Source organism: Lontra canadensis, unplaced genomic scaffold, assembly GCF_010015895.1.
Source record: "Lontra canadensis isolate GAN:19392208 unplaced genomic scaffold, GSC_riverotter_1.0 scaffold45, whole genome shotgun sequence".
Classification (NCBI taxonomy): Eukaryota; Metazoa; Chordata; class Mammalia; order Carnivora; family Mustelidae; genus Lontra; species Lontra canadensis.
Window position 1 is genome coordinate 9,330,525 of NW_022631039.1, and position 113,936 is coordinate 9,444,460.

Here is a 113,936-nt window from a genome sequence, read left to right on the forward strand (position 1 = left end):
AGCCACCCAGGCACCCCTGTAGAAACTTTTTAAATTGACCTTTCCTCCCAACTACATGCCTTGAAGTTCACTATTAATTTGTGCAAACAACTAAATTTTATTATAACTTCAGGAAATTTTTAAGATACCAACAATATAGTTGGAGTCAAAAGTTTAAGTCTTTGGGACACCTGGTGGCTCAATCAATTGAGTGTTTGCCTTTGACTCAGGTCATGATCCTGATGGGCTCAAGCCCTGCATGGGGCTCCCTGCTCAGTTAGGAGTCTGCTTCGCCCTCTCCCTCTGCTCCTCCCCCAACTAGTGCTTGCTCATTCTCTCTCTCACTTTTTCTGTCTCAAATAAATAAATGACATCTTTAAAAAAAAAATTCAACTGTTTGAGGTTCCCTCCTAGTCACTCTATCTCCACTCCTGATTTCTGGTGTGGAGGTCCTCCTCTTGTTTCTTAAGGTTAATATTTGCCACCAGTGGACCACAGGTAGCAAGCACAATATATGATCCTCATAGGCAGAAGTGGTTGAGAAGGCTTTATCCAGGCTTAAAGGGTGAGGGCCAGAGCAGAAGTTAGTATCAGGAAGCTCAATTCACACAAAGTGAGAGAAAACAAAAAAGCTCCAAACAAGGGGCACCTGGGTGGCTCAGTGGGTTGAATGAAGCCTCTGCCTTCAGCTCCGGTCATGATCCCAGGGTCCTTGGATCGAGTACCACATCGGGCTCTCTGCTCAGCAGGGAGTCTGCTTCCTCCTCTCTCTCTGCCTACCTCTCTGCCTACTTGTGATCTCTGTCTGTCAAATAAATAAATAAAATCTTTATTAAAAAAAGTTTATAAAAATTTTTTTTAAAAAAGGTCCAAACAAAAGGATCCAAAGTCAGGAAAGAAAGAAAGAAAGAAAGGGAGGGAGGGAGAAAGGAAGAAGGAAAAAAGGAAGGAAAGAAGGAAGGAAGGGAAGAGGAAGAAAGAAAGAAAGAAAGAAAGAAAGAAAGAAAGAAAGAAGGGGAAGGAAGGAAGGGGACATTTTATAATTAGCAACAGAAAGAAAAGGCAGAAATAAGGACACAAAGAGCTCTTGAGAGCTGATACATTATTATCCTTTCAAGCTGCCTGTACTCCTCCTACCTTACTGAAATGATCCTTTAGCCTCAAGTACTGGTCAGGCTGCTCCTCTGATTCGTTTTTCTATAATATCAGATGCTTAGCTTCTGAGTCTGTTTCTCTGACTGAACCAGACTTCCTCCTTCTGTGCTTCTCTAGGATTTCTCTGTACTGCTTCAGCTTTTTGGGATTTGTTACTGTACTTCTTGTCCTCTTCCCCTACCTAATAATCTTTCGAGGAAGAGAGCTATTTTTTGCATGACACAGCCTCATGTTTTTGTAGTATACCCTGTAATACTTAGAACAGGTCTACACAATTAGGAGAAAATACATAATCCACCCCCCTCTTTTTTTAAGTGAAACCTCGCCCAACATGGGACTTGAACTCACAACCCACAGATCAAGACTTGCATGCTCTACCTACTGAGCCACCTGGGTGCCCTGAGACTACATAGTTACTTCATGAATTTACTGCTTTCTATTCATCATGAATTTCTTTGTGTTGATGAAAGGCTGAACGCATGTTAAAGGTTTTCTCACATTTCTTACACTTGTAGTGTTTTTCTCCCGTATGGGTTTTCTGGTGTTGAATAAGAGATGAACTCTGGCTGAAGGCTTTGTCACAATCATTGCATTTATACGGTTTCTCTCCAGTATGAGTTCTCACGTGCTTTGTAAGAGATGAGCTCTGGCTGAAGGCTTTCTTGCATTCTTTGCATTTGTAAGGTTTCTCTCCAGTATGAATTCTCTGATGTCTTACAAGAGCTGAGCGGTCACTGAAGGCTTTCCCACATTCATTACATTTGTAAGGTTTCTCCCCCGTATGGGTTCCTTGGTGTTGAATAAGAGCTGAACAGTAACTGAAGGCTTTCCCACATTCACTGCATTCATATGGCTTTTCCCCTGTATGAGTTCTCTGATGTTGAGTGAGGCCCGACCTGTCACTGAAGGCTTTCCCACACTCTGTACATCCATAGGGTTTTTCTCCAGTATGAACCCTTTGATGTTTAATAAGGGATGAGGTATCATTGAAAGCTTTCCCACATTCCTTGCATTTATAGGGTTTCTCTCCAGTATGGATTCTGTGATGTTGAATAAGGTATGTGCTCTGGTTGAAGGCCTTCCCACATTCATTGCACTCATAGGGCTTTTCTCCAGTATGAATGATATGATGTTGGATAAGAGCTGACCGATGACTGAAAGCCTTCCCACATTCGTTACACTCATACGGTTTCTCTCCAGTGTGAATCCTCTGATGCTGAATAAGTGATGAGCTCCGACTGAAGGCCTTTCCACACTCATTACACACATAAGGCTTCTCTCCAGTATGAATTCTCTGATGGAGGATGAAGGCTGAGTAGTAACTGAAGCCCTTCCCACATTCATTGCACTTCCAAGGCTTTTTCACTGAGTAAATGCGATGTTGAATTGGGCTTGAACTTTCACCAGTTTCATTACAATCCTCCACAGGGTTTTTCTTGCGTTTAATTATGATTTGCCTTAAATCTTTCTTCGGATTTCCTTGCCGCCTTTCTAATGTGTCTTCGCATTGCCAGGTTTCTATCAGTCTGGAGTCCCAGGACTCATCCTTCTTAAGTCTCTCCATTATCAGATCTCTTTCAGATGACATTTCATCATAAAGTCCCTGCTTTGGAAAGTATTCTTTAGTTTCAGGTATAGATTCAGAATCTGAAATAAACAAAAAGTACAAATATTTGTGTTCTCTGTGTTGAAAGAAAAAAAATGACTGAGTTGGCAAGAGGAAAAGAAAATAAAAATGACACTTATTAAACATGTTTTTAGCATGTTTTCAGAAAGCACCTCCTGGGGGCACCTGGGTGGCTCAGTTGTTAAGTGTCTGCCTTCAGCTCAGGTCATGATCCCGGGGGCCTGGTATTGAGCCCATTGGGCTCCCTGCTCTATGGGAAGCCTGCTTCTCCCTTTTCCACTCCCCCTGCTTGTGTTCCCTCTCTCACCATGTCTCTCTCTGTCAAATAAATAAATAAATAAAATATTTTTAAAAAGAAAGAAAGCACCTCCTGGCAATGGTAGAGGGAGTCTCAGGGACTAAGAGAGATGGGAGAATGGCTATTACAAGACATAAGAAGAGGACGATGAGGAGCGTCTACCTAAGAGAATGGAAAACTGAGCAGACAAGTCAGGAAGGAGGAGAGCCTGGCGGGATGAGAATAAACATTGATATAAAATATCTGAGGAAGGGTGGGAAAAGGAAAAGTTGAGATTGGGCAGTTTTGAAAAAGTACAAGGAAAAAAATCACTTCTAATAATCACCTGGAAATAACCACTTTTTGACTTTTTAAATAGTTCCCTCTGGTCCCCCTTTTTTTTCTTTTCTTTCTTGAGAAAGAGAGAGAGCAGGGGGCAGTGGGTGGAGGGGCAGAGGGAGAGGGAGAGGGAGAATCTAAAGCAGGCTCCATGCCCAGCATGGAGCCCAGTGAGAGGGTTCAATCTTACAACACTGAGATCATGATCTGAGCTAAAATCAAGAGTCATACGCTTCACCGACTAAGCCACCCAGGTGCCCCACTCCAGTCCCTTTTTAAAGGCACAGACGTTTTTCATGTTCACCATACACTTTATTATTTTTTTTTACCATACACTTTAAATACGATTTTGTGTTTCCATTAACCACTGCCCCCTCCTTTCCTTCCTTCTCTCCTTCTTCCCTTCCTTTCTTTTTTTTTTTTTAAGATTTTATTTATTTATTTGAGAGAGAGACAGTGAGAGAGAGCATGAGTGAGGAGAAGGTCAGAGAGAGAAGCAGACTCCCTGCGGAGCCGGGAGCCCGATGCGGGACTCGATTCCGGGACTCCAGGATCATGACCTGAGCCGAAGGCAGTCGTCCAACCAACTGAGCCACCCAGGCGTCCCTCTTCCCTTCCTTTCTTCCTCCTTTCTTTCTTCCTTATTTTTTTGTCATACCCAAATTTCTCAAAAAGGTTTCATACATTTTCTTATCACATCCTTGCTCCTGTTCTCACTTCTCTCCCTACTGCTCAGTTGCAACTGCTCTCACTGAAGTTACTAACCATTTAGAGGTCACCCAAATCCAGTGGATTGTTTTCATTCCTTGTTTAGCTTGGCCTCTCAACAGCACTTGACAGTGGTGACCATGCCTCCTTCCTAACAACATCCCCCCCCCTTCCTTCCCCCAACTTCATTCGGATATAATTGACATGTGTTCTCTCTTGACTTCTGTGATTCTAAGCTGTCAAGGGTTTACTCCTGGTCTCTATTTATTTGGGACTTCCTTTGTTTCTTCTTCTTTTTTTTTTTTTAGAGATTTTATTTATTTATTTATTTGTCAGAGAGGGGGAGAGAGAGAGAGCACAAGCAGGCAGAGAGGCAGAGGCGGAGAGAGGAGCAGGCTTCCTGCTGAGCAAGGAGCCCAATGTGGGACTCGATCCCAGGACTCTGGGATCATGACCTGACCCGAAGGCAGCAGCTTAACCCACTGAGCCACCCAGGCATCCCTCTGTTTCTTCTTCTTAAATGTTGATGTTTCCTGGTATTCAATCTAACCTCTCCTTTGTTGCCCCTCCCCATCCCCACAACATTGTCTCCATTAAAGACCTCATCCAGTCCATGGTATTCATTGCTTTTTTAGAAAAATTGAAATATACTTGACATGTAAATTTAAGGTACACAACATGGTCATTTGATGTATTCATATAATATGATTGCTGATGTAGTGACAGCACCTCAATTACATCACATATTTTCACACAATTATCCTCTTTCTCCTGACAGTTTATCTTTGTTCTGTAAAAGAACTGGTGACGGGGCACCTGGGTGGCTCAGTTCGTAGAGCATCTGCCTTCGGCTTGGGTTATGATCCCAGGGTCCTGGGATCAAGCCCCGTGTTGAGCTCCCTGTTCAGCAGGGAGTCTGCTTTTCCTTCCCCCTCTGTCCCTCCCCCTGCTCATTCTCTTTCTCTCTCAAATAAATTAATTAATTTTAAAAAATGGATCCAATGTATATGCTGGCCACAAGAAACTTACATTAAATAGGTTTTTAAAAAATAGAAAAAATAGGGGCGCCTGGGTGGCTCAGTGGGTTAAAGCCTCTGCCTTCGGCTCAGGTCATGATCCCAGGGTCCTGGGATCGAGCCCCGCATCGGGCTCTCTGCTCAGCAGGGAGCCTGCTTCCTCCTCTCTCTCTCTGTCTGCCTCTCTGCGTACTTGTGATCTCTGTCTGTCAAATAAATAAATAAAAATCTTAAAAAGAAAAAAGAAAAAAATAGAAAAAATATACTATGCAAACAGGAACCCAGAGTGGCTATATTATCATCATACAAAATAAAACTCCACATAAATACTACCAAGGTTAAAGAGGGACATTAAAAAATTCACCAAGAAGATAATTTGTTATGTGTATACATCTAACAAAAGAGTTTCAGGTACATTAAGCAAAATACTTTAAGCAAAACCTGATAAAACTAAAAGGAGAAATAGACAATCCCACAATTATAATCAGAAAATTCAACACTTGGGGCGCCTGGGTGGCTCAGTGGGTTAAAGCCTCTGCCTTCGGCCCAGGTCGTGATCCCAGGGTCCTGGGATCGAGCCCCGCATCGGGCTCTCTTCTCAACAGGGAGCCTGCTTCCCTTCCTCTCTCTGCCTGCCTCTCTGCCTGCTTGCAATCTCTGTCTGTCAAATAAATAAATAAATTAAAAAAAAAAAAGAAAGAAAAAGAAAATTCAACACTTCTCTGTCAGTAATCAGTAGAAGCCAGTAGACAGGAAATCAATAAGGATACAGAAGATCTAAATACTCTCAACCAACCTGACCTAATTAAATTTATTTTCAAGTTCACATGGGAACATTCATCAAGACTATATTATGGGTAATACAACAAATCTCAGAAATTTAAAAGAACTGAAATCAAACAAAGTATCTCTGACCACACAGAACCAAACCACAGAATTGAAAACAAATTTTATTGAAAATCATCTAAAATTTGGAAATCTGTAAATAACCCATGAGTCAAGGAGGAAGTGACAAGTGAAAATAGAAGTTATTTTGAACCACCAGGGCGCCTGGGTGAAAACACCATGGGGTGCCTGGGTGGCTCAGTGGGTTAAAGCCTCTGCCTTCGGCTCAGGTCAAGATCTCAGGGTCCTGGAATCGAGCCCCACATCAGGCTCTCTGCTCAGCAGGGAGCCTGCTTCCTCCTCTCTCTCTCTCTCTGCCTGCCTCTTTGCCTACTTATTTGCCTATCTGTCAAATAAATAAATAAAATATTTTTTAAAAAAATGAAAACACCACGTATCAAAATTGTGGAATGCAGCCAAAGCAGTCCTTAGAAGGAAATTTATAGCATTAAATGTTCATATTAAAAGAGAAAAAAATCGTATACCAGTGATTAGGCTTCTACCTTAAGAAACTAAAGGAAGGAGAGAAAATTAGACCTAAAGTTAGCAAAGGGGAAAAATAGTAAAGATAAGAGCATCAATGAATAAAAGTGAAAACAGAAAACAAGAGAAGTTATCAATGAAATCAAAAGTCAGTTCTTTTTTTTTTTTTTAAAGATTTTATTTATTTATTTCACAGAGAGAGATCACAAGCAGGCAGAGAGGCAGGCAGAGAGAGAGACAGAGGAGGAAGCAGGTTCTCCGCTGAGCAGAGAGCCCGATGCGGGACTCGATCCCAAGACCCTGAGATCATGACCCGAGCCGAAGGCAGAGGCCCAACCCACTGAGCCACCCAGGCGCCCCAAAAGTCAGTTCTTTGAAAAGATCAATAAAACTGCTAAACTCTTAAGAAAACAAAATTAAAACAGATAAAATATAGATTACCAATATTAGGAATGAAAGATGGTAAATCATTACCAGAGCTCACTCAAGAAGAAACAGATCATCTGAATGGTCCTATCTCTAGCAAGGGACCAGGATTCAAGGTTAAAAACCTTCCAAGAAAGCCAACCTAAGACCCAGATGGCTTTATTGGATTGAGCTTTTTTTTTTTTAAGATTTTATTTATTTATTTGACAGACAGAGATCACAAGTAGGCAGAGAGGCAGGCAGAGGGAGAGGAAGGGAAGCAGACTCCCCGCTGAGCAGAGAGCCCGATGTGGGGCTCGATCCCAGGACCCTGGGATCATGACCTGAGCCAAAGGCAGAGGCTTTAATCCACTGAGCCACCCAGGTGCCCCATGGATTGAGCTTTTGATATCATATCTAATAAAATTTTGCCTTACAAAGGTCGCAAAGACTGTCTTTAACAGTTCCTCTAGGTTTTATACTTAGGTCTGTGATCCATTGAAAGTAACGTGTATGGTGGGAGGTATGGATTTTTCTTTTGGCATATAGATGTCCAATTGTTCCAGTACTATTTCCTGGAAAGATTCTCCTTTTAGCATTGAATTGATTTTTCCATCTTTATCAGAAATTAATTGACCATATATGTGTAGGTCTATTTCTGGACCATCTGTTCTGTTCCCTTGAACCACACTGAACCACAGGGTTTTGATTACTGTAACTTTATAAATCTTAAAACCAATGTAATGAAACTGTCCTTTTTCAATACCGGAGACAGTGAACTTGTACTTGCCAAAAGAGAAAAGAAGCCATTGCTGAGCCTAGAGTGATCAGGGATCTCCTAGGGCATTAATGCTTTCTGGATCTGAAGCAAAACTGTGGCATTTTCGATGCCATTAGTTACAGAAGAAGCTTATGTCCCAGCAAGGAGTTTGCATTACAGAATAACTTCCTTACCCCAAAATACCAGGCTCCCACAATTCTCCACTTTCATATCCATGCCCATGTACCTTTGGGCAGAATTCAGCTGTTCTTCTTCTACATGAGTGAAGTCCATTTCCTCATCCTTGACTGTCACCAATTCCTGGAAGAGCAAGCACATTCTTATAGGACTTAGGGAAGAGAACAATCTAGAAGAGGAAGTATTTTTTAATCTGAAGGTTAAATCTTTATTTTAATGGAATAGTCTAAAATTTCTAAGTATTAGTCTGTGTTAAGGAAAATAATATCAGCTAACATTTATATTTGCTATGTGCTAAGTCCTTTGAACTACCTCTTATAATGATAACTCTATGAAGTAAGTACTCTTATTAACATTATTTACAGAAGTGAGGACCAGATCTGAGAGGTGGACCCAGGCAGTCTGACTACAAAGCTACCTCTTTTTTAATCAAAGGATAGTTGACATAAAATATATTAGTTTCAGGTGTACAACAGTGATCTGACATCAAAGCTATACTCTTAACTATATTTTTCTGTCTCTTACATAGCTTACTAAATAAATCCAATATAAATTAACCACTGAATGACAACCAAAATGTTAATTACTAATTGTACTTAGTTGTTGTAGATGAGATAAGTCTCCAATATATAATTTATGCTGATTCCTGGAATATTCAGCGATTTTAAGGACATTCCGCTTGATATCCTGAGTGTATACAGACAGCCATCTTGTTCTAACAGAGGCTTCTTCTTTCTCTGTACTTAGCGCTATTACTTTCAGATTTATTTAGTCATCCTTTAATAACTACAGTTGTGAATGAGCGGATTTACTGGTTGTAAACTGAAAATAATCAACTGTTCTTCATATTCTGTGTTTTATCGACAGTCATAGGAGTATATGTTGTTGACCATAATTAACTGGAGAATACTTTGTGAGGAAGTCAGTCAGTAGAACACAGTGGTTAAAAGGGCATCTGGGTGGCACAGCTGGTTAAGCGTCTCTTGGTTTCAGCTCAGGTCGTGATCTCAGGGTCTTGAGATCAAGCCCCACGTTGGGCTCCGCACTTGGCATGAAGTGTGCTTGAGATTCTGTCTCTCCCTCTCCCACTGCCCTTCCCCCTGCTCACGCTCTCTTTATCTCTCTCTAAAATAAATAAATAAATCTTTAAAAAAAAAAAAAAAGAAAGAAAACTACAGTGGTTAGCAGGCATAGGATTTAGGATCAGACATTCCTGGGTTCTGATTAGGATTCAACTATCTTATGATTTTGAGCAAGTTACTGCAAGCCTCAGTTTTTGTTTTTGTTTTTTTCCTAATGATTTTATTTTTAAGTAATCTCTGCACCCAATGTGGAACTTGAACTTATAACTCCGAGAACAAGTGTCACATGCTCCACTGCCTGAGCCAGCCAGGTGCGCCTGTGAGCCTCAGTTTTACTGTGAAAGAGGCATCATCCCTAACTCACATGATTTTTTGTTTAAAATAAATGAAGTAATGCTTGAAAAGTGGCTCTAAGTGTTAGAGTTCTCCAGAACTCAGTCATTGCTTCTCTACCCAGTCTCACATACCTATAAGCAATCTGTTATTTTGCCTATATTTAAAAAAGAAAATCCTCCAACACACACACACACACACACACACACACACACACCCAAAACAAACAAACAAACCCTCTTTGGTCTTCCTCCCCACTATCACCGTATTTGTGTCCTCTTCTTTAGAGTAAAACTCTCAAAATAGTTGTCCATAGTCCCTGGCTCCAATTTCTCTCCTACTTTCTCCTGAATCCTTTCAATCAGGCTTTCATTCCTACTGTTCCATGCAATTGTTCTTGGCAGTCATATTTTTCAAATCCAATGGTCAATTCTCAGGCCTCATCGTATTTGACTTAGCAGTAGCATTTAACATAGCTGATCACTTCCTACTCCTTTTTTTTTTTTTAAGATTTTATTTATTTATTTGACAGAGAGAGATAGTGAGAGCAGGAACACAAGCAGAGGGAATGGGAGAGGGAGAAGCAGGCTTCCCATAGAGCAGGGAGCCTGATGTGGGGCTCAATCCCAGGACCCTGGGATCAGGACCTGAGCTGAAGGCAGACGCTTACGACGAAGCCACCCAGGTGCCCCTCACTCCCTACTCCCTGAAACACTTTCTCCAATTAGTTACCAGGATGCCACACTTTTGACTTGCCCCTACCTCACTGGCCACACACGTTCTCAGTCTCCTTTGCTGGTTCCTCTTCATCTCCCTGACCATTAAGAGTTGAAGAGCTAAAGGACTCAGTAATAAAATTTCATCTCTTTTCTATTCCCTTAGTGATCACAGTATCATGGCCTAAAATGCCATTCACACAGATTACTTCCGAATTCAAGGCTCGAGCCTGAGCTCTCCCCAGAACTTCAAGTCTTCAAGGAAAAATTACTTTGGTTCAGTTCTGTAGTAGAGATTGTTGTGGACCTCTGAAGCAAGATGAAAAAGGAAATGACACATCACGAACATCAAGCTAAGATTTCAGACGGGGGAAGTTAAACTCAAACTTGCCTGGAACTCAACAGGAAGTAGCTCAACAGTAGATTCCATTTCTTCTGTGTTCTGTTTTTGGGGCAGAGAGGCATCCTCAGCGATAATGGCTGGAAGGACTAGGGGGGAAAAAGCCATGAAGGAGGTAAACTCTATTAACTAAGACAAAAGCTATCACAAGCCAGCTAAATTATATAGGCAAGGCCTACTCGACTTAACTCAAAAAGGTGGGATGAGGATAGAGTAAGACGATAAAGTAAAAGCGTATTGCCCGAAAAGCTAAAGTTGTAGACCCACAATTCATCAATCTTTTGGAAGAGTTTAACAGGGAGTGGAAAAGCGTGAGCTTCCTTTTATCATAAAAGCAAGAAAGGTGTAATATTCTCTCTCCACAGCTATTTCTGTAATTCTTACCTTCTTCCTCAGCTTCAATGGTCAGATAATCCATGATCAGCTTCTCCTTTCTTGTCCTGTTATTGCTATGACTTCCTTCTTATTCACAGTTTCAGATGAGATAGATATGGACTTTTCAGCAATACACAATCTGCTTCTTTGTGCAAATCATTCAACGCTACTCTGAAACTCTGGAGAGAGATTTTTGAGGTTAGGCTCACCATCCTTTGGAATTGGTTCCTACTCCCTGGGCATCTCCCTCTCTCTATCTCTACTCCTAGGAGGCTTATTCCTATGCAGTTAAGTCCTAGGGCCTCAAAAGTAATTCTTCTTTGCTTGAAACCTTTATTATTATCTTTAAAGATTTTATTTATTTATTTGAGAGATTGACTGAGAGAGATCATGAGAGGGGAGAAGGTCAGAGGGAGAAGCAGACTCCCCGCCGAGCTGGGAGCCCAATGCAGGACTCGATCCAGGACTCTAGCATCATGACCTGAGCCGAAGGAAGTCACTTAACCAACTGAGCGACCCAGGCGCCTGAAACCTTTATTATTTAGGCTAAATTAATCTCCACAGCTAGAAGACCATTCTCTAGAATGCTGAGATCAGTCACTACATGCCACACCAGGACAAAACCAGGAGAGAATCAGGGCAGGGAACTAGGATCCTCACACCTGGTTCCAGACTGTGCAAAACTCCCATGAGACCCTAAAGCACACAACTGGCCATAAGGTGGCCTATGATTATGATAGCAGTAACTATAAGCAAGACTCCCAGCATTGCTTCATCCTTATTCATAAAGACAGGCAGTTGACAGATGGGGCCCTTATGCAGTTGATTCCCCACCTGCTCTTTTTTAAAGACCCTGAAAATGGGGGCGCCTGGGTGGCTCAATCCATTAAGCATCTGCCTTCGGCTCAGGTCATGATCCCAGGGTTCTGGGATTAAGTCCCCCATCGGGCTCCCTGTTTAGTGGGGAGCCTGCTTCTCCCTCTGCCTGCCTCTCCCCCTGCTTGTGCTCTCTGTCTCTCTCTCTGACAAATAAATATATACTTTTTAAATCTTAAAAAAAAAAATAAAGGCCCTGAAAATGTATAGACAGGCGTTCCCTTGCATGGCCAGAAGGAGAACAAAAGACTTTGGTAATTAGACAGTAATAACTATCAGACAAGATGGGTTCCCTCCTGTCAAGGGAGAAAAAAACTAAACTTTTAATCAGGCTGAATAACCATGAGGAACAAAACCAGTCAGCACAGACTAAAGTGACAGGATGGCACAAAATTCAACAAAATTTGCAAAAGAAGAAAGAAAGAAAAAAGGACACCTGCAGCACATCTTGTTGAATGGCTGCCACATCCTGAAACTGCCACCAGAAATAACTTATTAACTATCCTGCTTGTCTCTCGGCACCTGAAACTTGTGGTTTGTGCGTCTTTAACCTGGAGCCTAATCCTTCCCCTTCGAAGTGTATTCTCGGTTTGTAGACGAAGGCTCCACTTCCTAGTTTGAAAACTGCATGACAACAGAGGTTTTCCTTGCTTCTGACCAAATCCTTGCATTCCAGGGTGTGTGTGCGTGTGTGTGTGTGTATGTGAAGAGTCAACTCCTTGCATTGGCCCCAAAATAACAGAAAGACCCCAAAACTCTGGTGTGTGTGTGTGTGTGTGTGTGTGTGTGTGTGTAGAGTCAACTCCTTGCATTGGCTCCAAAGTAACAGAAAGACCCCAAAACTCTGATAGAGCAAAGCACAGAAGGGTAATGAGTAACACACGGACCCCATTTTTTTTTTTTTCCTCTGTGTCCCAGAAGTTCGGGTAAGGCTCTTGGTAGAGTAGTATGATTTAAGCCCAAAACCGATGGGAGGCGCTCAAGCTCCCGCGTCTCCGAACTCCCGCTCCCAGAATCCCCCTGTTGGCTACGCCTCCCCTGACCTCCTGGACTCCACTTCCCAGAGGGATTAGCGGCAACTGCGCTTCCGGGACGCCTTGTCGCTTGCTGCGAAATCTACGAACTCGGCTCGCCTCCCAGCTAGGGAAGCGAGAGGAGTACGCAGAGCGCCGGGGAGTGGGCCCGGGATGCGCGGGCAGGGTCGGCCCTTCCCCTGCCGGGGCCGGAATCTGAGAGCCTGGCTGCGGGAGGCGTGGGAGCCGCGCGCATGGACCGGCGGGTCGCACCGCGCCTCGGGCCCAGCTTTCTCTTACCCCTGGACGCGTTGCGGACTCGGCTCCGGCCACAGAGCGGGTCCCCGCCGGGCTGCGTTCTGGGAAAGACAGGAGGGGCGGACGGAGTCGCTTTCTGGACTCGCGGAGCTGCGGGGAAACAAAAGGCTCGAGCCCGAGGCTCCGTCTGGAGTCGCATCTGCGCACTTGGAGGCGACCGCGCCAGGTCGGGGGTCCCGGCGGAAGGACTCCACTTCCCAGAGGGCTCGGGGACATCGGTGCCTGTCCTTTGGGGGGGCGTCTGCAGAGCGAGGGGAGAGAACTGCAGGCCTTCAGTACCATCGTTAAGATGGAGATAATACCTCATCGGATAGGTCTCCTTTCTGAATAAAATGAGAACGTGTCGTTTAAAAGCGGCGTGGCTCGGTTAGATAAGGATCTGCCTTCGGCTCAGGTCCTGATCCCAGGGTCCTGGGAAGGAGCCCCGCCAGGCTCCCTGCTCAGCAGGGGAGTCTGCTTCTCCCTTTCCCTTGGTCCCTTCCCAACCCCCTCGTGCTTGCTCGCTCAGTCTCATTCTCTCAAATGAGTAAGTAAAATCTTAAATAAATAAATAAATAAATAAATAAAAATAAAAGCTCCAAATATTTTCAGTGTCTGATTATTAATTGGTGGTGGTGTGGGGATCTGTTACACAGTCTTTTCCTTAGTGTTTTTCCTTCTTACAATAAAGCCCCAAATCTGTAAACTGAGTGCTGTGATTTTGTTGAAAGCATTCTGGTTGATAAAAGCCGTAGGCAGGGTTGAGAAGCCATTGTCCTGAACTACGACATATAAAAGAAAAAACATGATATAGGAATAAATTCAAAAGGAAAAGTTAGATGTGAAAAAGAGGCAAGTACGGAGATTGGCTTTGAAGCGGAAAATTGTGTGGACCTGGGGTTTATGAACATTGGTACTAGAAGGGGCGATCCCCTTGAGCAACAGAGCAACCAGATGAAAGATAGTCCTTTCCTCTGTGCAGAAACTCCAGTTCTTTACTTCAGAAACCAAAAGAAATCAATTGTCATGCCAGTCCGGATTACCATAGTCACCTGAATAGTCGATCCACGTCTAATCTTGCCTTTCTCAATGCATGCTGTTCAAGACAGCCAAGATGAACGTTTAGAAATTGTGTGTGTGTTTTAAGATTTTACCTATTTATTTGATACAGAGAGAGATCACAAGTAGGCAGAGAGGCAGGCTGAGAGATAGGGGAAAGCAGGCTCGGCACTGAGCATGGAGCCCAATGCGGGGCTCGATCCCAGGACGCTGAGATCATGACCAGAGCTGGAGGCAAAAGCTTAACCCACTGAGCCACCCAGGCGGCCCTAAAAATTAAATGTTCATATCACTCTCCTCAGAACCCTTCAGCGGCTTCCCTCTGCCCTGGAATAAGACATAAACTCCTTAGCACAGTTTATAAAACCCTGCTTGGGGGCACTGGGGTTGCTCAGTTGGTTGAGCGTCTGGATCTCAGCCCGGGTCTTGATCTCAGGGTCCTGAGTTCAAGCTCAGCACTGGGCTCCAAGATGAGCACAAAGCCTACATAGTTTTTTGTTAATTAGAGAAATAAAATAATAAAAATACACATACCAGCTAAACTGCAAAATTCTAGTAAGGATGACTGAATTAACAACACAGCTTTCTGTCCTGTGCTGTGCAGATACCCACAATACTACTATTCATAAAGACTTACGAAGATACTCAATAGAGTATGACTGAAGGCATTTCTCAGCTTGAATCTGAAAATCCCAGGTAGGGAACACACAATTTACCAGCTACTCAGAAACCCGGAGTGCTTGTCACAGTATTATCATGAAAAGCTGACTTTGCTGTTTCCCCTGATACTAATTTTTTAGAATCATTTTTTTTTTACAATTTCATATCTCTGTTATCCAGAAGTACCTTACATTTGTTGTTGGCCACGTGCCTCTAGTGTGTAGTCATCACACCTGTGCCAGTACACAGGTGTGTCAGAATGGGTTTCAACAGAAGAAAACCCCAGAGACAATAATGGAGCATACTTAAGAGTTGCCATTATTTCTATTCATGTTTTCTCAGTTATTACTAAAATGGTAACTTTAAATGTCTCAGTAGTTGAGGTCTTAATTTCTCCGGGTATAAGCTGAAATATTAATTACAAATTTCATTGATTTAAAATTTTTTAATAGATTTTTTTTTATTTATTTGATAGACAGATCACAAGCAGGCAGAGAGGCAGGCAGAGAGAGAGAGGAGGAGGAGGCAGGCTCCCTGCCAAGCAGAGAGCCCGATGTGAGGCTCGATCCCAGGACCCTGGGACCATGACCCGAGCCGAAGGCAGAGGCCTTAACCACTGAGCCACCCAGGCGCCCTTTCATTGATTTATAATCATAAAATAGACCTATGCATTTTCCTTCTTTTCACTTATTGGCATTATTAGATCAAGTAGGTTAAAAATTTAAAAGGAGTGTTCAAACTTTTTATTGTAAACTCGACTCAACATTTAGAGTGTAGAATTGTTTATGTTGTTAAGATAAGTTTCAGTGTTTACGTACTCTGGATTCAGATTTCTTTTTGGTCATTTTGCTCATAAAATGAATAGATTGTAGAAATGTATTTCTATTTGATAATTTTAAAATATGAGACTACCATATCAACACGCATGAAGAAAAGGCCAAAGAGGGGCGCCTGGGTGGCTCAGTGGGTTAAGCTGCTGCCTTCGGCTCAGGTCATGATCTTGGGGTCCCGGGATCGAGCCCCACATCGGGCTCTCTGCTCAGAAGGGAGCCTGCTTCCCCCCACCTCTCTGCCTGCCTCTCTGCCTACTTGTGATCTCTCTCTCTCTCTGTCAAATAAATAAATAAAATATTTAAAAAAAAAAGAAAATGCCAAAGAAATGTTCAGGTAAAAGTAATATCACTTTAAACATTTTCATTATTATTATTATTAAGATTTTATTTATTTGACAGAGAGCACAAGCAGGGGGAGCAGGGAGGGAGAAGCAGACTCCCCACTGAGCAGAGAGCTCGACTGGGTTCAATCCCAAGACCCTGGGATCATGACCTGAGCTCAAGGCAGACAACCAACTGAGCCACCCAATAACCCCGGATATTTTCATTATTAGAAAAGAAAGCGAAAAAAATGAACTGACTAAATATATTACATTTTGGGAAACAAAATAAAAATTTTAAGGACTTAAGAGAAAGAAAGTAATGAAAACGTAACCAATTCAAAAATAAACAAGAGCAAATAATACTTGAAATAAGCTAAAAAAAATTCTGGAAACTGTGTTTTAAGAAACAGTAAGTGAAATTATATATGGGAAAAATGAACTACGTGGAAAAATGAATTTATCACTGAAGACACCATACCCAGTGATAGTCAATAAATCAGAAATTTAAAATGAAGTGATAAAAATAAGGTAATGAGAAATAGGCAATCAGGGTTTAAGCCGGACTTCCATCCTGGAGAGGTCTGGCCTATTTTCAGTTCACCCGGTGACACTCCAGCCTCTCAGTGCTCCTAGTGGAAGCATGCGGTGTTCATCAGAGCTCCTCCTCCATGGTGGACCTTGGATTCTGTTGTCCCCCTACTCGGAGAGGTTGCTGGTAGCTCTTTTCAGTGTTTCAACTTCTTAACTACCACTTGTTTTGTAATCAGCAATCATCTTAGTGAGAAGAGTGGACTAAATGTAGAGCTCACCTGTTTTGCCTAGTCCTGATCCTGTCTCTGCAAATTTTCATTGCCTGGGTACCTCTCTGATGCCTTCAAACATGTGTGTGTTTTATTTTATGTAGTTTCTCTAGTTGTTCATGGGAGGGCTGGTCCAAACCCCTAGTTGAGCATAAATAGAACTCAGTTTAGTCATCTTTGAAGATCAACAGCTCTTTCAGGACCCACTCTTTATATAAAATACTTGTTTTGATGGATTGTGTTTGACTCATCTTGTTTACCTGAGCACTATTTGTATGGTGACAGAATTCTCCCCTTAATGAGAACTGAGGTCATCATATCCGTTTATATTAACTGTTGAGTCATGTAGGTACCCAAGCAGGTTGGGAATGATGTATGGCCTTGAGCCTGAAGAAGTCTTTCTCCACTGCCTTTCAACCTCTAATTTTGTTGAAACCCCAAACTGTTGCATCAACTTTACTAAATCAAGTTCATATACTGTACCCTAGGGGTTGAATTTGAGCCTGACTTTCTTCTCCCATGTGAAGTTTGAACTGGTGATTTTTTCAACAGTTCTCGCATTTACTCTTGTTTGGTGTATTCAAACTTCCCCAGCTAATCATTTTCTTCCTCCAGTTGGGTCTCAACCAAGGCCATGATTTCTATGGCATTATTTACCCTACCTCCTCTGCCTTCTCAGTAAAGTGCTATTAGCCTTTCAGAGACAGGTGTACAATAATGGTTAAGCACTCAGTTGCTAAGTCTGATTCCATGGTTTAAATCCCAGTCCCAAAACCTATTGATGTGTGCCCCTGGATGAGTGATTTAGCCTTTCTGAGTTACAGTTTTAACTGTGAAATAGGCATAATAATTATACCTAATTTATGGATTATTGTGAAGACTAAATAGAACAGGGAACATTTAGAGGTACTTGGTTGGCTCAGTCTGTAAAGCAGGTGACTCTTGATCTTGGAGATCTTGGAGTCATGAGTTCAAGCCCCATGCTGGGCCTAGAAATTACTTTTTAAAAAAGCACTTAACAAATATTAGCTCTTATTAGTTGTTATTATCTTGAGGGGAGCAAGTGCTTCCATTTTATCCTCCTGTTGTACAAACACCTTAACATCTTTTTCTCCAAATACCAAAATTTTAGAATTTCCTTAGAAGACCATATCATGTCTGTGTATTCTCACCAAAAAAAAAAAAAAAAAAAAAAGGATAAGCTAAGTTTTTTTGTTTTTTTAAAGATTTTATTTATTTATTTGACAGAGAAAGAGATCACAAGTAGGTAGAGAGGCAGGCAGAGAGAGGGAGGAAGCAGGCTCCAGACAGAGAGCCCGATGCGGGGCTTGATCCCAGGACCCTCAGACCATGACCCGAGCCAAAGGCAGAGGCTTTAACCCACTGAGCCACCCAGGCGCCCTGTTAAGTTTTATCATGAAGAAACAATCAGATAAGCCCAACTGAGGATCATTCTAAAAACAATGGACTTCCATTCTTCAAAAACATCAATGTTGGGGGGACACATGGGTGGCTCAGTCACTTAAGTGTCTGACTCCAGTTCGGCTCAGGTATGATCTCAAGGTCGTGGGACTGAGATGCTCAGCATGGAGCCTGCCTGTCCTCTCCCTCTGCTCCTCCTCCCACTCACGTTCTCTCTCTCAAATAAATAAATAAAATATTAAAAACAAAAACAGGGGCACCTGGGTGGCTTAGTTGGTTGGGTGTCTGCCTTCACCTCAGGCCATGATCTCAGGGTCCTGGGATGGAGGCCCTCATTGGGCTCCCTGCTCAGCAGGGGGCCTCCTGCTTCCTTTCCCTCTGCTGCGCCCTCTCTCTCGCTCTCTGTGTGTCAAATAAATGAATGGAGTCTTTAAAAAACAAAACCAAAAAAAAAAATCAATGTCATAAAACACAAAGGCAGGCTGAGAAATGTACCAGATCAAAGGAAACTAAAAACACGTGAAAATTAAATGTGATGCATAATTTTGGATTAGATGATGAATTAGAAACAAAAATTATAAAATACATTACTGGGACAAATTGTAAAATCTAAATATGTTGTATATATTAGATATTTTTATTGTATTAATGTTTAATTTGCAGGATTTGGTCATTTTACAGACGTTATATGAGAGAATGCCTCTGTTCTTTTGCATAATACATGCTAAAATTTAGTGTGATGCATACTAAAATGTTTAGGAGTTAAGGGTCATGATGTTGCCACTTACTCTCCAATGATTTGCAAAAATGATAATAATAGCACAAATAATATGTATATATGTGTTTGGACTTATATACCTCTTCTTTAAAAATGTGGCAGAATGTTTTTTAAAAAAGGTAAATCTGGGGCGCATGGGTGGCTCAGTGGGTTAAAGCTTCTGCCTTCAGCTCGGGCCATGATCTCAGAGTCCTGGGATTGAGCCCCACATTGGGCTCTCTGCTCAGCAGGGAGCCTGCTTCCTCCTCTCTCTCTGCCTGCCTCTCTGCCTACTTGTAATCTCTGTCTGTCAAATAAATAAATAAAATCTTTAAAAAATTTTAAAAAAAAAGGTAAATCTAAGTGGGGAGAATATGAGAATCCATATACTATTCTTGCAACTTTTCTCTAGGCTTGAATTACATTTAAAAAGTTGGAGATTCTGGCTTGCTCTATATTCCTATAATGCTAAAGTAAAATAAAACTTCTATACTTGAGATTACCAAGAATTTCTATTAACTTCTGTAAATGGGACATCTTATGTCTTTGCATGCTTCACAATATTTGCTTGAAAATGAACATTTTGAGGGGCACCCGGATGGCTCAGCCAGTTGAGTGTCTGACTCTTGATTTCGGCTCAGGTCATAATCTCAGGTTCATGATCTCAGGGTCATGAGATCAAGCCCTGTATCAAGCTGCTTGCTCAGTGGGGAGTCTGCTTGAGATTCTCTCTCCCCCTCTGGCCCTCCCCACCCCTGCTCTCTCACTCTAAAAATAAATAAATGATTCTTTAAGAAAAAAGAAAATGAACATTTTGAATATTAGAATGTGGTAGCTTTGAAAATCTGGTTCTTCCCCCTCTTTGGGTTTTGTTGTCGTTGATGCTTGCTGTAGGCTGCAGCTGATTGCTTAGAGACTTTTCTAAACTAATTTTGTATTCTGGGTCCTATAGTCTCTGAAGTCTCTTGTTTCCTTAGCTGGCATGCAACTAGCGTTTTGACAGAGATTTTCTTGAAGGCCAGGAGCCAGAAAGAGAAGGAGAGAAACTCTCCCCGTCTTTCCAAGTTGGCTTTGTGCTGGGGCCCTCATTTGAGACACTCAGCCAGGCTATTTACAACTCTACCTTAACCTTCACTTTCTGCTTGCCCTGAGCCTAGAAATCAGCCAGAAGTGGAAGTTAGGGCCTTTTTGGACTTTTGTGAGCGTGTACCTAGAGTAGGATCTAGAGGAGTCAAATAGAGACAGAAAGTAGATGAATCGTTGCCAGGAGCCAGGGAGAGGGGAATGAGAGTTACTGCTTAGTGGCTACAGAGTTTCAGTTTTGCAAGATGCAGAGTTCTATGTATATATGGCTGTGATGACTGCACAATGTGAATGTATTTAACAGCACTGAGCTGTATACCCAAAAATGGTCCCGATGGTAAATTTTATGTTATGTGTATTTTACCACAATTAAAATATTATTGATGTTAATTACTGAGATTCTGGGCATCCTCTTAAATTTTGCTTCCCAGGCTCACGCTAGTGGGTTTGCATTCTCAGTCCTGTCTCAGTGGAACAGACAGGTGACTGGTCCAGAACCCTGAAAGCTGCACCCCCAGTTTTGTTTCTTATCTGTTAGCGGCTGGAGAATCCCAGAGGAGCCAGGAGCCCCTGATGTAGCTAAAGAATGTGGAGGAGCTTTGTGGAGTCCCTGTATGTTAGTCCCAGGGCTCAGTTCCAGAAAGCACACGTTCCTGTAGAGCAGAGACGAGTGAGGGTCAGATGGCCAGCGACCCTGAACAGAAAGCAGCAGCGTGTCCCCAGTTGTTCCCCCTTGGGCTGGATAAGACACTCCAGGGCCCCCCCATACCATGCACAGCAGAAACAAGCAGAGGCTACAGGACACCTTGGAACCCACTCCCTGCCTGATGGTTCAGAGACTCAGCCAGTAAACCAGTTGGCCACTTCTGGAAGTCCTTGAAAAAAATGGGCAGTTTCATATTGTTCGTGGCTGGAATCAAGATGCATTTGTTCTTCTCTGAGTCTTGGGAATGACAAAGTCACTTCTGTGCCTCTTCCACTCCTCCAGTGTGCAGAGCCTTTGGCTCTACACAAACAGGGAAAAATCCAGCTGGGTTGGCCTCAGAGGAGGAACCACATCCACCACAGTAAATGGACTCCCGGCTAAGGCTCAGACGTCTCTTTTTGGAAGTTTTAATGAGAGAAACCTCTACGTCCTTTAGCCCAGAAATCTCCTCTCTTGTGGGGAAAAAATGTTTGACTTCATTGTTTTGCAAATTTTAATTTTTTTTTTCAAGTTCTCTTATGTTGGAAGGACTAATAAAGAATCCTTTTGATATTCTGGAAAAGAAACCAATTCAAATAAAAGTGAAATTGGGGTGGCTGGCTGGCTCAGCTGTGGAACATGTGACTCTTGAGCTCAGGGTTGTGAGTTCAAACCCCACACTGGACATTGAGATTACTTAAAAAAAAAAAAAAAAAAGGAAGAAATGGATGTCCCACACCTGGAAATGTGGAATGAATGGATAATATTTAATGTAAACCAAGCACCTGACAAGGGAACACTGGTTGCAGATCCCCTCTAAAGCAGCTCTACAGACATTTAAATGAGAAACACATTGGGCTCTCTGCTGGGGTAGCCAAGTTTTGCAACCTTTTTCTTTCTTGCTTGAGGTTTCTTCCTTTCTCCTCTCCTCCATTCCCTCCATAAAGCTGTTTTTAAAATACACATTAATGGGGCGCCTGGGTGGCTCAGTGGGTTAAGCCTCTGCCTTCGGCTTGGTCCTGATCTCAGGGTCCTGGGGTCAGGCTCTCTGCTCGGCGGGAGGCCTGCTTATCCCTCTCTCTCTGCCTATCTCTCTACCTACTTGTGATCTCTCTATCAAATAAATAAATAGAATCTTTTAAAAAAATAAATAAAATAAATGAAATACACATTAAGGGCACCTGGCTGGTTCAGTGGGTAGAGCTGGCGACCCTTCATGTCAGGGTTGTTATTATAACATTTTTTAGGGATGTCTGGCTGGCTTAGTAGTAGAGCATGGGACTCCTGATCTCAGGGTCATGAGTTCAAGCCCCACATTAGGTGTGGAGCCTACTTAAAAAGTTAATCAATAATATATTTTACTCTTTAAGAGAAAAAAAAGTAGCAATTGTCCTCTTTTTAAAATAGAGCAAACAGGGGCACCTGGGTGGCTCAGTGGTTTAAAGCCTCTGCCTATAGCTCAGGTCATGATCCCAGGGTCCTGGGATTGAGCCGCACATCGAGCCCCACATAGAGCCCCACATCGGGCTCTCTGCTCAGCAGGGAGCCTGCTTCCCCCTCTCTCTCTCTGCCTGCCTCTCTGCCTACGAATGATCTCTGTCTGTCAAATAAATAAAAATCTTAAAAAAAAATAAAATAGAGAAAACAAACCTCATAGGTGTAATTCAAAGACACTCCTGTGTTAAGGGCTAGAAGGAAGAGACACCCCATCCCCATCACGTGATCTCCTCATCTGTGGCCCTTTGTGTTATGCCTGTCACCTATCCAAATCTTTTCACATATATGAAGAGGCTGGTATCTCCCTGAAAGGTGGGTCTGTTTTGTTCTCTGGCCTGTCCCAAGCCCTTAGAATGGTGCTTTTATATCCTGGAACGCCTCGTGTGTGAGTTAGGTTATTACGATTATGCAAATATTTAGGAAATAAATTCGGAAAAGTACTCTCAGAGTCACTGCGAAGAGAAAAACTTCAGAAGTGAAGCAACCTGTCCAGAATCCAGATTTCCATAGCAGAGCTCAAGTTTGTCTTTACGGAAGGCCCAGGATCGTCTGGGCTAGGCTCGGGAACTTAGGGAAAGGACGGATAGTCAAGCTTGACCAGTCCGTCTCTGGGAGGATGACTTGGGGAGTCAATCCTGCAGGTCCCTTCTAGGAATGTGAACTTAGGGAGGGAGAGAGACCACAGATCAGGTCCCCAGGTCACCTTTGTGTCCTCCAAGTAGGACTCGGGCTCCAGTTAAGATCCCAGCAGGTTCCCAGAGGCGCTCCTAGGAAAACAACTGACTTTCAGCAGCGTTTCCTTGTGTCTGCTCCCCGCCGCATTCCCTGGGTAGGTAGAGTTTCCCCCTATGCTGGCCAGTTCAGAGGACGCTCGTCTATCAAAGGAACTCTCCCCCTCCCACCTCACATTCCTTCTGAGTAAAATCTGTTCTTGGATGTGCTGGAACCTGAAATCCTGCAGAAGAGGCAGGATCAGCAGCGCTGCGGGGAAGGACTCCCGGCCCCTCAAAATCTCCTGGGAGGGGCGGGATGTTTCAGAATGGTAAAGACAAGTATTTCCCGGAGGCATCCTCCCCTCCTGTTTACCAACTGTTTCACCTTACTTGGTACATGTCCTAATGAAAGGATCGGAAGCCCAGAGAATTCCCAAACCCAGAGAATCCCAAACCCTCTGGTTGCCTGGATAGCAAACGTTGAACTGTGAAACTGAAAAGTGAGGTAATGACCCTATGTTAAACACACAGGAAGGATCTGGAGCTTGTGACCATGACCCCACAGTAACACATCTGACTGGTGCAGAAGGTTGCACCTTCACATCTCTTTGGCCTCAAAGCAGGTGCTATGCTGTCGATTCCAGGATTTCATCAATCACTGAGATCTTTAAAAAAGCACGCCTACAGGGGGGACTGGCTGGCTGGGTGGATAGGGCTGGGACTCTTGATCTCTGGATCCTCAGATTAAGCCTCACGTTGGGTGTAGACAGTGCTCTTTAAAAAAAAGAAAAGTAGGGACGCCTGGGTGGCTCAGTTGGTTGGACGACTGCCTTCGGCTCAGGTCATGATCCTGGAGTCACGGGATCGAGTCCCGCATCGGGCTCCCAGCTCCACGGGGAGTCTGCTTCTCTCTCTGACCTTCTCCTCGCTCATGCTCTCTCTCTCAAATAAATAAATAAAATCTTAAAAAAAAAAAAAAGTAAAAGAAAAGTATTGGGGTGCCTGGGTGGCTCGGTGGGTGGCTGGGTCTGCCTTCAGCTCGTGTTGTGATCCAGGGTCCTGGGATCGAGCCCCGCCCCCGCCGAGCAGAGAGCCCGGAGGCGGAGCTCTGGGCTCTCTGCTTGGCGGGGGGGCCTGCTTCCCTCTCTTGGCCTGTCTGCCTACTTGTGATCTCTGTCAAATAAATAAATAAAATCTTAAAAAAAAAAAAAACTCTGTAGAGGATGCTTGCTTTTTTTTTTTTCTTTTTAAGCTCAGCCAAGGACAAACTTTTTTTTTTTTTTTTCCTCACCGTAGTATATACCCTTCCCAATAAGGGACAGACTTTTAAACTGAAGGGCAAATGAGGCTGATGCAATGAAAACTTAATCCTGGTAAATCCACCACATCTCCATTTCTGCTGGCCTGTGTTTACCCTCTCTCTCAGGTCAGGGTAACTAGTTTGTGTCTGAAACTGGATTGTTTTAAATACCTACTGGAGGGATGCATTTAAATGAATCCTAACTTGGGGCGCATGGCTGACTCAGTCCCTGCTCATGTGACTCAATCTCGGGGTGAATTCAAGCCCCACACTGGGCATGGAGCCTACTTAAAAAAAAGAAAAAGAAAAAGAAAAGAAAAAAAAATCCTAAATTAAAAAGTGGTAAATGCCAGGGTAATTTCCGCTTTCAGAAAGTTCAAGAATGGCATCTTCGACATAATAAATTTCTAATCAAGCTCACAGTATCTTCTTTAACCACAATGTTCAGGCCTCCCCCCCCCCTTTTATTTTATTTTATTTTATTTATTTATTTTAAAGAGAGAGACAGCATGAGCGGGAGGGCAGAGAGGGAGGGAGAGAATGACTCCAGGCTGAGATAAGAGCCCCTAGCGGAACTCGATGCCAGGACCCCTAGATCATGACCTCAGCTGAAACCGACTCTGCCACCCAGGCGCCCCTGCTCAGGGGCCTTTGACAGTAAGTGCAAACCATGAAAACTCCGAGAGTAGGGGTGGGGTAGAATTGGGAAACCAACATCTCCCTCAAGGTCACACAAATATCGACCAGGGATATTGTGCTATGTCCGTCTAGCGGCCCAATAAAAAAAAGCAAAAAACTTGTTAACAAAGTCACCTCGTGTCCTCTTTTAATATCCTATCTGAAGCATAATCCTGATAAGGATACGAACTGAAAGGTCTAAACAGAAAAGCCTCAGCCGTGACCCCGACGTGATTCGAACACGCAACCTTCTGATCTGGAGTCAGACGCGCTACCGTTGCGCCACGAGGTCCTGCAAGCTGGCCCGTTTGTTGTCGTTTAAACGACGTCTGTCGCAGCAGGTGTCAGGTGCAGTGTTTACTAAGTTTTTTTTTACGCCGCCTGTATTTTGACTTGGAATTGACTCTGAGTTCTTTGCCCCTCCTAAAACGGGACTAATCAAAGCAAAATATAAATGTGAATGAAGCAAGCAGGGAGCTCAGGGCGCGGGAGGGTCCTCGCGCTCGGGATTCCGGAAACCCTCCTCCCCAGGGCTTTTAGGGAGCCAAGTATGGGAAGCGTCTGGAAAATGTCAGTTGGAACTCCCAGGGAAGGCAGGAGTGGGGGCGTCTGGGATCCAAGTTCTCAGCACGCAAGCACCATGGGGATTTGCACCCCGGTAACGCCTATGGAGGAAGACTACTTCCACTTTCCAAAAGGAGCACTTAGAAGTTTTTTTACTTTTTGCTTAAACACACACACACACACACACACACACACACACACTCATTCATTGTAGAAACCTCATCAGATAGGAAAGCAAACAAAAAAAACTAGGGTAAGGAGTGTCGAGCACCTGCGGACACCAGGCTCTGTACATGTTGCCACCTGATGTGATCTCTTGGGTTAAAGAGCAACGGGTAGTGGAGGGTAGAGTAATGCTTCATGGTTGGGATGTGCAGTGTGACCGTGGTTAATAGGATTTTGGTAGCAGTGCTCTGTTCACTGATGGCGCTGAGTGAACGGAGAGGACCTGACATCAGGGAGATTCTGGACCCAGGAGCCATGTGACGCCCAGGTGTCCCTGCCCTGGGCATCATACAGGCTTCCTGGCATCATACAGGATGCCCTGGGCATCATACAGGCTTCCAAGACTGATCTTGCCTCATCGTTACTGGTGTAAGGAGAAACCTTCCACTTCTGAGTTTTAGGACTCGCGGCACACAATGTTGATTTTGAGTTGGGATCAAAGAATAGTTTATAGATATTTCCTCATTCCTCCATCATAGGCATACCCAGTCAGGACTAGCGCTATTCGGGGACACTTTAGACTGAAGATTTGAGGTCTCCGGTTCAAGACTGCCTTTCAGCATGGGCTTTACTTAATGCCTATGTATCCAGGCCTCCTGGAGGAAAATGAGAAGATCTCATTCTGTTTATGAAGGAGTACCGACAGCAAAGCTTCTACTGAAGATGCTGCAGTGGATTTGCTGTAGTGACAGAAGAACAAGCCTTCACTCTGCTGGCATTTCTCAGAACTTGGACCCAGCCACTCAAAGTGGCATCAAGAAGAGAAGTACCAGGGTGCCTGAGTGGCTCAGTGGTTTAAGCCACTGCCTTCAACTCAGGTCATGATCTCAGAGTCCTGGGATTGAGTCCCACATTGGGGCTCTCTGTTCAGCGGGGAGCCTGCTTCCCCTGCTTCTCTGCCTACTTGTGATCTCTCTGTCAAATAAGTAAATGAATCTTAAAAAAGAAGGTAAGTACCTTTTTATTGTTTCAATAACATATTGTATTTTTCAAATACAGCAAGTGATACTAATTTTAAACTGAGGAGATAGAGTTATGAGACGTAAAAGATGTATAGATCTATATCCTTTTAATGGGAATTGATTTTAAAAGTAACAGAACAGTAGGGGCACCTGGCTGGCTCAGTGGGTAGAGTGCGCAACTCCTGATCTCAAGGCTGTTAAGTTCGGGGCCCACATTGGATGCAGAGATTACTTAAAGATAAAATCTTTTAAAAAGTTAACAGAACAGTAAAGTGAACACCTCCAAGACACAGAGTTGGGGATCATCTCTCTCTCTAAAATGAAGGATTTTCCCCAAGCTCCACCCCAAGTGTTTGGATTTCTGTTTACCCCAGCGAGACCCCTAACACTGAATGCCCTCTTAGGAAGGGACCACCTACTGGGCATGAAGCTGCCAACCACCTTGACACTCACCTTGACAGCTCTTTGTGGCCTCAGACAATTCAGGGGTATTGGTGGCAGAGATGCAATACTCTTTCTTTCATTCTCCAGTAGCCTTACATTAAAAGAAGAGGGAAAAGGGCAAATGTGTTAAAACAAAAAAATTCTCTTTTACTAACCATCACAATGGAAAACTGCTACCATTGGTTTCTCAAAAAACTGCATTTTTAAAATAAATAAATAAATATTTATTTATTTATTTATTTGATGGAGAGAGATCAGAAGTAGGCAGAGAGGCAGGCAGAGAGAGAAGGGGAAGCAGGTTCCTCACCAAGCAGAGACCCCGATGGCTCAATGCAGGGCTCCATCCCAGGACTCTGGGACCATGACCTGAGTTGAAGGCAGAGGTTTTAACCCACTGAGCCACCCAGTCACCCCCCAAAACTGTATTTTTATTGGAACAAAACCACAGTACCTTCCTGGGCCTGGCCTGGGAAGGCTGGGCTCTGCCATGTGCCAAGCAGCTTGGTGCCTGCACCTATGGGTGAGTTTTTGGAAGGATTTTTGGAACAGACATGACACGATTTGAATATCGCTCAGATTTAAAATGTACACCCTGTCCTAAAATGTCATTGAAGTAGGGACCTCCAGACCCATAGCCCAACCATTGCCATGCCCCCACCAAGAACTCAGACTGACCTTGATGCTTACATGCCAGGACAAGTCATCTTGCCTTGTTCCTGATTTTATGGGGAAAGCATCCAGTCTTTCACCTTGATGTATGAAGTGGGCTTTAGGTTTTCATAGTTTACATGAAAAACTAGATATTCTCCCTTAGGGAAGGGCAGTGTCTATGGGTCTTGAAGACTTTGGGATCAATTTTCAGGAGTTTTCTGGGAATTCAATACAAGCTTACTTTATCTTTTTTAAGATTTTATGTATTTATTTGACAGAGAGGGAACAGAAGCAGGGGAAGTGGGAGAGGGAGAAACAGGCTTCCCCACTGAGCAGGGAGCCCAACTCAGGGCTCTATCCCAGGACCCTGGGAGCAGGTCCTGAGCCGAAGGCAGCCACTTAAAGACTGAGCCACCTAGGCACCCCACATTCATCAGCTTTGATGGAGAAGGAGAGATGCTGCATGAGCCTGAGTACGTAGCATTTCCTTTCTTTTTCTTTCTCCTCCTCTTGCAGACCCAGAACGTCTAACCACAGTGCTCATTAGGGCTCTGATTTTTTGTTGTTGTTGTTATAAGATTCTACCTACACTTTCCTCTCCGTTTATGCCACATGCAGCGAGGACCTGTCATGATTCAACCTCTTCAAGGTCCATCCAGCCCCTTGCCCACCTGACCCCTCCTATTCTCTGGATCGGGAAGAGGTCTGCATCTTTCTCACTCTGGTGTTCTCCAAACAGACTACTGCGGACAGCACTTTCGTAACCTGGCTTCAGTTTCCCTTGTCAGCCAAGTTTTCTGAGATGTCACATAATGCTGGGTCATTGGCTCATACTGGTCTTCATGCTGGTGATGCCCTTCCTGTTGTCACTACTCCACCAGCTGGTATTTCCTTCCAAAGCCAGTGGGGCTCAGCGTGGTGTTTCCCCGATTTTTCTTTGGCTTCCTCAAGGGTAGAGGAAATACACCGGAGTGAGAAGATGGAACCCAAAGTCTGTGCCTGAGACTCAGAAGAGGAGCAACGGGCCAGAGTGGTCCCCTCTGTAGAGTCAGTTTTAAAGGGCTCCAGAAAAGAAGGGACCAACAGGACAGAACCTGGAGGGCCTTGGCTGGGCGGCAAGACTGTGTCCAGTACAGGCTCTGGTGACCTGGGCTTTTATCCCCTACCCCACCCCGCAGTCCTCAGCTGAGGCTCGGGACAGGTTACAATGGGACTTGGTGTTAGTCCCCATCCCCACCTGACTCTCACAGAGAAGTCATCCTTGGCGGGAAAATCGAGACTAGACAGCCGATTTGCAGTTCAGGACTCTCTGGACCTCCATCAGAGTTCTGCCTCTTTCTAGTCCTAACCTCCGGGCTCCTGCTCCCCCTTCCCCGCCCAGAGGAGGATGCGGGCAGCACGGACACCTGAGGGAACTCAACGGGCCTCAGGATCCTGCCACCGACAGCCAGTGCAGTGGCCTTCACCTTCCTTGCTCCTTGGCGGTTTTCCCGCAGTGCCCCCCCTAGTGCACCCTTCAAGACTCCAAGAGCAGGGGCGCCTGGCCCGCTCAGTCAGAGAAGCATGCGACTCTTGATCTCGGGGATCGTGAGTTCCAGCCCCACTTGGGTGTAGAGATCACAAACACACAAACACATAAATAAACTTAAAAGAAAAAGATTTCAAGACCAGCGGGTGCGAAGGCAACTGTCGCTGCGCCCCTGTGCGCTTGTTCCCTTCGCAGCGGTACTTCCTTCTCATCCTCAACTGGGGCGATTTGGGCCCACAGGTGACAGTCTGCTCCCCTGTCCGCCCCGCATCTGGGAAAGGGAGAGAGGTAACCGGCTGCGCCTTGGTGCGGCGAACACCCAAGTTCGGGGCTGTACACTCTCCCCCAGGCGGAGGGCGGCAGCCAAGTTCTCTTCCACCCTCCCCTCCCTTGCGCCGGGCCTCCCGGGAGCAGATCCCCGCAGTCCTCGGGTGGGAGCGCGCCCCCAGCCAGGCGCTAGCCCCATCAGCAGCCGCGTCCGGCTCCGCTCGGCTCCTCCCAGGCAACCCCAGCCGAGCTCCTGCGGGCGTGAGCGGGAGCGATGGGTGGAGTCCTCCAGGCGAACCTCCTGGATCCCTTCCTCTTCTGCATGGAAATGGTTTCGTGTGTCCTGCACTCTCTTCAAAGTTCATTTCAATTTTCGCTTCGGGCGCTTGTTGACCCAGGACGGTGTCTGGGGGTATAACTGAGGCTTAGACAGAGCTTACCTCCAGTTTTGGCCTGCTGATCCCAAGCATCCGGAGTCGGGGGAGACCCTTGCTCTTGCACCGAGGTCTATAATTCCCGTCCTCCGGGAATGGACTTTCCTTGGTGGCATCTGAGCCCCCACCAGTGGCGCAGGAACCCGACAGAGCTTCCCGACCTAACGCAGGGCGCGACTTGTTGTCCTCCCTACTCTCCCTTGGGAGTCCTCGTCTCTTTCACAGAGTTGATTGGTTTGTCCTCAGCGGGTGCCACGCCAGGTCCGACGGTCTGATCCAAGGTCGCAGCTTGGAGGGGAGAGCCTGGAGGCGAACAGCGCTTGTCTTCTGGCGAGGCTCTGGAGCTGCTGGCTCGCGTGAATTGGAAAGCAGGGCCTGGAGACCGCTGCGCGCGCGGCTCACCAGCGCGAGGAAAGGAGCGGCTGGTGGCCGCTGCGTCCCCTCCTCCTCTTCCCCGGCTCCACCCCGCCACCTGGCACGCGTGGGGGACCCAAGCGTCGCCCGAGCCCACCGTGCAGACCTCCGGAGCCTGGAAGGCCCCAGAGTCCGGAGGCGAGCGCGTGATGACCACTCCCTCGGGTGGAGGGCTGAGGGCCAGAAGCCTGGATTTTATACATAAAAAAGCCAAGGTTTCAGTTAATGAACGGGGTGGGGGGTGCCCCTTATTCCAGAGATACTTGTACTCCGCAGGACAGGAACAGCTTCAAGTGCGTTCCCCTGCAGACACTACTAATACGTTTTCAGAACCCAGGGACCAAGGAAAACTAGCCATGAGGTAAGAACTGCGTTTTTATCGCAAAGTTCTGTGCTTTTCATCGTGGGAAGTCTCAAGATTGTTCCTGACAATTACACTTCATAGCTCATCACAGATCGTTGGGCGGAGCTGGCACTAAGCAGCTCTGTGGGGAATTGATGAAAATTTATATGTATAAAAGAGTGGACTATCCTTCCATGATATATACATATATCAAATCATTTTATTGTATATCTTAAACTAATTCAATGTTATAGGTCTGTCAAAAATAATCCATGTGCAGGAAAAAAAAAAAAAGAGAGAGAGAGATCGCCCGTTCCACCGGTCTACTTGTACAAACATGTGCTCTCTAAGACAAGGCGTCCTTTTAGGGATAATCCCCAACCATATGAGGGAGGGCTTTGAAGTTTTCTCCTATAGATCTTGTACATATTTTGTTAGATGTATACCTAGGTATTTAATAGTTTTGGGTGTTAATTTAAAATGATACTGTGTTTTTAATTTCAAACACAGTTGGTTCATTGTATAGGAAAGCTGCTGACCTTTGTATATTAACCTTGTACCTGCGACCTTACTACTAATCACTTACTAGTTCCATGAATGTTGTTGATTCTTTCTGAATTTCTAGGTAATCACGTCATCTGCGAGTAATGACAGTTTTACATCTTTCTTCCAAAGTCGTACACCTTGCCTTATTGCATTAACAAGGACTTCTGGTGCCATGTTGAAAGGGAGTGGTGAGGGGACATTCTTGCCTTGTTCCTGATCTTAGTGGGAAATGTTCTAGTTTCCCTTCATTGAATATGATGTTGGCTGGAGAATTTTTTTAATTCTTTTTTTTTTTAAAGATTTTATTTATTTATTTAACAGACAGAGATCACAAGTAGGCAGAGAGGCAGGCAGAGAGAGAGGGGGAAGCAGGCTCCCTACCAAGCAGAGAGCCCGATGCGGGGCTCGATCCCAGGACCCTGGGATCATGACCTGAGTTGAAGGTAGAGGCTTAACCCACTGAGCCACCCAGGCACCCCGGCTGGAGAATTTTTTATACATAGTTTTATTCAAGTTTAGAAAGTTTCACCCTGTTCCTAGTTTACTGAGAGGTTTTATCATGAGTTGGATTTTGTCCAACACTCTGCAGTGTTTTTTTTGGATTTGTCCTGCGTGTACACCACACACAGGTTGGTCTGGGACCTGGGTAGTTGCTTACTCTACTTCAGTTCTCAAAACCTTTGATATGCAGTTTAGGGTCAGAGCAACACACTGCCAGATTGGTGGGGAGCCCAGAGTTTGTACAGAACTGTTGGGGATCCTAAAAATATAACCTACTAAAAGAAAATTTTAAATGAAGAAAACACCAAAGCGCCATCATTTAACGAGGATATTTTAACATTCCCTTCAGATATTATCCACTTGTAAAAATTTTGTCTTAAATAATTATTTAAAAATAATAAGTACCATTTTGGGGCACCTGGCTGGGTCAGTCACTGGAGCATGGGACTCTTGATCTCCGGGTTGTGAGTTCAAGCCCCATGTTGGGTGTGGAGCCTACTTTTAAAATAAATAAATTAGTTAAACAAATAGATAGATAGATAGATATAAATACCATTTCAGAATCTATTTTACTTAAGTATTACATCTTCCGTTTGCCTAATCCTTTCAATCACAACTTTAAATATTGCGTCGTGTTCCATCGAAGGCACTATGCCAGTATCTTAATTATCTCAATTACTACATAATGATTGCTTCCCCAGTACAGAATTAAATTTATAGGACCCAGAGCACCTGAATGGCTCAGTTGGTTAAGCGGCTGCCTTTGGCTCAGGTCATGATCTTGGGGTCCTGAGATCGAGTCCTTGTGCTGGGCTCCCTGGGAGCCTGCTTCTCCATCTTCCCCTGTCTCCCAGCTTGTGCTCTCACTCTCTCTGTCAAATAAATAAAATCTTAAAAAGAAAAAAAACAACTTTACAGTATCCAACTCCAACTCTCACATGTAGAGTTCTGTTAACACAAACATCACATCTGGAAAATGTCCCAATCGATTTCTCAGCACTAATTCCCCGAGAAAGTACACTCTTTGATAGTTTTGAAAACTTTTTTCAAAAATGTCCACACTGGGAAGTGTCAGGGCTCTTGTGGGTGACTTGACAATCACATTCTAGTATGAAATGAGATCACTTCACCAGGTCCCTATAACCTTAGATCCAGTCATCCCCCCTCCTAAACACGCAGCCTGTCAATTCCGATCACCAGCATCCTGGGGCCAGCAAACTCAGCTCGGTGAGTTTCCTCTGCCCTTGAGCTGAGAGTGACAGGGACAGATTCTTCTGGAGAATTACCATTTAATTCTATTTACATCACTTCTTTAGGTTTCTGTGATGGACTATATGTTTGTATCTTCTAAAAATTCATGTGTTGAGGGGCATCTGGGTGGCTCATTTGTTGAGCACCCGACTCTTGTTTCAGCTCAGGTCATGATCTCAGTATGGAGAGGTTGAGCACCTCTTTGGGTTCTGTACTGGGGCAGGTTTGGGGGGCAGTGGGTGGGGAGAGTGCTTGAAGATTTTCTCCCTCTGCCCCTCCCCCACTCTCTCGTGTATGTTCTTTCTCTCAAATAAACAAATATATATATATATATATATATTTTAAAGATTTTATTTATTTATTTGACATACAGAGATCACAAGTAGGCAGAGAGGCAGGCAGAGAGAGAGGGGGAAGCAGGCTCCCTGCTGAGCAGAGAGCCCAATGCGGGGCTCAATCCCAGGACTCTGGGATCATGACCTGAACCCAAGGCAGAGGCTTTAATCCACTGAGCCACCCAGGCGTCCCACAAATATATATTTTTAAAGATTTTATTTATTTTTTTAAGAGTTTATTTATTTATTTGACATACAGAGATCACAAGTAGGCAGAGAGGTGAGGATGGGGGGGGTGAAGCAGGCTCCCTGCTGAGCAGAGAGCCTGATGAGGGGCTGGATCCCAGAACCCTGAGATCATGACCTGAGCCAAAGGTAAAGGCTTAACCCATTGAGCCACTCAGGTGCCCCTAAAGATTTTATTTATTTGACAGACAGAGACAGAGAGAGGGAACATAAGTAGGGGGAGTGGGAGAGGGAGAAGCAGACTCCCTACCCAGCAGGGAGCCCGATGCGGAACTCAATCTTGGGATTCCAGGATCATGACCTGAGCCGAAGGCAGTCTCTTAACCAACTGAGCCACCCAGGTGCCCACATTTCTCCATTTTTATACACATTCACACCTTTCTTCCCCATTACCTTTATTGTTCCCTTCATCATTTAAAAATATGATATTTTGTACCACTTTTCTTGCTTTTCGGTTGTGTTTTCAACATCATTCCTTGTCTACAACACTCTCTTAAATTCTCTTTATAATGTGCTATATTTTTGTTGATTCCCATTTTTAATTTTTTCACCACCTTTTACAACTTATTTTTATGTTCCCTCATCTCTCATTTTGTCTTCATGACTTATTGTATAAATTTCATTTCTAATCTTTGTGCCTTTTAAGAGAGGGGCTACTGGGTAGCTCCACTGGTTAAGTGTCCGACTCTTGATTTCAGCTTAGGTCATGATCTCAGGGTCGTGAGATCCAGCCCCACATCAGGCTCCATGCTGGCATGGAGCCTGCTTAGGATTCTCTGTCTCCCTTTCCCTCTGCCCTTCCCTCTCTAAAAAACCCAAAAACCAGAAAGAAAAAACAAAAGAACACGTGTTAATGGGTAATGATGCCTCCTACCCCCACACCCCTATCCATTGCTGGTGACAAGTTGTTGAATTTACCAGGACTGGAGAAGTAATTTTCCAGCAACTCATGAACATGTCATCCAAAGCCACCTCAGAGAGCATGGGTTTGTTTTATTTTGTTTTGTTTTTTAGATTTTATTTATTTATGTGACAGACAGAGATTGCAAGTAGGCAGAGAGGCAGGCAGAGAGAGGTGGCGGGGAAAGCAGGCTCCCTGCTGAGCAAGGAGCCCAATGTGGGACTTGATCCCAGGACCCCAGGATCATGACCTGAGCTGCAGGCAGATGCTTAACTGACTCACCACCCAGGTGTCCCAAGAAAAGGTATTTCAAATGAATTAAACTTTTATGAGGAAGCAAATATCAACAAAGTGTACTCTGCCCCAGTGCAGAGTCCAGTTTCTTGATGGACCTATGAAGGGAGAAAATTGCAGCCCTCTTGTCGAGGGCATGGATCATGGCACTCAGCCTCTAGCCCAGAGTGTTTACATCATGCTCCAGGGACAGCAAGATCCTTGTCCCTGTTTTCTTTTGAAGGTGAATGGCTAAGGCTTAGAAATCATGGGTTTTAGGGAACCCTGTGCATGGTAAGTCCAGAGTGTGTTGTCAGTCCTGGTTTTTCACATAACCACAAATCCCTTTTTATTTATTTATTTAGTTAGTTAGTTACGTCCACAAATCCTTCTGGTTTTTTACACTTAGGCTCTTTCTTGAATAGGGAAGAAAACTGTGGAATCCTAGAGTTCCCTGAGGCAGGCAGCTCCCCTGCCACTGTCTACTGGTGCCAGCTGCATTGGACCCCTACTTTAGAGAAGGAAGTGAATGAAGTTCAGAGAGTAGAAGCGTCCTGTCCAAGTTAGAACTCCTTAACCAGGAATGGTTATCGTGGACTTTTCAGAAAAAAATAAAATGATGGTGAGGCATCATTGTGTTTGGAAAAGTGGAAGAAATAAGGGCTGGAGCTGTGTACCCCTAGGGTCTTGCTTCTTTCTGTCTTCAGAGCCCAGCCCAGAGCTGGGACATATATCTTAGGCCCCTGTAATCTCCCACAACAATTTGAAGGCGAAAAAGTAAGAAAGCCAGGATGCTTTTTTCTCCTCACTTCCCATCTTTAGGTCCCTTCCAGTCTCCTCCCTCCTTGGATGGAAAGCTCAGGCTGAGCCCTACCATCACCAGCCGGTCCCCCTTCTCCGTATCCCTCCGTCTCCATCCGCCTCTACCCCTGCGGAATCTTGGGGCTTTGCCCTCCAGGGACTTGCCCTTCCCCCATATGGTGCACTTGCAGCTCCAGACTCCCGGCAGCCGCGACCTGCTTCCCATAAACCTCTGCTTCCCCGCCGACGGGCGCGCCAGCTCCCTACCCAGGAGTCCTTGCGCGGCCCGGCGGAGCGTACACCCAGGACTCCAAGATGGCGTCAGTCGGTGAGTACTTGTACCCAGTTAAGGTTGCAAGGTTGAAGGCAGGATCCGTGTTCCGGGATTCGGGGCTCAGAGCTACACTGGGAGGGGAGGGGGCTGCGGAGACGCCTGCCCTTCGCTCAGGGCCTTCCCTGTGGCCTCACCAGAGGTGCGCCGAGCCTTTTGTCTAGAGCCTTTCACCGTTCGACCTTCGCTCACTCAGCTGCGCAGGCCACCTGCCCAAGGGCCCGCGTCTCTCGGCTGCAGCGGCGGGAGTGAGGGCACCCGGAGGATGCGTCTGCGAGCTGGGGACTGCACCACCTCCGGCCACTCTTCCTCCTTGCTGAATAATATTGACCCCGTCGTAGCCCAGGCGCTTTGCATTTGAACCCTGCGCGCAGCTTCTGCCCTTCTTAACAAAGCTGAAGCTCACATTAAGCTCTAGAAGGAGCGAACGCCTAGGACGGTGCCCGAGACCACGTCAGGTTGGACCGTTTGTGTGGAATACGCGTTGAATAGGCTTAGAGAGGTGAGGTGACTTACTCAAGGTCACGACTAGTGAGAGGGCTGAGCTGAGATGCAAACCTAGGAGTCTGGGACCTCGTGGTAAACGGAGTTTTAAATCGCAAGGATGGCTTTATGATCTGCAGGTTTTTCAGTGACATGCGTGAGTAAATCCACACTTACCGGACTGTGCACACTGATATATATATATATATATATATATATATATATGTTCCTTCTTTTTTTTTTTTTTTTTTAAGTACGGAAACCATGTTTTAGCCCTAGCGCCTCTCTCAGTAGCCTTGTCAGTAAGCCTCTGTCTGGAACATTGATCCCATATTAAAGTTGAAAATAAGGGTCAGCAATGTGTGTGGCCTGCCTGAGGCAGAGTTTTGATTAACCCGTGTGTTTTACCCAATTTCTATATTCTTTTTTTTAAAGATTTTTATTTATTTATTTGACACAGAGAGATCACAAATAGGCAGAGAGGCAGGCAGAGGGAGAGCGGGAAGCAGGCTTCCCGCTGAGCAGAGAGCCCAACCGTGGGGCTCCATCCCAGGACCCCAAGACCATGGCCCGAGCCAAAGGCAGAGGCTTAACCCACTGAGACCCCCAGGCGCCCCTCAGTTATTATATTCTTAATATCAGCCTGGAGAAATGAAGAGGGGATCAGAAAAGATGAGAATGGTGCTGTTTTTCCCATTTGTAACAAATGAGCATGAGAATATTAATCAGCCGTGGTTGTGTTGTTTAAACAAGAGGACATGTGAAAGGAGGCATTGCAACTCTGCATCACTTCAGTAGAGAGAAGTGATGAGCACTGTGGACAAAGGATTAAACAACTTAGTACGTGTAAGGTTCTTGAAACACTGCCTGGCCTGCTGTTAGAGTACTTGTCATCTCAGCTTCCACTCTGTGACCTTTGAGCGGGGTCATGCCATGGCTGGCCCATTCAGCATCACCCTAGGTGAAGAAGTTGAACTCCCAGTCTCTGAAGTACTCAACAGTCTTTTAGCTGGTGTCTTTCGCCAGAGCATAAAGCCACTAGTTCATTAGCAAGTAAAGTGATGGAAATATGAATTAACAGCAGTAGATGAGATTGGGTCAGCAAACTGTGGCCAATGGGTTAGATTTCCTGTGATCTGTTTTTGTATGGTGTGTGAAATAGAATGTTTTTTTTTTAATTAAAAAAAAAAATGTTATAGAGGCTCTTAACTCTGTGGCCGACCCCTAGGCTGGATTTAGCACCCAGAAGACACTTAGCATTTTCATGCCTCTCCATATAGGTGGGCAGTATGCTTTTTTTGAAGTCATAAAATCAGACCAGCGAGCCAGCAGAGGGAGGGATGTGTGGCACTGTGGGAAGTGTTGGGGGGAGGGTTCCAGTTCTGCTGCTCAGGACTGAGGTCTTTGTCTTCCATTAAGAGACACAGTCTTGGAAAAAGGGTAGATGTGCCTCTGACCAATCTGATGATCTCTCAGAGTTTTTTGATGGTGCTGTATTTGGCTCTCCTTAGGCCCAGTGTGAATTTTTTCCCCCGTCTTTATAAATTTCTTAGTTTTTGTTAAGGAAATCCTCTTTATATGTCTAAATATAAAGAAAAATGAATTTTAAATTGTTGGCTGCTTTCTCCAGTGATGTGCCAAGGCACCATGCCAGCCTCTGAATGTGATTGTGAGAGTGCCGAGTATGTTTTCATAAGTTTGTGGGATCAGAAGTGACCTTTTTTTTCTTTTTTTTTTTAGTTACCAGCCTTATCAGTCAAAAATACTTTGACTTAAAACACTGTTTCTTTTGTATACCTCCCCCAATGTAGTCCTATGATTAAAAGCATTTTTAAATCTTTTATTATGGACGATTTCAAAGGGAAGGGAAGCAGTAATGTAATGAACACTTTAGACTCATTACCCAGCGTCAACAGTTAGCAACATTCGGCCCTTCTAGTTCCATCTATACTTTTGTCCTGCACTCCCCACCGTGTGGCCATATATAAAGCCAGTTGGTTTTAGAATCACATGTTTGCACTCCTCACTGCATGGAAGAAGGCTTCGGGACTGTAGCAAAGGTGCTGACTGTGTTCTTGTTCAAGAAGAAACATGGTATAGTTATTCTTGGACCGCGGCCTTCTGAACCAAGTGAAGACAAAACTTGGCCTGTAAAAATGTGTACTTGTTAAACTTTTCTAAGAATAGCATGGACAGGGTGACAGAGAAAGGTATAGGCCATTCTCTAATGACATCATTGTGTGGTATTGCTATCATTGACACTAACCTCTCCAGCAGAGATTTGGAACATATCCCGAAATCCATTTGAGACTATCTCATGTGGAAAAATAGCACCACACTAATCACATCACAGTTTTGTTTGTAAAGGAACTAAAGGATGCAATTAATCCCTAAAATCCTGCTGCTTAAAATGTCCTTAAGTTTGGTTTGTGAGCCATTTCTTTGTCTACTTCTGTCTTTTTCGTTTGTTTCACATAGACCGTAATGACATTTCAACAAGAATAATATAATAGTTCACAGTTCCGAGTGCTGTTCCAAAAGTTTTTACATAGACTCTCATTTAGTGCTTGGAGTAAGCCATTTCACAGACCAGGAAACTGGAGCTCAGAGGTTATTTAGGAAGTCATGTTTAGTGCTTGAGGTGAGGTGGGCAGAGGAGGAGGCCTTTTAGGGAATGGCATTTAAGTTGAGCTGGCTGTGCGGTGATCTAAGAGCACGGCACATACAAAGGCCCTCAGGTAAAGAAGCAGAAAGGGGTCTGGCGGAAGTGTGGTGAGCCTGCTAAGATGAGTGGGTGAGATGGTTGTCTGGCGATAGAATGTTGGCTCCTGAGAACAAGGCCCCTGTCTGCGGTCAGTGCTGTAGCCACATTGTGGAGCCCACTGCCTGGTATACAGTAGGTGCTCCGTATTGTTGGACTGAGACTAGATAGAAGATTCAGGCCCGTTTATTTGGGACACACAGCCTAAACCGTAACCCTCAACCTAGATGTCTGCAAGTCTTAGGTGCCCCCACCTGTCACTTGTGGCCTCTTGACAAACACTGGATCTGGCGCATTTGGGCCAATGTTTCGTTCTCCAAGTGACCCGTAGCAGATGAGAAGCTGCCATAAAGCCGTGTATTTCTGTTCATGGCCCAACCACCCCTGCCTTTGTTAAGTGTTGGGAGATGTCAGAAGATCTGTGGGGTTCCCTTCAGTGAGGCTGGTCCTTACCGAGCCTTAGTCTTTCCTTGGTTCCCCAAAATGGAGAAGAAACCTTTCTTTGAGTGATTTGGTCTGAGTCTTTCTGTGGTTGGTAATCTTTAAGAAAGGACAATAGTCTTTGACTCCTTGCCTTGAAGAGGGTACCTGCCCAGCAGCTTTTTCTTTTTTTTTTTTTTTAATTTATTTGACAGAGAGAGATCTCAAGTAGGCAAAGAGGCAGGCAGAGAGAGAGGGGGAAGCAGGCTCCCTGCTGAGCAGAGAGCCCGATGTGGGGCTCGATCCCAGGACCCTGGGATCATGACCTGAGCCAAAAGCAGAGGCTTTAACCCACTGAGCCACCCAGGCACCCCTGCCCAGCAACTTTTAAAGTTGATCTCTGTGGGAAGGATGAGAAAGGAGACTATTCTCTCCTTACGAGCATCTGAACATTCACAGTTCTGCCCCCTCCGGTCCCCTTCCTAATCTACTCTTAAGCCGAGATAATTATGATATGGCCTCAACCTGGAGCCCTTCCTGTTCTGTCCCCAGCCTCATTGGAGTATTATCTGGGGCCCATTAGATCATGTGGGGTGGTTTTTATTATGGCATTTAACATTTAACATTTTATTATGGCATATTAACATTATGGACCCAGGTAGGATGCTTGAAGTGTAAGATTGTCTGCAGGAGCATGGGAGCCAGACCTAAGGCTGAGCCCTGCCTCTACTGTCTGCATGCTGTGTGAACTTGGCCAAGTTGCCTCACTCCTCTGAGTCAGTCTCCGCCACTCGTAAAACAAAGGCATTAGCTACTTACTGTGAAGATTAAATGAGGTAATACATGTAAATATTAGTTTTGTAGGCATTTTTCTCTTCTGTCCTCCACTTGATTACTTAATTCCTCATGGCCCTTAGGCTCTGTTTTTACATAGTTTTTCCCAGTAAGGTGTTATTTCAAATCTTGATCATTAGTAAAACTTTACATACCCTCTGGCTTAAAACGGTGAGAATTCGTGTGATATAGTTATTTGTAATATTCCTTGTGTGCAGCCTGTGTAGTGACTTATGGATGGTTGAAGTAAGTGACATAAAAGGATGCTATTTGTCTTACTGGAGGGTTTTCAGTGTGTGTTTTCTGCTCTTCCTTTTCAGTACCCCTGAAGGAGAAGAAGCTCTTGGATGTGAAACTAGGAGAGCTGCCCAGCTGGATACTGATGCGGGATTTCACCCCTAAGGGCATTGCTGGCGCATTTCAAAGAGGTCAGAGCCATGTGTAAAAAAAGAACAAATTTCTGGGTCTTCTGGTCTCCCTTTCCTCTGAACTAATCGAGCAGTCAAGGCCTTGTCTCAGACCAGTATGTAGAGGAGGATAGGGTCAGGTTGTTAGCCCCTGAAGCTCGGTGTTTGGTGACTGGCCCTGTCACAGGCTGGTTCTAAGATTAATTTCAGCCACGAAAATGTTTTCTGCTGCTTGGAATTGGTACCACTGCCTTCGCATTTTTGTCATAAGATGTCTTAAAGAGGAGAATGAGTTTAAAGCATAGTGGACGTTAGACCATAATGTAATGCTCATCCCCCTGTCAGGCAAAACTTCCAGGATGGATGTTTGAAATGATCTGTCCTTCAGGTCTGTGCATGGTCACATCAGTCCCATGGGGTTCCTGTCCTCATTCCAGGAATCAGAGACTCACATGAACCCACAGATGCTGTGTAATCTCTGGCTTCAGGCCCCTCTGAGGCCTTTCCTTAGATTAGAATTCTCTGCCTTTTCCCCATAGTTGGTGACAACAGTCCCTGACTTCATAGCTTCCCTCACTGCTATAAACCAGGGCCTTCTAGAATCATTTCAATCTTTGTCAGCCAAGCCACAAGACCAAAAGAGGGCAGAAACTGTTTCCTCACTGGTGGAGATGATGGCACAAAGCCTTCTTCCCCAACAGGGGGAGACCTAGCCAGCCTCAGCCATGTGGCCTTTACTTGGGGTTGGGTTTTTGGTCAGAATTATGGTAAGGGGATCCCTAGGGCTGGACATGAGGGTGAGGTGGGATCAAAGGCTGGCAGGCTGAGCCAGGTCTGTTAAGGTGAAGGCCAAAGCATCAGGGTAGGATCCATGTGGGCCTAGTCCTGGGCTCCCAGGGCAAGACCCAAGGGGGACTGGGGCTTTCCCGTAACCAGGCAGTGAATTGAGGGTGAATGGCTTCAAGAGTCAGAACGGAACTGGGTCCCTGAATGTAAGACAAGACTCGACTTTGCACCACGTTAAGCATTCACGGCAAACAGTGGCCTCCTCTCGTGTTTGCAGGTTACTACCGGTATTACAACAAGTATGTCAATGTGAAGAAGGGGGGCGTCGCTGGGATTTCTATGGTGCTGGCAGCTTATGTGGTCTTCAACTACTTTCGTTGTTATAAGGAACTCAGTGAGTGTCTCTCTGGTCACCCCACCCTCTGGGTTTTCTCATTGCTGGGTGGGACTGGTTCGCTGTCAGGTTTACGAGTCCATTCTCTGGCAGCTAAAAAATTGGGAGGGACTTATGAAAATATAGTATAGAGGATGCTATTTTAAGCAAGAAAATTGTGGCAAAGAAAAAATGAAGACAGGAAAACAAACACGAAGTCAGATAAAGGTAGTACTTAGGAAGCATTCTGTAAGGTGCTGCAGGCTCCGCTGAGGGTTGGTGGAAAATTTTGGCTTCATGTTCCTAGCAGCCAGTGCGAAGAGAGAAACAGGAGTGGTACAGTCCGGCGTCTGTGCTGTGTTCTGGAAAAGGGCAGCTTGTCCTAGGTCTGAGGCCCGAGAGGAGCTTATGGTGGGAGATAGTGGCAGAGGGCCTGCGGCAGCCCCTGCCAATCAGAAAGCCAGGGTGATGTTGGCTCTGGAGGCCAGGCTCTCGGCTACTGGGTCTGAGCGCGTGTTCCTTCCAGGAAGAGGCTGGCCAGGCAGTGGATTGGCTCCTGAGGTGTTACCTCCACATCTGCCTGTTCTGCTGAGACCCTGGCAGGCAGGTTCTGGGTTATCTCCTGAAAGGAATTCTCGGGATGACTTTCTCTCCCCCACCTGTCATGCGCTTTCACTACACCTTTAAAGAAACTTACCATCTTGCCTTTTTAACTTCAGAACACGAGCGGCTACGCAAGTACCACTGAAGAGGGCCCAGTGTGGAAGCACATGCGCGGCATTCCTGACCATCACCTTTGCTTGGCACCCTTGAATCCTTTCATATCCTTATTCAGAATTAACGTCCAATAAAAGATGACTGGTACTCGGACTGCTTGCCTGGTGTAGCCATTTCCCTGCCCTCTCTGAGCCTCTGCTGCAGTAGTTCCCAAAGAGCCATTCATGTCCACAGCTCAGGGCATTGAACCAGTGGGCTCCTGGACCTGTCCCTGCTCACAGGAGGTGGGCTGTCACCTAGTTAAGCCTGTGAAGTGCCTGGAGGGGTCTCCCTGCTCTTTGCACCTGGAATGTTCTAAACACTTCTAGCTTTTTGTCAACTGATGATTTTACATCAGAACAGAAGTCCCGAATGCTTGAGAATGCCTTCCCCTCCTCCATCTAGCTGCCAGGCTGCAGTCTTGTGGGCCCTCCTGCTAAGGAAGCTTCCTTGCCTGGGGGAGGATTCAGGGAAGCAAGGGAAAACACAGGCCCTGACAAGAGCTCACAACCGCCCCTATATCCAGCTCCCCCCCCCAACCCCATCCTTACCCTTCATCAGAGATCTTCCTTAAAGGGAAGTTAGAAACCAGTTCTGGGGTGTATGGTAAGAACAAACGGATACTGTGGCTAATTATCTTGTAGAAGATCCAAATTTGAATAAGCAGGTGTCATCCAGCATCTGAGATGATGTAAGGAGAACCTCACTTGGCTATTCCAAACAAGGCCAAAGCTTCCAGACTTTACCAGCTGCCAGTACAGAGTCCCTTCCCTTCGGAAGATGTGTCGAAAGGGGACAAGGAAGCACCGATATCAAAGCTTTGTGCCCGGGCATCTCACACAGACAGCAGCCGGAGTCCTCTCCTTGGCGTGGGGTCCCTGAAGTAACGAGACGCAGCTTAAAAAATAAGCTTTTAATCAACCTCATAAAAAGTCTTCTTGTGATGGAACTTGAATGGGCCCAGTTGCCCAGTGGGTTGCAGGTGACAGTTTCACATTTCCAGGTTCAGGGGCAGGGGGGTCTCCAGAGACCAAAGCTGAGTGACTGTGCAGATGCTCGGTGGGCCAGGAGGTAGGTGCACAGATGGACCGTGGCCTCGATTTAATGGGTGCTCTGCAGCTCCAGCTGAAGGTACACTTTGAGATATCCCACAGTCAAGTAGGTGCTCCAAGAAAATCAGCCCAGAGGAAAAAGACCCTCACCCCCGAGAGCCCTGCGCTCTTCCTCTCCTCCACTGCCACCTTGGAGCAGGACCAGGCTGAGGCAACAAGTGCATTTAAGTTTGCCCTGAAGGGCTGCCCCGTTCAAATCACATCCACAGGCACAGCTTCTGAATTCAGCAGGACATGGAAGAAGCAGGCATGACCTGGTCGAAGCTTTAAATGATCCACCAGCCTCCGGGGTCACCAAGAACTGGTGTTTAATGATGAGGCCTCGAGGGGAAGGGCTACCTTCCACACCGACTGCTTAGCACAAGCCCTTTGCCACAACCTCCTCCCTTCCCCCAAGGGCGGTGTGCAGGGAGATCGGACAGGAGGTACGGATACTAGATAAACATGATGCCGACTTGGAAGGACCAAACTAGAGCACTTGTCCCCTTTTAAAAAAAGATTACAGCAAAGTGATAAGGAAACTGACAGACGTAGCCCCTCAGAACGATAACCCCAGCGTGCCTGTCTGCCAGCCCCAGCCAGCGCTGCACCAACACTGGCGTTAAACAGTTCAATGCACGCTCCCAGCAAGGGCCCAGAGTGGTTCCCAACAGCGGGGCCCTCTGGGCTGCTCTGAGCTGGCTCCAGCTGCTGTCACTGTCCACTGAGAAAGGCCAAGTGCCCTTTGGTGCATCTGTTGGCGTAGTGTCCTTTCTCGCCACACTGGGAACAGCAGGGAGGGAGGGAGGAGACAGAAAAAAAAACCACCATTTTCAAATGCAATTTTCAAGTAAGGTTGCACCCACCGAACACCAGGTTAGGGATGGGACTCTGAAATTCTCAGTGGCACCGACTTTCATTCAAACACGAAGGAGAAGGAGCTCCAGAGTATAGTGGCCCAGAAGCTGCAGCAACTCGGCAGATGGAAGAACAGCTGTGAGCCAGAGGCTGATGTGAGAGCACACGGCAGGGGAGCTCCTGCTGGCCAGGCCCGTGTCCGCACGGGCCTGTCCATGGAAGGTCTCACGGTGGGTGGCAGGACGATGAGAATCCCATGGCACCAGAGTTCCCCCACCTGCCTGGGTACCAAGCCCCTCTGTGTGGCTGGCCCGTCACTTACCTTTCTGAGGCAGTGTTCTGGAGACAGGAGGCAACAACGTGAGAGAAGCCACCGGGCTCCTCCCCCCAACTCGGGGACTCATTGTCATGGACACAGTGGGTTGCACCCAGTTTTCCCTCCTGGCTCTTGCACACTTGCCCAAGCTACCCCCCAGATGGGTTTGTTACAGGAGCAGAGAGATGGGACAATGGTTAGATTTGGGCAAACAGACCAGAGCATCACTTCAAAAATCTAGCACTGATTCTGACTTGTTCTGGCTGATTATCCCCTTCTCTTCATTCATTCTTGTTACTCAGAAAGCAGAAGGAATTTAAAACGTTGAACGGCAGCCTCAAGCACTGAACAGAGGGTTGGGAGGAGACAGGTGGGGGCACCCACTCCACACTAACCCACCCAGGGCCCTCGCAGTCCTGGCTGCCTCGGCTTGTAACGCTGGGCTCTACACGGTCCCGGCCCGGATCTCCCACCTACTGTGTCTCCCGACCCCACAGGCCCCGTGTTCTCAAGTCTGCCTGATCCGTAGGTGGGACTGTGTGGCTGAATGGCCCGTGGAGCTGCCAGCTGGCCCTTCCCACCAGTGAGAGAAGCAGAGGGAAGGACGAACCAGGCCCCTGCTCACAGCACCTGGCATGTCCACTGGCCTCCACAGCTGATCCTGGAGAACCCAGGATTCCCACAAGGTGCCTGTAAAGCTCGTGTGGTGAGAAGAGGTAGTAGGCTCTAGCTCCACCTAAGTTCAGGATGTAGGAGAGCCTGTTGCAGGGTCCCGGGACGAGAGGGGCGGGGGGCCAGGATGCTAGTGACACTGCCTCAGGACACCTGCCCGTCCTCGTACTGGGTAGTGACTGGTTGGAGGCACAACCCCTTTTTGTACTCTCCTCACCTGGTGGGACTCAGACTCAGAAATCTGCGGCCTTTAGTGGTTTGGGGCCCCTGCCGTCCCCTCCCTGCGGAGCACAACCCCCCTCCCACCCAGGAAAAGAGCGAGAACACTCTGTTTCAGCTGGGCTGGTCCAGCGCAGGGGCTCGCTGAGTGTCTCATGGCTGTGGGAGTGGCTCAGCCTTCCTGGAGGGAAAGTTCTAGGACCAATTTAAGCTAAGCATACGTCTCCTGACTTGGACCTTCTACTTGTAGGCATGGATGCCGCTATGAGGCAAGAGCTCACACACCTCTACGTCAGATTCAGCACTGGTTTTAGCAGCGGAAACTAAACTGCTACCAGCAGAGGACTGGTAAATTGCAGTTCTGTCAAGGCACCAGTGAGACAGACTAGATTTACGTTTTCCAACAGAATGATCCACAATGTATTATCGAGAAAAAAAAGACTACAGGACATTCTGTACCCCAGGGCCCTATTTATATTAAAATAGACTTTCCTTGCGCTTGTGTGAATATAAAAGTTTGCCACAGCAGTTTTCCACATGGGATGTGAAGGAGCACCAAAACCCAAAGATTGTGACAACACAGCCCACGGAATCAAGCGGCTGGTTCAGGAAAGGTGGGAATGGGGACAACACTGCTCCCAACATTTCTGTGTCATCTAAACGTTTCTACCAGAAAGGTAACTTTGTATTTTGTCTAATAATCCCCAAATCTGAAGTTTTTCTGGCCTAGTTCTGTTATCAGTTGTTTCTGCTGACTTCCCTCAGTGGTGGCTGTTCCCTTCTAGGTTTTGTGATTTTTAATTACGAACTCATTCTTCAGGACTTAGCTGTGGGAATTATATGTGATTGGGTTGAGAATAAATTCCTTGTAGAGCCAGGCACCAGGGGCCCCCATGTGGGGCTGTTTCAGATTGGAAAACTCAGTTTATAGCTTTCTAGTCCTCACTGGGGTGTGAATAAGGCCCCAAGCTCATGAAGGTTCGCCTGGTGACTATAAACTCTCAAGGCACTGACCTCCACCTTTCCTTCCAGAGCTAAGAATAAGACGCTTTCAAATAGGTTTTTTAAAAGTTCACTCCTTCCCTCAGGGGTGTGTATTGGTGGGAGGAGTGCTTTTCTTTCTGCGTGGGCTTAAAGCTTTGTCCCCTTCCCTTGGGGACGCCTTGCAGGATGTGAGGACATCCAGAGGCTTCAGGGCTTACTCCCTTCCCAGGGACATGTGCTTCTACTTTATTACCAGCTTCCCTTTCCTACAAGCTCCGTCCTTTCATCAGCAGCATGTGTGATCATTCACTTGGTCTTGGTGCGTCGTGGAAGGAAGCAGGATGGTCTCTAGCCCACCAGAGTAGCCCATTTTCACTCTTACGGTCCAGAAACAAAGACGGTATCATTTTTCAAAATGAACTATGTGGGAAATGAGGGAATGGCCTCGCCCCACCCCCCAGCCCTGGGACTCACCTTGTAACAGGTGACCTGCTCCAGTGGCCGGGGTCCCCGGTTGCCTGCGCTGCTGTTTTGACTCTGCATGACCCCGATGACCTGCGGGGCTCTCTGCTGATTGGGAGAAGAGTTCTGACTCGTTAACTGGATCAAGGAGGACGACCTTTGTAATGGCGGATTGTTACTTTGCTGGAAAGAGTTACACAACACGGTTTTACTGCGGAAAACACGTGCACGCAGACTACCAATGGGGACAGGAAAAAAGAGGGCGGGACTGCTCCCGCATGACCGGCAGGAAGAAGGGCTTCCGTGGCAGCCCTGCTCAGGAGAGCGGGCAGAAAAGAAACATCTGGTGATGATGGCAGGAGCCGCTGCCCGAAAAACACCATGCAGACACACAAAAACGAAAAATAAAAGTAGAAAACAAAACACCAAAGAGACGAGGAGGTCTCTGGGGCAGCAGGGCGAGGGCATGAGCAGGCCTTACTTTTGTTTCTGAGGTTCTAGCTTCAGGTCAGGATGAACGCTTGGTTCAGCCAGATGTTTAGCAGCCTACACGGCGAGCAACAGTCACAGAAAAACAGTTGGAGGCTGACATGCTGACCTGTGGTCTAGGGGCTGAGAGGGCCCTCCACTAGGGAGTCATGTGAGCAAGGGGGACAGGGGCTCCTAGGGTGGGGACGGGATGGCTAGGCCACTTCCCAACCAAGAGGGTTCCTGGCTCTGGACCTCGTAAATACAGGAGCAGTGAGCTAGAAACCCCCGGTTGTCATGGCTGTTTCCACACTCAGGAATTCCTGGCTTTGCGATGGGTTCTATTTGAGTTATCCCACAACCGCCTAAGGGCGGGAGTCAGTGCAAGGAGTCTGGCCAGCCCCACCCCTTCCTGAATTAGTCTGTAGCACGCAAGGATGGACAGGGCTCTGGCAATGGGCTCAGAGGTCAACCAAGTAAAAGGTAAGAATTCAAGATCAGTAGACAGCTTTACTCAGCCTTTTGAGACCCTGCTTAGCATACCTGAACAGCCTTTCTTCCGGGCCCCCAACCCTCCACTCCCATCACCAACCCAGGGTGCCCTTCGTTTTGGTCGGGGGCGGGCACTGCAGATTCCCATGTGTGTCTGGCATCTCTTCCTTTTATGCCTGAGAGGATCACCTCATTGTGGGTCGGGGGACCCCCTTGTCTAGGAAGGTGGAGCCAGCTGGTCCTCCATCCCTGTTCCCAGCCCGCCCTCCCTGCCAGGAACCTCCACACGGGGCAGCAAAGACACTGGCACGGGTGGGAGGACTGGTCAGCCCCAGGTCAGCTTGCAGGTGCTCCTGCCCGGCTGTGGGACCTCAAGTGAGGCCCGCCCTCGAGGATTTTGTTTCCCTGTTTATAAAGGGAAGGGCTGGAACCTGAAGCAAGAGCAGCAGACCCATAGCGCTCGTGCTGCCCTCCACTCTGGCACCCGGGGGGGCGCCACAGGGCCACTGGCCAGGCCAGAAGGGAAGAGAAACCCAGGGAGCATTCGGCTCTCGCAGACAGCCCTCCACCCCTAGAGGGAGATGCAGAATTTTCTGCTGGAACTCAGGGTGACTCCCCTCCTGTCCCACTTCCTCCCCTGCCTCTCACATGTCGCCAGCCGGGTGAGTGGCCGACTGCGTGCCAGGGCAGGCACCGCTGGGGCCGGGGCACGGTACCTTTGTCGGAGGCTGTGTCTGCTGTGGCAGTGGGGGCTGCTCGGTGGTTCCCATTGGCAGTTCAAATCGAGGGCTGGTCACCCCGCAGCCAGAGGGTATGAGAACAAGGGGAGGAGAAGAGGGGATGAGAGAGGGGCCAGGCCAGGCACTGTTCTCAAACTCTGGCTCTAGGAAATCACAGGCAGCCTCTCTGCCCAGACACAGGGCAAGCCTGGACGTGGGGTGGGTGCTGGCTCTCAGCTCTGTCCAGCCTTGGGAAAGAGGCGAAAAGAATGGACTCGCCTGGACTCAGACCCAGCTCTGCTCATACCTATAGCCATGGGACCCGCACAAGTGCTGCCTCCCACAACATGCGCCCCTTTCCCCAGGGTCTAGCTCAGCTGCCAGACCACCGCTAGCAGGACACGCTCCCTGGCTCTCGCCTCGGGAGTGAGACCAAGTGCGCAGCACCCACCCACCTGCCCATGTGTGGCAGTGACCGGGCACCTGTGCTTCTGCGCAGGTGTCACTGGGGTGGATGGAAGCAGCCCGGGGACTGGGGGACACCACTGTTCTGCAGTCCCCGGAGAAGTCCGACTCCATAGTCACCCCAAGTGACAGATGTGCATGAAGGCCCATGAGAGGAGCTATGAGCCCTGCTGGGCGAGGAGAACCCAGCTTCAGGTGCCGGCACTACTGCCACAAGACCCTGGCCAGTGGCTGAGCCCCGAGCCTCGGTGTTCTCAGACGTGAAATGGGGACGTTCTCTATTGTCTCTGTTCACACGCACACTTGTGAAGAGCTGTCTGAACTAGTGTACATGGAATCTCAAGGTTACGGCCTCCACAGAGGAGGTCCCCAAACTGAAGTCTCCTTCCTCTAGGGCCCAGGTTCTTAACCAGAGGTTCCTAACTGACATGCAAGACATGAGCTTTCCTGGACCACGGAGACCAGCTTTCTTCAGATCTATGACCCAGGAAAGGTTTAAGTGCTGGCCTACTAGGCAGAGCCACCTCTGAGCTCAGGGAGCAGTAGTGGCCCCTGCCCCAGGCCCAGTTGTGACACCTGCAGTGATCAAAGGCCAGGTGGACACAGGAAAGATCTAGAGGGCAGCAGGGCCTCGGGCAGGAGCAGGGTGGGAGAATAGGGTCTGGCTACTCACTGCATGAATTTACACGAGGGCCCCTCCGGGCAGAATCCCACGAGGTAATTCACACAGATGACTCTCCGTGTGTGCCGGTGCCTGCACAGGGGACCTGCGGAGCCAAGTGTCCAGGACATTCAGACGCCCTGCTTCGGGGGATGCCCTCGTGCCCCTGGGCCAGTCAGAGCCCTGCCCACACCACTGCCTGGGGTGCAGAGAACGAGAGCAAGGCCCCAGATGCGGGCTCTGCCTCGTATCCATTCACAGGGGATAGCAGGCAGGGCCCACGACCTCTTCAATGCTAGTTTCCTTATAGGAAATACGGGAGAGAAGGCCGTCCACGCGGGAGGTCTGGGAGGCTCAGGTGACCTGAGGGTGTAAAAAAGCCTCACTAGCCCCAGACGGAACAGGTGGGACAGGTAGAGGGTCGTGTGGGCGCAGGAAGAGAGGACTGGCCTCTTGTTGGGGGCCCAGCCACCTGACACCTACCATGCTTGCAGAAGCCACGGTCGTACCAAGGGCAGTCCTTGATCTTGGACTCGGGGTCGATGTGCAGGAAGGGGCACTCCTTGTTGCTGCACTCCCCTGCAGGGAAAGTCAGATACACATCCATCGGGGCAGCTCGGGGACAGGGGACTCAGACCCCCCTCAGCTTTTCTCAAGGCTGTGGCCTGCTGTGTGGCAGAGGGTCAGGTGCTTCTCATGTCCCCTCCTGGCCTGACAAGTCCTGAGCCCCAGGGCAGTGTCACAGAGCCTTAGTCTCCTGACCTATACGGAGACTGTGTACATGATTTGTACATGGTGCTTCCCTCTCACGTGTCCATGCTGCCTTGAGGGTCAGGGACCCAGAGCCGGGCACAGGGTACACACTCGTCAAATAATTCATGGCTCTACCCCTTACCTAAATGGGGTATCCTGGGCACTGGGGGGGCCCCAAATGCGCAAAGGCACCAACTGAGTCCAGGAAATGACTGGTCTACTCTGATCAGCCCTTCGCAACCACGGGCCGGGACAGGGGAAAGGTCTGAGAATTCTGCTTCTTTCAGGACAAAAGTAGGGAAGACTTGGGAACTCGAGGCTGGATCCCTGGGGTCGAGTGCGATGGAGGCTTTGTGATGACAACTCCTCTCAGGAGCAACTGACCCCCAGCTGGGGGGCTGTGCCATCCCCAAGCTTGCCCTCCCCGACCCATGTTACACATGAAAGGCCAATCTGATCTCTGCTGGTCAGAGAAAATGTACGCACTCCTTCCCAGACATACTAGAAATCGCTGTGAGGTGCAGCCCACCCCTCCCCAGGCTCCCCCTCCCTGGCCATGCTGGCACCCCATCCGTGCCCCCACCTGACCAGCCCATTCTTAGCCTTCTGATCCCAGCTCTGCTCTCACCTCCTCATACAGGCCTTCCCTGACCATTCAGCCCAAAGGACACAATAGTCCTCGTGTGGTCCCATCACCGTCTAGCTCCTTGAGAGCACGTCCTGCAATAATCTCCATCTTTGTCTCACTGGTGTCAGCGGCCTCTTTCCCTGGGCCACTAGGGCAAAAGCACCGAGGGACAAGGACTAGGTCTGTCCTGTTTACTAGGATCCTCACTTGTGTCCCAGGTGAGAGGAGTTGCAGACAGTACCTGCGCACCTGGTGAGGTTCTGTCAGGGGGCGCACCTGAGGCATCGGGGGGCTGCCGGGCCCAGCAGGAATGAAGGAACCCAGATCAGGCTGCAGAGGTGCCCTGAAAGGTCTGTCCAGGAGGGCTGGCTCCTGCCTTTGGGTCCAGATGGGAGATGGCTCCCATGGAAGGGGATGCCCCCTTCCCGTGCTGATTCCAGTATGGGTGAGGCAGGGTTGGGAAGCTATTTCTGACCCTCTGTGCTCTGACTTCACAGCTTACGCTACCTCTACAAAAAAAAGCCACAACTGTCTTTAATAAACTGGTGGGCCACCCCTGTTGGGCTGCTGGAATAATTAATGTCTCCCGAAGACAGTGCTTTGCAACCATGCGGCATGCCCAGCACCACCCAGCCCACCGTGGGGAGTAGAGCAGGCGTCCGGCCTCCTGCCAGGCCCCAGCACAGGGCCAGCATCCCAGAGCCAAAGCCCACCCTCATCCTGACCAACAGGGTGGCTTTCTGTGCAAACTGGCCCCCAGCAGAGAGCCAGGGGGTTCAAGTGCCACCAGGGAGCATAACAGCTCTGCTGAGCCCTGGCCCACCCCAGCTTCTCCACGAAGTCCGCTCAGGACAGGAAAGGGCACTCATGTTCTCTACACAGGGATCAAGGCAATCTCAAGGTGAGGAGTGGAGCTCTTTGCCACCAGGAGACAGCCCCCCGCTTACAAACTACTACCTGGGATCACTTTCCCAGAGAGAAAGAACCAACTGAAGCCCCGGGGACAAGGAGTCGCCATGCTGGAAGCAGCAGCTGATTTAGAGGAAAAGGCCACTGGGAGCAGAAAGAAGGCCTCCAGCCAGCTGCACTGTGCACGCACCTGCTACATTACCCCGCACAGTCGCCCAAACTCCCCAAAGTACTGGAAACTAGCGGGCCAGCTGAACTTGGTGGGCACAGCCTAAGGTTCTGAGGCCAGAAAGCTGGGAGATGGCAGAAAATGCGGGTACCCGAGCAGCTGCTTCTCCCCTCTGGGCCTCAGATCTGTGTGAAGCCTCCCTGGGGCTCCCAAAGCCGGGCATCTGCTCACCAAACTTGGAGTAGAAGTAGCACTCAGGCATCTTGGTCATGTCGTACTCGTGCAGGAACTCACACTGGTCCCCCTTCTTGCACAGTCCCCGCAGCCAGTGTTTGCACACGACGGTCTTCTCACCGCTGATGTGGCGGAAGGGACACATGCCCCCTGCCGAGGAAGATGGGGTGCCATGAGGAGGGCAGGGCCTGCATCCCACACATCCCTCCAGTACCCGAGAACGACATGTCCTGGAGGTGGTGGATGCCTCTTGGCAAAAGGCAATGTGATTTCAGGCAGCACAGAGCCACACATCTTAAGTTTTAGTACTTTGTTTACGAAGACCTAACTAAAGCATTGAATCATGATTTCACAGATATCTCTAAAGGTGGTGGGGGAATGAGCTTATTTCTTAACTGAATTATAGTTCTAATGATATATGCAGACATGGCAAAAAAATTGTAGGGGTAGTAAAGGAAAGGCTGGGGTTTGGGAAACACAACCCTTTATAAGAAACAAGGTAAAGAGGCCCACCAGCAGAAGCCTGGACTCCAAGCAGGTTTCACCTCTAGTTATGAGTGCCCACTTAGCATCCAAGAATTAAGAAAGAAAATCAACCCTGGAACTGAAGAAACGCATTGTATGCAAACTGGGGGAGGGCTCCCTTCTGTAGCAGGACCTGAGCGATCAGCTGCCAGCTGGGACAGAGCCATACCCTTGGAAACTCCTATTTCTAACTTGTGGCTTGGCAGGACCACTGGGAAGACCCAACAGGAATGAGGTTGTGACTGGGAAAGACCTAGACCAGCCCCTTCTAACAGAACTTTGCAGGGATGCTCTTATATGTATGCTGTCCAATATGGCAGTCCCGGGCCACATGTGTTAACTAACTAGTAGCCACGTGTGGCCAGTGGCTACTAGTTAGTAAACACAGAGATAGCCATAGTGCCCTGTGTTAAGGACAGCTGTCTGACAGAAGGTGGCAGGTCAGAAGGCAGAATTACCAAGTCCAGACATGGGAAGAAGACCAGGGGCCCAGCGGGAGATGACAGTCTAACCAGATAGCCCCGATCAACCTGGCTGATCTACCCAGCAAGTCTATTCTTTCTGTAGTAAGTGACTGAGTTATAGAACCAAACTTGCCAAAAGCATCCATTAAAACCACTCCCTTGCTCTAATTCTGTGCTCCTTACTCACTGATAAAAATTTAGTTTCCAAATAAATTTGCCTACAGGAAGAAAAATGCCCAGACCTATACATGGCACGTAAGGTCCCGGCAAGCAATCCGTCTCTTTCTGAATTAGTGGATAGTCTGGTTCCAGCAGCCCCTGTTGGAGCCTGGTTAGTATGAACAAGGCTCCCCAGGACAGACTACCGCTGGGTTTTTGATGACATGATACAGAGGATAATGAGCTCGTATAGACTGTAGAAGCAGAAAGGCTTGGGTCCAGACACTGGCTCAGCTACTCACTAACTTTGCAATCTTGAAAAGTTTCTGAACACCTTGGTGCTTGGCCCTTCTGTTCATGTCACAGGTCAGCCTGTGGCCACAGGCTAAGTGAGGTGAGGAGGCAGACTCAGAGTGAGGTTCCGTCCTGTGTTGAAGGTTTCAGGCAGAATACCTCCTCATGTTCCTCGCCTGTGAAGTGCAGTAATTTCATCTAGGGACACAGCTAGTCTTTAGAAAGCAATGCAAGCCAGAGGCCTGCTGGCCTACGAGTCTGCTAGGGGGCAGGGTGGTGGAAAGCACCTTAGGATGAACGTTGGGGAGTCAGGGGTTTCTTACCTTTGCCACAGGCAGCTTTCAAAAAGAATTCACAGACAGCAGCCCCTGACTCTGCAGAAGGAAAGGAGAGGCGTCAAACAAAGTGAGGTGTGCCTGGGGACAGCTGAAGACACGGGGAGGGGACCCTTCTTGCCTTTGACCCATGAAGGGTTCAGGGTCTGGCAAAAAAAAAAAAAAAAAAGAAAGAAAAAAAAAGAAAGCAAGGCCTGGCAAACACCAAACAGCTGCTCATTTCAGACACTCACTGCAAAGTGAGACACCGATGTTGAGACCAGTCACTCTGAGAGCCTCCTCTAAGTGAGATGCTTTCAAGGAGTTAGGAGTGGGCGTGGGAAGGATGGGGCACAAATTCACAGAAGTACACCCAGTTTGGACTCGGATTTTCCAGAGGGCTAACTCACAGGGCCTTTAACATGAGGCAGAAGGAGGGAATGAGCTCACAGGAGACACAATCAAATGGGGACTACGAGGCGGAACAAGCTCCAGAGAAGGGGTGGGCCTCAGAGGAGATGCTATTCCGGAGGGAAAAGCATAATGGAAGGCACAGAGGCACTCCGGCTGCCCGTGATCTAGTTCATAGTGGTGCAACACCAACACAATTATTAAAGGCACAGTCTTCTGCTTCCCCAGAGGCAGCCATGGTGTCTGTTAGTGACTCCAGGGGGTAAGCCTTCAAAATGAGCCCAGGAATTCACTCGCCATGGCTGCTAGAATAAACCGTCCATGGCTTCAGTTTTCTCTATCAGCTGGCATGTTAGAGTTACTGAAAATCCACCAACAGCGTCTTGGAAAGCCACTTTCATACCTCGCTTTGCTAACTTGCAAGAGATTCCTTGGCTTCTTGGAAGCAGGCAGATTTTGCTAGGACAGACTTAAGGCTGTCAAGGGGGTATCATCCATTTGCATCTCAAAAAGCTTAAGGCAAAAAGTTGTCACTCATTTGCATTTCAAAAAGTTGAAAAAGCCTTACATTAAGAAAAGCATCATAGAAGAATATTTCTGGGCTCTTCTCAGAGGCTAACGTTGCTTCATTCCTTGAAGCCAGAAGTCCACAGTCCTGGGGCCTGGGTCTCAGGCAGACAGGTTAAGAGTATGCCTTCAGGGGAGAACTGACACTTCTCCAAAAACTAAGATAACAATGAAGTGCTGCGGCAAAGGAGAAAAGGTTGTGGCCTCCCAGGGCTTTAACACACTGAAGTGGCTTGTGGGCAGAGTGCTGAGGGTGACAATCAAGTCTGAGGTCCAAACTAGGGCAGCACCTGTGGCCAGGCATGTCCTTCACCCTCTTCAGAACAGGTATGTAGGCCCCTCGCTACTCACCTGTCCTCACAGACTCAAGTATGTGCGGTCCCAGGCTGGAAAAAGGTGGGTGGGAAGGAGTTGCCCTGCATGGATGGTTTCATGGCCTCAGGCTAATGCCATCAACACAGGGAAAGGCCACATGGGCAAAGGCGGTCGTGCACACAAAGGCAGGAAGTGATCACATGTGTCGATGGGCCAGCAGCCGCTTGTAAGATGTGTATTGTAGAGATGCAGGTGGTGTGCGTATAAAATAAGGTTGCCAGAAGTATGTTTCAGGGGTAGAAGCTTATCTTAGAGAGAAGCGTCAGCATGAGTGGGACAACTCAGGTCACGTGTGCATGAGAAACGTGGCCACTTGAGGGGAATGAGGCTTCAGGGAGGCTCTTCCAGGCCACGGACACGTGGGAGAACAGGGCCTCTGGCAGTTAATGGGACACGGCACAGGGAACTGCAGACTGAACCAGTCAAGAACACTGGAGAGCTCACCTGGCTCCACCACGTACCTAGTTGCCACCGACCAAGTGGTCTCCGGCACGTCCCTTCCCCCGCCCAGGCCTCAGATGCCCCATCTGTGGACTGAACCCAAAGACCTCTAAGCTTTAATGTTATAACATTAGATTCCAAGTATGTCCAGAAAGGAGAGAAGAAAACTGCTAGTTTATTTTAAAGCACTAGACAGCACCTAAGTTGGGGGTGGGGGAGCTATCATCTGAAGGTGGAGAATGAAGGGAGCTCAAGCAGCTGCGCAGATGTGATGAATGGCCCGAACTGGGGTCCAGAGGAAAAGTGAGGGATAAGCTCTCAGGAGTGCACATCCTACAAAGGAGCTTGAGAGTCTAACCGAGAATCTCTGTCGCGGAGAGGGGCAGTGGGCCTTCCTTCAGTAAGACTCTTCCAACCGCCCGGTTTTGATGAAAGCAAGGAGAGGGTGCTCAAAGTGGAGGGGGCGGTGCTGGAGGTGGAGAGAAGGAATACCTAACTATTTTCTTTTAGTTAGGGGAGGGAAGTAATTTCCAATCCGGGACACCAGCTTTCATTCAAGACTTATATGAACAGCCAGACCTGGTCCTGCCCTCCTGAAGACTGTATTAGAATAGAATAGTCCCAGGGGTTCAGAGCTTGGAGAAAGGGGGGCTCCCGAGTCTGAATGGGGGAAAGAGGGTCCCAGGACAGGCGAGGAGTTCCAGGACCGATGGGGAGAAGGTCCCAGGACCCAGGGAGAGGGCGTCCCGAACCGAGGGGGAGGGGTCCCGGGGCCGAGTCGGTCGCGCCCCTCGCCCGCGGCCCCGCGCTCACTGTCCATGCCGGGGAAGGGCAGCGGCTGTGCCCCGAGCTGCTGCTCCACTGCGATCTCCAAGTCGAACTTGATGTGGTCCACGCTGGCGATGATTTCCTGCATGGCGGCGGCGGCGGCCAACCGGCCCGACTACTCCTCAGGTCCCTCGCTGCCCTCACACCTCTACCCGCCACCGGCCCCGCCGCACACGGTCCTCCGCCTCGCCTGGCCTCGCCGCCGCCGCCGCCGCCCGAAGGATGCCGGGAGCTCCTGGAGCCCGCGCCGGCCTTTGGCTTGTCCAGACCCGGCCAACAGAGCCGGGAGTACGGGACGCTTCGCTAGGCCAGGCTAGCCGCCAGCCGAACTCCCGCCTCTCCTCGCGGCCCGGGGTAACCCGCCTCCGCGCGCACGGGGCGGGGAGTTCGCGTCTCCGAGTGCGCCTGCGTGAAGTCGGCGGAGGCTCGCGCCTACCAGAAGGTCTTTGGGAAGGAGAGTCTGGTCCGCGGCGTGGTGAGGCTGGCGCGGGAGTGAGGGCCACGCGGCGGGGTGACGCGGAGCGGGACTGGGGGTGACATGGGAGCGGGAGTCCGGACAGGGAGTGTCGCAGCTGGGGTCGGACGTCTAGTGAGACAACCAAGGCTCCAAAGGCCAGTGTGGAGGGGGTCGGACTGGCCAGAGCGCCTGGTGGAGCGTCTAGGGAGGGGAGGGTGCCCCAGAGAGGACAGCGGCGGCGCGTCTCTAATTCAGGGGTTATTAGCGTGGGCAGGTTGAGGAACTTGGGTAGAAAGAAAATTGCACCTTTAGTTTTCTCGGTGTGAAATGAGCATTTCCTTCCGTGACTGACAGAGTAGCGTTAAGAGCGCCCTGAATTAAGTCGTGATTTTTTTTTTTTTAAGATTTTATTTACTTATTTGTTAGAGAGAGCACAAGCAGGGACAGCCGCAGGCAGAGGGAGAAGCAGGCTCCCCGCTGAGCAAGTACCGGCTGCGGGACTCAATCGCAGGACTCTGGACTCATACCTCGAGTGGAAGGCAGACGCTTAACCCAATGAGCCACCCAGGCGTCCCTAAGTCGGGTTTCTAATGGTGATGAGTGTAAATTATGGTTAGAGACGGAGTGCCTGTAGCTACCACAAGCTATCATTTAGCTTGTCACTGCTGTGACAGGACGGCAGGATCTTGGTATTAAAGCGTCAAAAAAGCAGCATGTGTACTTGTATCGGAGGGTTTTTTTTTTTTTTTTAACGTCTTGACACTTATTTCAATATCATTGGGGTTTTTTCTTGCAATGCGCTGCATTTCATTTAGTGCACTGAAGCACTTTATCTAGGGGCGCCTGGGTGGCTCAGTGGGTTAAGCCTCTGCCTTGGGCTTAGGTCATGATCCCAGAGTCCTGGGATCAAGCCGCGCATTGGGATCTCTGCTCCGTGGGAAGTCTGTTTTTCCCTCTCTCTTTGCCTGCCATTCTGCCTATTTGTGATCTCTGTCAAAAAATAAAATCCTTCTTTTTTTTAAAAAAGAAGCACTTTATCTAATGTGGCTACTTAAAAATGTAAAATTAGACCTCTGAAGTGATTGCAGATTGATTAATAAATGAGGCTCAGGAAGGGGAGTAACTTGCTGAGGGTCTTGTAGCAGTTCAGCTGAGTGCAAAAGTGAGACTGGCAGGCTGTGGAACTGGGCTGCCTGTGAACCCAGGTCTGGGGAGCATATTAGACAGCCTCTGTTGACCAGCACCCCGCTGACACTAGTACAGAGGGCCCTTACCATTGCACATCTGGTGAGGCCTGCCACTCTAACAGAAATATAATATGAGCACATATGTAATTTTACATTTTCTTTCTTTCTTTTTTTTTTTTTTTAAGATTTATTAACTTATTTGACAGAGAGAGAGTAAGCGGCAGAGAGAGAGGGAGAAGCAGATCCCAGGACCCCGAGATCATGATCTGAGCCTAAGACAGATGCTTAAATGACTGAGCCACCCAGGGGTTCCCTGATATTTATTTTTATTTTTATTTTTTTTAAAGATTTTATTTATTTATTTGACAGAGAGACCACAAGTAGGGAGAGAGCAGGGAGAGGGAGAAGCTGAGCTCTCCACTACCCAGGTGCCCCCTGATATTTTTTTATTGAAGAGTTTTAAGTATGCAGACCAGGATCTCTAGCGTAGCACTGTCCAGTAGAAATAGAATGCAAGCACATATGTGATCTAAAATTTCCAAGTAGCTGCATTAAACAAAGCTTACAAATTGTGAAAACTAATACTAAAATTTTTTTTTAGCCTGGTATACCCCAAATTATCATTTCGATATGTTGAAAGATTATTTTGTTTTTTGTTTCTTTTGTTTTTTTAAAGATTTTATTTATTTATTTGACACAGAGACATCACAAGTAGGCAGAGAGGCAGACAGAGGGAGAGGGGGATGTGGGGCTTGATCCCAGTATCCTGAGATCGTGACCTGAGCCGAAGGCAGAGGCTTAACCCACTGAGCCACCCAGGTGCCCCAAGATTATTGTGTTTAATCTGCCTTCTTTTTTGGTATGAAATCTTCGAAATCTGGTGTGTGATTTTTACTAAAAGCATATCTTCATTTAGACTAGACACATTTTAGGTGTTCAGTAGTTGCATGTGGCCAGTAGTTAGTGTATTAACAGCCCAACTCTAGCCCGTTTATCCACAAATTTTGCAGAAAAGCCATGCTTGAGTTAACTTCCCTGTGCAGAGGCCCAAAATGGTGTTTTTTTTTTTTTTTAGTAACATATTAAAATAGCTACAATTTTTAAAATACCTGTTAAATGAGAAGTACTAAAAACATCTCATTTGATCTTTATAACCTTGTGGTGAGGTTGGTGGGATCGTCCTCATCCTGCAGCTGAAGAAATCTAGGCACAGGAAGGTCAAGGAATGGGCCTAGTCACACGGCTCTGGCCAGGAGTCAAACTCAGCTCTAACTTCAGTGCCTGGTCTCCTAGATCATAGCTTGAGAATACCACTAGCTTTCGTCTGTTGAGTGGTTTACTTTCCAACACCGTGCCACACGCTGTGTATTGGAGGCCTCATTCGATCATTGCTACAGTGCTGTGTGGGTATTAGGTTTAGGTAACCCAGTTCACAGGCAGGAGACTGACCATAGTGGCAAGTGCCCAGGGACTCACGGATGGTTCTTTGGCAAAAATGAAATCTGAACCTAGGCATTTCTAGCCTCAGCACTCGGGCTTGTGACCACTTCTCTGTCTTCTTTCTGCCTTTCGGGACTACAGACCCCAGTAGTTTTCATTATGTTTCTGACCTGTGCCAGGCCCTGGAGGAGAAAGCCAGAGATGGACCTCCCGAAGTTGGCCCGGCTCTTCTCTGGACTCCGCCCTGTAGGACTGTCTGCCTTCCAGCACCTTAACCCTCTCGTAGCCACATGCACAGGAGGCAGGGAGGGGCCTGCACGGCTGAGGGCTTCGGGGCTGACTCGACCCTGCAGCAGCTCCCCCTCGCAGCTGCCCCTTGGCCAGGGGAATGGGAAGAACACAAGCAGCCTCAGCTCTGACCTGAGCCAGCCTGACCCCGTGGCCTCTCAGGAGGAAGAGGAAGAGAGCTTTGGGACCCTCTCCAACAAGTACTCCTCGAGGAAAATGTTCCAAAAATCAACAGCCCGGTTGTATAACCTACGGCTCAGGGAACAGAGTGCTGAAGACGAGGAAACGGAGCTGGAGCCAGAGATATGGCGGGGCCGGAGAAACACGCCTTACTGGTACTTCTTCCAGTGCAAACGCCTGATCAGAGAAGGGAAGGTGAGGGAACCTTGGGATTCCTGGTTCGACTTCCTTGGTAGCCCAGTATTTCGGAGGGGCTGCCTTACCTTCCTGATCTCTAAGTATTTGGATGCTCAGGGCTCTTCTGTCTTCACTCACCCTGGGTGCTGCGCCAGGCGATCCACCAGCCACCTGACATTTGGGGTTCCTGCTCCTTGTTGTAGTTCTCATGTTAGTACCTTCAGCCCAGCCTTCCTGGTCTGTATATCTAGTTACCCCACCAGCTCCCTTACACTCACCCATACGGGCCTTAATGTTCGGTTCCCAGCCTTGTTTTCCCTGAACTGTCTTCATCTCACTAAATGGCGATCCCATCATTCCATCTACTCAGGCCAGAAGCCTTCAGGCTGTCCCTAATTCTTCTCTTTCTCTCACCAGTGGGAGCTTCAAAATGTTGCCAGTCCTCACACTTCTCGCAGTGCTACCCCTGGAAGCCCAGGCCTCACCTTATCCTCACCCCCTCAGCTATCATAGTTGCCACTGGGCTCCCTGCTGCCCTTACCCCCTCCTTCCAAGTCTGTGCGAAGCACAGAGCCACGCTGTTAAAGCAGATGATGTTACTCTTCCAGGACTCTTTTTTTTTTTTTTTTAAGATTTTATTTATTTATTTGACAGCAAATAGGCAGAGAGGGAGGCAGAGGGAGAGGGGGAAGCAGGCTTCCCACTGAGCAGAGAGCCCAATGCGGGTCTCGATCCCAGGACCCTGAGATCATGACCTGAGCCAAAGGCAGAGGTTTAACCTGCTGAGCCACCCAGGCGCCCCCCTTCCAGGACTCTTAATGTGTTCGATGACACTGCTGCTCACTTTCCTAGGTGTTGATAATGACATTGCATCTATGTTCAAAAATCTCTTAGAGGTGTGTGTTAAAGATCTGGGGAATGAATGATGTAATGTCTGGAAATGTGCTTTAAAAAATTCATATTCAGGGTGCCTGAGGGGCTCAGTCAGTGAAGTGTCTGACTCTTGATCTCAGCTCAGGTCTTGATGTCAGGGTTGTGAGTTCAAGCCCCATGTTGGGCTCTAATTTTGGCGTGGAGCCTGGTTAAAAATAAGAAAATTCAGTTTGGAGCAGGAGTACAAGGTATGAATGAACAAGATTGGCCATTTTTTAAGTTTATTTATTTATTTATTTATTTATTTGACGGAAAGAGAGAGAACACAGGCAGGGGGAGCTGCAAAGGGACTGGGAGAAGCAGGCTGTCTGCAGGGATCCTGACGCGGGGCTTGATCCCAGGTCCCTAGGATCATGACCCGAGCTGAAGACAGATGCTTAACCAAATGAGCCACCCAAGCACCCCATGGTCACATGTTAATAACCATTGTAGTTATACTATTTTCTTTACTTTTGTGTACATTTGAACCATTCCATAGTTAAAAGTTGAGAAATAAAGAGAAGCCAAAGCCCTCACAATAGCTTATGAAGCCTGCAGGGTCTCCTTTTATCTCTCCTACCTCTTTACTCTTATCTCCCCTTCCCTCACGGTGCTACAGCCATCCCGGCCTCCTCTCTGCTCCTCCAACTCTAACTCTCAGGCACACTCCTGCCTCAGGGCCTTTGCACTGGCTGTTTTCATAGACAGTGTTGTTCCTTCCCTCACCTCCTTCAGATTGTTGTTCTGTCACCTTCTGGGTGAAGCCCTGATTGGCTGTCACATCTAAAACTGAATCTCACATCCCCTTCTTTTGGCACTTCTTCCTTTGTTGTTTTAAAACCTAACACCAGGGTGCCTGGGTGGCTCAGTTGGTTGGGCAACTGCCTTTGGCTTATGTCATGATCTCTGAGTCCCAGGATTGAGCCCCACATCAGGCTCTGGCCCTGCGGGGAGTCTGCTTCTCCCTCTGAACTTCTCCCCTCTCATTCTCTCTCTCTCTCTTTCTCAAATAAATAGATAAAATCTTCAAAAACAAAAAACCTAACACCATTTGACACAGTATTTTTTTTTTGTCTTAGTTTTCTCACTTGGCATCTGTCTTTCCACACTAGAAGATGTGTCCCATAAAGGAGCTCCCTCTTGTTCACAGCTGTATCCCTAGCAAATAGACCTTGCAGGATTCAGTCATTGCTTGTTAAACCACTGGATGGAAAAAAAAAAAACAAAAACTTGCAAAGGGGTGAACCAAGGATTTAAATGGGATGGTATAAGGAGTAGGGATGGGGTAGAGATGACTGTGGGCCAAAGGGATTTGCAGCCAGTGGAAGCTGGTCCCTTGGGGCTGCTGTCTTGTGCCACCGCAAGAGTCTGTTGCTATGCATGGCCCCCCCGCGATCGTGCAGCACAGTGGCCCTGAGTGTGCTTACCAACCTTTGCAGAATGTGGTCTCCCATTCCCGCTTAGAACCAGAGGACTGGCACTACGGATGGGGTCAACCAGGAAGCAAGGGCAGGACAGATCCCAGGATTTGCAGAATTAACATTTTCTGAGGACTTACTGAGAGCCAGGCTCTGGCTCTACTGTAGGCCCACAGAGAGGCAAAGACATGGATGGCCCTGCTTTCAAAGAGTTCATCATCTGGCTGGAGGGAAGGCAGACATGGCGGTGGGGCCAAGAGCCTTCATAGGTGATGGGAGTTTAGTGGGCTTTTCTTCCTGGCCACCACGAAGCTCCCTTACTGCAGAGCACAGGGACCAAGAGGCTGGTGGCAGAAGGCCAGGGCGGCTGTGTGGCTCCTGGGCAGGCCCAGGAGGGTCCCTCAGTCTCAGTCTCGCTCCCTCTGCTGAGGGTCTCAGAGGCTGCCCTGAGCCTCCTCCCGTGTTCCCTTCCTCCCAGCTGGCCGAGGCCCTGGACCTGTTTGAGCGGCAGATGCTGAAGGAGGAGCGACTCCAGCCCCTCGAGTGCAACTACACGGTGCTGATCGGGGGCTGTGGGCGGGCCGGATACCTGAAGAAGGCCTTCCGGCTCTACAATGATGTAAGTGGGGAGGGGGGGCCCGGGGCCAGAAGGGGGAGCTTCCTTCCTGGGTTCATCCTTCATCCCAGCAAGACTTCTTGTCATTTGCGATGGATGTCCTCGAGGCTGGATCGTCTCTGGCTAGAAACAAGGGGGAGGAATTGTTATAAATGATAAGCTGACTAACCTCTAACAGACCTCATGAAATGCCATGGTGGAGAGCGGCAGGGGGTTTCCTTGACCAGCAGAAAAGCGTTCGGGTGCTAAGTGAGGGGCGGCTGGTGCCAGGGGGCGTTTGCCGTGGTTCTCAGTTCATGGTGTGGTCGCAGCATTTCCGCCCATTTGGAGCATCCTTAAGTGACTTGCTACCTGTCACCTCAGAGAAGTGCAGTTCCCTCTTTCTTAAAAGTTGTTCTCTATCAATTTGTTGCTTTTTTTTTTCAATAAACTTTTTATTTTGGAGCAATTTCAGATTTATACCAAAGCTGCAAAGTCAGTAAAGAAAGTTTTCAAATACCCGTCCCTCAGCTGATCCCCATATTAGCATTTGGCTTTACCCGGAGCTTTCAGACTCCAGCCTCCTCGGTCACCCGGAGGGTTTGAGAAGCAGAGCGGGAGCCTCACCTGTGGTTTGTGACTCTGCAGGGCCGGGGGACGCCGGGTGTCCTGAGATGTGCTGCAGTGACATGCTCCTGGCCACTGCTGGTCTGAGGGCCACTCTCCCAGCTGACCCTTGCAACAGCCTTTCACGGTGTCGGTATCATCTGCATTTTCCCAACCAGGAGCTAATTGGCCCGTGACCCCTCAGTTAGTAAAGTCTGGAGCTGGGGTTGGATGGTCTCCTCCTGCCTTTTCCCAGACCAGATCCACTGTTTGGGTCTTAAGAGTCGGGGTGACCTGGAAGCATCAGGAGGATCCTGCTAAAACCCTCTCCAGCCTGCAGTGGCTGGTGGCCGTGTTGAGGATGACTCTGTTTGGTGCGTCTGGATGCAGTGTCCGTTTTCAGAGGCCCTCAGGCCAAGTCAGGGTCTGGGAGAAGGAGGCTCCGACACACCACTCAGCCCCGCCTTAGCACTGGCCCTGCTAATGGGCCTGTTTAATGCAGGAGTGGGGTCCTCTCTAGCTTTCCCTCCGTTTGGCTGTCACCTGTATGTGCAGCTGACCCCAGAGCCGCCTCCAGGTGTCTTCCCATCTCCGCAGATGAAAAAGCGGGACCTGGAGCCCTCAGATGCCACCTATACAGCCCTGTTCAACGTCTGTGCCGAGTCCCCCTGGAAGGACTCTGCTCTGCAGAGCGCCCTGAGGCTCCGGCAGCAGCTGCAGGCCCGAAACTTCCAGCTCAACTTGAAAACGTACCATGCGCTGCTGAAGATGGCTGCCATGTGTGCAGACCTCAGGATGTGCCTTGATGTGTTCAAGGTGAGGGTGCCCCGTGGGGGACCGGTCTCACGCGGCGGATGTGAGGCTGTGGCTCTCTGTGTCCCTCATGGGAGGTTTCAGGAGCTGATAAGGAGTCAGGCTCGGGTTCAGCAATGCTCAGAGGCCTCAGTCTGACGGATAAAGAGGTCCTGCCCCTAGGATGGCAGTGGGTTGTGTGTGCTGTGACTTGTTATGTGGGATTCCTTGGTGCCACAGTGAGGGGCAGGGCTTCAAAGTGCCTCAAGGCCTCCTGCTCAGCGAGAGCAGTGGGAACAAAAATCCTTGGGTTTCCAGGAGGTGCCAGGTTTGAGGGAAGCAGGGGAGGGGGACATGGGAGTGCTGAGCAGGGGCCTGGCTGTGTCAGGGCTTTGGCCTTTGAGGGCCCTTTGGCCCAAAGCCTCTTTTTTTCTTTTTTTAAGTTTTTATTTTTTTATTAGAGAGAGAGAGAGAGAGAGAGAGACAAAGCATAAGCAGGCAGAATGGCAGGCATAGGGAGAGGGAGAAGCAGGCTCCCCACTGAGCTGGGAGCCTGATGCGGGCCTCGATCCCAGGACCCTGGGATCATCACCTGAGCTGAAGGCAACCATTTAACCGACTGAGCCACCCAGGCACCCCTCTTTTCTTTTTCTTTTTGTAAAACTGTGCTCCGTGTTGGAGCTTGGAGCTCGGAGCTCATTCGGGGCTTGAACTCTTAACTCTGAGATCAAGACCTGAGCTGAGATCAGGACCAGATGAGCCACGCATACGCACCCTGTGGCTTCTTTTATCATCCAGCTGTAAGGAGTGTTTTTATTCCCAGTTTCAGAGGAGACAGTGAGGGGGTTTAAGTAGGGAGGAGCATGAGCAGGCTGGTGGTTCTGCCCTCTCAGGGTGGGGAGGGAGACAAACATGAGGTGACACCTACAGGAAGACTCTAGGTCCCGACAACCAAACCTCAGGAGAACCTCGGCACACCCTTGGCAGCTTTGTCTTCCCTCAGGCCCATGGGCACACTTGCTCTCTGGTCTTAGGTTCTGTCTTGCTTTTTCCACTGCTGACTGACATATTTCCTCACTGCATGTAGTGAGGTCCCCCCTCCTGGCAGGAGAGACGACCTGATGAGCTGTCCAGGCACCGCATGGTGCACAGCAGCCTTTGACCAGACCCTGGGTTGGCTGCCTTGAGCTGGCAGGAGAGGCAGGATCATGGGGTCTCAAGCCTGGAGAGTTCCTTGAGAGAGACGGATCCCTCTGAAGGGTGCCATGTGAGAGGCAGGTGGTTGAAGCTTCCAGAAGAGGGCAGTGTGGTTGATAGGCCTCTGACCTGTCCAGAGATGCCACTGATATTTTATGCAGGTCACTCTGGCTGGTGGGGGAGAGGGAACAGTTAAGAGACAGCTGTGATTGTCCAGGAGGAGGGAGCACGAACTAAAACCTCACTGAGAGGGGCGCCTGGGGGGCTCCGTCAGTTAAGTGTCTGCCTTTAGCTCAGGTCATGATCCTGGAGTCCTGGGATGGAGCCCCACGTAGGGCTCCCTGCTCAGCAGGGAGCCTGCTTCTCCCTCTCCCCTGCTTCTATTCTGTCTCTCGCTGTCTCTGTCTCTGTCAAATAAATAAACAAAATCTTAAACAAACAAAACATCTCACTGAGGTGGCAGGGTTGGCGACAGAGGTGGGGACGGGAGAGTGGCAGTGGTGGGGTAGTTTGGGAACAGCCACGCTCACAAGACAGAGGAAGAGAGGTCAAGGAGGAGCCCCTGAGGGGCTGAGAGGCAGAAGAACGTTTCAAGAAGGCAATGGCCAACCCTGACAAGTCTGAGGGAGGCCAGGGGTAACAAGTACCTCGAGCACATGCCGTGGACAGACACCGCAGTCTGTTGTGGGGCTGTTCCAGACACCCTCTGAGGTAGGTCATGCCCATGACAGATGGGGCTGGGACCAGGGAGCTTCCTGCCTTGCCCACACTCACAGGTGTGCAAAGCTGGGACTTGAAGCCAGCTCTTTGTGGTCCCAGTGTCTCGGGCACAGGGCCTAAAAGTGGCTGCTGGCATGGTCTTCGCAGAGGGGCTACCCAGAAGTGATGCATCAGCCAGGAAGAGCAGCCTGGAAGGAGAGGGGCAGGGAATGCAGGCAGAGTTGGATGGGTCTGCTCAGGAGCTGGTTCCCAGCCACTCTAGAGCCAGATTCAGGTCTCGCCTGCCCCAGGTACACGTCCTGGGGCCTGCCCCAGGTACACGTCCTGGGGCCTGCCCCAGGACTGTCTGCCCTGAATCAGACCTATCAGGCCCTGGGCTCTGCCACAGGTTCTCACGGTAGCCTCCACTCCCTCTTCCAGGAGATCGTCCAGAAAGGACATGCAGTCACAGAGGAGACCTTCAGTTACCTGCTCATGGGCTGCATCCAGGACAAGAAGACAGGTTTCCGATATGCCCTACAGGTCTGTCCCTCCCAGCTCTGCCTTCCTGCCCCTCCTGCTGCCCCCCTTCCCCTGTGCACCCGTGTCGGGCGCAAATGATGATCACATGGGCATTTGGGCACCTGTGGCTGCCCCATGCTGGGTGGGTTTATGTTGGCAATATTTTGGCCTTTGCAAAGCACACTGCTGCCCACCATTCTCCAGATGGCAGGGGGAGGAGGACCTCGGAGGCGGCATGGCTGCCTCCAAGTGAGGGCACAGCCCACGCTCTTGCTCTCGCCAAGTGGCCTTCTGGGCAGCTAGCTCATATTAGCAGAGCTTACCATCTTACCCAGAGTGGTTGTTGGGCCCTCCTCCCAATGGGCTGCCACTCACCATCTCTGCACGTGGGACCCAGAGGTCTGCATGTAGTCCTGGGAGGTTCTCCCGGACATGAGTTGAGACACACAGCTCTGATTCCACCTCAGATCCCCAGAGAGAACCTCCCCCGCCCCCAGTCCTGTGGGGTGGCGGTATTAGCAGCGGTACCATAGGTGGGAAGGACCCAGAGCTCACCTAGGGCCCTCCATCTTAAAGTGGGTCCCACAGACTGGCAGCATCAGCCTCACCTGGGGGCTTGTCAGAAAAGCAGGGTCTCAGCCCCACCGTGGTCCTGCTGTGTCCGGATTGGCATTTCAGCAAGACCCCCAGGTGGTTAACCCACGTGGAGGCTGAGCCCCAGTGATCTGGGACAGCCCTGGACGGATGCTTTCCTGTCTTCTAGAAGCAGTAGCTTTCTAGTGAAAATCAGCCAAGATCCAGATCTCTGTTCTAGAGCTGTTCTAGTTAGAAACAGTCTGTAATGCTGATAGCTGGTTTGTGTTGTGCACTTACTCAGCTGCTCAAGCTAGGCAGCGTCAGCCGTGTTTCACGAACAAGGGAAGTGAAGCTCACACAGGTTAAGTAGCTGCCCTAAGGTCCACAGTTATTAAGGAGAGCTGGGATTTGAACCGAGGTCCGTCTGACTCCTAGAGCCCAAATCCCTGCTAAGCCTCAGTTCTGTCCGTGTTTTCCCGTGAAGGTGCCTGCTGAGATCCTTGCCCTCCTTAAGACTCTGTCTGAGGCTTAGTGGTCCTTTTGCAGGCTGTACCCACGTGGGCCTGACCAGCCCCTGCCTTGTCTGCACACTTAGCCCTGACGAGGACAGGAAGTCGGATGTGAGGTCTTGTCCCCCTAAATGTGGCTGCCCTTTGAGCTCACAGACAAAGAATCCAGGGTGACCAGTGACCCCTGTATCACATCTCCTGGCATCTTAGCAATGGCGTGGTCTGGGTATCAGAGGGACCTAGATGGGGTCAGAGCAGTCTTTTGTGGAGTGTATACTGTGCTAGGCACCGTGCTGTGGGGTGAAAATGATTTCATCTCAATAGGAGACAGGGCTGCTCAGGCATCCAGTTTGGGAGGCGCTCTTCCTCGCTGAGCTCCCTTCTGCTGTGCCTGCCCTGTGCTCTCATCCTTCCCAGAGGCTGCATGAGGCAGAGCCCATGGTGGGAGCTCAGGAAGTATTGCCGAATCCGGTTCTTGAGTCAGCCTAGACTCTTCCAGAACCTAGCCTCTGTGATCATCCCTCCCCAGAGAAGTGCAGAGAAGGTGGGCAGAGACCAGGGAGAGTCTGTTCCCAGTACAGGGGCCCTGGGAGAGGGCAGAGAGATGAAAGTGGGAGAACAGTTTAGGGGTGAGCTAGAGAGGAAAGGAGTAGCACCCCCGTGAGATCTCCCAGGGAGTCCTCAGATCCTTAGGATTCTTAGTTCTCTGGAGCCTGGCGTTGGGATTGATGCTGTCCACCTTCTCCTGGTGCCCCTTGCACTTGCCGAGCAGTGGTTGACTCTCTGTGTCTGCTGTGCTGAAGGCTCTTCTGAGAAGGGTCTCGGAGCCAAGCTTGTCTCTCTCCGGCAGGTATGGAGGCAGATGCTGAGTCTGGGGCTCCAGCCGAGTCAGCACGGCTACAACCTACTCCTGGGGGCAGCTCGAGACTGCAGCTTGGGGGACCCAGAGGTGGCCTCAGCACTGCTCCTGAGGCCCAGGGAGGAGACGGTCATGCTCCAGCCCCTGGCACGTGGGTTTCGGGCAAGGAGGAGAGCCCGGGCTCGGGTGAACGATGGCGTGTCAGTCAGGCTGCATGTGGAGGCCTTGGAGAGGCAGCTGTTTCTGGAATCTTCTCAGGTGCTTGAGAGCCTGCCAGAGCCTCTCGAAGCCAGAGCCCCCAGCAAGGCCCAGCCTGAGGTGGAAAGGAGCACAGAGCCCGACCACAAGGTGGCCCTCACTTGCTTGGCCCCAGAACCTTCTCCCTGCGGGCTGGAGGCTAACCTCCTGACCTTGGGACCAGTCTCCCCAGCCGTGGTCTCCTTTGGGACTGTGACCACCCCAGCTGACAGGCTGGCCTTGATGGGGGGCCTAGAGGGCTTCTTGGGCAAGATGGAAGAGCATGGGCTCCGACCCAACATCAAAACCCTCACGCTGCTGGCTGAGGTGGTGGCGCCTGGGAGTCCCTCAGAGTCCTCACTGCTGACCGTCCTGGACACGTACCAGGTGGAAGCCGACGTGACATTCTTCAACACCCTGATGAGGAAGAAGAGCAAGTCTGGTGATCTGGAGGGGGCAAAGGTGAGGGGCTGGGAGGTAGCCACCAGGTGCAACCCCGGGGCCCCTCCTTCTCCTTCCCTCCTCAGACTTTCTGACTGCAGGACCTGGCTGCCCTGCAGGGGGCGTCACCCCTTCCTGCGGTAGGTGAGCTGACTGACTAAAGCCTCCATTCTGGGCCTGGACTTGGGCAGAGCTGAGAATGGAGGGGTGAAGCGGCCGGCTGCGCTGCCTGTCCTCACCGAGGAGCTCACAGATGGCAGACCCCAGACATCCTCACACCGCCTGAGCAGCACAAAGTATGCAGGGGCTCTGGGACCTGTGGCCTAAGAGCCTGGTGGCTCAGGAGTATCCCCACCCTTCGGCCACACTCCCCAACACACACACACACACACACACACACACACACACACACACACTCTGATACAGCCCTCTGTGTTAGATGCCCATTCGAAGAGCTTCCCATCTGTTCCTCACTCCACTGACCACACCACAAGGCTCTGCCAGTACGAGGCTACCCCCATTCCACAGATGGGGCACCGGAGCCCTCATGCGATTTTGTCCATGTGTCTGTGTGATGGCTCTTTGGTCAGAGCACTGAGCTGGGCTCCTGTGGGCATCAAAGGTGACAGGGATACAGTCTCTGCCTTCAGGGCCTCAGTGGAGAGCACGCCTTTCTCTAGACTAGCTAAACACAACGGAGCCCCTCCCTGAGCCAGCCAGGCCACTAGGGCATCTTCTTCCTCATCCCCAAGCCCCCACAGCCTCAGCTTTACGTCCCACGCTGTTGTTGGCATTGCCTCCCACCCTGGACTGTGGGGCCAGGGGCCTGGGAGACCACTGGTGCTCAGTTGACGTTGAAGGGCCGAGTGCTAGATGGACAGCCAGCAGGGAAGCAGAGAGACACGGGAATATGAAGGACCTCGGGGCAGGGGGTTGGCATGGTGGAGATGGTTCGGAAGGCAGGGTGTCCTCGCAGAGCAGCTAAATTCTGGGGAGCTGCATGCTTGCAAGCCAGGCTGAGACCCTCATCCAGTGTGGTCCCGGATGGAGTGGTGAGGCCTCTGAGCAGAACTGTGCCCCCGAGGTCTCCAGCCACCCACAGCCTTCAACTAAGAAGACTCCTGCCAGGCTTGGTGGGTCACAGCTTCCAGGGATGCTGTCTCTGTCCCCACAGGCACTGCTGCCACTCCTGGCAAAGAGGGGCATTGTTCCCAACCTGCAGACCTTCTGCAACCTGGCCATCGGGTGCCACAGGCCAAGGGATGGTCTGCAGCTGCTTGCAGACATGAAGGTGAGTGGGTCCAGGCCTGGGGGGGACCCATGGTGCTAACTAGGGATGCTCAAGGGGAAAGCTGGGCCCTCCTGAACCCCCAGACCTCTGTACCCAACAGCCCAAACAGTGTGCATGGGGGTAGGGAGTGTGGGGTCATTCTAGCTTCAAGTGTAGAAAGGTCACTGGCCCAACTGGAGAGAAAGTAGACTCTGGTAAGTTGCTTCAGGATCTGGCATTGAAAACAGGGTGTTAGAGTCTTGAAGGTGGTTGCAGGGGGGAGAGGTGGTGGGGAGGAACAGGTTTTGGCCCCAACTCTGGAGGGGTAGGAGGCATGACTAGAGCAGGGGTGTTACAGCATTCTGGGAGCAGGGATTGCAGTGAACCCACAGGCAAGAGCCGAGGAGGTGGTCTTCTGCATGTGCTTTACTGCCTGGGTCTGCTGATCTCCGAGTAAGTTCTTCAGGCCAGGGAAGATAGGGTCCCTGGGGCTGGGTGGGATGGACCTACAGTGCAGGGCACGTGTACTTTCCTTTTGGAGTAGGGTGTACTCTTGGCCTGGTGGCTGGTCTGCAGAGCAGGCCTGAATGGCCTGACGCACCCAGAGGGCTGCTTTGTCCCAGTGGCTGCCATTACCTCGCTAATCGTATGTCTGTGCTGTTGCAGAAATCCCAGATGACCCCCAACACCCACATCTACAGCACCCTCATCAACGCGGCCCTCAAGAAACTGGACTACACCTATCTCATTGACATCTTGAAGGACATGAGGCAGAACAGGGTCCCTGTGAATGAGGTGGTCATCCGCCAGCTGGAGTTTGCTGCCCAGTACCCGCCCTCCTTTGATCGGGTGTGTGTGCCAACCTCTCACTCACCTGTCCTCTCTTTAACTGCTCTGCCTCCCCCTGCCCACCCCCCTGGGTCTGGCCTCCCAGAGCCGGAACTCCCTTGCTTTAAACTGTCAGTGGCTTCCCTTAGGAGAAATCCCAAATTCCTTAAACCACAGCCCATGAGTCCCTGTGGCCCACTCCATCTCGTCACTCTTCCTGGATTCACTGTCAGTCCCACTGGTCTTCCGTCATTTCTGTATGACACAGCCTCTTCTGCCTTGGGGTTTTTGTATTCCCTCTGCCTTGAGTAGGCTGCCCGCTTCCTGTAACTGGCACCTCACCCTGTTGGTCTCAGCTTGGATGGCTTGTTCTCAGGGATGCCCTGCTGCTCCCTCCTGCCCCTCACATCCAGCGCTGTTCCTTTTCGCTGTGTTTCACAGCCAGTAATTACACCTGCACAGGTGACTGTCACCTTCACAGAACCCATAAGCCCCTGGAGCTGGAGACTGACCGCCTTGCTCACCTGGCTCCCCAGTACCTGCCCATTGCCTGGTGCCCCGTATAGACCGTTGTTCGTCCAGTGAATGGGGATGGCAGCCAGGCCGTGATAGAGTCTGCTTTGTAACGGCCACTTCTCTCCCTGTTGTGCTGAGGATCGCAGGCTGGGGGAGTTCGGATGTAGGGTCCATGGGAGTCCCCCATGCTGAGTGCCCCCAGGGCAGCTGTGGCCTGGAGGAACACCATCCCAGTGGGGAGAGAGGGAGAGGAGCAGGGACATACCAGGTATGGCGTCAGGGACAACTGTGCAGGTGCAACGCATGAGGGCCATTTTGGGGGCTCAGTCAGAATCTGAGCAGAATCTACAGCAGCAGAGTGTACGCCAGGCAGAGGGCATAACTGGGCATCTGAACATCTAGCGGTTAGTCTTGCCTTACTGGTTCTTCAGGGATCTTCCTGTGTTCTGGATTCTCATGTTTTGTTCCACGTTGCAAGTATCTTCCGGTTAGTGGACTTGTCCCCACTCCGTGGTGCAGTGTTCTGAGGGCATCATCTCAGGTTCAGTCCAGATACCAGCCTACCGCAGGCCTAAAGCTTACTGGATTTAGATCACACTCCTGTTCCCTTAGGACGGGGACTTATTTCTGTCTGTCCCTGTCGAGTTTTTGTTTTATGTACTTTCAGGCTGGATTAGATACATACAACTTCTGGAATTCTTAAATCTTTTGAATCCAGCTGTTTGTCCACGTGGGCTAAGTTTTTATCTTCAATATATTTTTGGCTGCTTTTTTTTTTTTTTCTATGCATTTCTTTACCAGCTTTCTTTTAGCATCTGCCGAACCTCTCGTTTCCTCCATTTCTTCCCCCCTCTGGAGACCACTGCAGCAGTGCTGAGAGGACACAGGGGAGGCGCTCAGGCTGTGAGGCAGTGTTAGCACCCAGCGATTCTAGCTTGGGGGGCCAGGGGGCCATCCCTGGGTGTAGCGCAGCAGCACCGACTTCAAGGGACTGTTAGCAGATAGGAACGTGGTCTGCCCCACAGCAGCTGTTTCTTGACAGTAGGTGACTTGAGTATCCATAGTTTTCCTGCCCTCCCCTCTTAACCACCTAGAAATGAGAACAGCTTCCCTGAGACCGGAGCTGGCTGCCTTGGTTTGGGATGATCCGTAGGTAGCATGCAGTGACTAAAGTCTCCTCTGAACCCCATGCTTTTCCATTTATAGTACAAAGGGAAAAACACCTACTTGGAGAAGATTGATGGCTTCCGAGCTTATTATAAGCAGTGGCTGAAAGTGATGCCAGCAGAGGAAACCCCCCACCCGTGGCAGAAGTTCCGGACTAAGCACCAGGGGGACCAAGACCCCATCACAGAAGCCGATGTGGACGGAGGCCATGGAGGCAGGTGATGGGAGGCACTGGGCCTCCGTGAGAGCTGGGATGAAGGGCGTGTTGTTTACAGAGCCCCGCGGGAGCCCCAGGAGCCTCTCCACATCAGGCCTGTGCATGTACTCGTGTGGCCTCAAGCCTGAGGAAGGGTCTCGTGTGGAGTGAGCGCGGCAGCGTTTTGCAGGCATTGGTATGAGGACACACGCTGGGCCCAGGGTGCCTGACAAGTTCATGGCAGGTCCGAGAGCGGCCTGGCCCACCTTAACAGACCATCTCCGGTCACCCTCATCTGGGAGGTGGCCGTCCCCGCAGTGATGAGGAAAGTGAACTTGCTCACAGTCACACAGCATCTAAAAGGTAGAGTCAGGATGGAGGCCCGAGGGGACCAGTTTCTAGGGCCTGGCGCTCATGCACTGGGGTCCACAGACTGCTGGCTCTCGGACAGAATAAATGCTGGACGCAGAAGGTTTAGAAATTTTATTTCTACAAATCACAGCTGAGAAACACCAAAGCCTTTACACGTAGAGACGGTGTTCCAACTCACACCAGGAGCACCGCTCTGCGAGAAGAGCTGCTCCTAGGAAAGGGGGTGGCGCGACAGGCAGAAACCCACGAAGTCCAAAAGTTCAGGGTGAAGAGGGGTCTGGGCCTGAGGGCCTCAGCCGGAGCAGCCCCGGCAGCCACAGTGCGTGCACTCGATGATCCGGCCCTGAAAGAGAGGACAGCTAAGATGCTACACTCCTGCCATGGGCCACCCCCCCAGCTCCACCCCCAACAAGGTGGCAACCAGACATTCACTGTCTACAGGACACTCCTCACAAAGTCTTCTGTGACAGATGCCAACACTGAAGCTACACCTCTGTGCATTTAATTTATGCAGTCACTGTATGTACCGGCCCCCAGAAGGGAAAAAAGTCTGTGAATGATTCTTTTGTTCCATGAAGTGAGCATGAGCTACCCTGCAGTGAGCTGGAAGTGGGTCCGCTACTGCTCACGGGGCTCAGGGCTTCTGGGCTGGGGAATGTTCTAGTAGAGGCACAGGGGCAGAGGATGTACACTGGAATCTGAATGGCAGAAGAGTCTTGTCCACTGGGCCGGGTATGCCTGGATGTCCGGCTGAGGGCCTGCCCAACAGAAGGGCCTAGAGCAGTGGTTTATGTAGATTTTTCTTTGTTCTATTTTTTTTGGAGGAGCCAGACCCTTAACTAAATGCACAAGATCAGATGGTGACCAAAGTGGGCTCTACTCTGGCCACAGGGCTGGGGCAACACCCCTGATCAAATGCCACTGTAGAATCCCGGGGTGAGGGGGGTGTGGTGGCTTCCGCCACTCTACCACCTCTCCCTGCCCCCACCTGAAAACCAGCAACCAGATTCTTCAGCGTAGAATCTGATGTCCTTGGGCCCTCATTTGATGTCCACTCCTCCCTGACTTCACAGACGATTCAGGGAGACAGAGCTGCCTGCTGAGGTAAAGCCCTTGGCCCAGAGCTCTACAAACTAGAACTGGTCTGCAAGGGACTGGTGATGAGGCACCTGTGTGAAAGGTGGCCACCAGGGAGGTGGGCAGCCCCGCCTGACAGCCCGGCTTGGCCCACCAGTCAGCCAAGGGGCTGCCCTCAAAGGCCACCACAGCCAATGTCCTAGGAACTGCCTCCCTCCCCCTGCACTTCACTTCAGAGAAGCTGACGCTGTCAGCTCAGCGGCTGCATACGCAGCACCATTCCTGAGCTGCCCAGTCAAGTTTTAGAACAAAGTTCTGACAGAAGAATTATGATGTAATACATCTGAGGAGAAGGCCTGGAGAAAAGCGTTCCTGGGGAGAGCATGCGAGGGGAAGGGCAGGAGTGCCTGCTGACCGGCCTGAGCTCCCCCGACTCAGCCCTCCCCACCACTTTGGGGGCAGGTGTCCTAACCCCCAATTCCTGTGTGAGGACGGAATTCAGTAACTTGCCCAAGGGTGCAATGGCGTTGGCCCCCTAACACATGGCAGCTGCGACACTGCCTGGCACGGACCATACAGGAGAGGGACTCACTCCCCGGGGCATGGCCAACAGGACAGCCAGCAAAATCGTGTTCAGTCCCCTGCCGCCAACTAGGGCAAACTTCGGAACTGAAAAAGTGACCTCAAACTCGATCATCAGCCATTACAGGGGTAGAGACGTTACCACTTCTAGCTTGCTTTTGGGGACCCGGCAAATGCAGTTTGTTCCAAAATTGGTGTCCCGGGTCTGAATGCAGCGCAGGCAGCATAAGTTCTCATAGCCCTGCTTTTTCCATTTTGCTATCAGATTTTTATCTGCATAGCCTTCTTTAATGCAGTATTCGTAGAGTTCTGTCAAGAAGAAGGGAAAGGGCATCAGACCGTGCTATCACAAAGCTGCCCCAGCCCATCACTACTCTTCACTAAAGAGACTGTTTAGCCAATGCTGACCCCTCCCCACATTTTTTACCAATAAGAAAACTGACAATTGCTGAGGTTGCAAGAACAGGAACCATTAAGTAAATGTGAAAGCTACTCAAGCTGGTGAGCCGAGAGAATTGAGTTCATTACCTCTGCTTATGGCTTTCCTCTTGTAAAAGAGGTCAAAAATATACCGCGTTTTTTGGTGATGGATCCTGAAGATAGGCCACAGAGATTCCACTTTCCTCTTTCCCTCGTGAGGTTCTGTTTCAGCTGCGGAGAAAAAGGTGTGTGTTTGTTTTCTTGTGGCAGGCAGTGGTCACTGCACAGGATACAGGGTTTTTTTTGTTTTTGTTTTCTTGTAAGTAGGGATAAAGTATCAATCCTACTTCATACCCTCTAGCTTGGCTAGCATCAAAAAGACAGTCACAGGGTTGAAGATGCGGGAAAATTGGACCATAGGCTGCTGGTGGAAATGTAACATGGTACAGCCTCTCTGAGGGACAGTCTGGCTCTTCCTCAGGAAGTTAATGTTACCATATGGCCTAGAGGATCTCCTGCTGAGTATACAGCCCAGAAAACTGAAAACACACGTGCCCACAAAAACTCTCCCATGAACGTGCAAACAGCAGTATTCACAACAGCCTGAAAGCAGAAACAGTCCCGGTGTCCATCAGCTGATAGAATGGACTAACAAAACCCCCCACAGCACGGAGCATCATCCAGCCAGAAAAAGAAACGACCCACTACAACACGGATGAACCTTGAGAACATGATGCCCAGTGAAAGAAACCAGTCCCCACAGCCCACCTACTAGATGACGGCCTACAGGGACAGAAAGTGGATGAGGAGTTGCCTCAGTCTGGGAGAACTGGGGGGATGCGGGAAGGGGTTGACTACCAAAGGGTGCAAGGGTTTCTTCAGGAGGTAAAGGTTGCCCGACTCTGAAAACAATGAACACCCCCTAACACCGTAAGGGCACATTTTACAGAACAGGACTTCCATCTCAATAGCGCTGTGACTTGAAAAAAGATAAAGTAAGCCACGTGATTTAAACAGGACTGTTTGAAGTGCAATTCCTTCCGTTAGCAGCTACAAGTTGATCTTTGCCTGCTACCTCCACTACCTCCACTCAGTTTTTACAGCAGGGAGAGAGGGAAGGAGTGGTCAAGAAAACTGTACCTCCATTCCTCCAACTTTGGGGCCACGCTATTACTTGGGGTGTGGAGTTCAGCTCCACACACAGGATTCTGTGACTGAGGCAAAAGGCAGGTGTTGTGGACTGAGCAAGTGCAGCCTGTGTGGGCTGAAGGCCTGCCCTTCAGGCACAGCAGTGGGGCAGGCAGAGCAGCTCTGGGGGCGGTGTTCCAGGGCAGGGAGGCAGACTGGCCCCCAGGAGCAAGTGGTAAAGGCCACAAAAAAGACCATGCAGAAGGGGACGTGGGGGCTGACATTTTATACAGGTGCTCAAAGAAGGCACAACAGGGCATCTGATCAGAGTCTCTAAGAAACAAAGGGGGTGCTGGGTGAAATGGGGGAAGGGGGTCACATGAGCAAGCTTCCAGTTATAAATAAGTCCTGGGAAATGGTGACTACAATTTACAGTACTGTATGGTATATTTGTAAGTTGCTAAGAAAGTAAGCCTTAAAAGTTCTCACAAGAAAAAAAAAAACAAAACTGTAAGATAATGAATCTTTTTTTTTTTTAAAGATTTTATTTATTTATTTGACAGACAGAGATCACAAGTAGGCAGAGAGGCAGGCAGAGAGAGGGAGGGAAGCAGGCTCCCTGCTGAGCAGAGAGCCCCATGCGGGGCTCGATCCCAGAACCCTGGGATCATGACCCGAGCTGAAGGCAGAGGCTTTAACCCACTGAGCCACCCAGGCGCCCCTAAGATAATGAATCTTAAATTATTGTTCATCTTTTCATAATACAGACATATCAAATCACATACAGCTAAAACATACAGTGTTTTATGTCAGCTAGATCTCGATTCAAAAGGTAGGGGGCAAACATGCTTATAGGGCAACTGGAAATAGAGCCTCCCTCCCCGTGCTTTTGTCATTTCTCAATCTTTAGATCAGAGCAGCACTCCCATTTTTAAAATCCCTTTTGGACCCATTTTCACAAGACCATGTGAACATTCTTGGATGTTGTTTTATGCAGGTCTGCACACAAAGTGGAACACAAAGTGGAAAACTAGACGTACGGGTGTCCTGGCATGGACTAGATTTAGATTTTTGCCACTTGGCTAATGCCAAAAAGTTCAAAAGAAATGGCCCATTAACTTCAAAACCTCAGCAACAATTCTTTTAAAGTGTTATTCTTTAAAAATCTAGCTAAATGTCGGACACCTGGGTGGCTCAGTGGGTTAAGCCTCCGCTTTAGGCTCGGGTCATGATCTCAGGGTCCTGGGATCAAGGCCCACATTGGGCTCGGCTCAGCAAGGAGCCTGCTTCCCTCTCTCTCTGCCTGCCTCTCTGCCTACTTGTGATCTGTCAAATTAATAAATAAAATCTTAAAAAAAAATCTAGCTAAATGTTCATTATGCAAGTGTTTATGCTTGATCTTTAACTAGTTTAAAATTCTTACAAAAGCAACCATTTAGGGGTGCCTGGGTGGCTCAGTCAGTTGAGTGTCTGACTCTTGATTTCAGCTCAGGTCATGATCTCAGGGTTGGAAGATCGAGCCATCAATCGGGCTCTGTGCTGGATGTGGAACTTGCCTAAGATTCTCTCTCCCTCTGAGGCCCCAGGCCCCACGCTCACTCTCTCTTAAAAAAAATTTTAGGGGTGCCTGGGTGGCTTTGTTGGCTGGGTGTCTGCCTTCGGCTCAGGTCAGAATCTCAGGGTCCTGGGATCGAGCCCCATGCTGGACTCCTTGTTCAATAGGGAGCCTGCTTCTCCCTCTGCCTGCCACTCCCCCTGCTTGTGCTCTATCTCTCTGACAAATAAATAAAAATCTTTAAAAAAAATTTTTCTTTTTTTTTAAAAAGCAATTGAGTAAGTGGTCACACTGTGATCATAAAGGCCAACAGATGCTCATGGCTTCAGATAAGATTTCTAAAAACACACTACACTGATTCATCAATTTCAGGATCATACAGCATTCTGAGGGAACTGAAGACGGCCCATTCTGGAAAACTAGTAGATAATGCAAAAACAAAGTGATGAAACCTGTGTCAGAGACCCACAAGAAAAATCTGGATAAAACTCTTACAGAAAATGTGAACATGAAAAAGGACAGGATTTTCCAAGTAAACATATTCTGTAAGACTCTAAATATGTACCTAACCAAAACAGTAAATAATGAGAGGTAGACTACTCGATCTTTATTCTCGAAGATTTCTGTATCAAAGTTGGCCCCAAAATGTCTTTGAGGACCTTTTTATTAGTGCCATCTTATTTTCCAGAACTCCTAATATTCCTGAGTTAATAAGCAAACAAAACAGATCAGTGTCTAGTGGTCACAGTGGCGCTGTCTCTTCCAATATGATACTCACATTTCTGCCTAACCCCTGGAGACATCAAAGCCTATGACTCTTAGACGCTGCTCACCCAATTAGAAACTCCCCACTTACCTTCTCTCATCTTTTGATCTAATTCATCCAGCGTTGGTTCGATCAACTCCCAACCATCTGGGGGAGCTTTCCGACTCCTTTTCACTTTGGGCATTTTTTCTACAAGATAATTTGCAAAGACCTGGAGGAGGAAAATTAAATGGATTTGTTTCTGAACTTGAAATCCCCAAAGGCCTTCACCAACCACCCTTTTGGTGCACATTCCCTTCCCTAAATCTGTTTCCTTATCCGTAAAATGGGAATACTAGAAACTACATAGAGGGCCATTGTGAAGATTTCATTATAATTACATGGAACATGCCTGCATTAAACGTGTTTAGTAGATTTTTCCCATTACCTTTAACATCACCTATGAGCCTGGCCCTATACTAGAAGTTGGGAACAAAGAACAAACAATAAGACACAACTTATGTCATTGGAAAGATGACACTCTAGCAAGGAAACAGAAAATAAGAAGGTAATTATAATACAGCGTGAGAAAGCCTGTGGCTGGGAGAGCCGAGAGACCGGGAGTTTAAAAAGGAAAAAGATGGTATAAAGCCAAAGTACCTTACCGTCTCTTCCCAAGAAGTCTAACAGAAAGACCTCTGGTCTCTTCAGTTACAGGCTTAGGTTCTTGACCAACTCTACCAATTACTCTGTGTCTCTGGGGAGGTCCCTTCCCTTTCAGGTCTTTCTTGTCTGTAAAATGAGAGGAGTGAATTAGCTGGATTGCGAAGAGTCTTTGAACCCCCCCCCCCAAATACTACATAAAGGCAAGTCAGATAAAGCCCATACAACAGGCCAGCACAAATATACAAACATTTTTCAAACCACATAGCATTCCCTAGCTGGCCAAGAGGACACAGGTTAATTATCTCCTATTTTGAAGCAGAGCAGACTCCTCTCTCCCAAACAACCAGTTCCTCCCTTCCGTGGGGTGCCGGGCAGTTTACAAAGTCCTCCCCGCCAGCATACAAACATCCCCTGGTTCCTTAAATCAATTCTCCATTAGCAACCTTACAGGTGAGGAATGAAACTTCTAGAGGTAAAGTCAGGGTCGCAAAAGCTGAGAACTGGCAGAGTATGATTCTGATGGGGAGGCTCCAGACCCGCTAATCAGTGGTCTTTGCACAGGTCTCCCCTATGCTGAAGCTAGAGATGGCCAGAATCTGGACCCTGCCCCAGCGCGCACTGGCCGAGAAGACAGAGATATGGGATGAGCACTTTGCTACGACCCAGGGAAATTCGTGAGCCCTGGTCCATGTGTTACCTAGGGGAGGTAACAGGTAGGAAGCAACCGGATCAAGAGGTGTCGGGCGGTGTTAAGAGGTGGTAGCGCTCGGGAGAAGAAACGAGCAGAAAGGCGTGCGGAGCGAGGGAGGGAAAACGTTGACAGTGGGGATTGTAGGAGAAGGCTCCTAGGGACGACGTTATCTGAACCGGGCTTATAAGAACAAACAGTATTTAGACAGAAGGCGTTCTCAGCAGAGAAAAGAGCGGGAGAAGCGGGAACCTAGAAGAGAACCTCAAATCTCCCATTCTCTGGGCAGAACGAACGAGGCGCCACCTCCTCTCGGGAACTCACCCTGACCTTCCGCTCCAGAGGCCCAAACCCAGCCTTGGCCAGCCGCTCTGATCGCTGCTGGGCCTGTGCAGACCTCCGATTCCTGGCCCTAGCCGTTACCAAGGTACTGGAGAACACAGAAAAATGCTCACCCGAAACACAGTCACCATCACCCTCCACCTCTCTACAGACGGCTTCCGCTTCCCAGGTGATATCTCCAGGGTGAGGTCCTCGAGGAGCCCCTCCTCACCTCGCGCGGAGATTGCGTCATCTTAGGTGTCCGCAGTTTTGCCTGTATGGAATTTTACAGCCGCTGTTGCCTTTTGCCTTTGCATCCCGCGGGGGGACCGGCAGGCTCACGCGTCTCCCGGGACCTGGGGGGACCGGAGGCTCTGTTGCCTGGGCAGCGTGTAGGCGAGCCTGGACTCAGGCGACGCCCGGGACAGTCTCCGCGCGCCGGCTTCCCTGAGGTCCCCAGCCCTCGCGGCGGCGGCGGCGGCGGCGGCCAAGCGCTGAGAAAACTGGGCCGGGCGGAAGAAGTCGAGCCCGAGGTGTTTCCGGTTCCGGTGTCAGTTCGAGGCGCTGCCGCCGCCGCCGCCGCCGCAGGAGCCGCGATGCCTAAAGGAGGTGAGGGGCGAGCGCGCGTGGCCCGCGGGCCTCGAGGGGCTGCCCGAGTCCCGCTCCCGCTGTTCATTCAGCCCGCGGGCGTCTCGGAGAGTGGCGTAGAGGGAGAACGTCCGCGCCGGCTGAGAGCCGGGTTTGGGCCTCGACGCCCAATTGTCCGGTTGGAGAAACTGAGGACCGGAGTGGCCACGAGCCACTCCTTCGTGGGTCTGGGGAGACTCGGAGGCTCCGGGTCCTCGGCGACACGGAAGGCCGGGTCTAGGGCGCGCTTCTCCTGGCTTGGGGGATCTGGGGTTTCCTCCCGCTTCTAGGCTCGCCGGGGACTGAGTCACCGCGTCCCGCGCCTGTGCCGGGCCCGTCTGCCTTGCGCGTAAAACGTGGGCCCTCTCGAGCTCTGGGCGAGCCGGGCCTGACTAACGAGACCTAACTTGATGCTCTCGAGCCTGGCAGAGCTAGCTTGGACTGCCCCTATTCGGTAGTGGCTCCATGTGTGCTTTTTGAGCCAGTCGCTTCATCTCTGTGTCTGGGTTTTCTCATTTTGCAAACCGAGCTTACGATTGTACCTACCTCATAGTACTGGTGTTGTACCTACCTCATAGTATTGGTGGGAGGCTTGAACTAGGTAATCCACGTGGAGTGCGTATTACAGCGCGGGGCGGTCGTTAAGTGCCCATTAAGCATTATTTGTAGGGTTTTGTCAGTTTCTTGGCCAGGAAAATAGAGGATCCAGGGTAGACCAGCCCTTCATTCTCTTCTCCCTAAGAGTCAGAAGTTTTTTGATTTGAAGTCTGGCTGTGTCACTGTCTAACCCCATGGCCTGGAAGAAATCACTTAGTTCCAGCCTGTCTTTCTCATCTGGAGCACCTGGCCAATAACCCTTCTCTTGGAGCTGGAGATATAGAGGTCATAAAAAAATAGAGCACTCCAAGTGCCTGGCTAACTCCTGGCACAGAACAGATGTTCGGTTAATAGTGGTAGCTCATGTGTCATGTTGGTTAAGATGCTTCTGCCCACAGGAAATCTACTTGGAGTTTTTTCAAACCTAAATGACTTCCTGATTTTTACTTGCAGAGATATTGGGGTTTACAGAGCTGAATCCATTTAAACTTACCTCCCTACTGATTTCATCTGTGGTAGGAAGAGCCACATCTCTTCCATTTTTCTCATTCCTGTGTTCTGCCAACGGGGGATGCTAAATGAACCCTTCGGGGTCCAGAATTCTGGTTCTAAGGATCCTGTTTCATAGACACTTTGAGTCAAAGTTGGAGATTACAATTAGAAAATCTGAATATCTTGGTTAAGTGACTTGATGTTTGGCTTATGAAAAGCTTCATGGCAGATAAGATTTACATTTCTTGCTTGTGTTGATTTGCTTGAAAAGCAAAGGAAAGGCCTTTTTTAATTTTCAAGTATAAAATTCCCTGAGAGAAAAGAATGCACGCTTGTTGGCATTGTGTAAACGTGAAACATTTTTTTAAAGGCCGGAAGAGCTTTTGATAAGAGTTATGGTAGGCCAGACTAAGGTCAGTCTCCCCTAACCAGGTGTGTGGGATGAGAGCCTACAGTAGCCAGTTTTGAGTTGTGACTACTGCCTGGAATATTAAGAGGGCAAGAAAGGGTGTTGGGTTTTTTTAACGGCAAGCTTGATCTCTCACAATAGGACTTTCATGAGCATAGACTGAGACACCCCTGGGAACCCAGGTAGTCATCAAAAATGGGTGGTGTGGTCTGTAGCAGCCCAATTATGGCTCTGCAGCTGCTGTCTAGGAAGTAGGAGGTGGGTAGTTGTGCTACTGTCTCTGGAGTCCCGAGAACCTCTGGCTGGCTAATTACAAATTCTCTGCACTCAGTGAGACACTGGAAATCAGCTGGGCCAAAGCTTCTAGAAGAGGGGATGGTTGAGGCCACAACCATGCCAACATCCTTCAGGACCACCAGAGCAGGTGCCATCCTGCTGTAAAACTGGCTGGTGGCTTTAGCAGGGTCGGTCTCTTGTCCTGGTGCAAGAGGGTCGACTGTAAAACTGATAATCTCAGATGAGCTTTAATTTACAGTTACTTTTTTTTTTTTAAGATTTTATTTATTTATTTGACAGACAAAGATCACAAGTAGGCAGAGAGGCAGGCAGAGAGAGAGGAGGAAGCAGGCTCCCTGCTGAGCGAAGAGCCCGATACAGGGCTCGATCCCAGGACCCTGGGATCATGACCTGAGCTGAAGGCAGAGGCTTTAACCCACTGAGCCACCCAGGCACCCCTTACAGTTACATTTTTAACTGTTAGAAGGTAGTCGGCTTCATTTTCAACTTTAACTTTCCCAGCTGTGCGTCCTACTCTAAGCAAAAGAAAGTTTCCCATAGGTTTTGGGTTTTTTTTCTACCATACCATTTAGGTGAACCTGGAGTATTTTATTATATTCTGTGATGTTTACAGTGAATCACTGATGTGGTCAGTGGCTTTGGTTTTTTTTCTCCTGCCAAAATACTCTGTTAGAAAAGTAACAAACGTAGCATACATTTCTGTAGTGCTTATCCAGTGCTGGGCACTGTTCCAGCAGATTTACTAAGTTAACAGATTCGTTCTCATGACAACTCTAGGAGATAAGGACACATGGAGAAACGGAGACTCAAGAGGTTAAGTACCTGCCCAAAGAGAGCAAGTGGTAGAGCTGAGATTTGAATCTTAAGTGTCTTGTCTGTAGAATGGGACCAGCTGTCACTCCTCATAGGTTTATTCTGAGGATCAGATGAGTGCCTGGCTGTGATGGAACATTTGCAAGTAAAAACCCCTGTAGTCATAGCAGGGATGTGAGTGTTAACATGTTCTGACTGCATTTTGGTCCACCGTGTTTGGATTCTAAGGGTCCAGGGGAGTTGGCCAGTTATTATGTGCAGTGTGCCCTCCCCCATATCCTCCCCTCAGGTCTCATTTGTAGGAAGTTACCTGCAGCACACAGTTTGGAGCTGCCTCAGGTGGTCACGTGTGAACGTGTGAAAGTAGGAGAGTGTAGGTTTGGGTGATGCTTGGTGAGGGGTGGAGGGGTGGGGGGGGTGGGGGAGGTCTCTGCAGCCTCTGATGAGAGCACCTCAGGCAGGACACAGCCCCCTGGGGCCCACAGCCATCCAGGAAGCCGATTCCTTCCCACCTTCCTAAACTGCCAATCATTGTACAGGGAGAAAGGGAGGCCACAAAGGCCGGGCAAGGCAGTACACAAGCCCTGAGGAGATCGACGCACAGCTCCAGGCTGAGAAGCAGAAGGCCAGGGTGAGTACGTGCCTGTTCAGGCCACTGGAGTGGCCCACGGTGGTTCCATGCCTCTGTGGCATCCAGAGAGGCCAGGCAAAGACCACCTATTCCCAGGGAGAAGTCAGCACCTGAGATTCAGGGTGGAGGTGGGGCATGGACAGCCGGCAGGTGTCCCAGAACAACCGACAGTGAAATGGAGAGCCATCTTCTGGAGTGAATCCATTAGAACTTTGTTCTTATAGCAGTGATCGCCTTAGTGGGTCTCTGTTCTTAGTCCTGTGTTCCTGCCTTCTGGGAGCTGTCCTTCCGCCAGCCTCAGCCCATCCACAGCTCAGGCTTCCAGCAGTCCCCATTTGTTTGCTCTAGCCATGCCAGACCTCTTGCCAGACCCAGCATGATGTGATGCCCTATCTTCCTACATCCCCGGCAGGCAAAGTACTGTTCGTTTCTGCAGACCTTGCTGAACGTCATCTCCTCTGTGACTCTCAATGATGGTCTTCACCCTTCCCTCTCTACTCCAAGCTTAGGAGTTCACTCTACTCTGTTCCTGCAGTGTTCTTTCCAGTCTTTTGTCAGGAAATAGAATGTTTTCATCATCGTTGATGTCCACATCCCTGACTACACCATTAGATCGTCGCCTGGATAAGGGCCACAAAGAGCACAGTCAGGCATGATGAATGACACAGCTGTGAAGTGCCTGAGAGCCCCTAGAAGGGAAGGGCCACATGTGGCTGGGAGAGAGGGGAGGAAGGCTTTCGGGAGGAGCTGGCAGCTAAGCAGGACCTTGGAGAATGTGTGGGCTAGTGCTAAGGCAGGAGGACCTGCTGTTTTTGTTAGGCATATTTTTGGTGGGAAAGCAATAAAGGTGGAAGGAAGCAGCATGTTGGGTGTTGTGTTAGGAAGCCAGAGCAGCGAGGCCTCTGCATGGGCAGGTTGGAGTGGCTGGCCTGCCATTGACTGTGGGAGTGGAAATCAGGGAAGGACTTGCCCAGGAAAGCAAGTACCATTTGGCAGCTGCATGTGGCAGCTGGGGAAGGAGGAGGGGAGCTGAGCAGGACTGTGGTTTCCAGCCCCACAGCTGAGTCTTCCTGACTCTGGGAGATGAACTTCTCACCGAGAAGGGCTTTCAGGCTGTGGGGCCGAGTAGATAGGCTGCCTCTGACCCAGGTCCCCTTCTAGGGGCTAGGGTCACAGAGTAGGACCTTGTCCTACTTGGTTCCAGCCTTCTGGGGGGCTTAATTTTTCTGGGTCCACAGTCTGGAGGTGGTGGGAGCAGGGGTCACAGTCTAGGGGGTTTGTGCATTTTTGATTTTGCAGGTTGTCCATTTCTGAAACAGGAAGAAGAGGAGCAAGAAGAAGGTGGAGATGGGGCCGCAGGTGACCCCAAAAAGGAGAAGAAATCCCTAGACTCAGATGAGAGTGAAGATGAAGAAGACGATTACCAGGTACTGCGTTTGGTGGGGGCCTGGGACTTGGACTCACACAGTCAGCAGACGTTGATCAAGTGCTTGTTGATCACCATTTCTAGTTGCAGATGCGGACAGAGTTCTTGCTCTTAAGGGGTTATGTTCTAATAGGGAGTTACAGACAATAAGGAAATAGACAACAATTTCAAGTAGTGGCAGGTATTGTGAACAAGAAGTAGTAGTAGTAGCAAAGTGGTGTGTGGTGAGGACGCAGCTTTTTAACTGAGATCTGAAAAACAGGCTAGAGCCAGGTGTGTGAAAATTATCATGCAGAGCAGTCAGGGCGGCTGGATTAGCAAACTCAGAGGGCCTGGGGTGAGAACAGGAGCAGCAGGAGGCTGCTGGGGGTATGCCTTCGTGGATATGGAGAGGAGTGGCTAGGGATGAGGGAGGAGCGGTTGGCAAGGGCAGCTCCCATGTGGCACTTGAAAGGGTTTGGGTTTCACTGTTGTGGGTGGGGGACAGCTGGTGGAGGCCTTGAAGTGGGAGGGAAAGATGACTAGATTTGCTTTTAAAAGGTGGTTTGGGGGTCGCCTGGGTGGCTCAGTGGGTTAAGCCTCTGCCTTCATCTCAGGTCATGGTCTCAGGGTCCTGGAATTGAGCCCCGCATCGGGCTCTCTACTCAGCAGGGAGCCTGCTTCCCCCACCACCCCTGTCTGTCTCTCTGCTTCCTTGTGATCTCTCTCTCTGTCCAAAAAAAAAAAATGTGGTTTTGTCTTCTCTGCAGAGAGTAAATCGTAGGGTGCTGAGGTTATAAGGGAAATGGCAGTAGGTCTCCAGACAAGAAATTGTGGCTTGTGTTGGGATGGTGGCAGTGGCAGTGGAGACGCGTGGGCAGATTCACACCGTGTTTTAAGAGTTGGGTTCATTGGGGTTTGCTGAGGGAAGGAGGCACACGGCTGTGGCCTAAGGATGGTCGGAAGGAGCAGGGTGCATGAGGCATGGTGTCACTAAGCAAGTGGAGGCGTTTGCCAGTAGCTAGATTGGACATTGGTGTCTTGAGCTCCTTGTTGGATTGACTGCTGTTTGGAAGCTGTCTGTGTGGTCACTTAAAGAGAAAAGCAGGGGTTGACAGGTGGTCACTTAAAGAGAAAAGCAGGGATTGACAGGGCCTGAAACTTGCACCCGACCTGCTACACTGAGGACTCGAGCTCTTGGCTGAGCTTCCTCCAGGGGAGGTAGAAGGGGCAGGTTCCTGCTTCCATGGATTGGGATCTCAGGGCTCGTTCTCAAGTCACTTAGGTCCCGTCAGCCGGGAGGGCTGGCAGCTGGAAGCGAGCTGGAAAGGGTCCTGACGGCCTTGGCCCGGCCTGCATCAGGGGTCCAGCCGGGCTTGTTGCCATCAACCGTGGGATTCCATGGAAAGCTGCTTGGGGTGGGGGGTGGGGTGGGGTGCTGGGCTTGCAGTGGGGACATAGTGCTGTGTGTTGAGAGCTTGTGAGTTGGGCTTGGACTCTCAGCTCATCTGCTGTCGACTCTCTGGTTGGCGTTAGGCAAGTTAGTTAGCCCCCTGTCTCTGTTCTGTCACCTCTGAAACGGAGAGAATAATCCCCAGTTGCTGGGACTCCGCATAGGTTGGGCTCTGGTCCTGTGCAGTTGCTGTCCTTGTACCTCCCAGGCTGCTGGAAACTCTGCTGAGTGCTGTTCCCACTAGGAGGCTCAGGCTGAGCATCGTGTTGGGACAGGGCTGGAGTAGGAGCTTGTCCCTGTCCAGGTGGGCTGTTGGGAGATGGTGGGAGTGGCCCTCAGGGGCTCTGCAAGACCAGACTTCTTCAACAGCCACATTCCTGTCCTGTCTTAGCAAAAGCGCAAAGGTGTGGAAGGTCTCATTGACATCGAGAACCCTAACCGGGTGGCACAGACAACCAAAAAGGTCACACAACTGGACCTGGATGGGCCCAAGGAGCTTTCAAGGAGAGAAAGGTAATTTCTGCTGCTGGGCCTTGGCACCTGGGCCCTTGGACCAGGGGCTGGCGTGTTGGGGGTGGGGTTTGGGGGTGTTTGAGGCCCAGTTCCCCTGCCCTTGCCTCCTGGGCTCTGAGGTTCCCAATGGCTGGGTTGGGGCTTCAACTTCAGCCTTTAGATTTGTTTCATCTCATTCTCTAAAGGCTCTATAGAAACTTCTCCAAAAACACAAAAATAATTTTTTCTCACCATTAGGAACCCAGCCGGGAAAAACAGAACAGATTCAGGCTTGAATGTTGCACTTGAAGTAATGCCCAGGGATACGGAGGGTTCTGCTATGGTCCCTTCTTCCAGAGCGCCCTGCTCCATGGACACTTCCCTTACCCCAGCCTGATCTGACCATTGTTGGCCTGCATTCTCTGGTGTCACTGCCACAGGGTGAGGTAGAAGACAGCACAGGGCGGATAGGTCTGCTGGTTGCTCCTTAAGTCCCAGGTGGAAATGGAGCTGCAGACAGCTTCCTCTTGGGTTGTGTGAGGGTCTCGGTCCAGTGCTGGAGTGCTCTGCACAGGGCCGTTCCTTGACAAGTAGTGCCCTAACTCTGGATGGGCACCAGCTGACGTCAGGGGCCTTACCAGAGGTTGAAGTCCTTTAGGGAAAGCTGTCCTATTTTTCTTTCCTTCCTGGGCTGCTAGGATTAAATCTGTCTTCCTCTGCTAACCCCATGATGACTGAGGGGTCTATGAAAACCCCACAGGGAAGGCTTATGGGCTTAGGGTGTGATTAGAGGCTGCTAAGGATTCCAGATCCTAGTCAGCACCTCCCTTCCCCCCAATGTGGACATTGTTTCCTCTGTGCTAAGCTCACACCATCCTCTGCTGTCTGTCTGGGAAAGCTGCTGCACCACTCGAACTTCCTCCAGCCCCTCAAGTCTGTCCGTCAGAGGTCCAGCCCCGTGCCTCTGCTTGCTTGGTGAATGTCCATCATGGAGGGGGCACGCAGAGCCAGGGCGCCTGCCTTCACTTAGGGCCCGGGCCTGAGGACTTGGCTTCTCTTCTGGCTCCCATGTTCAGCTCAGCTGATAGTGGTGGGGAAGATATCCCCTCTGACACCATTTTATCCACACAGAGAAGAAATCGAGAAGCAGAAAGCAAAAGAACGCTACATGAAGATGCATTTAGCTGGGAAGACAGAGCAAGCCAAAGCTGACCTTGCCCGGCTGGCGATCATCCGGAAACAGCGGGAAGAGGCCGCCAGAAAGAAAGAAGAAGAGAGGAAAGGTAAGTCCGGAGCTCGTGTGGCTGCCTGACTAGTTCCAGGCAAGCCACCAAACCCTGCACTTCATTGTCCTCATTGTGTGATGGGATGGGGTTGGATTGTTGAGTAGAGACCTAGCCTGCGTGTACATGCACGTGCCTTTCTAGCTGTCAGCGGAGGTGGGTGTTCCTGCCCCCCACGTCCTAGGGTGCTGGGAGGGTCCAGCAGCAACCGGGATTCAGACAGAGCTTTGAATCTGAGCAGAGCTCCGTGCACAGCAGCTGTGGAAGCCTCGGGGATGCAGGTAGGGCAGACCTTATGAAAGTGGGACGGGCCCGCTAAGTTATCTGGTGCCTTGTTGAGTGGGGAGAGCTGCCTCCGGTAACCGCTGTCCACCTGAGGGGCTTGAGAGGGTAGGGCAGGGGGGCTGGACCTTGCAGTGCAGACCTGGATGAAATCTGACCCAGCTGTCCCTCTTCCCGCATGCTCTCCCTCCAGTGGGGTCAGAGGTGGGTGACGGGAGCTGTGGGGAGTTGGTCTGGTTTATAGGAGCATCTGACTCATGACTTCCCTCCTCCTGGTCTTACATACCCTTTGTACGTGTGGGACCACAAGAGCCCTTAGGGATCTGCTATCCTGCCTCCTCCCCAAATCACAAGGAAACCGAGGCCCAGAAGGTGGAAGCCAGCTGCCACAGGGTTGTCACCACACTGGTGATAGCCTGCTGTCCCAGCTCCCCACTGGTAGCTCTGGCCTCACAGTCCCCAAGCTGGAAAGGCCTCAGCATGTTGTTGCTGATTGGAGGCTGCAGCACCCACACGGAGAGGGTGTGATTGCGGGGTTCTGCTTGGGGGCGGGGTTAGAGATTCCTCTTGGCCCAGTAGGTCGTGTGGTGGGCCTGTGTCGGGGCAGCCACCCGGACGTGAGCGGAATGTCTAGACACCAGAGTACAGTGGCTCCTGCAGGAACCCTCTGCTCCCTGAGGCTGTTCCTCCTCTGCCGGCTGAGCCCACTGGCCAGAGTGTTTTCTGTGGTCTTCAAGCCCGCTGGTGCTGTGCTCCCGGGGTGTGGGGGGCGTGTTTGGATCCCGCGTGGTTTCACCTTAACACCTGTGCTTTCCTTCCTGCCCTCAGCAAAGGATGATGCGACTTTGTCGGGAAAACGGATGCAGTCGCTGTCCCTGAATAAGTAGCACGGCCTGCGGGAGGAGGCATCAGGGATCCGGCCGCACCGCCAGGCCCTCTGCCGAGTCTCGCCTGCCCCGTCCTGGCGCCACAGCAGCCCCTCACGGCAAGGAGCCCCTGCAGCCTGGGGCCTCCTCTTCATCTTGGCACAGAAATCGTTTGGGGGGATGGTGGGGAGGGCTGGGGGGAGGGGGCGGCTGCTATCTGAGACAGAAAGATGCGGGACAGCATTTCATATGTAACCATTCGAATGTTTTTGCTGTTTTTAGAATTCAGAACTCTTGTTGGGGGTGCCTGGGAGGTGGGGTGAGAAGAGCTTCCATTTGTCCTGTAGGTTGCACGGTAGGGGCTGATTGTGTGGGGGGAGCCGCTGACAAGTTTGCAACAACCAGCCCCGGTCTGAGTTGCCTGGGTGCTCCCTCAGAGGGGCTGTCGTCTGGGAGCCCATGCCCTTGGGTTCCTGAGGGTCATGGTTCGTCCCTAGCAAGTCCTCTGCCCTTCCCTACCCCATCCCCACCCTTCTGGCCAGTGCTAGGGCCCATTCTTAACCCTCCCCATTGATCATTTCAAGAAACCTCTGTTTACTGTGCAGCACCCAGGCAAAACATACTCCACAAGTCCAACTTGTATATTTGGCAGATTAAAACTTGACATTATCGTAATATTTGTTCTGTGATGTATTTTTGGGCCCTTGTGCTTGGGCCCTTTTCACCCAGCAGGGCATAGTGTTGCTTTCGGGCAGGTCTACCCCACGAGGTTTGGGTAGCACTCAGCTGCGTGTGGGGACCGCTCCCTGGGCATCTGAGCTGGGAGAGACCTTGGGGTACAGAGTTAGTCCCTCCCGCCCTTTAACCCAAGTGTGGTGGGCCCTAAGCCAGAGTGGCCAGGGACCAGTCCACAGTCCACTACAGCAGCACCACGCCTCCCTGCCTTGCCCTCCAGGTGCCCCGGTGTTCACAGTCTCAGGATTTCAGTGCTGGGAAGAAGCATGATTGCCAGGCATGACCTCATGCCATCCTTACCACCCTGGAAGGTGGGATGGTGGCAGGGAATCAGGCTTAGCACCATCATGTGAGCCGCCTGCAGACTCGGCCACTGTGGCTGTCCCTTCTCCCACACCCCTTCCTCGGGGGCACTCCACCTTGTGAACACCAGCATCCTTTGCGCACGGTCCTGAGAGGTCAGCACCCAGTGCCAAGAAGGGGTCTGGCCTGAGGTCAGAAAGATTTAGTGGCAGAGATGGAATTGGGCCCCTGACTTCTAAGGACTCCTGCTGTGTCCCCTGGGCTTGACCATTCTGGAGCTCAGCAGCCCCAGGAGCCCCTGAAGGGGTTCCACAGCCGCCAGCATCTGCAGAAAATCCCTGACCCCGGACCTGAGGAGTGGGACTGAACCGGAGTTTGCCCAGGACGGAGGCCGTGCAGCTATTTCAGGTCGGTGCCGTGAAAATGAGGTTCTCTGAGAAGACGAACAGGAAGGTGGTGGCCGTCTGGAAGTTCATGGACAGAGTACCCTGTTGTTGGCCCTGGGGGCTGCCAGCCGGCCGAACTGGAACCGCACGGTGGTAAGGAGGCGGCCTCTAGCGTGCTGGCGGCCAGGGTTTTGCAGGAGTGGCTGGGCCGGCAGGGCTCCGTGTGCCCAGGACTTGGCCTTGTCTGGCTGGACCTTGGTGTGAGACTGGAAGCCAGGACGTCCCTGATGAGACCAGAAGTCAGCCTCTGAGTGCTCATACAGATCTCAACCGGTGTACCTGAGTGACGTGTCAACAAGACTTCTGGCATGAAGCATGTCCTTCCCCGCTCAGCTAGCGACCGGACCCACGTCGAGTATCTCTCAGCAGGTGCCCCTCTAGCGGGGCTTGGAAGTCAGACCTGAGTTTGGATCCGGGCTCTGCTGCATCCTGCCCATGAGGCTCTGAGGAGGTAACTTCTTTCTCTGGCATTCAGTTTTCTCTTAGAAAGGGGTAACAAGGCCGCTCTTTTTTATCCCCCCAAGAGATTTGAGAGAGAGTGTGCGCATGGGAATAGAGGCAGAGGGAGAGAGAGAATCCCAAGCAGGCTCCACACACAACCTGACACAGGGCTCGATCTCACGACCTTGAGATCATGACCTGAGTCGAAAATCAAAGATGCTTAACTGACTGAGCCACCCAGGCACCCCAAAGCCTTCCCACAGTGGGGAAACAATGACTCTAGTGTATTAGGATTTTCCCAGTTGTGTTCTCCTCCACTCACCCAGGTCATCCCAGCTCCTCCCTGTCCCTCATCCCCTGTATCCTGCTGGTCCCCAGGGCCTGTGTTATTCCCAGTCCCCTCACACCCACACAACTGTAGCAGCAGCTTCATGTCTCTTCCCATTTTAGTGGCCTGATTCCCCAGGATCCCAAGGACCTCCAGGAACTGGTCTCTGGGAACCTTCCCAGTCTTACCACCCATCTCATCCCTGTCCTGCACCACATCAGTCCTCTAGCTCCTAGACAGGTCAAACCCTTGCTCAGCCCTTCCTTTTTTTTTTTTTTTTTTTAAAGGTTTTATTTATTTGACAGAGAGATCACAAGCAGGCAGAGAGGCAGGCAGAGAGGTGGGGGGAAGCAGGCTCCCTGCTGAGCAGAGCCCAATTTGGGCCTCAATCCCAGGACCCTGAGATCATGACCTGAGCCGAAGGCAGAGGCTTAACCCACTGAGCCACCCAGGCGCCCCACTCACAGCCCTTCTTGCATGTTATCACTTGCCTGGAATCTTAACTCCGTCATAATTCCTCCTCTTCTCCCCCGACCCCAACACTGGGTTGTCGTTATCAACTGCCAGAGACTATGAGCTGCCTGTCCCCGCCACTGTCCTCAACATCCAGTGGGGTGGGGTGCAGAGGAAAGCCCGGAAAGCCTGGCCCGTGGTCCTGGTGTCCACTGGTGACCTGTCCGTCACCGAACAGGACCCTCCTTCCCTGATGGCCCTTCCCACCTGTTGCAGGAGCCCGACCCTATCCTACCGTGTCCTCTAATGTCTTTTCCTTCTTCTTAGAAGCAAAAGATTGAACGTGTCAGTTTTAAGCCAAGTACTCTGTCTATAACAAGGGCAGACAGTTGACATCCACGAGGCCTCTGCAGCTGAACAAGAGCACGCTTGCTGCTTGTCCCGCTCGTCAGGGTCTCCGAAGAACACGGATATCCAGGGGCCACTTCTCAGCCCTGAGGTGAAGCTATTAAAAAAGAAAAGGTATGTGGACACCTCCCTGGCCTTCCAGGCCCTGACAACAGTCCAGTCAGCTCCAGGACCAGAAGGTCACTTAACAGAGGGCTGGTAAGGGCTGGGGGGGCCTGGCAAGCATTTAGAGTGAGAGGAGTTGTGTGGCTTGTCTCCTGGATCTTAGAATTTCTGTCTTGTGATTTGAGAGTCAGTGGGGGCCTCTTCTGACTGGGGGCTGTCCTGAGGGAAGGGCCCTAGAGCAGTCCAGGAGAAGGCGTGTTTGGGTGCCCTCCGTCCTGCAAATGTAAGGCCAGATCTGTGGATGTAACGCAGTACCTGGCTGTGACTGAATAAATAGGGACCTGAGGAGCACGTGTTAAACGGAAAAGGCCCTCTGAACCAAACAGGAACGGGGGGAAACTGTCTTAGGAAGTGATGTGCATTTATCAGAAACCAGCTGCAGACATCAAGCAGAGAAACCAATTTCCATTAAAACCCAGAAGCAGCCTGGAATGTGCAAGTCTGGTCTGGGAATCTGACTCCCCAGTGACAGGAAGCCACCCGGGGTCTGGCCGTGCCCTTGCTGGACTGTGGGGGGAAAAGGGGAGCGGTGAGAAGGCCCTTGGGCTTCAGGATCAATTCTGTCGGTAGAGCAGAAGGGACCTGTTCCCGTGCGAACATGCACTTCTCCCAAACACAGGAGACCAGCTCTGAGACTGCTTTTTTATTACATCACGTTGTTGAAGCAGTTTATGACCAGCACAGTGCTTTGAGAACATTTTTAACAATAAATGAAAGCATCTCTTTATAAGAAAAAGGCACATGTTCCTTCAATAGTTAAGAAAAGCTTCCCACCCCTCCCTCCCCTCTGCCTGGAGCAGTCCCCAGGGGAACCCAAACTGCTACCCTAGAAAAATTCAGCAAAGCGACCCTTAGCCTCCCTGACCCCCTCCCCCAGCAGCTGGGATGAGGGCAAACTCTGTGTCACAGGTCATTTGATCTTGAGGTCCTTCAAGGCTGATTCCAGGCTCTGGAAGGAGACAGCAGAACAGACAGTCTGGTTTGCAGCTGTCCCCCACCTCCCCCACCCCCAGGGACCTGGCCCCTAGCCAGCCCAGCCCCAACCTGCCAGAGGACAGAGAACCTGGTCTTTGAGTCAGGCAGACCTGGATTTGAGTCCCAGCCCTAAAGGGAGGTGCCCTAGGGAGTGGCCCCTCATCTCCCACCACCTTCAGTCCAAGCAGTGCCTTCCTCCTGGAGGAATCAAGGAGGAAGGGCCAGGGTGGGCTAGGACTCACCTTCACATCCCAGATGCTCATGCCGCCATCCATTCCTGTGGTGCAGAACTGGGAGCACTTGGCCTTCCCCCCGCTGAGCACCGAGATCTGGCTGCATAGAGGAGGAGAGCTTGATGGGTCCCAGCCGGAGCCCTTTGCTGGACTGGGGCCCACCCGCCTCCAGGAGCTCCCACCCTTCAGGTCAGCCAACTCTGGTGAGAAGTGCTGGGCTGTGCAGGTGGGGTGTGCCCCACAGAGAGCCCGGGGAGCGGGCCGCGGAGGGCTGCAGAGGATGGGGCTCCCGAGTCTGCTTGGAGGAGCGGCAGGGAAGCCTAGGCAAATGGAACAGGTTGTGCAGAGGCCAGGCAGGGCACGAATCCCACATTGTGTGGGGAATGTCCAGGGTGACAGGCTTGTAGCAGGATCGGGGGAAGGTAAAACCAGGGGCTGGGAGGACCCATAGGGTCGTTCCGAGTCCTGAAAGCCGGGCTCAGGCGTTGGGTCCAAAAATGACACTGGAGATGATGGCCACGGGGGTTCCCCTGGCGGGGGGGTGCTGGTTAGGAAGTCCCGCCGTACTTGTCCCTGGTTGGCCGTGGGTGGACACCTGGGGCTGGCAGGACTGGGGCGTTGGGGACAGTTTCTCACGCGTCATCCTGCCTCACTGCTCAGAGGGGCGGCCGCAGGAGCCATGGCTCTGCCCCATGGGCCTGGTTGCCCCAGAGAACTGTGATGATCCCCAGACCACCATGTCCTAAAAACGCAGAGCACAGCGCCTGCACTGCCCTCACCTAATGCTGTTTTTGTGCTACCTAGAGGTCGCCCCGCTTCCCAAGTCAGGACCCCCCGCCCCCGACGCTGCTGCGGGGAGAGTCAAGGTTGGTTCCGCCCTCACCTCACACTGTTCTTATGCAGCGAGTCCAGGCCAGCACCGGAGGCCACGCTGCCATCTGAGCTCGCCTTCTTGTCCAGGTTCTGGAAGCGCTCTCGGGCCGTCAGGCCACGCTGTGAGCTCTGCTTGGGCACGTCCAGCCGCCCACCGAAGCTCAGAGTCCCTGTGGTGCCATCGTAGGTAAACAGCACTGGGAAGCAGTCGTGGCCCTGTAACAGGGCGGGGATGTCATGGGAGCGTGGCCAAGGGCGGGCACAGCACCCCCATCTTATGCACCGGGAAACAGTCTGGAGACAAGGCACGATACCAAGGGCGTCTGGTGGCAGGACTTGGGTGGAGCTATGGGGAAGCCCATGCCAGCCCGGAGACAGCCGGGCCCACCCGGGTATACAGAAAGGGACCAGGTGCTGGTGTCGGGGGGAGCATCTGGGGGCGGCCTCCTTCCCCTGGAAGCTCAGGGATGTTATGTCCTGCCCAGCTGGTTACACTGCTCTGGGACAATACCCCACGCTGCACGCTTCTGGAGGCAAAGCAGGCCGACCCCCGTCTGGGACTCGAGTGTGTTTGCTGAGGGGGGACGAGGGGTAAAGAGGGTGGGCAGGGGGAGGAGAGCGGCACCCTTCTGGATGCCCGGGACGACTGTTCAGCCCCCGCACCCGCCCGTACGGTGTAAGCAGAGACCTCAGGCTCCAGGGCATGATTCCCCGCCTCCCCCTCCCTCCATGGCAACTGGGGCACATGAGGGGGACGCAGCTCCCCTGCACTGAGCAGGCCCCCCCCAACACCTGCACTGCGGTAAGCGTTGCCACCAGGGCCTTGTTACAGCAGAAGGCAGCCCGTTCTGCCCAAGGAGGAAGAGAAGGTGGGGGGAGACCGGTGGGGAGCAGGTCTAACTGGCACCACCCCCTTTCTGCCCCCCTCCCTGCCTCACCGCTGCCACCAGACTGTTGTCTGTGATGAAGGTCAGGGCCAGCAGTGGCAGCGTTTCAGAAGCCAGAGTCGCGACTCTGAGAGAAAGAGAGAGAGGTCAGTCGCTCCAGCCCCTTCTGCTCTGGGCCTTGGTTGCCCCCTGACCCCGGGGTCCTGTACTCACGCCATTTTCTTGTCGGCATCAGCCAGGCACACGGTGCTGTCGTGGCTGACCCAGGCCACACGGCTGCCGCTGGCGGAAAAGCAGACGCCGTGCACCCAGCCGCAGCTACTGCTGGACTCAAACATCAGCTCCCCGAAGGGCATCTTAGAGCCCCATGGGGTGGGTGCTGGCCGCTCCTCCACCTCCTTGATGTAGGCCGAGAAGATCCTGCCAGGAGAGACCAAGAGAAGCCGTGGTGACCGAGGGGGTCCGGGGCCTGGGGAGGCCAGAGTGCCCAGCTGGGAGCTGGTGGGCACTAGACCTGGCTGGCACCAGAGCTGGCTTTTTGTGACCTGCGTCTTCACTCAGATGAGTGTGGGCTTCAGGGCCCTCCTGGTGCAGTCCGTGTCCTGGGCACTCCTGGGCCCTCCTCTGCGGCCTGACTGTGCACAGCTGACACGGCCCCGGGGGGTGTCCTGGTCCCCATCATGCAGGTGCCTCCACTCCACAGCCAGCCACTAGAATGCCCCTCCTCCTCCCTGCTCCACACTTTTTTTTTTTTTAAAGATTTTAGTTATTTGACAGAGATCACAAGTAGGAAGGCAGGCAGGTGGTGGGGTGGGGAGCAGGCTCCCTGCTGAGCAGAGATTCCCAATGTGGGGCTCAATCCCAAGACCCTGAGATCATGACCTGAGCCAAAGGCAGAGGCTTAACCCACTGAGCCACCCAGGCGCCCCTGCTCTGCACCTTAAATCAGGCCAGCCGTCTTCCCTGCCAGCTCTACCCAGTACACCACTTTCCCACATGCTGACGTCCTCGCTCTGTCCCAGGGCCAGCACGGGGGCACCGGGCAGATCAGCTCCCCACCCACCAACGGAGCCTCAGTGGGACGTCACCCTCTCCTGGCCAGGGCCTCCAGAGGAGTCCCTGGGGCCTGCCGCAGCCTTTCCCAGGCGGAGACCCAGGCCACCTGTCTGGAGCTGGGAGCCAAAGGGCTCAGCAGGCTCACGGGTGCTATGCCCACCAGCACAAAGAGCCAGCGGCAACTGGGGACGCTGCGTTCCAGGCCCAAGATGATGAGGCAGATTGGTGTAAGCCCAGTCATGTATGCCAGTGTGAGACAGGTCCCCCCACTCACTGTCCTTGAGACGGAAGATAAGGCAACTGAAGGAGAGGAGGGCCTGGGAAAGTGTCCTTGCTGACATGAAGCAGTAGCCAGGGCTGCAACCTGCCAACACTCTGAGGGCTGGAGACAGGACCCAGTGGCAACCCCCCAGAAACCTCACAGATGCCGGACCGAGGCCCCAGGTTACCCTGCTGGTGGCAGAGTGGGTCTGGAAGGCAGGGCGCGGGGCTCCCTCTACCCCGGCTCCTGTGCTGGTATCAGGGAGGCCCCTGCTTACCTGCACTTGAAGTCACAGGAGCCCGCGGCCAGCAGCACGTTGTTGGGGTGCCAGTCCAGGCTGAGCACCGTGGAGCGAATCGGCTTCTTGATGTGCTTGCAAACCCACCTGGAAACACGGACAGGTAGAGGGGAGGGGGACTGGCAGTCTCCGCACCCAAGTCCCCAGTGCCCCAGGGACTCCACATTCTCAGGGACCTGCAGAACCCCCAGTTTCTCCGAAGGGAGAGGCCTGGATCAGGCCAGTGGGGTGTGGGTCCCCTCCAGCTGGGAACTCAATCCCTGGCGGCCTAATTGAAACCTCACAGCAAGCCTGGGGCAGGCTCAGTCATATGGCAGCTAACTGGCCAGGGTAAAATTCAATCTTCAGTCTCTCAGACTCCAGCCTAGCCTCTGCCCTCAGGGACCCAGGGGAAAAGAGGATGTGGCCCTGGAACATGACAGGCTGGACATCTCAGACAAGTGACCTGAGCTCAGGGCCTGCCTTCGCTCATCTGAAAAATGGGGACAACAGAAGCCCAGTCCAGGGGGCTGTCAGGGAGTCCATGCAAGCGAGTGTGTGGGGCTTTAAGCAATGCCCACAGAAGGGGTGCTGGGGTGATCTGTGCCCTTAGTAATGAGACAGAGTTGTGCAAGTGCCTGTCGCCTCAACTACAAGGTCCAGAGAGGACATACTTCCCCAGGGTCATGCGAACAGGGCTCCTGAACCCTGTCCAGTGCTCTCTGGGACACTAGTCCTGCCACCATTAGGTCTGCAGCCCCAGGAGCCCTTCCAACCCATCCTGCCCCTGCCCAGGCACCTACCAGTCATTTTCCTGCTCAAAATAGCAGATGGAGATGACACGGGAGCCACTACCCACAGCGAACTTGTTCTCCTGGGGTGCCCAGCGCACACAGCGAGCAGCACGGTTGATCCGCAGGATGACGAGTGTGGGCTTCCACGTGCGGCCCTTCAGCGTCCACACGTAGGCATTGCGGTCTGTGCCACAGGTCACGATCCGGTTACTCTCAGGGGCCCAGTCGATGCCTGTGAGATGGTGAGAAAACAGGCTGAAGTCATTCCAAGCAGAAAGGCTCCCTGGCATCCATGCAGGAGGGGCTTAGAGGCCACAATGTGGATACAGGCTGCTCCCGGGGCTGCCACTAGAACTAATACTGAGAGTGTTACAGCTCTCCAAAGTATTACCAAACAGGCTGGAAAGCCAAGAGACGGAAAAGAAATGGGTCCTTGGCAATGTTGAACTGAGATGCTGGATCGAGCCTTTCCTGAAACTCAGAAACCTCTTTAGTTTTTCAGTAATGTGAGCCAACATGATCCCTTTATAACTTGAGCCAGTTCGAATTAGGGTTGTGTTACTTGCAACCCAAACTATCCTACCTGATAGGATAGGATGACTGGCTGGACCTTCCCATCCCATCTCTTTTTCAGAGTCAGGCTGCCGTACCTGTCACCTGCCCATTGTGCTCCTTGAGCTCGTGCACCTTGACCCACTTGGCCCCGCTCTTCTCATAGATGTGCACCTCGTGGTTGTTGGGGCAGATGGCAATCTCTGTAGGAAAGAAGGGTGGGGGTAGGGAGGAGGAGGTGTGAGTGCCCAGATTCCCCATTTACTCAAGACCCTCTCCCAGGAACACCCTTCACCCCTCTGCTTTGGTGCAGGGCTCCCTGAAGCACCTTGAGACCCCTCCCCTGGGACTAGCCATCCTTCACCTGCACCCATTAACCACAGGCATCCCCACAGCAATCTCATGACTTCCCCTCCCGCTACTACTCTCTGCTCCCCATCTCTAGCCCTGAGATCCTTGCTGCTCCGGACAGTGCCAGGCTCTCCTGCCGCAAGGTCTTGGCATGGCTGCCTCCTTTACCTCCCTCAAAAGACCTCCGTGGCCGCCTTTTCTAAGCCAGCGCCTCTGCCTCCCAATGCTTTCCCTCGTCCTGTGTGTTTCTCTCCAAGCCATCTTCATTTCTCACTCCAGCCTGGGAGCCCCAGTGGCATCTGCAGCAGGGCCTGGCCCAGCATGGGGCCGCACTCTCCCCTCCACCCCCCGACGGCCCCCCTCACCAGCTGCCCCTGTGTGTGGCCAGAACTCGTCCAACCCCTCTTACATCCTTGGGACCAGAGGTGAAGGAAGGGGACATCCAACCCTCAGAGACCACAGTCTAGGGCGCCCAGCTGCTGTGCCGCCCGCCCGCACGCACTCCGGGGGCTCCCGCTCCCCCCCCACATCATCCTGTGGCAGCAGCACTCACGGGTGCGGTCCTTGTTCCAGGCATGGCAGCTGATGGGCTCCACCAGGAAGCTGTGGTACGCCATGGCTGCTTAGCTCCTGCGCCCGAGAGACGAAGGGACCCCCAGTCAATCCCTGTCTCTGACCCCAGAACAGGCCCCAGCCAACCTTGTGGGAGGGCAGCAGGGGCCAGCCTGGTCTTCCCTTGAGTGGGGTGTGCTAACCCTGTTTCAGGTCAGGTGTCCCTCATCATCTGTGCCTCAGTTTCCTCCAGGATAGAGGGCATCTCCCTCAGAAGGATGGAGTGAGGGATGCCTGGGTGGCTCAGTCCATTAAGCATCTGCCTTCTGCTCAGGTCACGATCTCAGGGTGGGGATCGAGCCCACATCAGGCTCCCTGCTCAGTGAAGGGTCTGCTTGTCCCTCTCCCTCCACCATTCACCCCATACCCCGCACTCATGGTCTTGCTCTCAAATAAATTAAAAAAAAAAAAAAAAAAAAAATTTTTTTTTTTTTTTTAAGGATGGAGTGAGGCCGAAAGGAGAGCGGTGCCCAGCACACAGCAGGCAGCCTCCCACACCCAGAGCTCTGGATTTCAGGAGGGAGGGCAGGAAGCTGGTCTGCAGGGGCCTGCAGGTGAGGGCACAGACCGACACACAGACCCCTTCCTCCCCTGCCTCTGAAATTCCCCTGAGCCTGAAGTGGGGTGGGATACACACGAGTGGGGGAGGGGCAGTTCCTCCCCCCCATCCCCTCCCTGCCCAGCTCTGCCCACCCTGTTCCATTTGGCAAAGTCCTACTCAACTGGAAAGACCCCAGGTGAACTTGACTTCTCAAACCTGTGCTCTCCCCTACTTCCCCACTCAGCCTGCCGCACTGCTTGCCGCCAGTCACTGACCCTGGGCGTATCGCTCACCCCTCGGAACCTCAGTGTCCACATCTGCCCCACAGGAACAGGAATCCTGCCCCCAGAGGTGTTGAGAGGGTAAAATAAGACATTAAGCCATGCCTGGCACACATTCGGGTGTTCACGAGACGCACCTCGCACGGGGGAACACCCAGCCACAACCCACCCGTGTGGGCGTCTGTCTCCCCCACTCAGCGGCTGATCCCAGGGCCCACGGGGCTCAGGCCTTTGCACTGGCTGTTCCCCAGGCCCCCAGAGCTCCCCTGACTGCACACCTGCCTGCTAAGCCCGCACTGCTGCACTTTAGGTCTGTGTTCCAAGGCTGCCACCTCAGCCTACCCCGGGGCTCCCTATTCCCGGAGGGAAAACTCCCCGCAGAGAATCACCACTGACCATCTGTCACTCTGTACTCATTCGCTGCACCTGCGGCTCCCCCCAGCTGGGACCGACGAGCTGGATGCACACAGCTCTCACTGGTCTTGCCCACCGTGCTCTACCCAGGGCCTAAGTGCTTGGCACGTAGTAGCTGCTCCCTAAGTACGTGATGAACACAACTGTATAATGTCACTAGTGCCCAGGAGAGGAAGTTCTTTATTAAAAAGTTAAACTGTGGGGGCGTCTGGCTGGCTCAGTCAGTAGAGCATGCGACTCTTGAACTTCGGGTGGTGTGTTCAAGCCCCGTGGTGGGTGTAGAGAGGACTTAAAATTAAAAAAAAAAAAAAAAAAAAAAGCAACCCTCCCCCAACCACCCAACATATCCAGCATGCTCCTCCCTTGCCAGCTCTAAGCAGTCCAGGCATCTTTCTCTCTCTCTTTTTTTTAATTCCAGGATTATTAGCACAGTGCTACATTAGCTTCTGGTACAGCCTAGTGACTCAATTCTGCATGGTACTCCGCGCTCATCAAGACGAGTGTGCCCGTAGTCGCTTTCTCCTATTTCACCCATCCCCCGCCCCCAAGTGTTCTTGACTTTAGTGCTCAGATGCCACAGCCCCAGAGGACAGAACAGAGAGGCTGAGGTTCAGCGAGGGGGAAACTACCCACCTCACACCTGGCAGGTGTCACCAGGAACGGGTTGGCAGGTTTGCAGCTCACGGACTAGGCTAAAGGATGGCTTCACCCCAGCCCTGGGCTTGAGCCCCAAACACCCCAGGAAACTTACTGGGCACCTCCCCGGCCCCTCAGGGGAATGGCCACCTGTTTACATGAGGCTCTGCTGGAAGGCACAGCGTGGAGTTGGGGCCCAGCCGCAAGAGAGGGACTGGCTGCATGTAGCCCACTGTCCCCCGAGAGATCCAGGGCTCAGGGACCAGCCTGCCCCAGGCAGCCCCCCATATCCTGCTGGGCCTGGCTTCCTGACCCCCAGTTACCGTCTTGTGGGCCCTGCTCCTCCTGCTCACCCCAGATCCAAAACCTGTTTTCATTTATAGCAGGAATTTCTGGAAGGTTCCTGGGGCAGCCCAGGTCTCAGGGGTACAAAGATACATGTGCAGGTACAGGACAGGGATGTGCCTGGAGCACCAAGGGCACCAAGTGGGTCCTTGATCAATACTGCTGAGGCAGAGAAAGCGGACACAGCTGCAGCCCAGGCTCAGGCCACACACGCTCACGCGTGTTCAGCCTCACACACGTGCACAAGCACACTGCTCTGTGTTACCATGTGTTCATGCACACACACCGCTCTCGTGTTCAGACTCACAAACGCACACAAGCACACTGCCCTGCATGCTCCCATGTGTTCAGCTGTGCACACACACGCACACTGCTCTCATGAGTTCAGCCTTGCACACACACACACAAGCACACTGCTCCCACATGCTCCTGCCTGTTCAGCTTTGTACAGGCACACAAGCACAATGCTCCCGCATGTTTCCACGTGTCGTCTTGCACACGCATACAACCACACTGCCTCCACGTTCTCCATGTTCAGCCTTGCACACAAGCACACTGCCCCTGCACGCTCCCATGTGTCCAGCCTTGCACGCGCACACACAAGCACACAGCTCCCACCACGGCCGCTTCCCCAGCCTCTCCTTATAAGGCCTCTCCGTGGAAGATAAAGGCCCCCGGAAGTGGCACTTCGGGTCCCTCAGCTTAGGTCAGCAGGCCTGATGGGGACTTCCCCCAGCACTTCTGGTGCCACTGGCCAGGGCAGCACAGGCATCCAGCTTGGCTGGAGAACTTCGTCACCATCCACACCACAGATGACAAGACTAAGGAGTGGGAGGACCAGGGCTATCCGTGCTAATCTGCCCACCCTCATTCTCCAAGGTCGCCAGTGGGGCGGAGAGAAGGCCAGAGGCCCACTTCCACACCCTGGCCGGGCTCCTGCCGGTGCTGTGAAGGCCAACCACCCCCCCACCCCTTCAGCCCCACTGGCCCAGAAGGAAGAAGCCCCGTGGCTACACCCCTGAGGGTCTCTGGGCCCACAGCTTGTCTGCAGAATTAACTTCCCAGCTCCATTGGGCCCAGACTGTGTGGCCGGGTGTCTCTGCTTCTTGTTGGGTCTTGGGCAAGAGTATCTATCTAGACCTGGGGGCCAGGCTCTAAAAAGCCTGTCTAGTGTGATGTTCCAGAGTTCCGGGCTGTGAGGATGGAGAGGTGGGGTGTTCTGAAGACAGCAGCCCCCATACTAGTAACACAGGCAAGAACCCTGACCATTGTTTCTTAGGACCCAAAGGTCCTCAAGTGGGAGAGGAAGGTGGCTGATAAAGACGGCCACAGGCACAGTGGGACAGGCAGGATGATGAGGGGAGGCTCAGACCACATCTATCAGCCAATCACACTTTAGCATGAATTCAGGCAGAAATACTCATAGTACGCTGCATTAACTAACACCTTAAAGGGACTTGGGGTATTTACAGGGGAAGGGGGTGGGAGAGAAGAGGTGCATCTTCCCCTTTTCATAACTTTTTCATAATTTCTGCAAAGCAACTAAAACAGCAGGGCCTCAGCAATGACTCCCAACCCCCAAGTCAGCAATGAGGAAGTGGTAACCCAGAGAGGGGAGTAGCTTCTCTGGCCACTGTTGCCTCAGGGATACATCCTCCAAGAGGAGAATCAGTGGATTGTTCCCGGTGGTCAGACACAGTGAGGCTGCCTTCACACTGAGCCACCCTCCCGCACAACTCTGACTTCATAGTTCCCAGGAAACTTCTGTGGGTGGGGGAGGGGGCTAGCACCCACCGCCAGCCAGTCCCCCTAAAGAATATGCAATTAGAGTTGCTTTGCCCAAGTGTGTTGACAACACAATACCTCAGCAATGGCTCAAGGGGGAGACAAAGGCAGGCTGAAGTCATGGCCTCCGACACCCCACCCCCCCACCCCCCCGCCCGCCGCCACTTAACACTGCAGCCCTGTGAGCCAGCACCATGGGCCCGTTGGTCTTCTGGGGACAAAGGGAGGAAGGCACTCTGGGTACGGTGTTGGGACTAGGAATCCATATGGTGGGATCTGTGCCTCATTACCCCAAAAACAGAGGCTGGGGAAGTGTGGGCCAAATGCTGAGTTTTCTCCGCCTGCCTCCCCTCTGCCAGCCTCAAGACAGGATCTCCGTGTTCCCAGTAGCCCTATCCCCGGCATCCTTCCAGCACACAGTGAACACTCAGTATGAATGGGCGGGACATCACCCGGAGCTGGGGCAGCACAGGAAGAGTGGCCTGAAGTCTGGGAGGGGGTTTGGGTCTCCAAAGTAGGGTGTGGGTTTCCCTGCGGGGGTTGCCAGAGACCAGGCACTGGGATAGGGAGGTAAGCTCCCTAGGGATAGGGTATGTGCTCTGTCCACCCACGTATCCCCAGCACCAACTAGAGTGCCTGGCACACATAACAAGTGCTCAATAATATTTCTTAAATGTGGTCGAATGAATCCCATCCTTTCCTTTAGGGGATGGGCTATAAGAAATAGGCTTTATTATCTCAGTGGCATATGTATGCAATTTTAAAATATTTACTGGGGAGTATATGCTCAGTTTTTTTTTTTTTTCCTTCTTCCTGATTAGGGTCAATGATTAGCAAAGCTTGGAAACCTGAACTCTAGAAGGTTGTCTCCGAGCATTTAGGAAGAACTCAGCTCCCCTCCAAAGCAGAGCAAGCCAGGAAAAGCCTGGCTTAGTGCTCCTTCCTTACAGTGCTGGGGGCAAATTCTGCCTCTCTCCATACTGGCTGGAAGCCTCAGCCAATACTTCCTTCACATCTGGATCAGGAAAGGCTGGGGTGAACAAGGTACCAGCTGTAAGGTTCCTCATTGCTTTCAGAGAAGCTTGGCCAGGCTTCTCTGAAGCCAGAGGTTTGGCTGTATCTGAGGCTAAGCCAGGAAGGAGCAGTCTGGAGCAGGATCTTGGCCCTACAGGCACTCAGGGAAGTCCCCACCCAGCTCAGGCGCTCCAGGGAGCTGCCAGCAAGCCATTTTGCACACGTGCTAAGCAGTTACTCAACTTCCTGTGTATATGGAGTAGCCCTTGCCACCCCTCTTAGACCAGCTAATACCTCCTCCCCAGGTCTGCTCCTGAAGTCTTACAAACAAAAGTCAAGAAATATAAATGAAAACAATCCTAGAAAGGCACCATAAAACTTATTAATAAAGCAATCCAAACAAAACAAAATCCAAAAACACATAAAACGCAATGTTGGCAGAGTTGTGGAGAAACTCATTTGTTACTAATTTGTTCAGCCTTTCTGAGAGCAATACGATAACAATTCAACAACTGGGTCGGAACAAACAGAATAATATGAACAGGAACTTAAAAATTAACACTCTTTGGTGGCATAAATTCATTTTGGTGCTAAGAAAATAACCACTGACATTTTTTTTTTTTAAAAACAAACATGTTCATAATAACCCCCTTTAGAATGATGGAAGTGTGGAAAAATCCAGATGACTACAAATATGGCAAGAGTAAACTGTGACACTAACATGTTGGGATACCGTTTAACTATCCAAAAGGAGGTAGTGGATTACACACAAAGACACACACAAACTACCTTTACCAGCACCTTTAAATGCTTGGTATTTTTAGCCAAGGCTTGGACATACATTCTCTTTTACCCCTGAAAGCAAGACTAAGTTAAGTAGTTTTGTGTTTGTTTGTTTTAACCTTCATTTTGTACATAAGGAAACAGACTCAGACAAAAACCCAAGATTTGCTCCAAGCCACACAGCTCCCACATGGCCCAGTTTGGGATTCTGACCCCAAATCTCAGAGGTTAACATCATCCAGACACTTTGATAAATGTGGATGGTAGTGGCAACAGTTAAGAGCACACATCTGTACCCTGTGCCAGGCATGTTGCCAAGAGCCTTCCGCACATTATTCCATATAAGCCTCAGGACGCCCCATTTTACAGATGAGATAGGTTGAGGCCCAGGGAAGTTAGATGGCTTGCTAAGGTCATGGGCCAGTGAGGAAGCTAGCACTCTTACCCCGGTACCAGAGGCCCTTAACTACTGGGCAGCACTGCCTGTCAGGCATGGGGAGTCCGGAGAGAGCCTGGAAGAACCCCGGGAGCGCCTCCTGCTCGGTCCCTGCGCTAGGCTGGTTCCGGGGCTTCCCGCTAGTCTTTTCAGGGTTACTGTCACCGCCCTGGGCGGGCCCCGCTGCTTTCCCCGCGGGCCAAGGAGGGGCCGCTCCGCTCAGCGTTCGGGAACCCCTCCGGGTGAGGACCGCGAACCCGGGCCCCAGGGGCGTAGGGGTGGGCTGGGGGCCGGGGAGGTGGCGCGGGGGAGGGGAGGAGGGAGGGGCAAGGTGGGCGGGGGCGCCAGCTCATTTCCCGGCCCGAGCAACCCGGAAGGCTGGAGGATGGAGGGGAAGTGATTGGGCGTGGGGCCCTCCCGGCCCGAAACAGCGGGGGGACAGACAGCGGGGCAGGGGCGGGGAGGAGGAGGCCGGGGCGGCACCACGGGGGCCGGGGCCGCCCCGAGGGCGCCGGGGGCAGGGAGCCCAGAATTTCCCTCGCCTGGAGGAGGCCCCCACCCCGGAACCGGCCCGCCATCGCGTGGTCCCCTCACCTCCAGGCGGACCCACACACCTGGCAAGCTCCCAGCCCTGTGCCCCTTCACCCGGGCACCCCCTCCCCGCGCCCCCACGTCTGCGGACGCCCGGCACCCTCCTCACCTGCATGCAACTCCCCGCCCCCTCCCCCGGGGGCGCCCCTTCCCCTCCGGGGGGTCCCCAAGTCCCTCACCTCCCGGCGCCCCGGCCGCGGACTCTGGGCAGTCGACGCGCCGAACCGGCTCTGGGCCCCGCGCCGAGCCGCAGCCACTTCCTCGTGGGCGGGGGGCGGGGCCTCCCAGCCTCAGCCGTGCGGGGACGGGGGCGGCGACCGGGGTGGCGGCCGCCAGATCCTAGGCCCCGCCCACCCATCCGGGGTGGGGGCTGCGCGGCGCCCAGGAGTCCAGAAACCCTCCGCGACCGCCCCTCGCAACTTAACGGGTGGGGAAACTGAGGCTCAGGGAGGCGCATAGCCAGAGCCGCAGCTGGGCGGAGTGCACACGTGCCCACCGCGGAGAGAGCGCCCTCTCCATCCTTCCTCGGGGCGCTGATACCCACAGGGCGCAAAAAGTGCAGGCCCGGAACCCGCGGCGGGCAGGAAGGCGAGGCGGGGCCGCCGGCCCCTGCCGCCGCAACACCCCCACCCCCCGCCCTCACTGCAAAATGCGCCCGGGGCAGGGCTGCCCGCGGGCGTCCTGCGGCGACTCTGGCCGGCCCAGCTCCCTCTCTGAGGGAGGGCTCCTTGCTCTTTGCTTCCGCGGCCGTCCGCTTCTCGCCTTTAAGTTGCCGGCTGGCGTTGCAACCACGTGAATTTGGGAGTCTTTCCGTCCTTAGCCTCTGCCTCATCAGCGGAGACGTGGCCCGGGGGCTGGGGAGACGGGGGAGACCATGGTGAAGATCCTGCTGTGCCCTCCCAGCCGGCCAGGCCCCTCCCCGGGAGTCCCCTCGCCCAGGGTCAGCCAGGCGGCCGGCAGCAGGTGCGGTGCGGGTCTTCCCGGACTCAGGAGGTCTGGGGCCAAGACTCCCACCCTGCCAGGTCTCGGGGCCGTGACACATGTTCTTCCTGCCTGGAACCCTTTTCCCACCCTGTCGCCTCCTGGTCAACTTCGGTTTCTAACGCATGACGTGTCTCTTAGCTCTTTGCCCACAACCCCTGCCCCACTGGAGGTGTCCGCGGGACTCCCAGCCCCGACCTGCGCTCAGGAGCGCCGGTCACACTGAATTCTGCCTGGGGGGTGGGTGGTGGTGGGAAGGAGGACATGTGTCCGAACACGGGAGCTCTTCCAGGATCGAGTGTCCGGGGAGAAGCCTCAGCTATGGTTTGCGGGACTACCAGCCTTCCCGGCTCGAGGAGACACTGCGGGGCTGTCACCAGCCCTCCCATCTCGCCCTGGAGAAAAGCCCAGAGAAATGACCCGCAAAGTCTGACTGGTGAGCTCCAGCCCAACCTGCTGCTGCCAATGAGCCAAGGATGCTACTTACTCCGGCGGCTTGAGACTTTGCTACCCATCGCTAAAAGCATCCGGACAAATCCGAACACCTGAGGATTCCCTCCCTCCCCTTGAAAACCGAGCGTCTAAACTGTTGGTATTTGCTCTGGGGCGCACCTGCATTCACGAGGCTCCGCGCGCACCTGTTGCGGGAGTGCAGGTGTGAGAGAAATGAGCTTCAGGCAAAGCACTGTTACTGCGCTCCATCTCTGACCCTGTTAGCGAGGCTAACTCGTGAGAAGCACTGCCAGCCCCCCTCGCAGCCCTGGTGGTTGAGGGAAGACCGCCTCACACCGGGAAGCCCTGGAAGGTATCCTGAGGGGGCACCAAGTTCTCCAAGCCTGAAGTGAAGCGACTCCTTGAGTGAGGGGAACCCGGGGTTGGAAGGATTTCACTCCGGGTTCTGGAACAACTCAAAGAGCTCGTTTCTTCCTGGAAACTGCTCCCACCCCCGGCCCTGGGGGGAAGGTGCTGCTCTCCCCCTTCTCGGGTTTCCAAGGAAGGCAGTGACACCCCCAGGCTGACTCTTCTTCGGGGTTGGCTGAGTTGGAGGAGGGCAGTCCTTGGGGGCTGATGCGATATCCTCAAGTCCTCCAGGTTCTTTCTGGCTTTCGGTTCCTACCTCCAGGCTGCAGTGGCCTTGCTGCCTCCTGGTCACAAGAGGGCAGCCACGCTCCAGACATCTGGACTCTGGACGCGGTGGGCGGGCCCCTGCAGTGGGGAGACGGGGGAGGAAAACCTTTCCTGAAACACCCAGTCTGATGCCCTTCTGTTTCAGCTTGTGCCCACCCCAACAAGGGGACCATGGTTCTCTGTCGCTGAGATCAAGGGACTGCCACCTGATCCCCGTGAGAAGGAAAAGGAGAAACCCCTGTGTCTCCTCTCCCAGGCCATACCTGCTTGTGCGGTGGACAAAGCCCAGGAGGCCCAGAGCACGCTTAGCATCTCCTATCCTGGTGCCCCTGTTGCACACCCCCTTCCAAGCCACAGGGTTTTGTACCAGTCTGATCGGACACTACAACCAAACCCCCCAAGGTATAGTTGGAAGGGTCCCCACCATGTTCAGTGACCTCACCCTGCCTGAACCTGGGCGGACTCGCCTGGGCTTGCTCTGCAGGCGTCTCCACTCCCCTCCCTCGCCCAGCAGGGGGCGTGCTTAGCGATTATCACTGGGGCTCTCTCCACCTTGGGTGGGGCTCGAACTCAGCAATCCCAAGATCAAGAGTCACTTGCTCCACTGACTCAGCCAGCCAGCCCCCCTTCCAACCCCCCCACGGACTTGTTTTATCATCTTTAAAATGTGGTAGTGACAGTTTCAACCCTGTAGGGTTGTTGGGAGTAGTTAACACCTATCAGCTGTGTACCTTGGTGCCTGGTCCGGGAGCTATTCTCAGGTGGTGCATCAAAGGTGTGGCTACAGCACCCTTCTGGGCACCTGGGCACCTGGGCACCCCTCCCCCCCCCCGCCCCAGTGAATGACAGAAAGGTGGTGGCTATCCCACTTTTTTTTTCAGAGTGAGAGAGAGCACAAGCAGGGGGAGCGGCAGGGAGAGAGTGAACGGGAATCCCCCCCCAATGCAGGACTTGACCCCAGGTCCCTGGGATCATGACCTCAGCCGAAGGCAGACACTTAACCGACTGAGCCACCCAGGCGCCCCTTTCCAACTTTTTCTGATCACGACCCACAGTGCCGGATATCATGAGCCCAGACACACCCCCAGGTATATCTGAAACCGAGGTATTGTGGCACGTTCACTGCCACGCCAAATGTTCTTTTCTTGTTTTTCGAATGCCAGTCATGACCTACGAAATTGATTTTTACAACCACGAATGGGCTGTGACCCTCAATTTGAAAAACCGTTCTAGACCCCATTTCCTTCCTTTTTCTGAATCCATCGTGTATGTATTAGCTTCCTATTGCTGCTTTAGCAACTTGCCACAAACAGGGCGGCTGCAAACAACACAAAGGTATTCGTTTATGTTTCTGGAGGTCAAAGTCTCTGGCCTCGGTGGGCAGTGTGGCGTTCCTGCCCGAGGCTCCAGGGGAGAGCTTGTTTCCTTGTCTTTCTCGGTGGCCAGAGGCCGCCGGCCTTTTTTGGTCCCATGGCCGCATCTGACTCACCTGCCTGTCTCCCTCATAAAGCTCCCTGGGACCGCAGTGGGCCCACCTGGATAATCCAGAATCCTCTTCGTCTTTAACTTAATTACATAGGCAAAGTTCACGGTTCTGGGGTTAGGACATGGACATCTTTGGGGGGACATTACCTACTGCACCCAGTATTTAAATTAAACATGTATAAAGAAATAACCTTATAATTCAGGTAACTTAACTACATGGGACCTGAGTCCACACAGGGTAGCTCATGGCTCGGGCACACTGCAGGCACCGAGGGAAACCCTGGCCCTCTACACCATTGCCTCCGGAGTTGGGGCACACGTGGGAGCTGTAAACCACTCAAGTGATGGCCATTGAAACAAACTGAAGAATCGCCGAAGCAATCAATCTGGATTCAGAGGCTGAACTCAGCCTTTCTCAGAATATTCTGGAAAGAACTATTGGATTTTTGGGGGGGGGGGTTAGCAAGATCCTTTATACACTGCTTCCCACCCTGCTGCACTGTTATTAAGGGTCTCCAGGGCCTATAAAAGGGCCAGTGCCAAGCCTGAAAGTGAATTTCGGCTTTACTGATTAACTGAAATTACTAATCCTGTTTGTTTTTTTAAGATTTTATTTGAGAAAGAGAAGGCAAGAGAGAGAGAGAAAGCACAAGCTGCGAGGGTGAGGGACGGGGTGGGGGAGAGGGAGAAGCAGACTCCCTGCTAGGGAGCCCAATTCCGCTCAATCCCAGGACCCTGGGATCATGACCTGAGCTAAAGGCAGGCGCTTAACCCACTGAGCCACCCAGGTGCCTCTACTGATCCCGTTTCTACTGCTATTTTACAGCTGACGATATGGAGGCTCAGCCATGTTACCTAGATCGCCCAAGGTCACACAGCTTGGCAGAACTATTACCTGACGTCAAAGCCCAAAGCCTTGAATCAAAGGACTTTGGCAGACACCCAGAGGCCTCCCCCAGACTGGTAGTTATTGTGGCTCCAGGCCCGGAAGCACCATGGGTTTCCAGGTGGATGGGTGAGAAATGACCCAGGTTAAAAAAAAAAAAAAAAAAAAAAAAACTCTGGCTAAGTCCTTGGAGGCAAAGTTGGAAACTTTTCTTTGTTGCCGTTGTTGCTTTCATGGAATACAGCGTTTCTCTAAAAACCTCTGGGCTTCCTGGCCAAACCATGTGACTTAATGAAACAAAAAAGAAATTTTGAGCTAATTCCTATTTAGGGCCTACTTTCGTCTGTTGGTGAGAACAGCCTCGCAGATGCCCGGGGGCAAACACACACACACACACAAAGGAGTTCCTGTCATGGGGTCCTGAAAGGAGGCTCCTGCGAACAGGGGAGGCAGGCCCACCAGGCTGCTGAGATTCTCTCCTGGAGGAAAGTAACACTCCCTGTGAGACACCAGAAGGATAAAATCACTCGTGAGAATACATCATGATGTCCTCTGAGAAGCACCGTTACCGGTGTCCTAAAACCAGGGCTGTCTTCGAATCACAGTGAGGCAGGAGGCAGGTGAGGCTCGGGAGGCAAGTTGATTAAAGTCACAAGATGCCTGTCCCTCTAGCAGTAAGAGCCACAGAGTTTGGATACTCTTACCATTGCCCCCTGTGGGTAATCCTAGAACCCTAGGCAACGGGAAAACCGCCTGATGGAAATGATAAACCCAAAGTTAAAGAGTGAGGCCCTCCCTGTACAAGTAGCTAATTTTTAAAAACTTATAAAACCCCTTGTTAGAGGTAAGACGGCGGTGGTGGGCAGGGGTCAGGGCCACTTCCCCATCTGGGAAGAGAGACTGCTACTCTGTCAGCTTAACTGTACAGTCTCCTACTTGTACATTTAATCTTTGTCCCTTTCTCTAAATGGCTTGCTCTTGAATTCTTTCTCACGCAAAGGCAAGAACTCTTGGTGGGGGGCCTCAACCGCTCCCCTTCTCCTGGGCCAGGGAGATCAGGAATATGGTTGTGCTCAAGGCTACTCTGTATTTATTTCCTTTGCTAATTATTTATATTTGTACCTCTCAAGATTTTCAGCCTCAGAACGTCAAACTTTGAT

The 113,936-nt window shown here is 50.9% G+C and overlaps 7 protein-coding genes and 1 non-coding gene across 18 annotated transcripts; 3 read left to right on the plus strand and 5 right to left on the minus strand.

Annotated features, from left to right (window-relative positions):
* Window positions 1–1,514: 1,514 nt before the first annotated feature.
* Window positions 1,515–10,980, minus strand: LOC116876465 (zinc finger protein OZF-like). 2 transcript variants are annotated; one of them, XM_032872637.1, is made up of 4 exons: window positions 10,748–10,980; window positions 10,355–10,452; window positions 7,829–7,955; window positions 1,515–2,781 (listed from the first exon to the last, which is right to left on the minus strand). In XM_032872637.1, exons 1-4 carry the CDS (start codon window positions 10,779–10,781, stop codon window positions 1,571–1,573), a joined length of 1,470 nt encoding a protein of 489 aa, XP_032728528.1. In that variant the 5' UTR covers window positions 10,782–10,980; the 3' UTR covers window positions 1,515–1,570. The 2 variants fall into 2 exon arrangements, with proteins under 2 accessions (XP_032728528.1, XP_032728529.1); XM_032872638.1 differs by lacking the exons at window positions 10,355–10,452; window positions 10,748–10,980 and having other exon boundaries at window positions 7,882–7,961.
* Window positions 10,981–24,954: 13,974 nt separating this feature from the next.
* On the minus strand, window positions 24,955–25,026 carry TRNAW-CCA. Its single transcript has one exon. It is a non-coding gene; the product is annotated as a tRNA-Trp (tRNA).
* A 10,618-nt stretch (window positions 25,027–35,644) lies between these two features.
* ATP5MF (ATP synthase membrane subunit f) lies at window positions 35,645–42,685 on the plus strand. The gene is made up of 4 exons (XM_032872656.1): window positions 35,645–35,748; window positions 40,570–40,677; window positions 41,720–41,836; window positions 42,535–42,685. The coding sequence occupies exons 1-4, from the start codon at window positions 35,736–35,738 to the stop codon at window positions 42,561–42,563; spliced, it is 267 nt and encodes an 88-aa protein (XP_032728547.1). The 5' UTR covers window positions 35,645–35,735; the 3' UTR covers window positions 42,564–42,685.
* Window positions 42,686–43,469: 784 nt separating this feature from the next.
* Window positions 43,470–57,253, minus strand: CPSF4 (cleavage and polyadenylation specific factor 4). 4 transcript variants are annotated; one of them, XM_032872650.1, is made up of 8 exons: window positions 57,035–57,253; window positions 54,437–54,487; window positions 52,669–52,821; window positions 50,462–50,557; window positions 49,991–50,084; window positions 48,850–48,922; window positions 47,186–47,278; window positions 44,255–44,445 (listed from the first exon to the last, which is right to left on the minus strand). In XM_032872650.1, the coding sequence occupies exons 1-8, from the start codon at window positions 57,135–57,137 to the stop codon at window positions 44,377–44,379; spliced, it is 732 nt and encodes a 243-aa protein (XP_032728541.1). In that variant the 5' UTR covers window positions 57,138–57,253; the 3' UTR covers window positions 44,255–44,376. The 4 variants fall into 4 exon arrangements, with proteins under 4 accessions (XP_032728542.1, XP_032728541.1, XP_032728540.1 ...); XM_032872649.1 differs by having other exon boundaries at window positions 47,186–47,281; XM_032872648.1 differs by having other exon boundaries at window positions 47,186–47,356.
* An 831-nt stretch (window positions 57,254–58,084) lies between these two features.
* Window positions 58,085–74,517, plus strand: LOC116876467 (pentatricopeptide repeat-containing protein 1, mitochondrial-like). Of its 3 annotated transcripts, none has more exons than XM_032872646.1 (9): window positions 58,085–58,099; window positions 60,313–60,796; window positions 63,587–63,727; window positions 64,907–65,125; window positions 67,439–67,540; window positions 69,455–70,162; window positions 71,316–71,432; window positions 72,078–72,260; window positions 73,962–74,517. In XM_032872646.1, the coding sequence occupies exons 2-9, from the start codon at window positions 60,335–60,337 to the stop codon at window positions 74,142–74,144; spliced, it is 2,115 nt and encodes a 704-aa protein (XP_032728537.1). In that variant the 5' UTR covers window positions 58,085–58,099; window positions 60,313–60,334; the 3' UTR covers window positions 74,145–74,517. The 3 variants fall into 3 exon arrangements, with proteins under 3 accessions (XP_032728537.1, XP_032728536.1, XP_032728538.1); XM_032872647.1 differs by lacking the exon at window positions 58,085–58,099 and adding an exon at window positions 61,631–61,674 and having other exon boundaries at window positions 60,621–60,796; XM_032872645.1 differs by lacking the exon at window positions 58,085–58,099 and having other exon boundaries at window positions 60,124–60,796.
* A 70-nt stretch (window positions 74,518–74,587) lies between these two features.
* On the minus strand, window positions 74,588–80,781 carry BUD31 (BUD31 homolog). Of its 4 annotated transcripts, none has more exons than XM_032872654.1 (5): window positions 80,663–80,781; window positions 80,109–80,207; window positions 76,678–76,800; window positions 76,292–76,458; window positions 74,588–74,833 (listed from the first exon to the last, which is right to left on the minus strand). In XM_032872654.1, the coding sequence occupies exons 2-5, from the start codon at window positions 80,200–80,202 to the stop codon at window positions 74,783–74,785; spliced, it is 435 nt and encodes a 144-aa protein (XP_032728545.1). In that variant the 5' UTR covers window positions 80,203–80,207; window positions 80,663–80,781; the 3' UTR covers window positions 74,588–74,782. The 4 variants fall into 4 exon arrangements, with proteins under 4 accessions (XP_032728545.1, XP_032728543.1, XP_032728546.1 ...); XM_032872652.1 differs by having other exon boundaries at window positions 80,109–80,229; XM_032872655.1 differs by having other exon boundaries at window positions 80,658–80,781.
* A 1,377-nt stretch (window positions 80,782–82,158) lies between these two features.
* Window positions 82,159–91,994, plus strand: PDAP1 (PDGFA associated protein 1). The gene is made up of 6 exons (XM_032872657.1): window positions 82,159–82,281; window positions 85,447–85,538; window positions 86,858–86,965; window positions 88,788–88,909; window positions 90,020–90,171; window positions 91,282–91,994. The coding sequence occupies exons 1-6, from the start codon at window positions 82,269–82,271 to the stop codon at window positions 91,338–91,340; spliced, it is 546 nt and encodes a 181-aa protein (XP_032728548.1). The 5' UTR covers window positions 82,159–82,268; the 3' UTR covers window positions 91,341–91,994.
* A 3,226-nt stretch (window positions 91,995–95,220) lies between these two features.
* On the minus strand, window positions 95,221–108,598 carry ARPC1B (actin related protein 2/3 complex subunit 1B). Of its 2 annotated transcripts, none has more exons than XM_032872659.1 (10): window positions 108,476–108,598; window positions 101,412–101,488; window positions 100,606–100,710; window positions 99,965–100,187; window positions 99,162–99,269; window positions 97,780–97,986; window positions 97,618–97,693; window positions 96,690–96,895; window positions 95,816–95,906; window positions 95,221–95,547 (listed from the first exon to the last, which is right to left on the minus strand). In XM_032872659.1, exons 2-10 carry the CDS (start codon window positions 101,473–101,475, stop codon window positions 95,509–95,511), a joined length of 1,119 nt encoding a protein of 372 aa, XP_032728550.1. In that variant the 5' UTR covers window positions 101,476–101,488; window positions 108,476–108,598; the 3' UTR covers window positions 95,221–95,508. The 2 variants fall into 2 exon arrangements, with proteins under 2 accessions (XP_032728550.1, XP_032728551.1); XM_032872660.1 differs by having other exon boundaries at window positions 101,412–101,492; window positions 108,477–108,542.
* Window positions 108,599–113,936: the final 5,338 nt, after the last annotated feature.

Excerpts from the sequence above, each read along its gene's own strand:
- LOC116876465 (XM_032872637.1), bottom strand. The coding sequence starts at position 10,781 with ATGGATTATCTGACCATTGAAGCTGAGGAAGAAG. Across the intron at positions 10,453-10,747 it reads CATTGAAGCTGAGGAAGAAG|TCCTTCCAGCCATTATCGCT; the intron begins GTAAGAATTACA and ends TTTCCCCCCTAG. Across the intron at positions 2,782-7,828 it reads TGGGAGCCTGGTATTTTGGG|ATTCTGAATCTATACCTGAA; the intron begins GTAAGGAAGTTA and ends TGTTTATTTCAG.
- ATP5MF (XM_032872656.1), top strand. Across the intron at positions 40,678-41,719 it reads TGCTGGCGCATTTCAAAGAG|GTTACTACCGGTATTACAAC; the intron begins GTCAGAGCCATG and ends TCGTGTTTGCAG. Across the intron at positions 41,837-42,534 it reads TCGTTGTTATAAGGAACTCA|AACACGAGCGGCTACGCAAG; the intron begins GTGAGTGTCTCT and ends TTTTAACTTCAG.
- CPSF4 (XM_032872651.1), bottom strand. The coding sequence starts at position 57,137 with ATGCAGGAAATCATCGCCAGCGTGGACCACATCAAGTTCGACTTGGAG. Across the intron at positions 54,488-57,034 it reads GCCCTTCCCCGGCATGGACA|AGTCAGGGGCTGCTGTCTGT; the intron begins GTGAGCGCGGGG and ends TTCCTTCTGCAG. Across the intron at positions 50,558-52,668 it reads CTACTTCTACTCCAAGTTTG|GGGAGTGCAGCAACAAGGAG; the intron begins GTGAGCAGATGC and ends CTTTCCCTGCAG.
- LOC116876467 (XM_032872645.1), top strand. The coding sequence starts at position 60,293 with ATGTTTCTGACCTGTGCCAGGCCCTGGAGGAGAAAGCCAGAGATGGAC. Across the intron at positions 67,541-69,454 it reads GTTTCCGATATGCCCTACAG|GTATGGAGGCAGATGCTGAG; the intron begins GTCTGTCCCTCC and ends TCTCTCCGGCAG. Across the intron at positions 72,261-73,961 it reads ACCCGCCCTCCTTTGATCGG|TACAAAGGGAAAAACACCTA; the intron begins GTGTGTGTGCCA and ends TTCCATTTATAG.
- BUD31 (XM_032872654.1), bottom strand. The coding sequence starts at position 80,202 with ATGCCCAAAGTGAAAAGGAGTCGGAAAGCTCCCCCAGATGGTTGGGAG. Across the intron at positions 76,459-76,677 it reads GAGGAAAGCCATAAGCAGAG|AACTCTACGAATACTGCATT; the intron begins GTAATGAACTCA and ends TCTTCTTGACAG. Across the intron at positions 74,834-76,291 it reads CCAAAAGCAAGCTAGAAGTG|GGCCGGATCATCGAGTGCAC; the intron begins GTAACGTCTCTA and ends CCTCTCTTTCAG.
- PDAP1 (XM_032872657.1), top strand. Across the intron at positions 88,910-90,019 it reads GAGCTTTCAAGGAGAGAAAG|AGAAGAAATCGAGAAGCAGA; the intron begins GTAATTTCTGCT and ends TTATCCACACAG. Across the intron at positions 90,172-91,281 it reads GAAAGAAGAAGAGAGGAAAG|CAAAGGATGATGCGACTTTG; the intron begins GTAAGTCCGGAG and ends TCCTGCCCTCAG.
- ARPC1B (XM_032872659.1), bottom strand. The coding sequence starts at position 101,475 with ATGGCGTACCACAGCTTCCTGGTGGAGCCCATCAGCTGCCATGCCTGG. Across the intron at positions 97,987-99,161 it reads TCCTGTGACTTCAAGTGCAG|GATCTTCTCGGCCTACATCA; the intron begins GTAAGCAGGGGC and ends CTCTCCTGGCAG. Across the intron at positions 95,548-95,815 it reads TGAGCATCTGGGATGTGAAG|AGCCTGGAATCAGCCTTGAA; the intron begins GTGAGTCCTAGC and ends GTCTCCTTCCAG.